At 42.1% G+C, this 144,179-nt stretch overlaps 1 protein-coding gene across 1 annotated transcript; it reads left to right on the top strand.

Annotated features, from left to right (window-relative positions):
* Positions 1-24,292: 24,292 nt before the first annotated feature.
* Positions 24,293-113,815, top strand: LOC129833076 (heparan sulfate glucosamine 3-O-sulfotransferase 4-like). The gene is made up of 2 exons (XM_055897362.1): positions 24,293-25,734; positions 111,579-113,815. Exons 1-2 carry the CDS (start codon positions 25,118-25,120, stop codon positions 112,231-112,233), a joined length of 1,272 nt encoding a protein of 423 aa, XP_055753337.1. The 5' UTR covers positions 24,293-25,117; the 3' UTR covers positions 112,234-113,815.
* Positions 113,816-144,179: the final 30,364 nt, after the last annotated feature.

The raw sequence follows: 144,179 nt of genomic DNA, 5'->3' as shown, positions 1-144,179 counted from the left end.
ATTATCAATTCTTGATCTATGGGTAGCATCCCAACGCAATTCACTGAGTGCGTCAATAGAAATGCTGTCCCTTTTTATAGAGCTATTAAATGTTAGGACGTATTTTCCTGCCTTAGAGCCTAACCATCAGACTGGGTTTCATACACCACCATTACTATGTCGTCATCGTTTTCCATCCGTCACCCCTACAAGTGTCCTCCTTTAATGCCCTTTCATAGCAAGACATCAGATGTTATATCATTAGAATAGTGTTCAGAAGTCATTAGGATTGCCTGTGCATATCGCTAAGTATAGGTATAAACCACATTGCCTCAGTGATCACACAGCTTGGACAGATTCCAAGACTCACTTGCTGCTTACTGAGCAGTCATGGATGGGTGCAGTGACCAAGGATTGGGTTTTACCCAGGACATATGCAACCTCTGACTACAGGACACCTTTTACACTGCTGCTATTATGGACTTCTGAAATAGGTCTCAGTTCATTTGATATTTCACGTTTGATGTATACCTGAAAGAGGAAAGGATTAGCAGGCTTCAACTGATATAGATATCTTTGTAAAGCTTTGATCCTAGACATAGACGTGAACATAATCTACGGTTTGCAGATTCAACACAAAGATATGTTATCTGCCCTTTATGAGTCATTTGGAATGATTTGGAGGTTCTCACTGGTACCTCATGTTAGAAGTCACCATTGGTTGGATCTCAGGTATCTCCACTAGAAGTGCACTTCTATACCATCTTAACCAGTAGGGAGGATAGACATGGTTGCAGGATCTCTATGCTAATTACACAAAGCCTGCATGTTGCATGCAGATATCCAGATGTCTTTATCTCCTCTCCATCAGAGCCTGAATGGAGTTGTAGAATGCAGAGGAGCCAGTGTGGGGTCAGTGACGGCGAGTGCAGCTGCACGTGTCAGGAAGGTAATGGAGGCTCCACTATAACAGATTACAGCAGCTCTGTCAGAGGAAGAGGGGAGGCAAGGCCTGCAGCACATCCATCACTGGGCCCTGTCTATGTGCAGCCTCAGTCTCCCTAAGCCGTGTGATAAAGGTGCATGTCAGCTCCCCTCTGCTGCTCAACTGCATCCAATCCCTGCAGAATCCACACAGAGGCTCAACACTGGATAGGCTGGTACTGTACTGTACCTGCAGCCTGCTATGTGCACAGAAGGACAGAAACATATAGGCTTGAGCTCTCACCAGTGTTATTTCCTTCTTCTTTCTTTGGTCCTTTGGATAGCTCAGACTCAGACCCTCTGTCCAGATTCTTTCCTGCATATTACATGGTTCTCTCTGTTACCAAAGGCAATTATAAAGGGTTGAGCTTATTGTGTGGCAAATCCCCATTCGGCTTGTCTGCACAGGGGACTCTAGAATTAATCCTGTCTGAGAGAGGGAGAGAGGGAGAGTAGAGAGAAAGGAGAGAGAATAGCGATAGTAGAGAGAGTAGAGAAAGAGTAGAGAGAGAGAGAGAGAGAGAGAGAGAGAGAGAGAGAAGGCACACCGTGTTTCATGTCATTAGTGTCATGCTAGCAATATGTTAAGAATACTTTGTTCAGGTTGTGTCTCTCTGCTCAAGATTACAACATCAGACATTCTTTAGTCCATTAGCGGCACAAGCTTATGTTTCTTTTAGACATGCTTGTGTAGGCCGCTGAGAAGTTGATTCATTTCTCAATCATATCGTTTCATTTTTATTGAGGAGGATAGTATGGAGTTGAAAAACACAAACAATACATTTTTGCTAATATTCCTTATGACACTACACTGTCAGGACCCTAATGACAGTCATTACCAGCTCAGATGTATGTTTATAGCACAAATACCAATACTGCTAGGGAATTCCACTGGTAATATTTCATACCTACTGTAGAGGCTAACGATGATACTCTGTGTGATGTAGATTGGTACAGTGGGCAGGCTTATAGACTCATCTGCACTGAACTCAGATGCCTCTGTAACACACTGATGTGGCATATCACCATTCATTGTAAATGCACCAATGCAATAAGCATTTTGTACAGCTCACAACTCCTAATATTGTAGCAGCTTTTACAGTTGAATACATGATTACAAATACATTCACAATGCATTACAGGTGGTTTCGCTATGCCGTTACTTACCGATGCATTGAAAACACTCTCAAAAATGGATTACTTATTTCTCTCAAAACTCTGCTTGTCAGATATCACTAGTCTTCCTTGACTCCGGGAATACTCAATTTATTTTAGCTTGCCTGGCATTGATTTCTCTGAGAGAAGCATATATTTTCTGTAATTCTCAAAGCAAATTGTTTAGTTCAGTGTGCAGGGGCGTAAATTGCATGCACTCTGTTTTAAGTAGTTAAGATCAATCATATTAAAAATCTGGCTTTCAAAAGTTTGTGTTCCTTCCACAATTAACAAAAAATATATATTTCCTTTTTACATGAAATGGGAGGGACAGCTGGAGCTCTACCAAAGCTGTGTGCTGGGAACGGACAGCATACTTAACCAGTTCAATTAGACCTTGTCGCCACCAATATCTATTGATAATGTGATGTGAACACCTATCACAAGGCATACCTTTGATCATCAGAAAGGAAGGAGATAGCACATCTGCCAGTTACCATCAAACACGGCGTGTCTTTAAAAATACAATTCCAACTGGGTTAGAGAGAAGCCTTTAGTGTTCAGAACTCCTCAGATGTTCGATGTGGACAGAACAAAGATGACAACTGCCAGGGCTGAAGGTCAGCTACAGACGTACGGGCAGTCATAGATTTGAGTTTTTGTTGAATTAACTGCACCGACTTTACTGGGAAGCCTGATGGGAATCTCATAATTGGAATAAACGATGTGCACATTCAAAATGGTGGTATTTGTACAGGAGGTTATATTATTGATATCGATCCATGTTTTATGATGGTGAAATAGAAGAGGTTGTTTTGATTGGCATTACTGTGTGCGTGAGTCCAGCTGAGGTATTTATTTTCAGAGGAACTTTCGTCCTAGGCATGTATATTTCAAACCATCTCAGTATCAGTCAGTCTGAATTTATATTCCGCGGACGTGTTTTATAAACAGCTTTATTGCATTAGGAAATGTGTTGTTATAGGCAACAGATGTATGGTCATAAACAACATGGCATCTGTATACTTTTTGGTGACTATGGATTTTATGTGGCCTCAGCGTTATGGTTTTGTCTCTCTCAATAATCCCCAAATGATACATCTGAAGACTACCACATTGTCACAAGGATATTAACATCCATCCATCCATCCATCCATTATCACGTATCTTTCCATGTATATTTACCTTCCTGACTGACTTAAAAGCCACATAATTCAAGAGTATGATATATACTGCACTTATCCATGTCCCCTGACAATTTGAATTCTATTCTGTTTGGATTAAATACGTAGAACACTAATCAATACAGTCATGATTTTCTGTCTAAAAATGTAGTACTCTCATTCTGAAGCATAATTTCCTCCAAGGTTTATAACAACCGGGCCTCAATTTAATACGAGATGACCAATGTGCTCCAAACCTTTTTCAGATAGCTTTTTAAATGCACCTATTTGTTTTAATCTCCAATCTCTGCACTACCATTATTGTTTCCCATTAAGCCCTGAAAGACAGGCAGGAACCTGGCACATCACAGGAGCAAGAGTCCTAAACAGACATCTGTGTGCCACTCAGCCATGCCTTAAATACAGCAAGGCCGTAAATACATGGAATTGAATTAGTTAACATAAAGAATGAAACTTTCCCTCTAATTGGAATAAGTGATGGATTCCCTACTAGCATAGGGACAGATATATAAGAACATCACTGATTGTTTCCATGGATTTTAGCTGAGGAAAGAGGAAGGCTGGGATATGGATTGGCTTTGTCTCATAATGCAACCTGGTGTCAGAGCATTTCTTATTATTCTGTCTGTAAATCCGAGATACTCCATTTAGTATGATATCTAATGTTCGTATGATATGTATTCATTTGTGGATGTCCATCACTCATTTTGTATGATATGTTACAAATTACAATGCGAATTATATGTTACGAATTTACAAACGCACAACATGTTACGAATTTGATCAACTTATGATATGTTTACGAATTCTAGCTAGGTGGCTAACGTTAGCTAGGCTAGGGGTTAGGGTTAAAGTTAGGGTTAAGTTTAAGTTCAGGAGTTAAGGTTAAGTTTAGTGTTAGGGGAAGTGTTAGTTGAATGGGTTAAGGCTAGTGTTAGAGGAAGGGTTAGATAACATGCTAAGTAGTTGCAAAGTAGCTAAAAAGTAGTAAGTAGTTGGAAAGTTGCTAAATAGCTAACATGCTAAAGATGTCCGTGATGAGATTTGAACTCACAACCTTTGCTTTTTGTTCTACATTTCGCTTCACTCCTTTGTCCTGGATCATCTGACCTTGAGGGTGTGTTAAGAGAAATGTTCCCTCAGAGCACCTAGGTCTTATGAAGTGAACCATGGTCAGGGCCTTTGCTCATTCTGCTAAGGCAGATCCCTCCTGAGCTCAATGACTTCACACAAGGAGGGTGCTCTCGGTAATAACACTGCTAGATGATATCTAATCCAGGTACTTGAAGTCTATCTGCACTCGCAAATGGTGTGTTTTTTTCTCCAATTCCCATCTCCCAACAACACATGGGTCTACGAACTGCAGTACATATCAATGATAGCAAGGGCAATGGAAACATTATTAATGTGTTAATTTACAGGACAGGCGAGGTGTGCAGGGATCAGGAGACTGCAGTTTTTGGGACCGAAGGGGATAAAGCTGGAGGAAACGATTTCTATGATGATGGGGATCAAATAGGAAATGTGAATTATTAATCAATCACAAGCATTTTGTCCCTAATGCCCCCGAGGAAAGAGAGACTGCTGCTAACACAATCCCCATGCCATTTATTTTTATGGAAAAGTTATTAAAGTATGTACTTGAGATCAAATGGTTAGCACGAAAGGAAACGATGAAAATAATGAATGTCATCGCCCGGGTCCGAACATTTGGAGGCTTTTAACAAGCGATCAGACATTTGCTGCCGTCCAGCAATAAATTATGACCTAGAGAAAACTTAAAACCTCCCTATTTATTTAATTATTTAGCTAAGAGTTCCTTTTCAGAAGACAACGGTTGGCTGCCAAGTGACCGGGACTTCTCTGAGGGATTAGGAGAGTACATACAAAATGATCCAGTCTATTTGGCACTCATTAAACCAACCTGCCTCAGCTCAGCCATATTTTCCAGATAAACCTGGTCACACCCCATTCATCTCAATGTAACCAAATGTACAGTATTACAATATTCTGCTGCATAGCATACACACCATAATGCATTATTTAAAACTCTCTAGCAGAGAATTCCATTACAGAAAAATGATCGCTCTGCTGTGCCAAATGATAATTAACCTGCTTGAGTGCAACTTTGTCGACTCAGGGTTGTGCTTACAATGGTAATCACAGTAATCTTATGTGAAATATTAAGCGGCACTAGAGAAATCCAATCAGTGTTGCCTATATAGCAAAAAAAAGCATGTGTCACATTGCATGGTTCAGAATACATCTCGAATCAAATCAAATTTTCTTCATCACATGCGCCGATTACAACTGGTGTAGACTTTACAGTGAAATTGCTTATGAACCTTTCCCAACGATGCAGAGTTTAAATATAATAATACAAATAAAATAGTAACTAACACAAGAGGAATAAAATAAAATACACAAGAATGGAGCTATACTCTATATAGGGAGTACCAGTACCAGATCAATGTGCGGAGGTATGAGGTACTTGAAGTAGATTTGTACATGAATGCAGGGCAAAGTGACTAAGCATTCGGATAGATAATAAGAGTCAAATAAAGAATACAGTAGCACCAGCAAATGATGATTGTAAAAGTGTGTGAGTGTGCGTCTGTGTATGTATGTGTGTTTGTCTTGTGTCGGTATACGTATGTGTGTTATGTGTGTATGTGTGTGTGTTTGCGTATGAAGGGTTTGTGAATTTATGAGGGTTTTGTGTCAGTGTAACAGTGTAGTGTGTGTGAGTGTGTATATGGTGTGTATATAAAGTCTAGTTAGTGTGTATATGGTGTGTATATAAAGTCTAGTGTGCGTAGGGTCAGTGCAAATAGTTTGGGTACCATTAATTGATTATTTACCAGTCTTATGGCTTTGGGGAAGAAGCTGTCTCAGAGCCTGTTGGTCCGAGAGCCGATGCTCCGGTACCGTTTGCCGGACGGTAGCAGAGTGAGCACATTTTTTGAGGGGGGCAATTTTTCGGGCCTTCCTCTGACACCACCTGATATAGAGGTCCTGAATGGAAGGGAGCTCGGCCCCAGTGATATACTGGGCTGTCCGCACCACTCTTTGTAACACTTTGCGGTCAAGGGCGGTGCAATTGCCATACCAAGTGGTGACGCAGCCAGTCAAGTTGCTCTCGATGGTGCAGCTGTAGAACTTTTTGAGGATCTTAGGGCCCATGCGAAATCTTTTCAGCCTCCTGAGGTGGAAGAGGCGCTGCCGTGCCCTCTTCACAACTGCACGGTTGTGTGTGGACCATGTTAAGTCCTTAGTGAACGCCAAGGAACTTGAAGCTCTGACCCGCTCCAGAACAGCTCCGTTGAGCTACCAGACAAGGTAAATAACTTTTAGTTAAAGTGTCACTTGTAATTTTTAGCATACATTGATCCCTTATTGATGTCACCTGTTTTATGTTAACCTTTATTTAACTAGGCAAGTCAGTTAAGAACAAATTCTTATTTTCAATGACGGCCTAAGGTTAACTGCCTTGTTCAGAGGCAGAACGACAGATTTGTACCTTGCCAGCTCGGGGATTCGATCTTGCAACCTTTCAGTTACCAGTCCAACGCTCTAACCACTAGGCTACGCTGCCACCCCTGTTAAATACACTGAAGTTCGGTGTAGGTTGAAGGGGAGGAGAAAGGTTAAAGAATCATTTTTAAGCCTTGAGACAATTGAGACATGGATTGAGTATATCTGTCATCCAGAAGGATGCACCTGTTTCCCGTGTGTATCAAGAATGGTCCACCACCCAAAGGACAAAGGAGTCTGACACAAATTGTGCAGAGCAACAGACGGGCTACAGTTAGTCAACTGACATTCCATAACAACATTAGTGCCCAAAGACCTATAAAAGAATGAACTCGTCGTGCCTTGACATGAATGGGGTATGGCAGCTGATGAGCTAACAGAGTTCCACTTCTTTCAGGAAGAAACAAGAAAAAACTGCGGTTGCAGTGGGCTAAGGAACGAAAAACACAGGACACTGGAGAATTGGAGAAACATTGGCTGATCTGATGAATCCTGGTTCCTGCTGTTTCAAGCTGATGGGAGGTCTAGGGTATAGAGAAAACCACAAGAGTACATGCATCCATCATGCCATGTGTCAACATTGCAGGCTGGTGGTGATGGTGTGGTGGTGTGGGGGTTGTTTTCATGACTCACATTGGGCCCCTTGATTAAAGTGGAGCAACATTTGAATCCCACAGGATATCTGAACATCATTGCCCATCAGGTGCATCCCTTCATGGCAGCAGTGTATCTATCTGCGAATTGATTTTTTTCAGCAGGATAAAGCCCCATCCCACAAGGCTAGGATTGTCCAGGAATGGTTCCATGAACATGACTGGGAATTCAGCTTACTGCAGTGGCCTGCCCAGTCACCAGATCTCAATCCAATTGAGCTTCTGTGGGATGAAATGAAATGAGCTATTCGGAGTAGAGATTCACTACCAGTCAACTTGTCAACTGTGAGAAGCATTGGAGTCAACATGGACCAGCATCCCTGCGGAACACTTTCAACACCTTGTAGAGTCCATGCCCTCGATGAATTGAGGCTGTTCTGAGGGGAAAGGGGGTGCAACTCAATATTAGGAAGGTGTTCCTAATGTTTTGTACACTCAGTAAATATTTATCATACTGCACGAGAACACAGTATTTCTTGAGGCAAAGATCGCTGAAACAAATCAATGTTTATTTGGGTCAGTGGAATCCAATCAATCACGTATAGTACTTTGGGCTGTGTCTGTGTTGACCAGGGTGTGCTCATCTGCAGTACTGATGTGATGTGGAAGACTTCAGCTCTCAGCCTTCCTCTGTGGTTGTCCAGGGGAAGCTAGCTGATGAAGAAGTAGAGAGCCATGGCCACCTGTCAGCAGTGTTTATGACTAGTGTCAACGCGCCTGACAGACTTCCCGGTGGATCATTTATACACTCCCACAGCGAGCGGCACCAGCCCAGGGGGATGCGGATCGCCTGTGGATGAATGGGGAATTGTTTCCCATGTTTCCTTCATGCATAAGGAAGCTTGGCATGTATTATGAATGTGTAGAGAATGATGTTTCTTTCTGAATGTGAAACACATGAAACAACTTTGTACATAACAATATTTTGGACCATGTTGATTACCGGTATCTACTGTTGCTGGATTATATTTACTGTGCTTTTCACTAGGTCTCCATTGAGTTAACTTTCCATCCACCACTAATGTAAATCTCCCACCAAATGTGGCTTACCGCATATCACAGTGGAGAGGTGAGGAATGATTGCACCAATTGAATCTGGAGATGATTAGATGACCATGTAAATTGGAGGAGCCAGGTTGGGAATTTAGCCAGCACACCAGTCAACACCTTTATTTTTACAATAAGTGCCATGGTATTTTGTCACCACAGAGCCAGAACTATGGATCAAATGCCCAATCTCATACAATCCCCTAGATCTTAACTCACATGGAATTTAATGGGTTGCCAACTAAACATTGACAGTAGGAATTCCATGGAAGTATGAGGACATAGACCACTCTGGTTTAGATAAGGCTTACTTACTTACAGTGCAATCGGAAAGTATTATGGGGTATTGTGCGTAGATTGATGAGGATTTATTTTATTGAATCCATGTTAGAATAAGACTGCAATGTAACAAAATGTGGAAAAGGTGAAGGGGTCTGAATACTTTCCGAATGCACTGTACCTACCTACCTGCACTGTACCTACCTACCTGCACTGTACCTACCTACCTGCACTGTACCTACCTACCTGCACTGTACCTACTTACTCACCATGATGATGTACAAAAATGAACACTGTGCTCTGAGATGGGCCTCTTCGTCTGTTCATTCATTTTGCAAACTCACGTATTGCCAAACGTATTGGGGTAGATCTTTGTTTGAAAGTTTGAAGGACAGCACCCTTTGCAGGGCAGTGTTCCAATCAGTGCCCTTGGCCACTATGGCCTCCGATGTCTGCTGCTTTCTAATGTATGTTACTTTCTAATGTACACCACTTTTCTTTCCCCGATACTGCTGTTAATCATAAAAAGATGGAGGAGCACACCTACAGGTCCTTGACACTGAGGCTTTGTGACAGAGCAGGATCATTTTCATTCATGAAAGCCATCTTTAATTGAAATCTTCGTTTGTCATTTGGAGTATCTTCCACAGCATAAAACCGTTCCTGACATAAGCAGTGCATTGGAATTATTATATCATTAGTAATTAAATAGGTAATACATTCTGATCTTGACGATGGGGACAGTTACATTCTCACATTTCTATCACATTTCTCTTTTGAATGACACATTTTTGTTCTTGCAAAGCACAGATAAGGCTAATTGGACAGTCGAGAGGCTCATGAATTGATGATGTGGCTTGTGTTGCTTTCCATTCAAGATGTGGACGGAATTAATGAATGAAAGGTCTTTCTCAGGTTCCTTGAGTTCTGTGTGACCTTGGGGATGTTTGTGGAATATTTCTTTGTTTTTTTCTTCTCTTTTCCTTTTCTCCTTTTGACAATGACAAAAGAGGCTTTACATGCATACCAATCTGACGCGTGGATGGAACAGGGTGACACTCTGAATGTGAATTCTCTGAACGATTTGAGTCATCGCTAAAGTAGTCATTAGTGGTCAAATCAATGCCAATATAAAGACTGCAGTAAGAGGAAGCAGTACATTGGTCTTTAATAAGTCCCATCCTGTCTCTGCCATAATGATGCTTTCTAAAAGTATGAACCTTTTCTCGTCCTTGAAAGCCTTGTTCAGACATGAAATGCAAGTTTTAATACATAGTGGATAAGCATTATGGAGGGTTTATTCTATCATTAAAGATGGCTGTTAAAAACTTTGTGTAGAACAGCTTGGCAATGCTTGTTCTATTTATGTTGTTGTGAACCAACGTTTCCATGAATCAATCAGCTGCTCACATTGCCAAAACGCCCAACTAGCTCTCACAGTCTCACGTCTGAATGAGATGTTTATCCATGTTTATCAAATGTCACGTTTCTAAGTTGTTGCAAACATCAAATGTTTAAGGTTAAGTTTAGGCTTAAAACAAAAATCTCAAAAAACAATCTTTATAGATTCTAAAGGTTGCAATTCAAACTTGCAACCTTTGGAATCAGAGGCATATGCTTATGCCCATCCACTATCCCAGTACACAATGCCATTGCAAAACCGAAACCTACTTGAAGGTGAAAGCGCTCACTTTTGCCCCTCATGCCAGTTTCCACGTCATCTCCCAACGTCTTCAGACATGGATGGTCATCTCCCAACATCCTCAGACATGGATGGACGTCGAATACTGACTTGTATCACGGGTGACCCGGCTGAAAACGTCATGTTCCAGTATAGTATCACAGCCCCAACACAGTCTCCATTCTTCCATGCCATATCCATTGACCATCAGCAATAGGCTGTAACTCCTAAAGCAGAGCAATCAAAGGGTATCGACAGGCAGTGGAAGCATTATGCCACTTGTTATTGTGTTTCTTCTCAGTAAAGGGATTATGCCTGATGTCGTTGGCTAGAGGGAAGAGTGGGTGTTTACCTGAACTGATCAATAGGAAACTCTAAAAATGTGTAACGGGTGACGCTCTCCTCATCCTCGGACGAGGTGAGGAGAGAAGGATCTTCAGACCAAAACGCAGGCTCAGGGAAATAAGCCATCTTTATTATAAATTACGATGGCACACGAAACGAAACAAACACTTTCAAAACTACAAAATAACAAAACGACGTTGACGAGACCTGAACATAAACTTACATAACTAAACATAAACTTACGTACAGGAAACAGACGACATCGAAACGAAAACGAAACAAACAAACGCTACAGTCCCATGTGGTACGAACATAACATACGGACACAGGAGACAATCACCCACAAACAAACAGTGAGAATGCCCTACCTAAATATGACTCTTAATTAGAGGCGAACGCAAACCACCTGCCTCTAATCAAGAGCCATACCAGGCAAACCAAAACCAACATAGAAACAGATAACATAGAATGCCCACCCAACCTCACGTCCTGACCAACTAACACACAAAAACTAACATAAATAGGTCAGGAACGTGACAGTACCCCCCCCACAAGGTGCGAACTCCGGACGCACCAGCACAAAGTCTAGGGGAGGGTCTGGGTGGGCATCTAACCACGGTGGTGGTTCAGGCTCAGGGCGCGGTTCCCACCCCACCATAATCCATCCTAACTTCCTCCCTCCAAGAATGTCCACCCTCTTTTGACCCCCACAAAATTCCCTTAACAACATATCTAATAGGGACAACACCGGGACAGAGAGATAAATCAAGAAAGAGGGATAGATAAGAATATAGAGATAGATGAAGATAGAGAGGGAGATTAGGATAGAGGGGCAACTCCGGACTGAAAGGCAGCTCCGGACAGAGAGACAGCTCTGGACTGATGGGCAGTTCTGGGTATCCAGCCTTTTCAGGCTGAAGGACAGCTCATGGCTGACTGACGAATCTCGATGCTCATGGCTGGCTGACGGCTCTCGACGCTCATGGCTGGCTGACGGCTCTCGACGCTCATGGCAGGCTGACGGCTCTCGACGCTCATGGCAGGCTGACGGCTCTCGACGCTCATGGCAGGCTGACGGCTCTCGACGCTCATGGCAGGCTGACGGCTCTCGACGCTCATGGCAGGCTGACGGCTCTCGACGCTCATGGCGCTCTGACGGCTCTGGCTGCTCATGGCTCTCTGACGGCTCTGGCTGCTCATGGCGCTCTGACGGCTCTGACTGCTCATGGCGCTCTGACGGCTCTGGCTGCTCATGGCGCTCTGACGGCTCTGGCTGCTCATGGCTCGCTGGCGGCTCTGGCAGATCCTGTCTGGTTGGCGGCTCTGGCAGATCCTGTCTGGTTGGCGGCTCTGGCAGATCCTGTCTGGTTGGCGGTTCTGGCAGATCCTGTCTGGTTGGCGGCTCTGGCAGATCCTGTCTGGTTGGCGGCTCTGGCAGATCCTGTCTGGCTGACGGCTCTAGCGGCTCCTGTCTGGCTGATGGCTCTAGCGGCTCCTGTCTGGCTGACGGCTCTGTAGGCACATGGCAGACGGGCGGCTTTGCAGGCTCATGGCAGACGGGCGGCTTTGCAGGCTCCTGGCAGACGGATGGCTCAGACGGCGCTGGGGAGACGGATGGCTCAGACGGCGCTGGGGAGACGGATGGCTCAGATGGCGCTGGGGAGACGGATGGCTCAGATGGCGCTGGGGAGACGGATGGCTCAGATGGCGCTGGGGAGACGGATGGCTCTGGCCGGATATGGCGCACTGTAGACCTGGTGCGTGGTGCCAGAACTGGAGGCACCGTGCTAATGACAAGCACCTTCCTACTAGTGCGGGGAGCAGGGACAGGGCACACTGTATTCTCAAAGCCTACTCTATCCCTGATGCGTGGTACCGGCACTGGTGACGCCGGGCTGAGGACAAGCACATCAGGATTAGTAGGGGGAGAATATACAGTGTGTACAGGGCTCTGGAGACGCACTGGTAGCTTAGTGCGTGGGGCCGGAACTGGAGGCACCGGGCTAGATACACGCACTACAGGGAGAGTGCGTGGAGGAGGAACAGGGCTCAGGATACGCACTGGTAGCCTGGTGCGTAGTGTATACACTGTAGGTACTAGGCTGGGGCGGGGAGGTGGTGCCGGAAATACCGGACCGTGGAGGCGTACTGGCTCTCTTGAGCATTGAGCCTGCCCGACCTTACCTGGTTGAATGCTCCCGGTTGCCCGACCAGTGCGGGGAGGTGGAATAACCCGCACCGGCCTATGTAGGCGAACCGGAGAAACCATGCGTAAGGCCGGTGCCATGTATGCCGGCCCGAGGAGACGCACTGGAGACCAGACGCGTTGAGCCGGCCTCATGACACCTGGCTCAATACCCAATCTAGCCCTCCCAGTGCGGGGAGGTGGAATAACCCGCACCGGGCTATGCACTCGTACAGGAGACACCGTGCGCTCTACTGCGTAACACGGCGCCTGCCCGTACTCCCGCTCTCCACGGTAAGCCTGGGAAGTGGGCGCAGGTCTCCTACCTGCCCTTGGCCCACTATCTCCTAGCCCCCCCCCAAGAAATTTTTGGGAATTACTTACGGGCTTTTTCGGCTTCCGTGCCAGACGCGTTCCCTCATAGCTCCGGTTCCTCTCTCCGGTAGCCTCTGCTCTCCTCAGTGCCTCCACCTGTTCCCATGGCTTTTCGGGCTTCCAGCCACGTCTCCTTGCTGCCTCCTCAAACCACCGTTCCTGGGCTTTAGCTGCCTCCCTCTCTTCCTGAGAACGGCGATTTTCTCCTGCCTTAGCCCAGGGACCTTCTCCATTCATTATCTGTTCCCATGTCCAGAAATCCTTGTTTTGTCTCCTGTCCCTTACTCCGTTTTGTTCTCCCTTGCCGCTTGGTCTTAGCGTGTTGGTGGGTGATTCTGTAACGGGTGACGCTCTCCTCATCCTCGGACGAGGTGAGGAGAGAAGGATCTTCAGACCAAAACGCAGGCTCAGGGAAATAAGCCATCTTTATTATAAATTACGATGGCACACGAAACGAAACAAACACTTTCAAAACTACAAAATAACAAAACGACGTTGACGAGACCTGAACATAAACTTACATAACTAAACATAAACTTACGTACAGGAAACAGACGACATCGAAACGAAAACGAAACAAACAAACGCTACAGTCCCATGTGGTACGAACATAACATACGGACACAGGAGACAATCACCCACAAACAAACAGTGAGAATGCCCTACCTAAATATGACTCTTAATTAGAGGCGAACGCAAACCACCTGCCTCTAATCAAGAGCCATACCAGGCAAACCAAAACCAACATAGAAACAGATAACATAGAATGCCCACCCAACCTCACGTCCTGACCAACTAACACACAAAAACTAACATAAATAGGTCAGGAACGTGACAAAATGGCTTATTTTTCAAAACAGAGATGTAGCTTTTTGAGTACTCACAATAGGATCACCAAACAACATTCTTTGAATAATCATAAATATAAAAGGGTTGTTTGGTTCCTGGATGCTGATTGGTTGACAACAACATCCACACAATATCATCATGTCCCGCAGCCCAGGCAGGAAATTCATCTCCCTCTGGAAAAAAACATCTACACATGATTTTTCAATGTTACTATTTGGTTTGCAACAGTCGGGGGTTGTATAAATCTATCTGTCTGTCTCTACGACCTGTGCGATAATGTATAATTTGACTAATGCGATCTCTCCCATACCAGCAAAGAAGAGGCAAGCACTGGCTATCACCAAGCAGCTCCCGGACCATGGACAGATCTTACACTCATGTTTCCATCAACCGAAACGTCCCTATTAACATCACTAACTAGCTTGGTTAGCTCTGACTCGCCAACCATAATAGTTGTTGCCTATTTAGGCTGATTAGATATTTATAAAATGATTATTTATTGAGGTTCTTGTCTCTCATCGTCATTGAATCTCTGCTAGCCAGCGACATAATGATTTGTTTAGCAATGTTGAATGAATAGAATTATAAGAATTAACGACTAGGTCAAAAAATGAGAAAATAGCTAACGACCAGCCTGCCTGGGTAACAACTTCAGAATGCAAAAACACATTTACCCATTCAAATAATATTTGTCATTAATATTTCTATAAATATGTTGGCAACCGTTTTAGAAAAGCCCTCAGGCATCATTGCTTAAATAGTCGTTTATCTTTGTGTTTAGTTTAACTGTCTGGTTTTTGGTAAATTGGTTGCTAAAACCGCTTTTTCTTCATCACAAAATGTCACACTTCAACGATAAGAACGCAATATATCCTGGGTAGAAATGGAAAAACTAAAGCTTAATCGTCATATCTTTTCTCGCAACATATCTTTTCTCGGATAAACTCACCACCTCCGTCCATATGTTATCCAACTCCTGTGGGCAAGATCATATTTCTTAGTTCGCCATCTGAAAATGTGTATCTTCCCACTCGCCTGGTATACAAAGGCTCTATATGAAAAGGTACTCTATCTCTGTATGCTTAGTGTTTGATGAATCACCTTGTACATCACATGTCTTATTAATACTAAATACTTCAACAGGGACCACAATGTTCTGTTTCCCTGGAAGTCAAAGAGAATTACGCTCATGGAATTCTGTAGCATATGATACGTAATACTCTAAATCTGCGCCCGAACGCATCTGCTCTGCTGAAGAAATAAAGTGTTCTGTGTCTCGTTGTCATCGGGACCCTGCTGAGCCCTTTAAGGTCACAGAGATCATTCGCCTGTTAAACATGGCTTAACACCGACTGCAAATGATCACTGCTAGAGAATGATAAAGCTGATGATCTCTGGTGTCGATTCTCTGGGTGGTTCAGGACGATAAATCTTCCTCACCAAGAAAAACTTTTTCACCTTGTAGTTCTAAGATAACATGAAAAATGATAAAAAGGCCAGGTGGAACTCACCATTTTATAGGACTCCTAGCCTGGGGTCCTGAAAGGGCCACAGATGCCCAATGAATCATACACCTCCATACATTCTGCAGCCCACTACTCCCCCTCTTAAAGAATGCTGTGGCCTACTGAGGCTGTGTAAATGATGTAGTCTGGAGAACCACAGTGGACATGGCTCAGTGCTCACTATCTGAGGGGGAAAACGAGAAAAACGAGACTGGCATGGTGTTTCTGATAAATAAGACACATTCAGAGAGGATGGTAGTTGTCAGAGGCCATGCTCTGGAAGTTCAAAGTGAAGCGCTTCATGGAATTCTGCAAAGGGTCTGTTGGGAATATCGCCTGCAAAAAAATATATATCTCAGTGCCCTTATACCATACACACTGTGATGCATAGATATAAAGCATAGCCTCCAGACACTGGTGAATCTTTCAACTTCACACATACAAACAGTACAAATTTCGTAACATATGTAAATATGAAATTCTAGACACAAGCTGCTCAGTTGCTATTTTCCTCCTGCTACAAAGAGTCTTTGTAATAATATCACATGCATGAGATGTATACTACACGCATGTGATGGAAGATCATCTTTTTGGTGTATAGCTAATTGTAACAGCCAATTATCCCATGTTTTCGTTATACTGGCTCGACAACTTGAACTCGACAAATATTCCGATTTTCATGCTGCGTTTGGAGAGAGCAAACAAGCTGTGATTTTTTTTGTCCTGTAGCATGCCAATTTTTTGATGTGCTTATTTGTTTATGTCTTGGAGAAATATTGTGAGTGTGTATATTTTTAATTGGTAGTGGGGGTGGTGGGAGGCAGGCAGGCAGGGGAAGCTGGCTATATTCCGTTTTCCTGCTGTATGCTTGTTGTGCGTGGCTGCTGCTTTTCACTCCAGCTTGCTGTGTGCTCACCCTGATATGCACCCTCAGGCAGTGTGCCTTTCATTATTTCTTTTGAAACTTTCATCTGAATTCTCTGAGGGATTAGCCCTCTTGATTCCTGACACAGTCAATGAAAAACAAGCCTCATACACTGGGAGGCTTACAGCCGGCAAAGCCATGCTCAACCCTCCCTCCTTGCCTTCCCTGTACACTGTGTGTTGGAGCTGGGATGATTTACACAACAAGTGGATGCTCTTTTTCTCTGTTGTTTTGTTTCATGTCGAAACTGGGGTCATCTTCAGTTTTCACTGAAATTCATCAAAGCTTCAGAGCTAGAGGTTAATTCAGGGAAAAATAAGAGCCATTTTCCATTTCATATGAAATAAGAATAATTTGTATAAGTCATGATTTGTTGCATAGCAGGTCCAACCCTCACCCTATGTTGTTGGTATATGAATCAACTCTCAATATGAAAATAATGAGGGGTGTTTGAAAGGATGGAATGGATGACGTTGAAGAAATATATTTGGTAGCACTCACACCAAATGTGACTAAATTAATGTAAGCCGATTGAATTGATCTTGAGTGAGAATTGAATGCAAGCAATTATCTGGAGGATTTGAATGTGAGTTATCAGAATCGACCCTTACTTATCCCTCGTATTTAGTATTCAGCTCTGAGCAACACTGTGCAATTGGTCTTTTGAGCACTGCCATACTCCATTCTTCTTTAATGAGGGGTGTGTACCCATACATGCTGCAGAGCACCTTGGAGATCTGTATGTGAGATACACTGTTCACTTCATGTCTGAGAATAATAATTAGCCTGTCTTACCTCTTGTGCTCCCAAACCAAGCATGTTCATTAATAATAGACAGGGCGCTATGATCACCTGCAAGAATAATGTTAAGCCTGTTTATGTGGTAGTCCGGGGGAAATGTTGCAGTCCAGATTCCTACTGCTGTACGGAAAGTCGGTGGATTATTAAATAGTGTCTCTGAATCCTTTGGGGTTTTAAATGTCGTGTATTGTTGACACCCTCCCTCCTCCCAGTTCTCCTTTGTAGCTTATCTTTGTCAGCAGTTTTATTACTTTGCAATGCGCTACTAAGCAGGTGGAGTTAATCTATCTCGTTTGCCCTTCAGTTATGGTTTACTGTCCGGTGGACTGGACACAAGTGTCTCCAATAATCCCTTAATTAGTCGATGATGGACTGTTCATTTAGTATGCAAAGCTGCAAATCTGCCTCTCCACTGATCGGGGAGTGCATCTGCAGTGGTACGGCAGGCCAGCGCTAATGATCTCAGCAAGTGGCAGCAATCCATTGCAGCGCTGCAGCGAGGACACATTAATCTTGCAGGTGATCTGGTTGATGAATGACCACGGCCCAGAAGCCCTGGCAGATCCCGCGTTAATTATGCTGAGGGAGCCACATCTGGGAGGCACCGGGTCGCACCGCACCGTGGGGACGTCTTGCAGATTCAGGGATGGCTGACTGGCTGGGACTCAGGAGGAGTGGAGCCATCGCAGCACCTTACAGGTTGTTCTCGTCTCACCACAGCCTAACGCTGGACGAGGAAGTAGAAGCTCCAAAACGCCCTGGAAGAGATGACAATGTTTCCTGATGCCACCACTCCAGGGAGGAGATGATGTGTGGGACATGATCCCCAGGTGGAACTTAGCGGAAAGGGCAAATAGAAAGTCATCAAGACATCACAATGATAGTTCATTAGGAACAAAGTGATTTCATAGGGTCTTCTCTCTGAATGTGAGACTCTTTGAAGGAGATTTTTTTTTTTTTTTTTTTGTGATGTGGCTTCGAACGGTGCGGTGAATTTTCACTACTGCTCCAATGGCACTCCATTAATTCACAGTGCTCAGCAGGACAAGTGTTGCATCAGCTACACACCCAATGACCCCAAGATAGCTCAATAGTACCACAATGTACAAGTACAGCATAGGAGAAAGAGAAGGAAATGATTTCATCTGAACAATTCCAGATTAACCTTATTTCTCTGAAAAGAACTATAACCATTCCAAAAAAACGTCCATGTTAAGTGACACATGAAATGGATCAAAAGACCAAATGAGTCTAAAGATCTCTGGCCCATTGTCTCTTTCAACATTCTTCTTGATACTCTCCTGCTGTTTTACCAATGTGCCAGACCCTTAATACTGTAAAGGTATGTTTGTGTTTAGGGATGGTATTATGCTTCTGTCTCTCAAAGACAGATTGACCATACAGAATGTATTGCAAATTGCCATGAAGTCTGTCAGGCAGAAACAACATGATAAAGTACAACCCATAGCATAGTCCTTAATGAAGCAAGAGCTGGGATAAAAGTTTTGCCCCCCAAGGACCTGCTGATGGTGGCCCTATGGTGATCCAGTGGGAGAGGCCTAATACAGGTAACTGACAAAATAAAGGAAACACTTGAGGGATACAAAGTATATTGAAAGCAGATGCTTCACACAGGCGTGGTTCCTGAGTTAATTAAGCAATTAAAATCCCATCATGCTTAGGGTCATGCATAAAATTGCCCAGTTGCCTATTAGTTTGGCTACCACGGCTAGAAGAAGTATTAGGCGGAGCGACACAGGGGAACCCAAGAGCAGACTCAGACTAAAATATTTATTGTTACACAGGGAGATATGGAGTGCAGATCCGGATGAGTTGCAGAAAAACCAGATGTGGAGACTGAGGTTGGAGTTGGCTGAGTAGAACAGGGTAAACAGGTCCTGAGGGGAATCCAAGGTAGTGGTTGTGAGTAAAGTCCAGAGCAAGGTAGTTGGGTGGTGTGATGTGGAACGGGAGACAGAGACAGAGCGGTAACTGCAATGAGAGGATAAACGGTGTCAGGCAGGGAAACAGGCACGGCAAAGTAACAGGATCTTGAATAATAATAAATGGCTAGAATCATGAACTGACTGAGCAGAGATTACAATCTGGCATAGTGGAAGTGGCAGGACTGAGTATTTGTAGAGGTCTTGATTATGGAACGAGTTGCAGCTGGTAGGGATATGCAGAGAGGGAGAGAGAGAGAGAGAGAGAGTGTACAGGGGGAGTAACAGCAGGTCAGGAAGACACCAGGATGAACACCAGAGGGCGTAGCAGGAGCAGATGTGACAAGAAGACATCTCAATGACTTTGAAAGAGGGTTCTCAAAGGAGCCTAAGGGGTTTTAAGTGTGTGTTTGTGTGTGTGTGCGAGCGTGTGTGTGTGTGTGTCACCAGATCTCAACCCAATTGAACACTTATGAGAGATTCTGGAGCGGTGAGAGACAGCGTTTTCCACCACCATCAACAACACACCAAATGATGAAACTTCTCACGGAAGAATGGTGTCGCATCCCTCCAATAGAGTTCCAGACACTTGTAGAATCTATACGAAGGAGCATTGAAGCTGTTCTGGCTCTATTAAGACACTTTATGTTGGTGTTTCCTTTATTTTGGCAGTTACATGTACATCTCAACTCTGGTGCTGCGTGAGTATCAGACCGCCTCTGTCCTCCCTCTAGGTATGCTCTCTTGGTCTTCACTGGTTGCTATATCGAACATACAGTATGACCCATTCTGAGGTTATTGGATTATTTCGCCCAACAAACCCCACTGTGGATAATTTGTCCCTTTTCTTGCAGTTCTAGACGGTGACTTTTTTATCAGGGCAAATTTGTGAAACCTCATTATCTTGTGCATTTGGAATGAGGATCAATAGAGATTTATCCTTTGTTGTATTTATTACAATGGAATAGAGGAAAATACCCATTGTCCATTTTCCAACTGCTTTCCATGTAGGATGTTGCCTTATATTTACACATTTAATTGTTCTGCTGTCTTCCGTGGGCTTTTCAAGCACAGAGAGGCCACCCTTATCCGGCCACAACCTTGGAGCCAACTGCTGCATTGCAAACCTCCAACAAATTGATTTAATTGCATTCACATACAACAAAGTGGGGATTTAAAAGGTCAGCAAGAAATGATGATCCAAAGCCCAAAGGAGGTTGTTTTAAGGGGCCAGCTGAATTTAATTCACATCCATCACTTTTTATCATCTAATTAGTTCACAGAATGGCAGGCTGGTCAACATTATCGATCACATACAGGCCTGATATCTATCACTTCACCTCCGCATTGACAGACTCCAGCCATTTCTAACCATCTATGTGGCTTCAGCAAAGTGTTCTGAGCATCTCACTGAAGTGACGCTTAGCCAGACAGCATGTCTCTACAGCCCGGTGCTGACATCCTCTTGTGACAGTTTACAATAAATAGACATTAGCTAATTATTTATATCATCGATTGATTTCAATCCATTTAAAGGCAAAGGATGACTTTGGTCTTGGACATGGCTGCTGTCATTGCATTTCTTTTGCATACTGTATCTGTGACTGTGTGACTATATAGTGCTTTTGTGGTGCAACACATCAGCTCGTTATGTCAGTGTAAGGCTAAAACATGCAGGGAGTTAATTAATGCAAACTACCTGTATCGATGGGAAATTATATCAATTCCAGTAAGCTCATAATGACTTCAAATAATGATTTGCCACATTGATGAGTTGAGGTTACGACCCTCTACAGCAAGTATTTTTCTCTAATGAATGGATAGATATAATTTGGTAAGAGGAACTAAACATGAACTGTTCATTTTGAAATATGGACTCCATTTTGTGCCAATTTTGAAGAATGCAATCAAAATTGATTTACTGTAATAATCCCTCCCTAATCTTAAAACACAGACATTCTGAGACAGACTGTCTTCCTCCAGAAAAAGAAAAAGCACCCAGGAGACAATGAGTCCTGGATATAGTGATCCCCTTAGGCCAGCTCCAACTACCTCCACATTCCACAACCCACACTGTACCAAAGTACTATCTAACTTTTCATACACATCTCCTGTTGATGCCAATACATGCATTATGCAAAATGGATTATCTCAAGTTAGGTGTTATCAACCAGTTGTTATATATAATTTTGACTTACCAACCTTCAATTACCAATCAATAATTATTATATCAACAGTTATTGGAACTTCTAGACAACCAAATGTCTCGTACGTGTGGACTGCAGGATCCCTGATACAGTACTTGAATGGCAGTGGATATACAGATAACTGACAAAATAAAGGAAACACCAACATAAAGCGTCTCAATAGGGCGTTGGGACACCACAAGCCAGAACCCCTCCTGTATGCTGCAAAAGTTTGTGTCGGGGGGCTAGGGTCAGACTGTTATATCTGGAGTATCTCTCTCTCTCTCTCTCTCTCTCTCTCTCTCTCTCTCTCTCTCTCTCTCTCTCTCTCTCTCTCTCTCTCTCTCTCTCTCTCTCTCTCTCTCTCTCTCTCTCTCTCTCTCTCTCTCTCTCTCTCTCTCTCTCTCTCTCTCTCTCTCTCTCTCTCTCTCTCTCTCTCTCTCTCTCTCTCTCTCTCTCTCTCTCTCTCTTTCTTTCTTTCTTTCTTTCTTTCTTTCTTTCTTTCGGAGGAGGACCTGAGCCATAGGACCATGCCTCAGGACTACCTGGCCTGATGACTCCCTGCTGTCTCCCAGTCCACCTGTTTGTGCTGCTGCTCCAGTTTCAACTGTTCTGCTGTTCCGGTGAACCCTGACCTGTTCACCGGACGTGCTACCTTGTCCCAGACCTGCTGTTTTCAACTCTCTAGAGACAGTAGGTGCGGTAGAGACACTGAATGATCGGCTATGAAAAGCCAACTGACATTTACTCCTGAGGTGCTGACCTGTTGCACCCTCTACAACCACTGTGATTATTATTATCTGACCCTGCTGGTCATCTATGAACATTTGAACATCATGGTCTTGTTCCGTTATAATCTCCACCCGGCACAGCCAGAAGAGGACTGGCCACCCCTCATAGCCTGGTTCCTCTCTAGGTTTCTTCCTAGGTTCCAACCTTTCTATGGAGTTTTTCCTAGCCACCGTGCTTCTACACCTGCATTGCTTTCTGTTTGGGGTTTTACGCTGGGTTTCTGTACAGCACTTTATGACATGTAAGAAGGGCTATATAAATACATTTGATTGATTGAGAACAGTTTTAATGCTGCACCTTGGCATAGAATTTACACATTTCTGGAACTTTATTGGAGGGACACCATTCTCTCACAATAAATTCCATAATTTGGTGTTTTGTTGAAGACAGTGGAAAACGCTGTCCAAGGTGCTGCTCATGCTCATCAAACCATTCAGTGGCCACTCGTACCCTGTGGATGGGGGCATTGTAATCTTATGGGGGCGTAGCAATAGTAGCCAAAATAATGGCCAGCCCAGCATTTTTATACTTGACCCTAAGCATGATGAGATGTTAATTGCTTAATTAACTCAGGAACCACACCTGTGTGGAAACACCTGCTTTTAATATACTTTGTATCCCTCATTTACTCAAGTGTTTCCATTATTTTGGCAGTTACCTTTACATAACTCTACTATAACAAAGCATACTGTATGCTGAAGTGGATGTACAGTATGTACCACAGCTGCTAAGAAAAAAGGAAGGGTGTGATTTATCTGCCTTTCTCTGTGTAAGAGATGTCCTATTGGATTGTTCAGCATTTCCTGTCCTGTGGGAGGCCATAGGTCTAACGCAAAAGAGCTGCACTTTGATTTTTTGTTCACTACTCCAGGATTATTGCGTTTTGGCAATAAAATATCTTTGGTCTCACCTTTTTTCCTCATTGCTCAGTCATTTCAGCCACTGTTTGATTTGCCAAACTGCTGGTTACACGATCTTAGAGATCTGATGGGAAGAGAAATTTGGCCAAATAAGCATTCTCTCATACTTCCAGATGCAATTACAGTAAAATGACCCCTGACATTCTGCTTTGAGAGTGATGAGCCCTCCATTTATTGTTGTCCAGGCATTGCTGTGGTGCAGATATTTCTGGTGTGTTTGAGGAGTATGATGAATGAGACTCTCTAATAAAAGGAGACATATCTCAGTGGCTCACAATCTAGAATCTCCTACTTTACCTCCCAAAAGGGCATGAGTCAAATTTGTCAACATTTTTCAATTCAGAGAACAATACTGACTGTCACTTTGTGTAATAAATGTGGTATAGATATGTTCTCCCTACATAAGTATCTTCAATGCAAAAATACCTCAGTAAGGCTACACAGCCTAGTGTCCGTTCCAGCTCACTTACAATGCACTCTCTAGCACTGTCATGTGCCCCTCCTTTGTATCAGACCAGCATGCATGAGAAGCAACAACCTCTTTGATATCAATTGGTGGAGTGAAACGCCGATTATCACACATAATTTCCATCGGAAAAAAATATTGATCTATTCTTCAACCACCCATCCTATCTTCTTGTGTAAAATCTCCCAAGATCACGGTTACAACTATTGCAATGTTTCAGAGAACACCAGTAGGGAGCAGCCATGAGCTGCTTGTAGAATACTTATTTAGTAGTAGTAGTAGTAGTAGTAGTAGTACTAGTCGTAGAAGAAGAAGAATTATTATTATTATGAGGCATTTTATTCAGTAAATAATTTGAGGCAATTCAGATGTAGCCTACATTAGTCGGACAAATTATCTTTAAGATTTCTTCTTAAGTGCATACAGGGCACTACTTTTCCCTACTCACCCTTACATTCATTCAGCAATATCTTCGCTAATCATAAGGCATAGAAAAAAGGAGAGGAGGAGGAATAGTCATCCCGCCTTCCCAATGTCATCTCAGTGCAATCTGGCTGTCGTATCTGACGTCTCATTGGGTTTCCTACATTCTGGCACCGATTGCGAAAAGTGGGTGTTCACTTACTGAGCTTGTGGTGCTCCTACTAATATAATAGTGCTTCCGTGCGGGAGAGCTCACACAGTTGACGCGCACATCGTATCTACCAATCAACAGAAGGCATTAGGACAGCAAGCAACGATCCTGGCCACTGAGACAGCGGAGTCAATTAATATTTATGCAAAGGTTGTTCACTTTCTACTGCACAAAGTTAGCAGTGAGAGGACCAATGTGTGGCAGTTTTTTCACCCTTGTTGGGAAGATCCACCGGATTTGTAATTGGCGGTCAGTGTATCGGGATGAAGACGTGCTTTGCACACTACTTCAAACACTTTGGCGTTCCCTTTTTTCTTTTTCCGTAAAATGCCAAGACTTCGTCCATCACACTCTGCCCATTTCAAACCAGGCTGCTCATTTGGAAGGACGCCAGACCGCAGGCTTTCTAATCTGCAAATTCAGTGCAATAAACGGTGACATTGACTGTCAGCGTTGGAATAAGTAATCGATAGCCTACTCAAAAAAGGGATGCGATATTCTTTCGGAATTTTAACGATCTATTTCCTGTATCCTTATAACCATGCGAATTGGGGGTATGCTGGAGTGGTTCAGCTACTCACATTTTCAAATAGAGCAAAGCTGATAGTGACAGATTATTGTTGTTGAGTGTCCATGCAAGTATTGGGGTGGAAACATGTCTGGCCACTTCTTTGAGAGGATCACTGCTATCAGAGATGGCATTTTGGTCCAGCACTTCGGTTTTTACCTCTAAAGTGCCCAGGAAAATTTTATTCATGTTCACCCTCTCCCTTTCTGTCACCTACTTGTTCTATAGTTTGATGAGCTGTTACAACTCGTTACAGTTCCCCTTGCAAGAGAATTACGTGTACCAAGGGAGGCTGGTGACGGAGGAGACAACTTTCGTAACATTAAGGGAGAAACTTTATTCCACTTCACCCCAGGGCTATTTGGACGAGGAGCTGATAGAGGTGACTGCCGCCGCTGAGAAAACGGTTGCAATTTCCACTGTCAAAGATAATGTGGAGACCGAACAAAGAACATTGGATTGGGTTCGGAATCAGGCAGCTCCGACTAAAACTGCCGCGGTGTATCAATCTCCCGCTCTGGAGCGGCAGCACCAGGAATTCAGCACCACGGACAACGAACTCAGGGTGAACTGCACCTCGGATTATGGGGTGAAAAAATTACCCCAAGCCATTATAATTGGGGTGAAGAAAGGAGGTACCAGGGCTCTGCTCGAAGCTTTGAGGGTCCATCCCGACATCAGAGCCGTTGGGAATGAGCCACATTTCTTCGACAGGAACTACGAGAAAGGGCTGGATTGGTACAGGTGCGCGCATCCACTCTCACTTAATAACCCTATCTGGTTCAGAGGTCTCATTACCCCACATAACATAAACCATTTGTTGGTAGATAGTCTCGATTGGTTCATATTTAAAATGCACTAGATTACCTCTAATAATACTACTAATAATAAGTAGGCCTATACCACTATCAATGTCATTATTCATTATAATCATAATAATCATAATCATAATAAAAATAACAACTCTGCTTAAAAATTGCCTACCTATTAGATTGGATATCTGCCAAGTAATTCGGCTTAAAAATGTTTCTAAAATATCCCCCACTTGTTTTACATCCAACAATACAAAACAGTTGTCCAGTTAGCCTAATCATTCTATCTATTCCCGCTGCATCAAAATGAGAGCTAGACTGATTTGGATGATAAACTAAAATATTCATATCACTTAGAAACCACACCTAGGGAACAAAGTAGCCTTTATGCAGTACACCTTTATATCTTGCTTCTGAAGTACAGTGAACCTAGTTTTACAATCATATACAATGTTTTATCATAGTATGCATGTATATGAACATAGCATGCAGCAATAGCCAAACTATTCAGTCGATCAGGTGTTCATGCGAGTGCTTTCATTAGAACAATACTCAGATCCCACCTACAGTTGTGGTATTAACTTTCTATAGTGTTCAGAACTGCCCCTGTGCAACAGACCTGGTTCCTTAGCAGTGTACTCTGGGTTTGGGATGTGATGTGGTACAGTATGAATACTAACTCGACATGTTCTGATAGTGTCACAAATATAGACAATCTTGCCTCATATCGACAAAATGTATTTCCAAGTGTATTTCCATCTTATAATAGCTAGTTTCCAACTATGGAATATTGAGTTTATTTAGCAAATGCTTTGTAATATCCACCGTTGCAGAAAAAAAGTCCCGTAGCTTGATAACAAAATGAAAACATTCTGCGCTCACCGAGATCCATATCTGATTCAGTGTATATTGGAGGAATTATGAAAAAGTGGTCATTTTAAAACGATTTAATCTGACACAGAGCTGAAACCAAACGCATGTAGCTAAAGGCCTATTTAAGTCCATCTATCTAAAAGCCATATGGCCAGGTTTTTTCTGTATGACTGCATGGGGTTAGAGAGATCATCATTTTGATCAGCTAATCCAGATGTTTCTCTGCTGATCCTGAGTGCGGTTCCATCCATGTCTTCTCACATGCAATACATTCGAGGTAAAGATTCCCCCAGTCAGGTTCATCACCCAGTCATGCTTTTTCTTTGTTTTCCAACACTGCACATCTCACTGCCGTGTGATTTTTTTCCCCTGTTTATTAAAAGATAAACAACCATGGCATTGAACCACGGTCTGTTTGAGGGTTCGTCCGTCCCTCCGTTTGACAGTGGCACTTGCTCAATAAGGCGCCAGCATCTAGCAAGATGATGCTCTGACTAACCAGAGGAATGCTGGATTTCAAATGGACTCAGTGAACAGAGAATGAAAATGAAGCCAGCCAGTAGTACACAGAGTCCCTGACTCCATGCTTGTGCCCAGAGGGATCGAGGTGCTGTGCCTGTGAACCCAGTCTAGTACAGTGGCTCGGGGCTTTGGATATACAGGGGACCATCTGCCTCAACTCATTGCAGTGTGGATGGGAGCTATGCTCTTCTCTGTCCTCAGCTGTTGGCTGTTCATTTAGCCCGTGTTAATGTGAGACGTTTCATTACGCTTTTGGTGTCAGGCTCATTAGACGACAAGATGACAGGCTTACATAAATAACACCAAAGTGTGCTTATGTGTTTTAGTGCCCCTGAGCCAACCAAATCCCTTAAGCGCTCTTAACATTTATTTCTGCGTTTCGTCCTCTGAGTAATGTTAACCTCAGGATGACGTATGCAGAAATGTAAGTATCGGGTAGCGGTGTTTTTGACACCCATGGGGACGATATAGCAATGTGGCTGTTCTGTCTGCCAAATGTGAACAGTGCTGTAGTGTGACAAGGGAAAAAAAGGTTACACTCAAAACTATGTGATCTGCCCACGTCCTGATGCTACAGACAAAGCATGTCATTTTTGTGGATTTTTTCTGTTTAAAGAAATATACTACATCACGTCTGTGTGCAGGCCTACTGTGTAGGCTTAGGCTGTGTGCCTAGTCCTATGACTGAAATCATGATCACGACCATTTAACGTTGGCTTCTGAGGTTGAGTCTGATAATGTCATCACATGCACTGAATCGATTTGTTTGTGCAGCGTTGGCCAATTTCATACTTTTTGATGGCTTGGAGAGTTAGACACTGGCAGATGATGAATGTGGTACTGTTGTAAAAGATTTAAAAGAAGCCAGTACAAATGCACAGCCTGAAGAGGTGTGCACTGAGAGAGCTATTCTGTGCTTGCCACAGTTATACGCTGCTCCAGAATCCCGGTATGCATACAGAATTCATCTGGTAGAAATGTCAAGTGAAAACATATTTTTATACCCCATCCGCTGGGCATATATTTCACAGGGAGTAAGTTAATCTTCTTGTTCATGAAATATGATGCAGCACCTTGGTGACATCTGTTTTACCCGGGTAACACAATGTTTAAAAGACTTGTCGGGGAGGACCTTATGCCTTGTTAAACTTCTTACCGCTTTTGAAGGGAAGCTATAGTCTTTAACCAGCAGGTCATTCTTTCTGTGTGTCAGATCATAATAGCTGCACCATCATTAGAAGAATCACGCCGTTGCCTGGAAGCCTATCTCGGGTTTAAATAGGTGCTGCTAAACAGCAGACGATTCATTGAGCTGGTATTTAGGAACAACTCTATTGCTTGTGATACAATTGATTTCCCAGGAAGTTTATTTGGGTTGTACTACTATGCGGATCATATTGTGTGAGTTGTCAATGAGATGCATAGCTCTGAAGCGGCTCTGAGGTCTCCGAGCCCCTTATCATTGTGTTGGGAGAATGACACTTGGACCTTGTAAGCGATAAAAGCTGAGGCAATGTGACTGTAAATCTTTTGAGCTGTTTTGTACCTTTGCAAGGCTATGGCCCTGTGTTGCACAATGTGACTAACAATAATGTTAATTTACAGTGGTGCTTATAACGTGCAGCACGGTGTTCTGAACGTGCTCTCCTTCCCCAAGCTATTTCACCTCAGGCGGAGGTCTTGGTTGGTGCCTGCTGGCTTTTATATGAGGTGGCCTTTAAAAAAGATGCCAAAGAATCAGCCTTGCCATCACCAAGGACTTTCTCTCTTTGTGTGAGTTGTAATGCATTCTGATCAATAGGGACCTACACAGCTCAGAAGCCCACACAGTGCAGGCTCTACACTCTGCCAAGGCCTTGCAATGAAGTGCTCTCATTCTTTTATCTACTTTTTCATCGAAGCTCTGTTTCCCACTGAATGGTGGAAAAAGCTTGACGAAAGAATTTCCAGTTTGCTGCTTCTTCTTTTTCAGTAAATACGAAATGCTAGTAGTGTAGAGACCATGTCAGAGCACCATGTCTTTGCACTGCTGCAGGCCCGGGGGGACTCTGAGGAGAATAGCATGAATTCCAGCCCCAGCTTTATCCGCACCCTTCCGTGTAGTAAGACAGAACCCTCTGACAGGAAGTGTGTGTCGGAGACAGCGATCTACTGCTGAGAGTAGCATCAGAGAGTCTAAATCCTGTGTTTATCCCTTGTTTACCCCTGCGCTCCCACCTCAGCATGCCGCTCCACGGCTCAGCTCCCTGAGTCTTGCCACCAGACTAGGGGCCCGTGACTCCAGTCAGCGGGGAGATGGGATGGAGGGAGGTGGGCCTGATCCCTGAGCAGCAGGCTGGATGCCATCCCCTCCATCTTCCAGCTGGGCCTGTGTTGCTGCTCCTGCAGTGCCTCCACATCCTCCGCTCCTCCCCGGCAAGCCGGAATCTGTCTGTGCCTGATAAGATGGCGCCAAGGCTCACAAGGACGCACCTCTGGGTACTGGGATGCCAACGCGGCAGTCGTGGAATTAAACTTTTTAATTAGCAGCATGCCCCAGTGCCTGTCAAGAGAGTGGACCGCTGCAGTCAGGTTGGTCTCAACATCCCCCCTCCCCTTTTCCCCTTGATTAAACTCCCAAGCACCACAGAGCCCAGAGATTCCACCAGTGTCCTCAACAGAAACATATTTATTTCCCATTCAAATGCCTTTGACTGGATGCATACACGGCACAGCGCTATGACACAGACGTTACCTTCCCACCAGAAAGCCTTTGTGTCATCTCTGTCTGGCTGTTAAACATGAGGAGAATAATCAGAACCTTCAGATTGCTGCACCACCAATTACTGTCAGTCTGGATAAATATGGATATTGGATCACACTTAAAAAGTCTAATGTTACTCACTCTGTAGCAAGTTCCTTCAACTATGAATGGCAGGTTTGTGTAGCCATTTACTCTTGTGTTTAATCACATGCATGATGCAGTTGAAGTCGGAAGTTTACATACACTCATTAAAACAAATTTTTCAACCACTCCTCACATTTCTTGTTAACAAACTATAGTTTTGGCAAGTCGGTTAGGACATCTACTTTTTGCATGATACAAGTAATTTTTCTAAAAATTGTTTACAGACAGATTATTTCACTTATAATTCACTGTATCACAATTCCAGTGGGTCAGAAGTTTACATACACTAAGTTGATTGTGCCTTTAAACAGCTTTGAAAATTCCAGAAAATGATGTCGTGGCTTTAGAAGCTTCTAATAGGCTTATTGACATAATTTGAGTCAATTGGAGGGGTACCTGTGGATTTATTTCAAGGCCTACCTTCAAACTCAGTGCCTCTTTGCTTGACATCATGGGAAAATCAAAAGAAATCAGCTAAGATCTCATTAAAAAAATTGTAGACCTCCACAAGTCTGGTTCATCCTTGGGAGCAATTTCCAAAAGCCTGACGGTACCACATCCCAGAACAACAGCAAAGGACCTGGTGAAGATGCTGGAGGAAACAAGTACAAAAGTATCTATATCCACAGTAAAACGAGTCCTATATCGACATAACCTGAAAGGCCGCTCAGCAAGGAAGAAACCACTGCTCCAAAACCGCCATGAAAAAGTCAGACTAGGGTTTGCAACTGCACATGGGGACAAAGATTGTACTTTTTGGAGAAATATCCTCTGGTCTGATGAAACAAAAATAGAACTGTTTGGCCATAATGACCATCGTTATGTTTGGAGGAGAAAAGGGGAGGCTTGCAAGCCGAAGAACACCATCCCAACCGTGAAGCACGGGGGTGGCAGCATCATGTTGTGGGGGTGCTTTGCTGCAGGAGGGACTGGTGCACTTCACAAAATAGATGGCATCATGAGGTAGAAAAATGATGTGGATAAATTGAAGCAACATCTCAAGACATCAGTCAGGAAGTTAAAGCTTGGTCGCAAATGGGTCTTCCAAAAAAACAATGACCCAAAGCATACTTCCAAAGTTGTGAGAAAATGGCTTAAGGACAGCAAAGACCTCGATCCTATTGAAAATGTGTGGGCAGAACTGAAAAAGCCTGTGTGAGCAAGGAGGCCTACAAACCTGACTCAGTTACACCAGCTCTGTCAGGTGGAATGGGACAAAATTCACCCAACTTATTGTGGGAAGCTTGTGGAAGGCTACTCGAAACATTTGACCCAAGTTAAACAATTGAAAGGCAATGTTTCCAAATACTATTTGAGTGTATGTAAACTTCTGACCCACTGGGAATGCGATGAAGAAATAAAAGCTGAAATAAATAATTCTCTCAACTATTATTCTGACATTTCACATTCTTAAAATAAAGTGGTGATCCTAACTGACCTAAAACAGGGTATTTTTACTCAGATTAAATGTCAGGAATTGTGAAAAACTGAGTTTAAATGTATTTGGCTAAGGTGTATGTAAACTTCCGACTTCAGCTGTACCTGTTACAAGGTAGCTAGCTAAATGTCTACTAGCTAGATATTTAGGTGTGAATAGCTATTCTATGTGTATGTGTCTCTACAGCGGAACTGTGGGATCAATTCACAACACTTTATCTTTCCAGTTCAACCATATCAGCAGGTATTATCAAAGTAAGTTTAGTCATGAACACCATCCACACAGCATTGCACTGCCTGGGATTTTTTTGTTTTTTGCGATGGAATCAGTGTTTTGTGTTGGGAGAATGTGGATTCAATTTGTTTTGTGTTACTCTAGGGTCAGCCTTGGGGAGTTATCTTAGTCTATTTCTATTGTGACACTAGAATTATAAAATAAGTAATACTGCTGCATCCTTTGTGGCTTAGAGAGAGGACAAATCACTCTGGCAGTGGGTTAGTTCAAACAATTTCATTCTACCCCAGCTTCTTCTTGCTATTCACATGCAATACCTTACCCTCTCTCTTCGACATTCATTTCCTATTCCGTGTCATGGACAAAGCTACACCCAAACACCTAAAGTGATCATTCTCCAATTCCAGTAAAGTTGACTTAACTTGAGTTTAGAATTTAATTTGCTGATTCAATTTGCCAACACAATGAATTGGCATTGGGGCATGGTTGCCATCAAGGCTCGGCCTCCCTTTAGGTTCGTGTCTGTCAAAATAGAACTGGATGGAATTCTTCCTTGCGTTCTTTTCCATTCCATCGCCAATGGGAAAACAGGGAATTCTTAGACCCCTATTTCAGTTCCATGTCATAGATGGATTGCATGAAAATGACAGCCCCAGTCTCGCCTGTTAAATGATTTATTTTGGACCAAAAATAAAGTATAAGCACAAGTCATTTTAAGCTTGAAAGGATTCCTATCTCCCAGGGATTATTTACTTGCCGCAGAATTGCCGTGATGTGCTTCTAGTCAGAAGGAACAATGATTCCATTCGGCAAGAATGCTGCTTTACAGCCATCTTTAAACCTCTCTGAATAAGACTTCCTTTTGGGACAAATAAGCATGTCAATCATACTTGTCAAGATTCCAATTTTCCTTTCGCCTCTCAAGGAGCACTTGGTGCTGTGCATACATGCCCCTTATCGGTTGTGAGTGATGCAGTCTCATGACACAAACCCAAAAGCAAGCTGATGCATTGGTTCAGTCAGAGCAGGGTTCTCTCTGACAGGGCTGGCCATGGAGCCATGGAGCCAAGACGTCACGCAAGCGCTGTTGGGAGCATGTTTCAAATATGTGGCCGTGACCTGGCATGTACTCCAGGAGTGTGTTAAGCTGAGGGATGTGGGGAGAGTGGAAATCATAACTTCTCCCTCCACGCTCCACCAGTAGCATTATTCCGCCTGCATGCCCATGACATGTTACACACAGAGCTTATTCATAGGAAATACATCAGCTTGGCCGTATCAAGATGTAGGAATTACCTTGAGATATAGTCTGGGATGACATGGAAAGCAATTGTCTTTTTTTTTCTTCCAAGGACTCGCCAAAGAACAGAGCAGAATGAAAAGGCAGTTCTAGCTATAGAAATATCCTGTGAGCTCACAATCACCTCGCGCCACTGACGCCATCCACAGCTCACAACAATCTTGACAGGCTTAATTCAATTATGGCAGTGCGATGTGCTGAGACTCCGGAGGTGTGAGCTAATTCCTCTGTTTACACCCCTGAGTCACTGTCACAAACAAAGACAAACACATTCATTGGCTTCCAGGAGCTTGTTTTCTGCGATTGCCCCATTGCCTTTGAAGTTTCTCATCGCTTTATGTTGTTTATTTATTCATGCTCTTTCTTTGCCTGAAATCACCATGGGGTATTCCGCGAGAATATTTTAGCACAGTGTGAAACAATGAAGGAGCTGAGTATTAGACGTGTAAACTACGCACAACACAGTCCTTACATTGAGATGGTATTCTGATTCAGAGGGGATGGGTTAAATGGGGAAGACACATTTCAGTTGAATGCATTCAGTTGTACAACTGACTAGGTATCCCCCTTTCCCTTTCTGTGTTGATTGGGCTTTTCAAGTAGGAAATCTTCATTGGGAGTTGTGTTTATAGAAACCCTTTTATAAGTATTTAGGTTTTCGACTTTCAACCATCTGTATCAAGAACACTTTATTAATCAGACCTCCACCATGAGAATGCTGTCCTCTATTCTCTGTGTAGGCTGGTGGAAGTGATTTTTATATAGAGGCTGTGGCATTGTGCCAAGCTCCTTTGAGACTTGGACTAAGCCGATGAAATGCAAAAGGGTGCTTTTAGGGATTATGCTAATGACTAATTGGTGTATAAGAAGGTGATTGTTTTTCCTGGATAATTTGGATTATTGGGTTTAGAGATTTTGTTGCAAGTTAACGTGCTCTTCCTGTTTTAATGGGGCCATTAGCTCCTCCCAACCATGTGAAGCCAACTCTTAGCTAATGTGGCTGATAGTTGTTCTTTGTGCCTGTAACATGCTCAGCCACACACGTGTGCAGGGCGACACACGAGGAAATGTGTTTCAGTGAAATCATGTTAAAGATGCTTGTGTGTTTAAAAGAAAAGTTACATATCCCATAATCCTCTATGTATGGGGGTAAGTACACAGGGGTACACAGTCAGACATCACAGGTACAAATCACGTTTCCCCATGGTCTTGTTTTTCTGTTGAATGTCAGGATTTAGCTATGAAGCTTTGTATCGTTCCAAAAAAAGATAGATGTCAAACTGTAGTTGCAGTATATTCACAAGATATGTTTCAGAGCAGGAAGAAAAGATAGGAGTGAAAACATGCCAACCCATACCCAGGGCTATAGCAGGATTAGACTCTCTTTTTGTCTGAGATGTATCTTTAGATATGTGAGCTACACTTGGTTATTCATCCCGTTCATTTTCAGTATGCCTGGGATGACTCTACTCACGGTCTCCTTCCACTCCCATCGACCTCCAGTTTGTTTCACATCTGCACGACTCGAGGAGGGAGAATGTTAAGTATGAATTGATTTTTAAATAAGCATACATTTACCTTCAGACACCTGCAGAACATATCGGGCTCGTCCTGTATTGCAAAACAGGCTATTTTAATTGATCTTTGTGATGAACATTGAGGACAGACCACCCTGTCTTTGGAGTCAAGGTGACTTTGGCATCACAATCCTATACCGAGTCCCTTGTTTTTTTTCATGATGGGACAACTTACCATGAAAGCGCATCTGGGCAGGGGTGAGAAGGTAACAGTGCTGTAACTAATGGGTTTATTTAATTTAATTTACTGGCTGTGGCCCCCAGATCACTGGAGGCATGCTGGCCACAGTGAGATTTGAGGTTGCAGTGGGAAAGAAAGAAAGATTAACCCTCTTTTCAAAAGGGCAAATTTCACTCATGTCATGCTGGATTTTCTTGCCGAGATAGCAGGCCAGTATAAATCTGCAGAACTAAATGAATACAGGTTTGCGGTGAAATGGGCTTCTCAAGCTTATTTCGTACAAGCCACCTAATCAACGTCACGCTGGGGCATCGGTCATAAATGAAAGCTTTGTCAACATGGCCTCAGATGGATGCAAGGGAGCATTTGCAATAACAATTGCTTCTTGATTCGAAACGTTGACGTGCCAACTGAAAGTCAATTGGGCATATCTAACCCGACTGAAGTTTTATTTGGGGGAATAGTTGTGAGGGCTAGTATTTTCCTAATGATTAAAGGTATATAATTCTGTAGAACAGCTTGGTAGGGTTGTTGCTGTCATCATTAACACCGGCTTTTAGCTAAATATTATCTTTGATGCCATTGTTGTAGTCACATGTCTCTCCCTATCTGTTTCTGGCCACATTGTCTCCAATTAACAGTCTCACAATTTTCTGATGCAATCAGTGGAATATAAATGAAGCAATCCCAGCAGCCTCTGGCTCTGCGTCGTCTCAGCCTCACGTTGAATCACTCGCTGTTAGATCTGTGCTGTAATAAACCCACTTTTTACAGGGCTAAACACGTACTCTCTGCACCTTGGGTAAACTCAACAAACGCTTCAGGGTTTCAAAATTAATGTTGCATAATAATTAGTTAACCAACAGTGCGATGCAAGAGGAAGGAATTTTACACCTTGTGTTTAATAACAGATAGTTACATTTGCCTTGCTACTAATGTTGCATGTGTTTCTTCATGCTATTTATTAGTTGGGACTCACTTAGCTGGCTCCTTCCCTCCACACAGATGGATCTGCACAAACACACCCATTTGATGTTTTTCCTTTCAGTAGATTTTTGGTTTGTGGTGGCAAGACAGTGTAAAACACTGAAAAGTGCCTACAAACTACTGATGGTTGCTCACGGCGGAATCCGATCAAAACAAAGATGCTGTGTTTGGTTAGTTCACTCAGTCAGCCATTGGCTGCTTGATGCGTCGGTCTGCATTCTAGTGGATGTTATTGAAGTACATTTTTAGAACTGAGGCATTTTCTCTTATAGGCTACTCCAGGTGTAATATGATCACTCTCCCTCTCACCTGTCTGTTGGGCTAACCCAACTCTAAAGCTGTGAGAGGGGTGTCACGCCCTGACCTTAGAGACCCTTTTTATTTCTCTATGTGGTTAGGTCGGGGTGTGATTTGGGTGGACATTCTAGTTTTTCTATTACTTTGTTGGCCGGGTATGGTTCCCAATCAGAGGCAGCTGTCTATCGTTGTCTCTGATTGGGGATCATACTTAGGCAGCCTTTTTTCCACCTTTAGTTTGTGGGATCTTGTTTTTTGTACTGTTGCTTTCCAGCCCTACAGAACTGTGCGTTTCATTTTGTATTTGTTGTTTTCTCGGTGTCATCAAATAAAAGTAAGATGTACGTCTACCATGCTGCACCTTGGTCCAATCCTTCTATCAACGAATGTGACAAGGTGTGTGTTGTTGTGTGTTCGAGACGAGTGAATGTCCAAAGTCAAACCAAAAAGGTGATAGACATCCCACGGTACCACCCATAGATGAAGAGACTAACACTCTTAAAAGCCTACTGCAGTCAAAAGTGTGATTTTTCTGTGTTTTATATATATTTCCACACTATGAGTGACTTAAAAAAAAAAAAAAAGATTAGTCTTAAAATTATAACTGATTATTTTCCCATTCATGAGATATAGACAGTTGTTTGCATTATCTCTTGTTTTTTTAGCTTTTTTGTGCGCTTTACTATAAATATTGTGAAGCGGAAAAGGTCTTTGTAGATCTCATTAAATGTTCCATGAATTGTTCCATACAGTATGGCATTTGGTTCAACTTGAATGATAATTGCATTAGTTCCCCAATTGTCTTCATTCTACTACGTTCTAGTTATCCGTAGTCAAGTGTTTCATCATCAGTGCATGATGGCATTGGGCATTTTTTTGTTTTAATGTAACAGCTCCATTGGACTACTGCTCTCACCGGGAGCCTTCACACTCAGATTAGCCACACCTTGTCTCTAAATTGTTCTGACAGGTGATTTGCCAATAGTCTTTTGATGAGTTGTTCACATTCTGATATAGCAAAGTTCCTGTACATAATAATTCCACCGTAAATCCCAATTGAATCATAGATGTCTTTGCTTGACTGAGTGCACCAGTTTATTTGTAAATGTCTCAACTTTTTGGTAAAATCGCCTTCGATACGGTTGAAATACTGGATGCTGCTTCTTGCTCCCAAACCAGTCCACTCAGGCCACCGTCAGACTGCAATGTAGGTTGAGTTTAGGTTATTGTAGTGTAAGTCAAAATGATCTGTCCCCCGTATCCTCACGAGTTTGAACAGGAAAAGAGAAGGTAGGTAATAGAACTTTTTCATATTGCGACAGCGTCTTTAGAAAGGCATTCGAAGACTAGCCCTAGTAATACAGGAGTACGGTAATGAATATCAGTGAAAAACACTAGTGTTCAGACAAGCCTTGACATTGAAAGGGCATGCCCCCCAACTCAAATAAATGGTGCCCCACAGAGCCAGACATGGCCTTGGCATTCCCCGATGTTAGTTCCTTTTGTTTCACGAGTCAAGGGCCTTTTTCTACCAGACTTGTCCATTATCTGAGTCTGAAAGACACAGCAAAGTCCACCACATGGTCTGTCAATTTGTGAAAATCACTAGAGCAGTCCTGGTGTGATAATGAATGTAATTTCTTTCCTCCTATGGCACAGACCCAATTATTTAAAATGCAGTCAGGCCTGTGGACCTGTGCATGTGGCGAAGTGTAAGATACACCAAATAGTCATCTTCACCCACTCCTAGATGAAAATAATTGTCAATGATAATGTATTTCTTTATTATAAGGAAAGTAAATGTTTTAATGCAGAAAAATGTTCCAATAGAGCTTCAATAGGGACAGGAATATTTCATAATAATGTCATGTGGCTAGGAAAACTCCTGGCCCCAGCATCAACCATGCATTTCTTAACATTCTACAATGCTGCCCGCTGTGCTGGTTCATCAATTTGGCTTGCACCCGACCAGAACTGACAACCCACTGGATTGACTGACTGTCACCAAGGCACCCCCTATAAAACCATATCAGCCCAGCCTGAGGTTGTGATCCCAGCCTGAATTTGTGTCTGGCTGGGGCATGTTTGTTTTGGAGAGAGCACTCTGACTTCCTTGGCTGTCCTCTTTATTGCAGCGGCCCCTAATAGCTTGATTTAATGCACTCTCAGAGGTCAGATATTGCGCTGGCAGCCACAGACCACTTCCTTCCTCACTGCCCCATTAATAGCAGCAAACAAATCAGAGATGCACTGTAAATTCTCTCCCTGGCATATTGGAGCTGTTTGGATGGGAGACGTGGACAGATTTATTATGGGGAAGAAGGATATCTCTAGAAAAGACTAGCCAGGTTTTTTCCCCCTCTCTTTCCAAAACATGGGCTGTGTGAACACTAATTAAATGTATTATTCCCAGTAGGATAGTTTAGCTAGTGTTCCGTCACATATCCTCTGATCCTTATGGTATGTCTGTGCAAGATGTGTACTGTATGTAGAGTCATGTGCAGGGTCACACATCAACTTTTTCAGTGACCTCATAAAGGCTTGTAGTAAAGCCTGTTTATCCTGACCTGCTGCTTTTCACAGGACTACTTCCTCCAAACAAGAAGCTCAATCTCAAGTGGTTTCTTTCGTCAGTGAGGTTCGATAATTGTGCCTTGTAAAAAGACTAGATGTGTACAGTGACAGTCAGAAGCATATCAGTCCAGAATCTTTGACATTGTGCATCTTGGCTTTGGAGAGTCATGTGTTGTGTTCAGGGACTATCACCTAAATATACACTACCGGTCAAAAGTTTCAGAACACCTACTCATTCAAGAGTTTTTCTTTATTTGTAATATTTTCTACATTGTGGAATAACAGTGAAGACATCAAAACTATGAAACAACACATAGAATCATGTAAACTCAGCAAAAACAGAAATTCCCCCTTTTCAGGACCCTGTCTTTCAAAGATAATTCGTAAAAATCCAAATAACTTCACAGATCTTCATTGTAAAGGGTTTAAACACTGTTTCCCATGCTTGTTCAATGAACCATAAACAATTAATGAACATGCACCTGTGGAACGGTCGTGAAGTAGGCAATTAAGGTCACAGTTATGAAAACTTAGGACACTAAAGAGGCCTTTCTACTGACTCTGAAAAACACCAAAAGAAAGATGCCCAGGGTCCCTGCTCATCTGCGTGAACATGCCTTAGGCATTCTGCAAGGAGGCATGAGGACTGCAGATGTGGCCAGGGCAATAAATTGCAATGTCCGTACTGTGAGAAGCTTAAGACAGCGCTACAGGGAGACAGGACAGACGGCTGATCGTCCTCGCAGTGACAGACCGCATGTACCAACACCTGCACAGGATCGGTACATCCGAACATCACACCTGCGGGACAGGTACAGGATGGCAACAACAACTGCCCGTGTTACACCAGGAACGCACAATCCCTCAATCAGTGCTCAGACTGTCCGCAATAGGCTGAGAGAGGCTGGACTGAGGGCTTGTAGGCCTGTTGTAAGGCAGGTCCTCACCAGACATCACCAGCAACAACGTTGCCTATGGTCACAAACCCACCGTCGCAGGACCAGACAGGACTGGAAAAAAGTGCTCTTCACTGACGAGTCGCGGTTTTGTCTCACCAGAGGTGATGGTCGGATTCACGTTTATCGTCGAAGGAATGAGCGTTACACCGAGGCCTGTACTCTGGAGCTGGATCGATTTGGAGGTGGGGGGGTCCTGCATGGTCTGGGGCGGTGTGTCACAGCATCATCGGACTGAGATTGTTGTCATTGCAGGCAATCTCAATGCTGTGCGTTACAGGGAAGACATCCTCCTGCCTCATGTGGCACCCTTCCTGCAGGCTCATCCTGACATGACTCCGCAGCATGACAATGCCACCAGCCATACTGCTTGTTCTGTGCGTGATTTCCTGCAAGACAGGAATGTCAATGTTCTGCCATGGCCAGCGAAGAGCCCGGATCTCAATCCCATTGAGCACGTCTGGAACCTGTTAGATTGGAGGGTGAGGGCTAGGGCCATTCCCCCCAGAAATGTCTGGGAACTTGCAGGTGCCTTGGTGGAAGAGTGGGGTAACATCTAACAGCCTGAACTGGCAAATCTGGTGCAGTCCATGAGGAGGAAATGCACTGCAGTACTTAATGCAGCTGGTGTCCACACCAGATACTGACTGTTGTTTTTGAATTTGATCCCCCCTTTGTTCAGGGACACATTATTCCATTTATGTTAGTCACATGTCTGTGGAACTTGTTCAGTTTATGTCTGTTGTTGAATCTTGTTAAGTTTGCTGAAAATAAACGCAGTTGACAGTGATAGGACGTTTCTTTTTTTTGCTGAGTTTAGTAGCCAAAAAAGTATTAAACAAATCAAAATATATTTGAGATTTGAGATTATTCAAATAGCCACCCTTTGCCTTGACAGCTTTGCACACTATTGGCATTCTCTTAACCAGCATTATGAGGTAGTCACCTGGAATGCATTTAAATTAACAGGTGTGCCTTAAGTTAATTTGTGCGTTTGAGCCAGTCAGTTGTTGGGACAAGGTAGGGGTGGTATACAGAAGATAGCCCTATTTGGTAAAAGACCAAGTCCATATTATGGCAAGATTAGCTCAAATAAGCAAAGGGAAACGACAGTCCATCTTTACTTTAAGAGATGAAGGTCAGTCAAGAACTTTGAAAGTTTCTTCAAGTGCAGTCACAAAAACCATCAACCGCTATAGTGAAACTGGCTCTCATGAGGACCGCTACAGGAATGGAAGACCCACAGTTACCTCTGCAGCAGAGGATACGTTCATTAGAGTTACCAGCCTCAGAAATTGCAGCCCAAATAAATGCTTCACAGAGTTAAATTAACAGACACATCTCAACATTGACTGTTCAGAGGAGTCTGTGTGAATCAGGCCTTCATGGTCAAATTGCTGCAAAGAAACCACTACTAAAGGACACCAATAAGAAGAAGAGACTTGCTTGGGCCTTGAAACACGAGCAATGACCAGTGGAAAGCCCACATTAGACATTTTTGGTTCCAACCACCGTGTCTTTGTGAGATGTGGTGTGGGTGTATGGATGATCTCCGCATGTGTATTTCGCACCGTAAAGCATGGAGGAGGAAGTATTATGGTGCGAGGGTGCTTTGCTGGGGACTTTGTCAGTGATTTATTTAGAATTCAAGGCACACTTAAGCAGCATGTCTACCACAACATTCTGCAGCAATACACTATCCCATCTGGTTTGCCCTTAGTGGGACTATAATTTGGTTTTCGACAGGACAATAACCAAACACTCCTCCAGGCTGTGTAAGGGCTATTTTACCAAGAAGGAGAGTGATGGAGTGCTGCATCAGATGACCTGGCCTCCACAATACTCCGACCTCAACCAAATTGAGATGGTTTGGAATGAGTCAGACCGCAGAGGGAACGAAAAGCAGCCAACAAGTGCTCAGCATATTTTGGAACTCCTTCAAGACTGTTGTAAAAGCATTCCAGGTGAAGCTGGTTGAGAGAATGCCAAGAGTGTGCAAAGCTGTCATCGAGGCAAAGGGTGGCTACTTTGAAGAGTCTAAAATATATTTTGATTTGTTTAACACTTTTTTTGTGTTATTTCATTGTTTTGATGTCATCACTATTATTCTACAATGTAGAAAATAGTAAAAATAAAGAAAAACCCTCGAATGAGTAGGTGTTCTGAAACTTTATACCGGTAGTGTATACCCGATATGAAGCCGTCACAACCATACAGGAAAACGAAGCTTGTAAATTGGAAATAACCTATTCTCAGATAGCCCTTTCCTTCCAATCACATCTCGACTTTGCAGCAGTATGATGAAAGATTTCCTTTCATCAAATGATGCGTATTTGGTCAGACAGGATAATTATTATTCTTGTCAGCATGTGTTTATCTTGATGTAGCCCTCAATAATCAACTAGATCCAACAAGCACATTTCATTCAGGTGCCAGTGCAGTCAAAGCCCTTGCATTTCTAAGGAGCACTGTACAACATCATTTTCAACAATAGTGGTAAAATGAGTTCCTTACACAATGTTAAACATTTTACTTATATTTCACGCTGAAAATATAGCACAAGGGTGTATATATCAGAGCCTTCATTATTCAATATTTGTATTGTCATGACTACAGCATTTGAGAATCATCAACTATGTTTCCTAGGATAAATGGAACAAAGTCAAACATGTGGTTTCCACATGTTTGATGGGTTTAATACCGTTCCATTTATTCCATTCCAGTCATTACAATGAGCCCGTCCTCCTATAGCTCCTCCATCCAGCCTGCTCTGATCCCAGGGTGCATTTACTGTAAAGGCTGTTTTTGAAGCGTTTCTCAGAGGCCTTTCATAACCAACCTTCCCTGTAGATGTTAAACGAGCACAGCTGCTTTGAAAAAATTACCCATAAACACTTTTTTTATATATAGTTATTGGGAATTGGCCACAACACTTGCCAACAATCACTTAGAGAGACATGGAAAAGCTACATAACTGTTAACCGTTCTGTAGCTTATCTTTAAAGACCTTCATTATGGGTTAGAGCCATATACTTAGAGTTTTATAAAATGTATGAAACCAAGTGGCCGTTGATCGTAAATGAATCATGTTGTGGTGTATAAACCCGGGACGGTAGTGATTTTTAGGCAGAAATAGCTCCAGTAATGCTGAATCACTGAGGCAGATGTCTGTATTTAGACCGGACAGGTAGCATATTTGAGCAACAGATACTCTAGGGAGTAAAAACCTTTCAGCAAGCTCTCTGTTAGAGCTTGTGATTTACAGTGTTTCTGACAATTACAAAACTTGCCTTGGAAATGCACAGTCCTCTTCTTATACTCTTCTCCATATTGTTCATACACCAATCTCCCACTGCATTCTCACCTTCACTTTCCTTATGAAGCATAAACTGCCTGGGGCTACTCTCATGCAACAATGGTTCACACTGTCCATAACACAGAAAAGCATTCACCTTACTCACAGGAGACCATGACTATTTCAACAATATGGACCTCTTGTCACAAAAGAGCAGGAGCGAGGGAGGACGGTAATTGTGTGCAATTGAAAAGTAGAGATTTTGCCCATCCCTGTATCACTTGATTATGGTGTGGAGAAAGAGAACTTCGCAAGGAGTGGAATATCAATTTTCTCTCCTGTTCTAAAAATGGCAGTAATCAAAGACTTGGTATTAATTACACACATAAACGAAGCAGCCTTTTTAATGGTGATCAACATCAAAGGTAGTGGCGGACTCAACAAAAAAATAGTCCTTGGAGAATTGTGTGTGTGCGTGCGTGCATTATGTTTTGTGTCAGCCTGTCAGTCTGTCTGTGTGTTTTTGTTTGTGCTGAATGAGAATATTTTCAATGTGGAAAGTCTATGATGATTCATACTTTGCTCAAGGAAAAAGGCAACATGTTGGTCTGCCCCACTAAATAACCAACATCATTATGAATTCTATTTCTCTCCCCTCGCTATTAAAAATGAACAGGCCCACTATGGCTGCAAAACTTGGCAGCAGGGACTTGGTCTTGATTTGCGGGGGAACCAATAAAACGGCTTGGCGGGGGCGGCCTTTCTCAGATGTTAAGACATATGAATTATGCAGAAACCAGCTGTTCCAATATTTATCACTTTGTGTGAATATTCTTTAATGCATATGGGGGAAGCCAAAGTCATTATATCTGTTACATATTTAGGCATACATTTGGTTGATGGACGCTAAAGGATGAAATATGAGGGCATTAAGAATTGCACTGCATGCAAATCCTTAAATACGGTTTGCAGTGTTCGGTATTGTGCTAGCATAACAATATCCCAATAAACTGTTCTCAGCTGCTCAATGGTAAGTGATCTCATTATTTAGAATTGGGCTTTAAAGTCAACAGAAAGGAATTTTGAGGCAACCAGGAGAGTGAAAGGATCTCATGTTTCCTTTCTTTTTTTTAACACCCAATCTAAATTATGCACCATAGCATTGTTTATGCGTCAAACCAGGCCTCGTTCCAGAATCCTCACAAAGAAGCTCAGTATTAATTGGCAACAACAGAATGGAGACACAGCAAACAGACACCTTTCTCACTCGATCCACGATACAAATCATATTCAGTATTGGAAAGCAGAGCCAGCTGTCTTTTAAGTTTCATCCCCTCAGTTCTAATGCCAAATTCAGTTGAGTTGTGCAGTGTTTAACCTCTTCACCTCCGGATCCCCAAGGCTCCGAAAGGAATATCCTGACTAAAATGAATGCAGGGGTAGACGGCGATTGGAGAGGTGAATGAGGGATTGTGAATGACGCTGAGATAATTGGGGTCTGCTGCAGCTCTCTATCCCCCTCTCAGATCCAGGGACAGCCAATGGAAGGGGAGACGGGAGAGAAGAGGTCAAAAAGACTTACTAAGCAGTGGAACACATTTGAGGTGGGCATGCACACACCCTCTACTTCCTTGTACTCTCATAGTGGCCCCTTTAGTACACAGGGAGTGAGTTAGGTAGATGGATTGCGTGCATCTCATCTATATTGAGAGTTACTCCTCTGCGGTGCTATCAGCGGCCCCAGTGAAGAGTGCTGACCATGCTTGAGGGGGAATGGGGGGAGTGGCTAAGTGGTGCACCTTGGCGAGGGCTGGGTTTACCCACGAGACACTCACAACACTGACACATGCGTTCACTTTGGCTAATAAATCATTGAAGGTCTGATGTGCACCGATGGGAATGCAGTGTCAGTTTTGATACTTGATTAGCATTTCTGTCACTTCGCTTTATGCTTAACATAACTCCAGCTGTGCAACCAATTCCCACTGCCCATCGGCATGACAATGGCGAGCCATTCCTCAAAGTGACAGGCCGTCATGACAACATGTCAACTAAAGGGGAATGGCACTGAACGTCCAGAACACACATGCAAAAAAATTGTTTTTCCTTCGAGACATTACACATATCGAGTGTCACAGTATCAGACTGTGTTGGTATCTGTGTGTAGAACACTGCTAACGGATTGGGGAGTCATGATAACTGCACAACATGTATACAGATTTATGGTTTACTAGGTCCTTTACTGTAGTTTAGTTCTATACTGTGAATGCTCACTCACACTCGTATTGGACGGAGAAGCTGATGCCGTGTCACACACAACTCACCAGTATTAAAATCTCTGACTACCGGTGGAAAACATGGATATAAACTTTATATGAGTGTGGCTTATTAATTTATCAGTCCCAGTTGTAAAGCCTACTCTACTGGAAACTTCTCCGCTCAGGGATGGATCTGCAGAGCACAGGCCAAGTAGCATGTCATCCTTGTTTGATTGCTACCGTTTTAATGGTGATCATGACTCTGCTCATTAAAAAATGTCATTGTCTATTATTATCTCATTAGATTGATTTAGATTCAGTGTGGAAGATCAGGCTTTGACTCTGACCTTGGGCGCCCACCTTGCTCTGGTCTGTGGCAGTTGCTTAGTCTAGGTCCTAACACACACTCTTAGTATGGTAATGAGAGATGTTAATATTCCCTGCCTGACTGGTATGTCAGGTTGGTATGTTGAAATCTGTCAGTCGGCTGCATCATTTCTGATAGCCCCCAGTCAGTCTGCTCTGACCATTCCCTGTCAACTAGGAGACAGTTGCGTTGCTCTTTAAAACCGGGCTGGTTAGAAATAGATGATCATTCTTAAATGTATTACTGTGGACTTTACAGGACAATGGTACATTTAATTTAATCAAGCTCTTTTGATTTTATGGTTCACTGCCGTATTGGTGATATAATTCAACTTGAAACAATAAAAAGATTGCTGTGCTTTATTGTTTAACAATAAATTGCATTACTCTTGGAATTGTTAAATACACTTCTACTAATCAGTAAATAAAAATTAAACAATAACTGAAGCGTCATTTTCCATCTCTGCAGACGAGTAGCGTCAAAAAAATAGAAATACTCTGAAAATAGTTGTTACCTAACAGCCTAATGTAATTGTGAATTTTTAAATGGTTGTGTTTGTTTTATTACTACGTGTCTTTAACTGTTCTCTGTGGGTTTGGTGGGTACTCTCTGATTCTCTTCCAGAGCATGACCATAGTATCTATCCACTGTGGGGCCTGACCCGTGCTTGAAGGCGCATGGCCTACATTGTACTGAATATAGTAAGTCCTCTTTGTCTTCTCCTCAGAGGGCCTCTCATTCAAGAACATAAAGGAATAAAGAAACACATGGTTTAGAGAAAGAAAATACACTCTAGGGTATTTTGCTTTTCTTCGGCTGGTTTTGCCTGTCCATTATGATTCAATTTTACCATGTCTTTATGCTGTGGAAATGGAAATAGCTAGCTACAAAGCATTACACGTTATGCTATTAACATTCAGCTGTGTGCATATCTTGGGAAAAGCATTGTGCTCCACTTTCAGATAAGATATGGGAGATAGCTTGACAGTACGATACTTAGCTTTCAGAAGTCATTTCGCCCTTCAAATGACAACAGACCTGAAGTCATTACATTCTTCCTGTATCCTCTACCCACTATGAAGGTCTGGACTGGAGAGCAGATCACGGTTAGCATCAGCAACAGAACGATGATGAGAGCCTTTCTAAAACTTGTGTGACCTGACTAACCTGCACAATGACTTTGACTAATTAGATGTCATGGAGCGTGGTGCGCTGGTTCAGAATGCTAAGCCTGCAAATTAATATTCCATCATGTTGTGCTTAACAAGATAATTAAATGCTAATATACGCTAACAAGCAGCTCTGTTTGTATAATTGGTGCTAGTGGCATTGTGCTGTATGTGGAAATGAGTTGGATGGAGAGTGAAGATTGTAGGATTTAAAATATGAAATAATTCTGAGGAAAGTTAAGTTTAATACGTATCAAAGCATTTGTTGTGACAAGGCACCTGTTCGGATTATGGTCTGTCTTTTGGACTAATTGATAAACAATAGATATAGATTAAACCAATTGTTTTGCTTGATAAGTAATGGGGGGTTTTTGTTTTCTACTTTCAGACAAGATGAGCGTAAGTACAGTAAATTATTGAATCTAATTCTAGTTTTGTTTGACATGGATTGCAGTATATTATTATGCATCGTTTCTGTCGCTGTATATTTTCCCATCACATCTTGGCTGTCACTCTGGGTGTATCCCTGCCTCTCACTCCATCATATTTGTTGCTGTACTTATTTGAGTTTCACAGTAGCACCAGTAATAGCCTTTTAGTGCTGGCAGCTGTACATCTTCAGTGCTATTACAAGTCCTGACAGCTTTAGTGGCACAGCTGCATTAACCCAACACTAAGGGAAAGAACTGAGAGTCTACCATGCCAGTCCCTCCTGATCTCACCCGAAGCCATTTTCCCGAGTTGAGCTCACACCCGCCGAAACGCCACACATTAATCTGTCAGAAGTGAGTTCTGTTATAAGTCTTGTCTGCAAATGCGTGACAATGGAATCGTTTTTTCCGCCACACGGTAGGTTAAGTTAGGAACGTACATGTTGTTTTCAACTGGTCCAACTGACTAAGGAAATGTTTTCTGGTTGGCATATTTCTAGGTTGTTGAATTTGTTCATTGCATGTGAGCTATGATTTTTCCTCCCTGAATGGTTTCATTGGAGTCATTAATGTTTGGATGAAAACCAAAGTGTTCCTTTAGAATCATTAGTCAAGGTTAAAGGCAAATATTTCGTGTTTGTCTTGGACGTTGGCCCATGTTTTCAATATTAATTGGCACTCTGAATAACACAAAATTGACAGTTTTACTGGCACAGCAGACTTGGTTCTGGCCAAAGACTGTTATTCGGGAGTCAAATCAGAATCAATTTAGACATCTATGCACCGAAAGTAATGGTGGGTCTAGAATGTTACTAGTGATTTAAAATACGCAAATTCTCTGCCCTTTAATGCACCATACCAATACTACTACAATTGGCAATGTACTGATTGTTTGCTTTCGACTAGAGTACACTAAATACACATGGTGATTAAAGTACACTGTAAGAGCTCATTCCCACAGAGACATGCAGATTCAGTCAGTGACACCCGGCACTCACAGCCTGTTCTATTTAACCTCAGACGCCTTGCCAATACATGATTTTTAGCTCCAAATTAACAGGTTGGCTGGCAAGTCCAAACTGAACTTTTCTAAATTGAAAAAGTTCCTGTTCTTCATTGTTGATCTCAGCTGTAGCCGTATCTTACTATGCTCTATATACAGTTGAAGTCGAAAGTTTACATACACTTAGGTTGGAGTCATTAAAACTTGTTTTTCAACCACTCCTCACATTTCTTGTTAACTATAGTTTTGGCAAGTCGGTTAGTACATCTACTTTGTGCATGACACAAGTAATTTTTCCAACAATTGTTTACAGACTGATTATTTCACTTATAATTCATTGTATCACAATTCCAGTGGGCCAGAAGTTTACATACACTAAGTTGACTGTGCCTTTAAACAGCTTGGAAAATTCCAGAAAATTATGTCATGGCTTAGGAAGCTTCTGATAGGCTAATTGACATCATTTGAGTCAATTGGAGGTGTACCTGTGGATGTATTTCAAGGCCTACCTTCAAACTCAGTGTCCCTTTGCTTGACATCATGGGAAAATCAAAAGAAATCAGCCAAGACCTCAGAAAACAAATTGTAGACCTCCACAAGTCTGGTTCATCCTTGGGAGCAATTTCCAAACGCCTGAAAGTACCACATTCATCTGTATACAATACAGATACAATAGTACGCAAGTATAAACACCATGGGACCACGCAGCCGTCAAACCGCTCAGGAAGGAGACGTGTTCTGTCTCCTAGAGATGAATGTACTTTGGTGCGAAAAGTGCAAATCAATCCCAGAACAACAGCAAAGGACCTTGTGAAGATGCTGGAGGAAACCGGTACAAAATTATCTATATACACAGTAAAACGAGTCCAATATCGACATAACCTGAAAGGCCGCTGAGCAAGGAAGAAGCCACTGCTCCGAAACCGCCATGAAAAAGCCAGACTATGGTTTGCAACTGCACATGGGGACAAAGATCGTACTTTTTGGAGCAATGTCCTCTGGTCTGATGAAACAGAAATAGAACTGTTTGGCCATAATGGCCATCGTTATGTTTGGAGGAGAAAGGGGAAAGCTTGCAAGCCGAAGAACACCATCCCAACCGTGAAGCACAGGGGTGGCAGGATCATGTTGTGGGGGTGCTTTGCTGGAGGAGGGACTGGTGCACTTCACAAAATAGATGGCATCATGAGGTAGGAAAATTATGTGGATAAATTAAAGCACCATCTCAAGACATCAGTCAGGAAGTTAAAGCTTGGTCGCAAATGGGTCTTCCAAATGGACAATGACCCCAAGCATACTTCCAAAGTTGTGGTAAAATGGCTTAAGGATAACAAGGTCAAGGTATTGGAGTGGCCATCACAAAACCACACCTCAATCCTATAGACAATTTGTGGGCAGAACTGAAAAAGCGTGTGCAAGCAAGGAGGTCTACAAACCTGACTCAGTTACACCAGCTGTGTCAGGGGGAATGGGCCAAAATTCACCCAGCTTATTGTAGGAAGCTTGTTGAAGGCTACCAGAAACGTTTGACCCAAGTTAAACAATTTAAAGGCAATGCTACCAAATACTAATTGAGTGTATGTAAACTTCTGACCCACTGGGAATACGATGAAAGAAATAAAAGCTGAAATAAATCATTCTCTCTACTATTATTCTGACATTTCACTTTCTTAAAATAATAAGAAGTGGTGATCCTAACTGACCTAAGACAGGGAATTTTTACTAGGATTAAATGTCAGGAATTGTGAAATACTGAGTTTAAATATATTTGGCTAAGGTGTATGTAAACTTCCGACTTCAACTGTAGTTTGATATAACAAGATTGTTTTCTGTTAATGGGTTTCACACCTGTCCTTGAAACAGAAGGTCAAATATTAGAAATTAGTGCTATTCAAATCCTCTGTAATTGAATAGTTGAATGGCCAATTAAAATCTTTGTTGTAGGGTGAGATAAGGGACATTAGCCTTCCTTTATGCACCTGCTCTGAATATGCCGCTCCTTTTCCCTTTCCATTCCTTTCTATATCGCAAGAGAAAGATTCCTTTTGCTGTTCTGTCATGCTGGTTTAATAAAATATAGCCTGTAATTAGAGTGAAGACAATACCCAGTGTTTGCACCTCCCCCCGCTGAGGTAATGTCCTGGGGAGCCTGATTAAATACCACAAGAGCCTCTAGCCAACCAGCTCGCTCCGCTCCGTCCCATAAACTGCTGTATGTGGGTGAAGCTTCACCATTCCATAGTGTTCACACCCGCCCCTAGAAAAGAATGAAATTAGCCACACATCCCACATATTCCAAGAAAGACACCTCCTGCACGCTTTATCTTTAGATCCTGAAGTCTCTCTTCTTTCTGTCCTTCTGTTTTTGTCTTCCTTTTTTTTCTATCGCAAGCAATCAAGTCATCGAATGTATTTTGTCTTTTGTCTTAACGCTGCACGTTGGAGTATTTATAGACGTGCAGTGAACAGTAGCACAGAGCTGGGCGACAAAAATCCTCTGAGTGCGTCAGCTTCTGCAGCTAGTATCAGCTCTGTGAATCCAGTCCCCTTGTGGGATCCATGGAAAGACGGGGGAAATTTGCGAATCTGAAAATAATTTTGCTTGCTGTGAAACTAAACAGATTTTCAACTCCCACTAGTCCTGACTGAGCAACACTCAAGTTGCAGGAATCGTGATGACAGTAATGTCTTTACTCATGTGATATGTGCCAACCTAAGACATCTCAGTGACTAATGATTAAGCATATATCCATTTAGCCATGAAGAAAGGCAAAGTAAACTGATGTTAATGGCATGGTTACCATGATTGATTGATTGATTGGCCACTACTTGCCATTGTATTTATTGGGTAACCTCCCTTTTTACACTGTCAATGAGAAGGCAGCAGCTATTCAGGCTGATTTAAAGACAACAATGCTTACAGCACACACATGTAGCAGATGATGCAATTACTTTTGGTAAGATCTCAGCTAGATTTCACACTGGTAGGTGCTCTTTAGCCAACTTCCAATTATCGCCAATGGATGATATTAAAATGATAAGATCAAAGTAATCTGTAGCACTGCTGAGCATAAAATGTCAGCCTCAAAGTGAGAGGAGGAGTTCAAACACACCATGTTAAACTTTCCCTCACTTTCATACACAACCGCGTACATCTACCCTACAGTCAGTTGAGCTTCATTTCATGTAATGCAATCCTGGTGAATATTGTGTCATATGCACTATATAAAAACAGGGATTACCCTAGGACTAGTCAGTAAAAAATAGCATTTCAGAGATCACTGTTTGATGTGTGTCCCAGTACTCTCGTACTGATGTACCATTCCAACGTGTGCCCATGCTGTGGAAACTGCCAGAAAGCTCCGGTTGATTCTCTCTCATTTCAGTGCACTCAGCACGTTGGACCCATAATGCCTTGAGTGCTTGCCTGAGCCACATGACATCACTCTGTGTAGCCACTCTCTCCGATTCTAGTTTGTCCTCCATTATCCAGGGTAACAAGAGCGGAGATAGTATGGGGGGGGGGGGGGTGTTGGGTTCCCGACTAAGTCCCAGAGAAGCCTCTCATGCAGAAGGCAAGCTCGCCTGGGGCATGATACACCAGAGAGCTGTCTGGCTGCACGCTAATCTCACCAGCCACCCACCAGCTCTGACCCGTGTTTCCAGTGTCAGTAGCAGACTTCGGGACAAGCCCACTCCTCCATCACTGTCAGAGCCAGGCCTAATGAGCGCCAGAGGGCACAGGGTCAATGACTAAGCTGATTTGCCTACTGATACGCCGTCACCAGGAGACACAGCAGTAAGGAGCAGGAAAAGGAGACTTCTCTGCTGTGTCTAGGCTTGGTTTCTCCCGTTACAATGAGTCATGTGGTTTCCCATTACCTGGGCTGGCGGTGGATGTCTACACTGATCATCCAACGCCCCCTCACAATATACGCATGACCTACTGCAGAAAATCTCAGGGACACCTGGAACAGATTGTGAGAATCCAATGCTAGTACTAAGAGTACAATATATATAAACAAGGATGAGCACAAAGGGGGATTAACTCAAAGAATACCCCCTATAACATCCATTGCAGAGTTTGTAATAAATGTCAGATATTTCCTTGTCAACCTCAAAAGAGACACATTTTGTCTTCCAGGCTGCATGATGCATTAATGACTTAAGACTTTTATTTCTACCTGGTCTGTTGTTATTCTGAGACTGAAACTGCTCCTCTGTGATTTTAACAATGCCATTCAAATATGTCCGCGATTGCATCCTCCGAGCTAATTTACATGTGATTATGCAGCTGTTTCTGTGGAAGAAAAAGAAGACAGGATGGCTGTAATTGTCTAACTTTTAGCCGGTAATTATACAGCAATTTGCCCACTGTAGTCTTAGATGCTATGGTAAATGCTGTGTGGCAGAATTAATTGCAAAAAAGAGTGCATGTTGTCTCGATTTACACTTTCCTTTTTGTTCACTTTTCATTGTCCCTCATATTCAGTTTTCAATAACGATCACCTGGCTCTATTTTCTCTGTGGAAAAGTTCCTTTGTGTGGTAGAGACCCAGGCTGTATGAACTCTGTTTCATTTCTTGAAGTGTATGCCAGTATCAGGCTCCTACACTGTGTCTAAACCCACATCTAACATAGCAGGGGACAAAAAGTGATGAACAATTATCCCCATACCTTCTCCTCCTTGTGGATAGCTCCTTATCAGCCGGTCACTTTGCCAGCTTATCTCCCATCTCCCTTTTAACTTCACTGAAAGCGCCATTGAGCTGCTGATTACTTTAATCTATTGGAAATGAGGCCTATATTTAACAGTGGCGCTCAGAGCATATGACATTTCAGGCAACCAGGGCTTATCCTCTGTCAGTCAGCGGTTGGATCCATCTGCTGGCCATGCCTCTCTGTCTGGGGGAGGTAGGCTTGGTAATTCAAGATACACACTTGATGCCTTTATTTTGGCATGGCCTTCCACGTCTGACTCTTGTTAGGGAGTATTGGCAGTTCTGAGGAAGACTGGCAGCAGGCGTAATCAATCGGGCCATCCTGTGTCAGGGGGAGACAGCTGAGCCTAGAGGCTGGCTATCCATCAGGGAGAGCAGGCAGAGCCGGCCTCCACGACTACCTGGATCTCCACCGGGCTTGTAAAAGTTCAACAGCCGTGTGCATAAATAAAAAGGTTGTTTTAATTAGGTAGTGCACTGTTGAAGTTTATTCAATCCTCTGTGCCTCCTAAGTGCCATTAAGATGTGGTTAAATAATGCATCAGGTAGAATGGTGAAAGGTAGATATTTTGCCTTCTCCACTCCGTGGATTTGAAAAGCATTGTTACTCTCTGAGACATCAGGGGAGTGATTTGCCCTCTTAGCCGCCCCCACTAGAGTCTTGAGTTGTGCGCGTGGGAGTTGTTGCTCCGAGGACAGGTACAGCAGTTCTCTTAGCTGCTGGAGATGAAGGATTCAAGAATTGTGTTGACCACTGACCTTCAGTTTTGCACAATTCTATGGATATTCAAACTGAACTTTATAGTGTGAGGGTGAAAGAGTTCAGTTGGAGGTTCTCTCTATGTCTTACTTGGTCTGAGTAAGACACCGATATACAGCGGGCAAAGTTTGGTGAGATTGATTTCTGCTTCCACATTTGTATTCTATCTATTTGTTAAGTACTTGCCTGCAGTGGGCATGGTATTTGTTTGTCCACCTTCCCACGGTGTGAGTCACTCTCCACTAGTAGAGCCATAGGGGCTAGGGCACAGTGTCTGCTGCCCCACAGAGTGTGCCCCTTCCTGGCCTGACTCTGACTGTTGTATGGCCGGAGGGGGCAGAGCGCCAGGCTCAGGCAGCTTACTGAGGTGACATTTATAGTAAGTGATCCGGCACCACAGTAGAGGGACATTAACAGAGTATCAGCTTTCATATGAGTCAGCCTTCCCTTTAACCCTTGCACCCTGACCCCTGCTATGACCATGATACAGGCAGGTACACTGACATCAGTGAATCATAGGACATGACCCCAGTGCTCCCAAGTGCATAGGTCAGATCAACCCACCCTTTTGTACTGCGTGGGAAGTCATGTGGAAAATTGTTTATCATTAAAAAGGACACATTTTCATGATGAAGATCGAAGCAACGATTCCATCCGCCATAAACATTAAACAACAACAGACCCTGCCAAATAACCATTATCATCATCGCCCCCACCAAACAACACTCATTAAGAACAGAGCTTTCAGTGACACTCTAACCCTGTGACTAATGTGCTCCTACTGTGTGAGAGCCATAATGGTGAATTAATGCTCTGGCTGCACAAACTGTACATTGTGAAAGCCACCCGCTGTGAGTTCAGTAATCAGTAAGCATTTTTGTGTGTGAGGCTTAAACATCGATGCAATGTTTACTCAGGACCCACTGTGCTCATCCCTGACAGCTGATGAGGTTTATTAATACAGGGATATGTAATTACAGGGTAAAATTAGACTGGAAAAAGTCATTTGAATGGATGCAGTACATTCTTTGAACGACAAAAAAACAGAGATACCAGTACCACTGTCTCCCCCACTGTTCTTCAAAGCATGGAACTGATGCTATTAGCGTCTATGAAGTATGATTTCTCGAGTCATAGCAAGAAACATGTTTCATGCTCTTAAAATAATGTGTATCCCCCCCCCCCCCCCTGCTGCATTATGGGCATGCAACTGCAAGTGCTTTCATGTTCTTTCCCCATGGCCAAATGTGTCCGTGTCACTTCTGATATGTTTTTATTTAGATCAGTCATTTCAATTATGTCATGCAATGCATCCTGGAAAGAAAGTCATGATAGAACCTATATGACGGAAGCAAGCGTTATCTCTCCACGTGTGTAAATAAATACCGCCCTCCTCCATTCATGCAGGCTAATAAAAGCTGTGTTGAGTATAATCCTGCCAAAAGGTCCAGCAATGATAATTACCTGCTGTTTACTTGGCTCTATACACCCCACCTTTCTCGGGACAATCGATGACTACACACAAAGGCCGGAGGAATCAAATCACCGCTGATAACCATTAGAATGAAATTGGATGAAGTTCATTAGTGATTCCTAGGGCATAGTCTGGTCTGCAATATTGGAGAGACAACCCTCCCCTCCTATCCTTTGGTCTTTTGTTCTCGTCCTGTGTGGAAAGCATACAAGTTGGGACTTCTAAGACAATTAATTAAACTCGCAGACGATAGGCAATCTCATGCACTGCCTGCCTCACAGCAATCTGCAGGAAGATTAGCTGAATTTGATTCTCAATGTTTTTCCTGCTGTTTGGTTATTTGCACACGCTGTCTCCAGTGTTTGTCATCTGGCATGACTGCACTGATGTTGCCGTCCCATCTCTGTGTGTGTTGTTCAGCAACGTCTTCATGGGTTGGTCTAGAACAGCCTCCTCAGCCTCCTCTCTGTTGCCAAGGCGCAGTCTTAAGTCCCTTGCCCACCATGGCACAAGCAGCACTTTGAGTTGAAATCGCTGCCAGAGATGTTTAAAGAGAGCAGATTTTTTTGTCAACAATGTGGCACCATGATGTGTTTTGGTCTAATTATTATTTATACATTTTTGTGAAGTGTGTTGCGTAATCTGGTAATTGCTAGGTTCGATCCATTCTTTGGCGACTCTGTTATCAGAGGAAAAATAACATGACGTGTTACTCTCAGACGATCACAATAGCTTTGGGATTATGAAAGATGCCATCTGGCCAAAATGTCAGACTTGTATCATCAATTAAGCATCAGTTGTTCTCAGATAGTGTCTAGCAAGTGTAAAAGTGTTTTAGTACCTTTTTTAGATTTAGTGTTTTAAATCTCTAGCTGGGAGAAACAAAGTTTGCTCTACTGTGAAGACTTGAATTCCTCTAAAATTACTTCTGCAACCTGCACAAAGTGAGGTCACTGCAAGGCTTACAGACAATCTTTTCCAACCTTTACCAAAGCAGAGATTGTGCGGTTGGTTGGTTGCATTGATGCTTTTTATGATCAGATGTATGTGCTGCTTATAGTTCACAGTTCTGCTGTATAATACACTGCACTGTATAATACACTGCACTGTATAATACTGTACATCCCTGGCATATCCAAATAATTACCTTATATTTACTGTGGAGGGCTATTTGCATGTGCTGAATATTTATAATAAATTGTAATGTATTAAAATCCTGTGATTTTTTGGGGGGGGGAACTAATTCAAGTAATTATATGCACCTGCTACTTATTAAACCATGTCAACTGCAAGGCATGACAGAAACACAATTAAGAGACAATCTGTGTACCTTTTGAATCGGTTCTCTTACAGTGCCTATTTTCACTTGAATTGGTTGGAGAAATTAGTCTGAACTCTAACTACACCAGCACAGAACACAAACCATAATACTCTCAATTACGCTGCATCATTTTGAGTAATGAACATGTGTTATGACTTGTGCATTATACACTACTTCATTCTGCCTCTCCTTCATCCCGCTATCTCATTTGAAACAATTAGCTGTACGAGGTAGATTAGTGTAATCCACACAATACTCTGGCTTCCATGATTTTAAGACAATTAATTTCTCCATTGGACCCTCAGATTAGATGAGTTGTATTGGATAGAGTGGCCCCTAACCTATGGCTTTTGCCTTCATCACAAATCGTATTAACTCACGTGGCCTATCTAATTAAGCATGCAACAGAACATGAGCATCGAGCCAACGAGAGTGAAGCGGGAACAATAGATTGGGCAATATCAGCTAGGGATACGCTGTGGCTGTTTATCGTATAAAAGCTACAGCTCTCATTGATCTTTCGAACTGGATAGGAACGATTGTCCTGGAACATTAATTTTGTCTTTCTGTTTAGATGTTGACTCATTTCTATTTGCACATGGCCTATTGTACTGAAGTCCACCTTTACCAAGGTGGAAAGGAGCATTGTGGGTATCTGTATGCTCTAACTCAGGCTCCCTACACCTCAAATATTCAAGAGGTGTCCGGAGGCCATTCTTAGCAGGTTTAGTCCAAGTGCATCACCTGTCAAACTGCATCGATTCAGCCTCTGACTCAGCTGAAACAAAAACAGACACATGTGTACCTAAGCACTGCTACTTTCCACGTACACGTGCTCACTACTCCAGGAAGGGAGCATTACGCGATGTGGCCAAGCCATTTGCTCTGCCTATAAAATGCTTGGCTGGTTTTCTCTTTCTCTCCCCTTTTACTTCGGTGAACGTATTGGAAACCACAGTCCGTATAAACTGTTAAATGCAAGGAGTGTGGAGCATGTCAGAGAGCAGATAGGGCAAACTTTATTTATCGCAGGAAAGCCCTTCTCACCTCTGAATACTGACTTTGAAACCATTGTGTATATTCATTTTAGCAGTCATCGAAGGACTCGTACTGTATCTCCTTTTTTAAATACAACTTTTTAAAACCAATACTCAATTCATCATCAATATTGCAGGTAGCCTAGTGGTTAGAGCGTGTTGGGCCAGTAACTGAAAGGTCACTGGTTTAAATCCCTGAGTCGAAAAATCCGCCAACGTGCCGTTGAGCAAGGCACTTAACCCTAATTGTTCTAGGGTTGCCGTTGATAATAGCTGACCCTGGCTCTTCGTGGGAGTGGGATATGTGGGGAAAAAAACACATTTTCAATTCACACATGTAGATTGTGGAGAAATGTAAGCAACTCACCTAATAATGGTTGTTAACAGTTGAAGTCGGAAGTTTACATACACTTAGGTTGGAGTCATTAAAACTCATTTTTCAACCACTCCATACATTTCTTGTTAGCAAACTATAGTTTTGGCAAGTCGATTAGGACTAGAGGTCGACCGATTATGATTTTTCAACGCCGATACCGATTATTGGAGGACCAAAAAAAGCCGATACCGATTGATCGCCGATTGTTTTTGTATTTTTTTTTTGTAATAATGACAATTACAACAATACTGAATGAACACTTATTTTAACTTAATATAATACATCAATAAAATCAATTTAGCCTCAAATAAATAATGAAACATGTTCAATTTGGTTTAAATAATGCAAAAACAAAGTGTTGGAGAAGAAAGTAAAAGTGCAATATGTGCCATGTAAAAAAGCTAACGTTTAAGTTCCTTGCTCAGAACATGAGAACATATGAAATCTGGTGGTTCCTTTCAACATGAGTCTTCAATATTCCCAGGTAAGAAGTTTTAGATTGTAGTTTTTATAGGAATTATAGGAATTATAGGACTATTTCTCTCTCTACCATTTGTATTTTATATACCAGTGTAACAGTATAGCTTCCGTCCCTCTCCTAGCCCCTACCTGGGCTCGAACCAGGAACACATCAACAACAGCCACCCTCGTAGCATCGCTCCACAAAAGCCGCCTCTGCAAGGGGATCAACTACTCCAAGTCTCAGAGCGAGTGACGTCACCGATTGAAACGCTATTAGCGCGCACCCCGCTAACTAGCTAACCATTTCACATCGGTTACACCAGCCTAATCTCGGGAGTTGATAGGGGTGTAGTCATAAACAGCTCAATGCTTGAAGCATTGCGGAGAGCTGCTGGCAAAACGCACGAAAGTGCTGTTTGAATGAATGCGTACGAGCCTGCTGCTGCCTACCATCGCTCAGTCAGACTGCTCTATCAAATATCAAATCATAGACTTAATTATAACATAATAACACACAGAAATACAAGTCTTTGGTCATTAATATGGTCGAATCCGGAAACTATAATTTCGAAAATAAAACGTTTATTCTTTCAGTGAAATACGAAATCGTTCCGTATTTTATCTAACGGGTGGCATCCATAAGTCTAAATATTGCTGTTACATTGTACAACCTTCAATGTTATGCCATAATTATGTACAATTCTGGCAAATTAATTACTGACTTTGTTAGGAATAAATGGACTTCACGCAGTTCGCAACGAGCCAGGCGGCCCAAACTGCTGCATTTACCCTGACTGCTTGCACGGAACGCAAGAGAAGTGACACAATTTCCCTAATTATAAGAAATTCATGTTAGCAGGCAATATTAACTAAATATGCAGGTTTAAAAATATATACTTGTGTATTGATTTTAAAGAAAGGCATTGATGTTTATGGTTAGGTTTGGTGCAACGACAGTGCTAAATCATCACCTGTTTGGCGAAGTAGGCTGTGATTCGATGAGAAATTAACAGGCACCACATCGATTATATGCAACGCAGGACACGCTAGATAAACTAGTAATATCATCAACCATGTGTAGTTAACTAGTGATTATGTGAAGATTGATTGTTTTTTATAAGTTTAAATCACCTTTGCATGACACAAGTAATTTTTCCAACAATTGTTTACAGACAGATTATTTCACTTATAATTCACTGTATCACAATTCCAGTGGGTCAGAAGTTTAAGTTGACTGTGCCTTTAAATAGCTTGGAAAATTCCAGAAAATTATGTCCTGGCTTTAGAAGCTCCTGATAGGCTAATTGACATAATTTGAGTCAATTGGAGGTGTACCTGTGGATGTATTTTAAGGCCTACCTTCAAACGCAGTGCCTCTTTGCTTGACTTCAGAGAAAAAATTGTAGACCTCCACAAGTCTGGTTCATCCTTGGGAGCAATTTAAATGCTTGAAGGTACCACGTTCATCTATACAAACAATAGTACGCAAGTATAAACACCATGGGACCACACAGCCATTATACCACTCAGGAAGGAGACGCAGTCTGTCTCCTAGAGATGAATGTACTTTGGTGCAAAAAGTGCAAATCAATCCCAGAACAACAGCAAAGAACCTTGTGAAGAAGCTGGAGGAAACAAGTACAAAAGTATCTATATCCACAGTAAAACGAGTCCTATATCGACATAACCTGAAAGGCTGCTCAGCAAGGAAGAAACAACTGCTCCAAAACCGCCATGAAAAAGCCAGACTACGGTTTGCAACTGCACATGGGGACAGAGATTGTACTTTTTGGAGAAATATCCTCTGGGGTGATGAAACAAAAATAGAACTGTTTGGCCATAATGACCATCGTTATGTTTGGAGGAAAAAGGGGGAGGCTTGCAAGCCGAAGAACACCATCCCAACCGTGAAGCACGGGGGTGGCAGGATCATGTTGTGGGGGTGCTTTGCTGCAGGAGGGACTGGTGCACTTCACAAAATAGATGGCATCATGAGGTAGGAAAATTATGTGGATATATTGAAGCAACATCTCAAGACATCAGTCAGGAAGTTAAAGCTTGGTCGCAAATGGGTCTTTCAAATCGACAATTGACCCCATGCATACTTCCAAAGTTGTGGCAAAATAGATTAAGGACAACAAAGTCAAGGTATTGGAGTGGCCATCACAAAGCCTTGGCCTCAATCCTATAGACCATTTGTGAGCAGAACTGAAAAAGCGTGTGCGAGCAAGGAGGCCTACAAACCTGACTCCGTTACACCAGCTCTGTCAGGAGGAATGGGCCAAATTCATCCAATTTATTGTGGTAAGTTTGTGGAAGGCTACCCGAAACTTTTGACCCAAGTTAAACAATTTAAAGGCAATGCTACAAAATACTAATTGAGTGTATGTAAACTTCTGACCCACTGGGAATGGGATGAAAGAAATGAAAGCTGAAATAAATCATTCTCTCTCTTATTATTCTGACATTTCACATTCTTAAAATAAAGTGGTGATCCTAACTGACCTAAGACAAGGAATTTTTACGTGGATTAAATGTCAGGAATTGTGAAAAACTGAGTTTAAATATATTTGCCTAAGGTGTATGTAAACTTCCGACTTCAACTGTATTTACAAATTGAGAATCTCTTTTATTGAATTTTTTATATTCATAGTACTAAAACGTATGTATGTATGTTTATGGAAATATGTCTGGATTGCAATTTTGAAGGCCATCATATGGACTGTTATTGACATATAAACACTCAATGTTCGTATCCCTTCTCAGCTTCTCTCACCACAGGTTTCTTTTAACTGTGCTATGTGTCACAGATGTCCAACTTGCCCCCCAAAGGGGATTTTGGTGCTTCTAGTTCTACGTATCTTTTTCAGTAAGAAGGATTATTTACTTTGTGCCGGGGGAAGCCTTACTTCACTCTTGTAAATGTACATCTTTCAAGTTTCTTCTCTGCAGTCGGTGCTCTAAATCAAATGAGCACAGACCTCTTTTTTCCTCCCCCATCTTCTGAGAGATATTTTGTTTCAGGGTTCAGAAAATAAAACAGTTTAGTCAGGGTTTGAGGGCATTGTTTACTGCATTAGCAACACTCCTTGGAAAGAATTCTGACATCTTATGATTTGAAACAGAAGGTGGTTTGTTTTGTTGCCTCTTGTCTCTTGTACATTTACTGCCATGTCACCCTGCTGTATCTCTCTGTGTACAAAGTGTTTTCTAGGGGAGTTATCTTTGATAAGAGATCTGTGAAGACCACTGATAACCTTTTAACATGCTTGTCCATGTCTGGTTGGGTGCTTGATGAAAAGAGAAGAGCGTCTCAAGAACAGAGGGGAGGTGAAAGTGCTGCCTATGCCCTTCCAGTGACATTATCTCAAGTGCGACACTACTGGGGAGCGAGTGGACTGGAGTGCAGGGAACATCTCAGAAAAACTAAAGATGACATTGATCAAGGAGACAAATAGGATGCCTCCACAGAGCCAGTCATCATTAGCTTCCGCTAATACTAAAACCCCTGTACGTTTCAAAAACATACTAGTCAGATACAGTAGAAATACAACGCATGAACTAAGAAGTGCACAATACAGATTGCAGCCCAAAATAGTGGAATACAACAACCCTTTTTCACGAGAAAAAAAAAGTATTGAAGAAGCTAGCGATGAAACTGTGGACTTCAAAGCTGCATCGATCAGGTCAGGATGGATGGAATACTGGTAGTCTGGAAAGGGATGAAGAGAGTTTGTGACCTTGTTAATAATTCTTTCCCAAACCACTGGAGACTCCACCATTACCAACACAAACACCCTAAAGAAACAACTGCCATAGCCTTACTTGTTTCCATGCCATTAGGTATATACTGGAGCAGGCATTAGCTTTGAGCAAACCTTAGCTTATTGCCTTTTCACCCGGGGCATATTGCTTACATGGCGGAACACAGTATTTCCATAAGAAATGCCCAGGCTTATTCATCGGAGTGTTTCAGGCTATTATGAGAAGTGCCCTCTGTGAAGATGTTTCCTGTCCTTTAACAACTAAGACAGCACAATGAATAAGTGAAAACCATATATCTGGTATACCCCCAGCCTGCAGTAAAATCACTGGTAGTTTCACTTCTAAGGAAAAGACAAGTGTATAAACATCCCTCTTGCTTCTGGGGTGGTGTTTGCTTTAGGACATACTGAAGCCTCAGCTAAAATGTTTTTCTCAGTTCCATCCACTGTTTATCCATCAGGCTTTTCCCTCCCACTCGGATTAGTTAGAAATCCATGCGCCAGTTTAGAGGGGTTAGCCTACTTGACGGCGATTGCCATCAATGAATCTGGAGGGTATATCTGCACTGTTTGGCTTGCAGTTCTTTCAGGTAATTAAGAGGGGAAGCCAACCGCCTCCCCAATGTCTAACGGATTTCGCTATCAGCTATGCAAAGAGCTAAATGAAATTAGTAGTCTGTAGGCTACCGGCGGTTAAGTCTAGTCTATCTCCTTCTTCAGACACTGTCCTGCGTTGCATTTTTAGACAAGTGGTGCTGTCCCGTGTCGGTGACGCGATCATTAGAAGGTCAGCGGCACACAAAAGAGGACAGCTTGCACAGCCACCTCTCAACAGGACTCATCTAATCTCGTTTACAGCACAGTGGGTGCTCCGCTCCGCTCACAGGGCGCTATGCTAGCTAAGGAATGTGGCTAATACTGACAACTACTGGAAACTATAGAAATAAATAAATAAAACACCTCCAGACGAACCACAGAGTGGCCTGCCTGTGTTTTGAGATGCAAATGTGTCATTAAGGATGAGCTTGTCACCTCGCGTTCCTTGCACCGTTGTCACATGGCCGACTGCTGCTGTCTGAACATTCAGTTTAATGATACCACCGGTAATGAGGCAGCTTTTGATGAGAACCTATTGCGCCGATGTTGACGTCCACTGGATGTAAACGGGGTTACATCTACCTTGAGTAATGTAATCACTGCTGTGCTTCTATAACACTTAGCCTGCTTTGACGGCTCGGAAAGTTGTCATGAAAGAGATATGCTATGTCGCTACCTGTGCTGTTGCGCTGCAATGGAACTGTTCATTAAAATGGGGTTGAGCTTTGTGGCTATGTCATGTCACTGACCCACAACTGATTCCAATGATTCAACGTTATTATGTTTCACACTAACGCTAACACCTCGACTTACTGTCTTGCAGAAGTTATAACAGGATCATACATGTAATTCCTTTACATTATCAGTAAACTAATATAGTTGACCTTTTTAATAAGCTTTGCTCATTGTAAATCTAAGCTTAAACGATTTTTCCAATTGTCTTAAATTCGTTTTCCAAGCTCCATAGTATCATTGGTGCGTTGTTGGCTGCTGGACATGAGCCCATTGTGATCACTATATGTGTGTACAGTAATGTGTTTGCCTCCCAGCCAGCTCTTAACTGATGGCTGGGATTGACATGACGGCTGCCACGGGGCTCTGGATCTCAATTATGACTCACGCCCCATCCCTCTGTGAAGCACAAACACCCACAGACTCTCCTCTCTGAAGCACACCCCCCACCACCACACAAACCCCCGACACACACACACACACACCGTATGTGAAGAAAACGCATCCACAGTGTCTCTCCCCTGTGAAGGACACATATCCACAGCCTTCTGTCATACACTGTGTCTGACTGCACATCAAAATAGCAGGGTAGTCTCCAAAATGTTGCTAATTCTAACTCACTAAAACTCTAGCAATACATTCTTCATCCACAGCTTTGGGGAGCATATTTAGTGACCGAGAATTTAATTACAGCAGTTGTACACTGCAAGGCAGTTAGTTATTCACAGTGCTGCTTGTCAGTTTTAGCGCTATGTCCAGGCTATGAAGAGATGGTGCTTTTTGGTCAGGGCACTAAGGGCAAGCATTCTGGGAATGGCTATGTTCTTTTAGCCATCAATTTTTCATACTTACGTCATATTTTAGCTTTTAACTGGAGAGAGAGGAAGTTGCCTACTGATTTGCTAGATTTATACAACGCAAAATGTGGAAAATGTATGACCTACTTTATATTTCTGGAATAAGATGGGTGGGAAAAATTAATAGAAAAAATGACCACCCTCATCTCTTCCTTTTCGAGTGCTTAATTTTTCCCTCTTCCTCTCTTTCTCCCACTATATTATCTTCTCTCTTTTTTTCTTCTAGCTTTGTATGTACACCTTGCTTTTTCACTCCCCCTCTTGTTCAGCTTTTAAACATTGATAATACCTGCAGAGAACATGGAGGCCCGTGTAAGGAGAGTGTTGGTGACCTCAGGTGATGGGAACACCTGCCTCTCTGAGGAGATGTGTGAGGAACAGCTATGCTTCTCGCCTTTGCACTCCGAAAGGACTCGTACAGACCCTCTTTTTCTGACTGATGATGAGTTCTCTTCCCTGGTTGCCAGTCCCAGATGTGCCTTTGATCGCTGTGTCTATTTTTAGAGCCTTTCATTGTCGCCAAGGAGTGAAATTTATAGAACAAATACATCGTTAGAACAAATACAGCATTGTGCAGCATTCAAAATATGTAGAACAATTCAGTCTCATTTTTCGTACCCGAAGACACATCTCAGATGTTTGACAGCAGGCGCTAAATTAGCGACACATGTGTTTTCATTACTGGAACTTCCTTGTGATTGGTTGTGGCTCTAGCTGTTTGAAGTTGAACACCAGGCACTGCATCCACAGTGATGAAGAGGATGGGCATACACAACTCACACCTAATTTAGAATTCCTATTTTAGCACCACATGTTTAAGCATCATAGATTTTTCACTGGCACCCAGTTTTGCACTGATTGCTGTGTTTATGGAACTGACACGGAGCAGCATGTCCCTGTGTATTATCGGATGTGGTGTGCAATGTTATGCCTCTCTTTGCTTGCCCTAGTAAATGGAGCTTTCTATTTCCAAGGAGACGTTTAGTCATAGCTCATTTGGTTTGAGGATACTCATCCCGCTCAATTAGTTAAGTGTATGCTTTTGCTGTCACCCCTTTTAATAATAATTATTGTCTGTTTTTATGGTCAAATCAAATTATGACTGCTCGCTGTAGAGAGCTAGCCTCGGTGTAGAACTAGCCTCGGTGTAGAGCTAGCCTCGCTGTGGAGCTAGCCTCTCTGTGGAGCTAGCCTCTACACTAATGTTTAGACAAAATATTACGCCTGTAGAGAGAAAGGTCTCTAGTGAATTAACTGGTGTATTTGCACAATGTCAACGAGTACAGATTTAGCCACACATCACCTGCTAGTCTGCATTGATCTATGGAACTGGGATTTACTGTAGATGCTAAGAGCACTGTTGGACCATAATGCTTTGTAAAAGCAGAAATATACCGACAAATAGTGGATGAAAGTGGTCGTGCTTGGCGATTATTGTCCTAAATTCCCTGAAATTGGTGGATTTTAGAGGATTAATAGAATAGAGCTGTTGTGCGCAGACATTTCCAGATGTTGCAGCTGTAATGATTGATGCTTACTGCCTCCTAGTCAGTGGGTAGTTTTTACTTTTTATTTCACTTTATCTATGGAAATGTTCTTTCCTAGGGAGTTGAATTGGAAGCTCGTCAATGTCCATGACGGTATATCACCACCAAACTGCTTTGATAATACACTAAAAAAGGATGTCTGTCTTACCTGGGACTTCTGACGGCATGTCTTGAGATAAAACAATTTCCCAATCTGACAATCTGGCAATTAGTGAGAAACGTCCTATTCTAAATGTTAGTGCCATGTAAATGTTTTTAGCTTTATCCTTTTATCTTTACATCCCGCTTAATGGAAAAACCTACAGTGACTTTAAGGGTAAAATAAAATAATGTCCACATGAAAATCACATGAATATAAAAATTGCATATACTGTACATACACAAAACATAAATATATACACATACTGAAAGGCTTCACATACACTATATATAAACTCAGCAAAATGTCCCTTTTTCAGGACCCTGTCTTTCAAAGAAAATTTCTGAAAAATCCAAATAACTTAACAGATCTTCATTGTAAAGTGTTTAAACACTGTTTCCAATGCTTGTTTAATGAACCATAAACAATTAATGAACATGCACCTGTGGAACGGTCGTTAAGACACTAACAGCTTACAGACGGTAGGCAATTAAGGTCACAGTTAAGAAAACTTAGGACATTAAAGAAGCCTTTCTACTGACTCTGAAAAATACCAAAAGAAAGATGCCCAGGGTCCCAGCTCATCTTCGTGAATGTGCTGCAAGGAGGCATGAGGACTGCAGATGTGGCCAGGGCAATAAATTGCCATTTCCGTACTGTGAGACGCCTAAGACAGCTCTACATGGAGACGGGACGGACAGCTGATCGTCCTCTCAGTGGCAGACCACTTGTAACAACACCTGCACAGGATCGGTACATCCAAATATCACATCTGCGGGACAGGTACAGGATGGCAACAACAACTGCCCGAGTTACACCAGGAATGCACAATCCCTCCATCAGTGCTCAGACTGTCCGCAATAGGCTGAGAGAGGCTGGACTGAGGGAAGGTAGGCCTGTTGTAAGGCAGGTCCTCACCAGACATCACCGACAACAACGTTGCCTATGGACACAAACCCACCATCGCAAGACCAGACAGGACTGGAAAAAAGTGCTCTTCACTGACGAGTCGCGGTTTTGCCTCACAAGGGGTGATGGTCGGATTCGCGTTTATCGTCGAAGGAATGAGCGTTACACCGAGGCCTGTGCTCTGGAGCGGGATCGATTTGGAGGTGGAGGGTCCGTCATGGTCTGGGGCGGTGTGTCACAGCATCATCGGACTGAGCTTGTTGTCATTGCAGGCAATCTCAATGCTGTGCGTTACAGGGAAGACATCCTCCTCCTTCATGTGGTACCCTTCCTGCAGGCTCATCCTGACATGACCCTCCAGCATGACAATGCCACCAGCCATACTGCTTGTTCTGTGCGTGATTTCCTGCAAGACAGGAATCTCGGATCTCAATCCCATTGAGCACGTCTGGGACCTGTTGGATCGGAGGGTGAGGGCTAGGGCCATTCCCCCCAGAAATGTCCTGGAACTTGCAGGTGCCTTGGTGGAAGAGTAGGGTAACATCTCACAGCAAGAACTGGCAAATCTGGTGCAGTCCATGAGGAGGAGATGCACTGCAGTACCTAATGCAGCTGGTGGCCACACCAGATACTGACTGTTACTATTGATTTTGACCCCCCCTTTGTTCAGGGACACGTTATTCCATTTCTGTTATTCACACGTCTGTGGAACTTGTTCAGTTTATGTCTCAGTTGTTGAATCTTGTTGCTATCTTCGATAGTCAGTGAGTATGGTTACATGCACACAATAACATGATTATTGTGAATAGTCAGATTAATATAATAGTTTGATTTAAACGTTTACAAGCTTTGCAAGAAGAACGATTTCCCTAATAATCCCGTTTACATGGGCACATCTGAAATCAGGCTATCTAATGGACTTTGATAAATGCAGAAAAACAAACATTCTACCACAGCGACTATGTTATTTTTGGGATGTGAAAACTATTTCTAAGATGCATACTTTCAGTTTTTCCAAACTCACTTTACATAAGAGGGAGGCTTGTGCTGCTGGTGCTGGCACATGCGCAGGACAAATACACTGCTGGAACTCTAAACTGTTTAACATGTCCTAATAATAGGAAAGATTGCTCAGAAAACCAGGTGTTTTAGTCTGTGTTTCGATGATGACCTTATGCCGTTAAGATAAGCAGAATAAGGTGTTTACATGACTAATGCTGTATTGGGCCTACTGCCATAATCAGTTTAATAATGAATGATTAGTGTGCATGTAAACATACTAGTTTATGATGTGTACTGTATGAGGGTAACTCGACAGCTGAATGCCAGCTGAATGACGTGTTCATTGCTTTAAACCTCCCAAACATGCAAGTGGAAAAGGATTACAGCCATTTCAGTTGGATTTAGGAGAAAATATGAGCTATAACAAATCTTGCTCTATGCCCTGCCTAATCCTTGACATAGAATCTGATAAGATGTACCACATGCAATCCTTTACATTCTATTGGCTGTACAGTAAAATCATTAACTACTGGAGGTGAAATTGATTAACACTAATCTAATCCCCCTTGGCGCCGGAAGAAATGGCAGCAGTTTTACGGGCACCTACCAATGCTATTATGTGTTTTTTCTCACATTATTTGTAACTTATTTTGTACATAATGTTTCTGTCACCGTATCTTATGGCAAAAAAGAGCTTCTGGATATCAGGACAGCGATCACTCACCTCGGATTAGACAGGATGTACTTCTAACACTCGCCAAGGCCAACGTCTTCGTCATTGGCAAGAGAAAGAGACGCAGGGACAGACGACACAGAGCGGTGTGCCTCGTTACCGTCAGTATTACTTGCCAACGTACAATCATTGGACAATAAATTAGACGAGGTACTATCACGATTAACCTACCAACCGGACATCAGAAACGGGATATTCGGCTAGTGGGATATACGCTGCACCAGCTAGAAAGAACAGCACACTGGTAAGACAAGGGCAGGGCGGTCTGTGCATATTTGTAAACAACAGCTGGTGCACGAAATCTAAGGAAGTCTCTAGATTTTGCTCGTCTGAAGTAGAGGATCTTATGATGAGCATCTATACTTTTCATGGCTGTTTATTTACCACCACAGAGAGATGCTGGCACTAAGACCGCATTCAGTCAGCTGTATAAGGAAATAAGCAAACCGGAAACCACTCACCCAGTGGTGGCGCTCTTAGTGGCCAGGGACTTTAATGCAAGGAAACTTAAATCAGTTTTACCTAATTTCTCTCAACATGTTAAATGTGCAACCAGAGGAGAAAAAGTTGTAGATCCCCTGTACTCCTGACACAGAGACGCGTACAAGGTCTCCCTCGCTCTCCATTTGCTAAATTTGACCACAATTCTATCCTCCTGATTCCTGCTTACAAGCAACAATTAAAGTAGGAAGCACCAGTGACTCGGTCTATAAAAAAAGTGGTCAGGTGAAGCAGATGCTAAACTACAGGACTGTTTTGCTATCACAGACTGGAACATGTTCCGGGATTCTTCCGATTGCAATGAGGAGTACACATCAGTCACTGGCTTTATCCATAAGTGCATCGATGACGTCGTCCCCTCAGTGGCTGTATGTACAGTGGCTTGCAAAAGTTTTCACCCCTCTTGGCATTTTTCCTATTTTGTTGCCTTACAACCTGGAATTTGTCCCTGACCAGTTTGGAGAGCTCCTTGGTCTTCATGGTTCCGCTTGCTTAGTGGTGTTGCATACTCTGGGGCCTTTCAGAACAGGTGTATATATACTGAGATCATGTGACAGATCTCATGTGACACTTAGATTGCACACAGGTGGACTTTATTTAACTAACTATGTGACTTCTGACAGTAATTGGTTGCACGAGATCTTATTTAGGTGCTTCATAGCAAAAGGGTGAATACATATACACGCACCACTTTTCCATAAAAAGAAAAAAAAAATTGCAACAAGTGTTTTTTTCAATTTCACTTCACCAATTTGGACTGTTTTGTGTACGTTCATTTTTTCGAAATCCAAATAGAAATCCATTTAAATTACAGGTTGTAATGCAACAACATAAGAAAAACGCCAAGGGGGGTGAATACTTTTGCAAGGCACTGTACATACCCCAACCAGAAGCCATGCATTACAGGCAACATTCGCACTGAGCTAAAGGGTAGAGCTGCCGCTTTCAAGGTGCAGGACTCTAACCCGGAAGCTTATAAGAAAACCTTCTATGCCCCCCGACGAACCAGCAAACAGGCAAGCGCCAATACAGGGCTAAGATTGAATCGTACTACACCGGCTCCGACACTCGTCTTATGTGGCAGGGCTTGCAAACTGTTACAGACTACAAAAAGAAGCAAAGCCGCAAGCTGCCTAGGGATACAAGCCTACCAGACGAGCTAAATCACTTCTTTGCCCGCTTCGAGGTAAGAAACACCGAGGCATGCATGAGAGCATCAGCTGTTCCGGACGATTGTGTGATCACGTTCTCTGTAGCCGATGTGAGTAAGACCTTTAAACAGGTCAACATTCACAAGGCCGCAGGGCCAGACGGATTACCTGGACTTGTGCTCCTGGCATGTGCTGATCAACTGGCAGGTGTCTTCACTGACATTTTCAACATGTCCCTGATTGTGTCTGTAATACCAGCATGTTTCAAGCAGACCACCATAGTCCCTGTGCCCAAGAACACCCTGCCTAAATTACTACAGACCCGTAGCATTCACTTCCGTAGCCATGAAGTGCTTTGAAAGGCTGGTAATGGCTCACATTACTGCCATTATCCCAGAATCCCTAGACCCACTCCAATTTGCATACCGCCCAAACAGATCCTTTCCCATCCGGACAAAAGGAACACCTACATGAGAATGCTATTCATTGACTACAGCTCAGCGTTCAACACCATAGTACCCTCAATGCTCATCACTAAGCTAAGGATCCTGGGACTAAACACCTCCCTCTGCAACTGGATCCTGGACTTCCTGACGGGCCGCCCCCCGGGGGTGAGGGGAGGTCGCAAAACATCTGCCACGCTGATCCTCAACACTGGAGCCCCTCAGGTGCGTGCTCAGTCCCCTCCTGTACTCCCTGTTCACCCACGACTGCATGGCCAGGCACGACTCCAACACCATCATTAAGTTTGCAGACGACACAACAGTGGAAGGCCTGTTCACCGACAACGACGAGACAGCCTATAGGGAGGAGGCCAGAGCCCTGGCCGGGTGGTGCCAGAATAACAACCTCTACCTCAACGTGATCAAGACAAAGGAGATGATTGTGGACCACAGGAAAAGGAGGACCGAGCACACCCCCATTCTCATCAAAGGGGTTGTAGTGGAGCAGGTTGATAGCTTCAAGTTCCTTGGTGTCCACATCACCAACAAACTAGAATGGTCCAAACACACCAAGACAGTTGTGAAGAGGGCACGACAAAGCCTATTCCCCCTCAGGAAACTAAAAAGATTTGGCATGGTCCTCAGATCCTCAAAAGGTTCTACAGCTGCACCATCGAGAGCATCCTGACTGGTTGCATAATTGCCTGGTATGGCAACTGCTCGGCCTCCTACCGCAAGGCACTACAGAGGGTAGTGCATACGGCCCAGTACATCACTGGGGCTAAGCTGCCTGCCATCCAGGACCTCTACACCAGGCGGTGTCAGAGGAAGGCCATAAAAATTATCAGAGACCCCAGCCACCCCAGTCATAGACTGTTCTCTCTACTACCGCATGGCAAGCAGTACCGGAGCGCCAAGTCTTGGACCAAAAGGCTTCTCAACAGTTTTTACCCCCAAGCCATAAGACTCCTGAACAGGTAATCAAATGGCTTCCCGGACTATTTGCATTGCTACTGTATATAGCCTCGCCACTGTTATAGCCTCTCTACGGTTATAGCCTCGCTACTGTTATAGCTTCGCTACTGTATATAGCCTCGCTACTGTATATAGCCTTGATACTGTTATAGCCTCGCTACTGTATATTGCCTCGCTACTGTATATAGCCTCGCCACTGTTATAGCCTTTCTACGGTTATAGCCTCGCTACTGTTATAGCTTCGCTACTGTATATAGCCTCACTACTGTATATAGCCTTGATACTGGTATAGCCTCGCTACTGTATATAGCCTTGCTTCTGTTTATTTTTCAATGTCTTTTTACTGTTGTTTTTATTTCTTATCTATTGTTCACCTAATACTTATTTTTTTACTTAAAAATTGCACTGTTGGTTAGGGCTTGTAAGTAAGCATTTCACTGTAATGTCTACACCTTTTGTATTCGGCGCACTTGACAAATCAACTTGGAATGTATTTCAAATCAAATCAGACTGTATATGATTTTTTTTATTAACGGCTGAAACAGTTTTCTTTGTACATACTCAGAATGCATGCTGAAGAATAGCTACTCTATTCCAGGAGATATGAATCACTTGTTTTGACCAGTTTTAATCTTCAGGAGAGTTAAGTCTCTTCATTTTGAGTTGTGGTCCTCGGAAACTCAAAGCATATGACATGTCTGCTGTGGAGACAGTTTTATTTAAATAACTCGAGTGCATGAATTAAAATGGATCTGATGTGTTCAGTGAGCTAACTTTTAATTAGCGTCAGCTGTACAAGTTGAGCCGAACAAACCCCTGCTATACCGAGCTTAATTAGAGGCTGACTTGTTTTTATTTATTTACACAGCCTCGCATAGACACTCAACTCCCCTGCTGACGACTCATTGTGACCAACGGGAACTTACTCACTCAGTGCTTTGCCTGCCGGGGGGCCTGCGGGTCGGCATTCTCATCCTCATATCAGCCATGCGTGGAAACAGCAGAACTCATGCCTGAAAGAGCTTTTTCCATTCCTCTAAGCGTTTTGCCTTTTGACACATTAGTCATTTGGTTTGTGGGGTCCAGATTAAGTCAGCACACTATCATCCAAATGAGGCAGGAGAGATAAGTAATCTAATTTACATTTGTTGTTCTGCTTTAAGCATAAACAGCCAGATGCTCTATTTATGAGACTGTCACAATTAGCAAATAAAAATGTTCACATTAAACCTGATTGAAATTCATAGTAGGACATTGGGTATTCAATCAAAAGTAAGGTAAAAGGGCACTTAGTGGTAGCCCGATATGGTGTCTCTTCCTAAGGCTTTCTATTCGATTTTAGGAATAACCGGTTCATTCTAGTAAATATGTTTGGTAACTTAGTTCAAGAGGCATTATGAGAATGGTACTCTATCTGTAATCGACAGGGTTCATGGCAAAGAAAGCACACTTGCATAACCCATAAGCCCGTCTATTGTCATTGTAAGCCATGTTGCTTCAAACTGAAACTAAAATAATATTACATCATCCAGAAACAATGCTTCCTATTCAGCCCTTTAAGAGCCGATCCATGTGACCTGTTGATAAAAGCTCAAGATGTGACCAGTACAGTCTGATTATTTGTTAGTGAAATTGATTGAAATGCTGTACTTCAAACACTGCTAAAAATATATGTTGTTCTAATTATTATGAGCTTGAGTAGCATTGGTGCAATGCCAGAAATGGTATATAATTTGCACAGCTCTCAGATCCCTCCATTTAGAATGTTCATGACTACGGGTCATTGCGGATATGTCTGTTAGTTGGAAATATTCACAGGATGACAGTGTAGTCTTTTTCCAATACATTTAATTTTCTATAGATTACAACAGCTAGCAACCTTCTACAGTTCCTACATTCTACAGTTCGTACATGGTACAGTATGTACACACTGACAGCATGTTTGCGCAACTAGCCTCTGCTTCCCTTTTCAGTACAGATTTGATACTTCCATTGAATCTAATTCACCCACACACCACCCGACTTTATCAACAGTATTCAGAAAAACACATTCAAAACTACGATTATTGTGTGGTCATTGTCCTACCATTTCGTATTTAAATTCATTCCTCACATTTTACATTTGCTTACCCCATGGTTTGGTGATTACTTTTGAGTCCACTTTATTACATTTTTATTTGAAAAAATTGTGATGTGAGCCTCTCCTTATCGTTACCATGGTAACCACTCTGAGCAGATGAAAGTTTGCTGTAAACATGTCCCCCACAATAGCTCTGTGTCTCCCATTAGAGATGAGACTTTAAATACGGGGGGAAAACGAGTATACTGTATATTGTTATTTTTTAAACATTAGCTGACTCCAAGGCCACACTTGTCAAGGGAAATGTCAGTGTGCTCCTCAGCCTTTTATCATGCTCGCCGCTGCTGTCATAATGAAGCGCCATTTAATTTCTCTTCCCCCAGATAAAGTGATAAGAGTTGAAAAGTGGTTTTGACATGTAGATGATGGAGGAGAGAAGTAAATAAGTCCCACAGCTCTGTGGAGCTCTGTACACTTCAGACAGTGTCTGAAAGCAGGACTGCACAAGGGTTATGTCTCCTCCGGAGATGAAAGAAAGCAGGCTTGATTTTGTCTGGGAAACACGTTATATAAAAGCCATATAGCGTGCAACTGTAAAATGTTGATCAAGAAATAAGGAGACAAAACGAATTGAGACAAGGTTGTTTTCTGTCAAGCTTGTTAAAGATGACATGAAGAGGAAGTATATTTTTAACTGCAGTTGATGGGAAAATACAACAAGCATGTCTCATTATTATACAGCAAATTGGAGAACACAGAAGACGGCCAAAATAGCTACTACTGGATGGTAGCTACTAACTCCTATGGGATGATAGTGAGGTTTAGTTCTATATGCTATCATTAATAATGATGAAGGTGATGATGATGACAATTATGATTCATAATGGCTGACAAATCTAGCATTCATGGATATGAGATATTGTTGGCTATAAAGTGGCAATAAATAAACAAACCTCTTCAAACAAAAGCCTGTGCTGCCCACTGACATTAAAGGATGTGCCTAGTGCTCAGCAACTCTTGTGCCAGTGAGGAGGAAGGCAATGACAGTTAGCTACAGCATTATGCAGAGAGGATTAAATTGCAAAGCAACTGTAATTGATTAACCATTCAAGAGTTGACTGCCTTCAAAGCAGGAAAATTGAATTCGGACCTCAATGATGTAGCATTTCAAAATGACCTGGCTTATAGAAGTGACTTTGAATGTGTGCTGTGCGACTTGCGTCGGAGAGGCCCAGTTTTGTGCCTGTGGTTTGTGCACAGAATCTCAGATTAGTTCTCAGAAATGTAGACTTGATAAAACTGTATAGCTAATATTTCAGGTGAATTCTTTTGACATTACATTTCCCCAGACGAAATGAAGCCCACTGACTAAAAGGTCTTCTCATTTCATGTTTTCATCACCCGTTTCCGTTTTTAGAACTTCCTGATACACTGTAAAAGTATGCATGTGTTGTAGTAAAGGCTTAAAATGCATTTGTAGCTCTCCTTCAGTCGCAACTCTCCCAGGGCTTGTGTATTCCTTCTCTGTGCATTGTTTCTCTTTAATAGCCCTGTCTCCATGTCTCTCTGGATTACCATGTAAAGGAACCATTTACTTGGTCAAATACTGTATGTTAGAAGAAAAGACAATCATGCATTTTTAATGATATTGTTTGTTTCTGTCTCTCCTTTTTCTCCAGAGTGCCATCCACCCTGAGCCAGGGTAGTTCTGGCATCAGTTCATCCAACATCAAGTGCATTTTTCATGGGGCAATCTGTGTGATTCTTTTCATGTGAGCAATTCCTGGCCCCCATCCCCCCCACCAGCCTGCTTCTCTGTACCTAAGCAATGTGGCATATGAAAGGGACTCATCAGAAAGGAATTGTTTTGTGTGCAGGAGAAAAGAGGTGAGAGGAATAACAGTGTCTGCAGGTCAATTTAGATGTCCATGACAAGGCCTCAGAAAGGTCATCTGTGGCATTTCTTTATTTTGCCAGTTTATAAAGGGCATGTGTTGTAGGGCATGACGGGCAGCAATGAGCAAGGGGGATCGTGACTGGCAGATTGGCACATTGGTTCAACCCCTACCCATGACATGTGCTCGCTATAATTATATAAAGGACTCTGTCAGAACAAGCCAGCAATATTGGAGGTAGCAAAGGTCATGGACATTGATTCCAACTAACTGATTTCATGTTACAGGTCTGGGGAACTCTTCACGTGAAGCTGAACTGCTCAGCAGGCGGAGAAGCTCCCAGTCTTCTGCAAACTAATTGCTGTAAAATGGAAGTGACCTGAACCTGATGGCTCTCATATCAATCCATGGCATATTTATCTTTAATTGGGCCCAAGAAAGTTTTAGGGCCCTGATCTATGCCATTTTTCAGATGACATTTAACTGCTTTTAACTGCCATTTTATTCACAATTTTTGTTCACAAGTTCACCAAGGCACCCATCAAAACACTTCTGCCTACAGTATGTGGGTAATAGCTTTTCCCCCCTGGCAGTAGTCTTCTTTGTGCAAGCTTTAGAAATGGCTGTACAATAATTTGCAGACAATAGGCAAAGATAACATGGTATTGAGAGTAGAATGATCAAATCAAATCAAAGTTTCTTTGTCACGTGCGCCGAATACAACAAGTGTAGACCTTACAGTGAAATGCTTACTTACAGGCTCTAACCAATAGTGCAAAAAAGGTATTAGGTGAACAATAGGTAGGTAAAGAAATAAAACAACAGTAAAAAGACAGGCTATATACAGTAGCGAGGCTATAAAAGTAGCGAGGCTACATACAGACACCGGTTAGTCAGGCTGATTGAGGTAGTATGTGCATGTAGGTATGGTTAAAGTGACTATGCATATATGATGAACAGAGAGTAGCAGTAGCGTAAAAGAGGGGTTGGCGGGTGGTGGGTGGGACACAATGCAGATAACCCGGTTAGCCAATGTGCGGGAGCAATGGTTGGTCGGCCCAATTGAGGTAGTATGTACATGAATGTATAGTTAAAGTGACTATGCATATATGATAAACCGAGAGTAGCAGCAGCGTAAAAAGAGGGGTTGGGGGGCACACAATGCAAATAGTCTGGGTAGCCATTTGATTACCTGTTCAGGAGTCTTATGGCTTGGGGGTAAAAACTGTTGAGAAGCCTTTTTGTCCTAGACTTGGCACTCCGGTACCGCTTTCCATGCAGTAGTAGAGAGAACAGTCTATGACTGGGATGGCTGGGGTCTATGACAATTTTTAGGGCCTTCCTCTGACACTGCCTGGTGTAGAGGTCCTGGATGGCAGGCAGCTTAGCCCCAGTGATGTCCTGGGCCGTACTCTGTAGTGCCTTGCGGTCAGAGGCCGAGCAATTGCCGTACCAGGAAGTGATGCAACCAGTCAGGATGCTCTCGATGTTGCAGCTGTAGAACCTTTTGAGGATCTGAGGACCCATGCCAAATCTTTTTAGTTTCCCGAGGGGGAATAGGCTTTGTCGTGCCCTCTTCACAACTGTCTTGAACTTGAAGCTCTCAACCTGCTCCACTATAGCCCGGTCGATGAGAATGGGGGCATGCTCGGTCCTCCTTTTCCTGTAGTCCACAATCATCTCCTTAGTCTTGGTTACGTTGAGGGATAGGTTGTTATTCTGGCACTACCCGGCCAGGTCTCTGACCTCCTCCCTATAGGCTGTCTCGTTGTTGTCGGTAATCAGTTGTGTCGTCTGCAAACTTAATGATGGTGTTGGAGTCGTGCCTGGCCATGCAGTCATGGGTGAACAGGGTGTGCTCCACCCCTGGGGAGCTCCAGTGTTGAGGATCAGCGTGGCAGAAGTGTTGTTACCTACCCTCACCACCTGGGGGCGGCCCGTCAGGAAGTCCAGGATCCAGTTGCAGAGGGAGGTGTTTAGTCCCAGGGTCCTTAGTTTAGTGATGAGCTTTGAGGTTACTATGGTGTTGAACGCTGAGCTGTAGTCAATGAATAGCATTCTCAAAAGAAAATTTGTATGCAGTGATGTCAGTTAAGTAGATAGCATTGCTGCTCATGTGTTTTCACATTTTGACAAAAAATTCCCCCAAATCAGAAATATTCTGTAATCCTTTAATTTCCATAATACTGACTAAAATCAATTTCCCCTCACACGCTAAATGCATTTTACTCTGTGCACGTACAGTAATTGTAATCTACATTTGTTAAATAGTCCATTGAAAGCATGTCAATATTATATATATACGGCTAGCTGTTTGTGTATCCTGTACCTGTAATTATTTCTGCTCTCATAATTATTGTTGGAAATAGTTAGACACCCTTAGTGCTCTTCCACAATCTATTTCAACCCTTAGAGACTGTTGAACAGAAACACCAGATAAACATGTATGACTTCGATAATAAAAACAGTGAGAGACACTAAAAGCAGCATGGTACCAAATAGTATGTGCCAAATTTAACTTTTTCATAAAAACATGAAACTTGTAAAGTTTGGGGCCCTGAATATTTTCACATATGGAGCCATCTCAAAAACTCCTCCAGGCGGTCATTTTCCATTCCACCATAACCAAATTATGTATTTTGCGTTATACCGTAGCTACTGAACCAAACATAATAACCCTGAAAAGGTGATGTCTAGAGGTGTTACTTCCGGCGCCGACAGAGATGGCCGCCTCGCTTTGCGTTCCTAGGAAACTATGCAGTATTTTGTTTTTTTATGTGTTATTTCTTACATTGTTACCCCGGGAAATATTAGGTTTTATTACATACAGTCGGGAGGAACTATTGGATATAAGAGCAACATCAACTCACTAACATTACGACCAGAAATACGACTTTCCCGAAGCGGATCCTTTGTTTGGTCCACCACTGGGGATATTAACAAGGCTAATCTGAAAACAAGGCTCCCTAAATTTTATCAGCATACCGAATGCGCGACCCGGGCTGGCAAAACCCTGGATCATTGTTATTCTAACTTCCGCAACGCATATAAAGCCCTCCCCCACGAACAGGAATACGACTTTCCCGAAGCGGATCCTTTGTTTGGTCCACCACCCAGGACAATGGATCGGATCCCAGCCGGCGTCCCAAAACAACGACGCTGCAGAAGGGGCAGACGGAACGGTCTTCTGGTCAGGGTCCGTAGACGGGCACATCGCGCACCGATCCCGAGCATGCTACTCGCCAATGTCCAGTCTCTTGACAACAAGGTAGACGAAATCCGAGCAAGGGTTGCCTTCCAAAGAGACATCAGAGATTGTAACGTTATTTGTTTCACGGAAACATGGCTCACTTGGGATACGTCATCAGAGTCGGTACAGCCACCTGGCTTCTTCACGCATCACGCCGACAGAAACAAACCTCTCTCTGGTAAGAAGAAGGGCGGGGGTGTATGCCTTATGATTAACGAGACGTGGTGTGATCATAACAACATTACAAGTTCTTTTGTTCACCTGACCTAGAATTCCTTACAATCAAATGCCGACCGCATTATCTACCAAGAGATTCTCTTCGATCATAATCACAGTCGTATATATCCCGCCCCAATCAGACACATCGAAATAACTTAATTTGACTCTATGTAAACTGGAAACCACATATCCTGAGGCTGCATTTATTGTAGCTGTGGATATTAACAAGGCTAATCTGAAAACAAGGCTCACTAAATTTTATCAGCATATCGAATGCGCGACCCGGGCTGGCAAAACCCTGGATCATTGTTATTCTAACTTCCGCAACGCATATAAAGCCCTCCCCTGCCCTCCTTTTGGAAAATCTGACCACGACTCCATTTTGTTGCTCCCAGCCTATAGACAGAAACTAAAACAGGAAGCGCCCGTGCTCAGGTCTGTTCAATGCTGGTCCGACCAATCAGATTCCACGCTTCAAGATTGCTTCGATCACGTGGACTAGGATATGTTCCGCATAGCGTCGGACAACAACATAGATGAATACGCTGATTTGGTGAGCGAGTTTATTAGCAAGTGCATCGGTGATGTTGTACCCACAGCATCTATTTAAACATTCCCCAACCAGAAACCGTGGATTGATGGCAGCATTCGCGCAAAACTGAAACCACAAACCACTGCTTTTAATCAGGGCAAGGTGACCGGAAACATGACCAAATACAAACAGTGTAGCTATTCCCTCCGCAAGGCAATCAAATAAGCTAAGCGTCAGTATAGCGACAAAGTAGAGTCGTAATTCAACAAATTAATTAATTCAACCAGCCCCGTCGCGGACCACGATGTCTTGCTCCCAGACAAACTAAACAACTTCTTTGCTCAATTTGAGGACAACATAGTGCCACTGACACGGCCCACTACCAAAACCTGCGGCTTCTCTTTCACTGCAGCCAACGTGAGTAAAACATTTAAACGTGTTAACCCTCGCAAGGCTGCCGGCCCAGATGGCATCCCCAGCTGCGTCCTCAGAGCATGCGCAGACCAGCTGGCTGGTGTGTTTATGGACATATTCAATCAATCCTTATCCCAGTCTGCTGTTCCCACATGCTTCAAGAGGGCCACCATTGTTCCTGTTCCCAAGAAAGCGAAGGTAACTGAGCTAAATGACTATCGCCCCATAGCACTCACTTCCGTCATCATGAAGTGCTTTGAGAGACTAGTCAAGGACAATATCACCTCCACCCTACCTGACACCCTAGACCCACTCCAATTTGCTTACCGCCCCAATAGGTCCACAGACGACGCAATCGCAATCACACTGCACACTGCCCTAACCCATCTGGACAAGAGCAATACCTATGTAAGAATGCTGTTCATCGACTACAGCTCAGCATTTAACACCATAGTACCCTCCAAACTCGTCATTAAGACTGGGTCCCTGGGTCTCGACCCCGCCCTGTGCAACTGGGTCCTGGACTTCTTGACGGGCCGCCCCCAGCTTGTGAGGGTAGGTAACAACTTCTTTACCCTCTGATCCTCAACACTGCGGCCCCACAAGGGTGCGTTCTCAGCCCTCTCCTGTACTCCCTGTTCACCCATGACTGCGTGGCCATGCACGCCTCCAACTCAATCATCAAGTTTGCAGATGACACTACAGTGGTAGGCTTGATTACCAATAACGACAAGACGGCCTACAGGGAGGAGGTGAGGGCCCTCGGAGTGTGGCGTCAGGAAAATAACCTCACACTCAATGTCAACAAAACAGAGGAGATGATCGTGGACTTCAGGAAACAGTAGAGGGAGCAGTCCCCTATCAACATTGACGGGACAGTAGTGGAGAGGGTGGAAAGTTTTAAGTTTCTCGGCGTACAAATCACGGACAAACTGAAATGGTCCACCCACACAGACAGCGTGGTGAAGAAGGCGCAGCAGCGCCTCTTCAACCTCAGGAGGCTGAAGAAATTCGGCTTGTCACCAAAAACACTCACAAACTTTTACAGATGCACAATCAAGAGCATCCTGTCGGGCTGTATCACCGCCTGGTACGGCAACTGCTCCGCCCACAACCGTAAGGCTCTCCAGAGGGTAGTGAGGTCTGCACAACGCATCACCGGGGGCAAACTACCTACACCACCCAATGTCACAGGAAGGCCAAAAAGATCAAGGACAACAACCACCCGAGCCACTGCCTGTTCACCCCGCTATCATCCAGAAGGTGAGGTCAGTACAGGTGCATCAAAGCGGGGACCGAGAGACTGAAAAACAGCTTCTATCTCAAGGCCATCAGACTGTTAAACAGCCATCACTAACATTGAGTGGCTGCTGCCAACATACTGACTCATCTCTAGCTACTTTAACAACTTTAACAACTTTGACACTTTATAAAATGTTTACATACCCTACATTACTCATCTCATATGTATATACTATACTCTATACCATCTACTGCATCTTGCCGATGCCGTTCGGCCATCGCTCATTCATATATTTTTATGCACATATTCTTATTCATTCCTTTACACATGTGTGGATAAGGTAGTTGTTGTGAAATTGTTAGGTTAGATTACTTGTTAGATATTACTGCATGGTCGGAACTAGAAGTACAAGCATTTCGCTACACTCGCATTAACATCTGCTAACCATGTGTATGTGACAAATAAAATATGATTTGATTTGTCTATCTGTTTTGATGGTCAAGGATTACAATGATGCCATGCACAACATCAAAAAAGACTCCAGACAGCTGTGGCGGACATTTTGCTATTCAGCCATAAACGTACAATGTATTTTTCGTCATATCTGTAGAACCAACCATGATGTTTACACCTCTGTTTTGATGGTCAATGATTACAACAGTGACATGTACAACATCACAAACAGGTTAGATGATTATATAATGGTGGCCTGCCAAGTTAAGCCATGGGATGAAATTCAATAAAATCGTTGTTTCTGACAGCGTACCCTATTGAATATTATTTATGTGGCATACAGAGCCATACAGTTGTCTACTGCTGTCGTCTTGTCCCTGGTTGTGAATGTGGATACTGTGTGACACTGTGTAAATTCATGGAACACAAGGGAGGTTTTAGAAATTGTCTGGACCCAGGTATTTGGTGATTTCATGGGCACATATGTACCTCAAGTGCTTGTCGGTCACAAATGCGACCCACCACTCCTCAAATAATATTTCTGGAGAGAACATTTCCATTTTTGAGCACTTCACAATTGTCCTTTTATACACACACAAGACATCAGAAATGACTCCAGGCGGCCATTTTGCTGTTCCGCCATAACCGGACAATGTATTTTCCATCATATCTGCTGAACTAAACATGACAACAAAATGATGATGTCTACCCCCATGTTTTGATGGTAAGAGATTAAAATGGTACCACGTCCTTCTGCCCCCCCCCCCCCCCCCCCCCCCCCACTTAAAAGATTTAGATGCACTATTGTAAAGTGGCTGTTCCACTGGATGTCATAAGGTGAATGCACCAATTTGTAAGTCGCTCTGGATAAGAGCGTCTGCTAAATGACTTAAATGTAAATGTAAAATGTACAACACCATAAACAGTTCAGATTATTATATGGCAAGAAATCCAATGAAATTGGCATTTCTGACAACCTACCAAATATAATATTATTTCTGTTGTTGATTAGAAAATTGTATTACATTAATTTTTTTACATAATGCTTGAAAGTGAAGCTCAAGGGTAATGCCACAGAGGTTTCAAACCCAGAGTTACAAGTGGCCAATACTACTGGGAACGTCTCAAGAAGCAGACTTAACAGACCAGACGGGTTTGGGGAGTCTATGGAAGAAGTGAAAATGTCTTCGTTACTAGTTACTTTTCTCTGAAGGCACAGCCTAGATTCAAGCCAATGTCTCAAATAGCTGAACATGTAATTACTACAACCTCATGAAAGTGACAAACTGCCACGTTTTAATTTGAGTCAAAAACAACTTTATATCAAAGAAGTGCCTTTGATTTGATGGCCTGCACATGCGTAGACCGGCGGGTCACTGACCTGATTATGTGTTTCTGTGCATGAGCTTAGCTATCCAACGTCACGATGACATTGCCCACAAGCGTGATGAAGGATTTCTATTAGAGAAGCAGTTTCTGGACCTCTTCATGTATATTATCTTTGCAGTACCCTCTCTAAGTGATTCCCTGTACAGTCTGGAGTGAGACAGGCCCGGGGTCACTCATCTCTCCTATCCTCTTTCTTATTAACATTGGTTTTGGTCATGATTCAGTCAATCTTATAAACCCAGTGGTATTGAGTGTTCTCCCAGCTGGAAGATCTCTAGACAACAATCTCTCATTGTGCATTTGCCAAACTCGTCCCATTTGAATGTCTTAGCAGAACAGCCTCAAAACAAATATCCACCTAGAATAGAACAGCTCTGTCAAATCTGTTCTGTTGTATGGTTTGGAGTGTTGCCGTGTTGTCAAGAACATGAGAAGGGGGGTGTCACGCCCTGACCTTTAGAGAGCCTTTTTATTTCTCTATTTGGTTAGGTCAGGGTGTGATTTGGGTGGGCATTCTAGTTTTCTATTTCTTTGTTGGCCGGGTATTGTTCTCAATCAGAGGCAGCTGTCTATCATTGTCTCTGATTGGGAATCACTTAGGCAGCCTGTTTTTCCACCCTAGTTTGTGGGAAGTTGTTTTTGCACAGTAGCTGAGAGCCCTGCAGAACTTTACGTTCGTTTATATTGTTTTGTTGTTTTATCTGTGTTTTCTTTATTAAATTATCATGAACACTTTCCACGCTGCGCTTTGGTCTCACTCATTCAACGACGGACGTAACAGGTGGAGTCTTTTAGCAGTGGTTGTCTTGAGAATCTGCTGCGTCTTCTGGACAAATAAAATGCACTACAGTAAACTATACAAGACCAGTTGCCAAAATGTCACAGCATGACTCTGATGGCTTGACCACATTCTCAGAATGCCCAGATTTAGACTCATTATGGACTTATGTCCCAATGGGGATGAAGTGGATTGACCGGATTGAGGCCTATTTAGGATATGAGATGTTTGTCGGCCTATGTGGACAACTCTCTGGCTAAAGTGTCTTGTACGCTCTGATCTACTATGGTCATCCATGCCGTGAATATTGCATAAATGAACAACTGGTTAATTAATGGTCACATACTTTACATGTACTCTCTTGTCTAAATTGACAATTTGTCTGGCCTAGATGGTCATATGCACTCCAACCTGTGCTGCTGCATGCTCTTTGTTCATCTAGACCAGGTTGTGTAAAACACTCTGTAACACTCGTTGTTGTGAAAAAGGCTATACAAATAACTTTTGTATTCATCGATTTTAATGTGCTGCACCAAAGTATCATTTGTGGGAAGACCTTTTCTCATAAACATCGCAAAATGAGCTTTAATAGTAGAGAGACTTATTTATTTCAGCTTTTATTTCTTTCATCACATTCCCAGTGGGTCAGAAGTTTACATACACTCAATTAGTATTTGGTAGCATTGCCTTTAAATCCTCAGTTTTCACCTATCAAAGCCATTAAACTCTGTAACTGTTTTAAAGTCACAAATGGCATCATGTTGAAATCCCTGAGCTATTTCCTTCCTCTCCGGCAACTGAGTTAGGAAGGACGCGAATATCTTTGTTGTGACTGTGTGTATTGATACTCCATCCAAAGTGTAATTAATAACTTCAACAAGCCCAAATGGATATTCAATGTCTGCTTTTTTATTTATTTTTAACTCTACCAATAGATGCCCTTTTTTTCTTTTCTTTGTGGTTGAATCTGTGTTTGACCTTACAGATAATTGTATGTGTGGGGTACAGAGATGAGGTAGTCATTCCAAAATCATGTTAAACCCCTATCATTGCACACAGAGTCCATGCAACTTATTACGTGACTTGTTAAGCACATTTTTACTCCTAAACTTATTTAGGCTTTCAATAACAAAGGGGTTGAATACTTATTGACTCGAGACATTTCAGCTTTCAATTTTAATTAACTTGTAGTCATGTTGAAAAACATAATTCCACTTTGAAATTATGGGGTATTGTGTGTAGGCCACTGACCAAAAAATCTAAATTGAATCCATTTTAAATTCAGTCTGTTACACAACAAAATGTAACTAGTTTGTCAATAGTTTGTCAGCAAAATGTGACTCAGGAAAGTTGTGTGAAATAACACAGGTGACACAACTCAATGGCCCTAACAACATTATGGGATAGAGATGTGTGGGACCAAACAATACTGTACATCAGGGTTCCCCAACTGGTGGCCCGCGGGTGGTTTCATTTGCTCCCCCTCCCAAGATTTCGGAACAAAAAAATTATTAAAATAAAAACAATGATATTATTATTTTTATATTTTCATTGTTGAACATAAAAGACTGTAAAAACACCAGGAAATCAGCTCCAAATAATTTTAATTTAAGAAGTCTGTTTCCAAGTATTCCCACACATAATAAAGAGACGTGAGCAAGGTTTGAAATGATTATGTTTTAGTCAAACATATCTGTTTGGGCTTCTTGCGGTCAATTTGCAGTCTACAAATTATTTGTAATTCTGTTCCGGCCCCTTGACCATCCGCTCAACAAAAAATTGTCCCGCTGCTGAATCTAGTTGATGATCCCTGCTTTACATACAGCTAGTTAAGTCTAGGGTCGTTAAAATGTCTAGAGTGTACGACACACAGCTTGGCATAGCTTGACAGGTATTCAGAAACTCCCCATACCTCTATTTTAGACAGCCAGCAGTTGCTCCCAGGGCTTTCCAACATAGCTCATCCCACATGAGATGGACTGTCACAGTCTGAGGCAGCAGACTCAGTGCAGGGGGAATGTGTGAGCTGCCTGCAGCCTTATGCCTCTCTGTCATCGTCAGGGCCAGTGACAGCCAGCCAGGCAGACAGGAGCTGGGGTTTCTGAGACTCAGCTTTCAGTGTCAGGATCAGGAACCCAAAGGGCCCTGTGCGGTGTTATCTCATATGGGAGCGGGAAGACGGGGAGGAGGGAAGAGAGAGAGGGTGAGATGGGGAGCTTTGGTCAATGATGAGCAAACTGCCTATGGCTGATTTGTCAAATCAGGAATGTCACTGTGAGTGAGGCTGTTGAATGAGAATATTATTTAATTGATAAAATGTTGGGGAAATTTCAAGCGTCTGCAATTTAAAGTGGGGCTGTTTTTTTCCCCTTTTTATAATTCTTTTTTAATGTGTTTTGTGATTTAGAATGAGTACGAAATCGGTTCTATGTAGGCTACAGATCTTAATTTGAGCCAGTTTGCTACAGCAGGAAGATAATCCTGTAGCAACAGGGAATGTGAATTATTATGTGGATTATAATTAATTGATATTTTTGTAGGGGTAGATACATTTGGGGGTGGGGGTGCTGCAAAAATAGTTTTGTCCGCGCTACAGATGGCTATATCGGTCCGCTAATACTAGTAAAGGCCCAGTGCAATACTTTTGTGATATATATATATGTAATTGTTTGTAACATATTGTTGTATTGTTCAGATTTTTCAGGGGGTGCTGCATCACCCTCAGCACCCCTATTTCCCACGGCAATGTAAAATACACTACAAGTTTAAAATGTCCTGCATTGCAGGAAAATTCTCTTGCAACAGGGTGATACAATGAAGATCCAACATCTGTATAGGATATTTTTTGTCAGTCCTGCTCTTGAGTCTGGGCTGACTGGTAAATGGAATGTTTAGGCTAAACAGGTGCTTGAAGAAAAGAGAAGGTGCCCCAAAATTGTTCTTTCAATCAGTTTCTCTCTTTTTGGATCTCATCTCAAGCAGCAATTTCAAGTCCATTGTATTCACTATAAGGAGAAACTAAATACCCAAGTCACTGACTTTCTCTCTGAAGCAAGTTCCACCTAACAAATGATTCCAATGTCTGGTTGAGAGCACTTAAGCAGCATGAATAATTACACTCTGTGGTAGGATGGGGCGACAAGGGATGACCAGTAGGGATGAGTAGGGATGACTAGTAGGGATGACCAGGGATGTTTCCTTGATAAGTCTGTGAATTGGACCATTTTCTTGTCCTGCTAAGCATTCAAAATAACGAGTACTTTTGGTTGTCAGAGAAAATGTATGGAGTAAAAAGTACAACATTTTCTTTAGGAATGTAGTGAAGTAAAAGTAAAAGTTGTCAAAAATATAAATAGTAAAGTAAAGTACAGTGCCCGGTTGCATAAAACATCTAAAGTGTTTCCCTTAAGGGTTTACCTTAATAAATAATGTTCCCTTACCTAAGGGAATTGTTTAAGGGCGTTGCATAGAGCCCCTCAAGTATTTCCTTAGGTAAGGGTATACTTAAGGGTTTTACGGTAGTTTGAAGGCATGTATGGCAGAAAGAGTATCTGGCTACCATGGAGATGGACTGATTCACTGACTAAACGTCTCCTCAAAGAGATCTCTTTCGTCTTGTGAGTTTGGAAAAATATAACTTCTACAATCAAGACAGGATAACCAAATTGCTTCAGAAGATAATAAACCATGTTTCTTGCTACTTTTTTGAATCAACTTGTTTATATTACTTTCTAATATGTCAAGCTAGCTTACTAGCCTGCTATCTTTGTAGCCAGGGATAGTGCACCTTCCATTGTTTATCTAAGTAGCTATCTAGTTGAGGTTTTACTTTTGTAACCAGATCAGATGATAGCAACATTCACCTCCACAGATGCTTTTTACATTGATATCGATACTGAACGAAGCAGTTAAAGGACCTCATGGGCACCCTTAACTTTTCAATTAATTTAAGGGGGAAATTCACTTTAAAGTGTTTTCTGCAACGGGGCCCTGATACCTACAAAAACTACTTAAGTAGTACTTTAAAGTATTTTTACTTAAGTACATTACACCACTGTGTGTGAAAACAGCATCACTAGTGAGTGTGTGAGATTTGACTGTATATGACTGTCACCAGCTGCACATTAGGGCAACGTGATTTCAGCACTGTCCAACTGGGGCTGTTGTCACATCAATAATGAAAGGCAGATTCAGCCCTCCCGTTGAGCTTGTATCGTGCTGCTCTAGTAATGTCTTTAAGGCCATCAAACCCGTGTTGCAGTATTCTTGTTGTAATGGTCAAAGAAAATCACAGAATGGCTTTGAGTACTGTACAAACGAAAGGAGGCTAGTGGGAGGCGCTATAGGAGGACAGGCTCATTCTAATGGCTGGAATGGAATAAATAGAACTGAGTCAAACATGGTTTCCATATGTTTGATGTGTTTGATAACGTACCGTTAATACCTTTCCAGCCATTACAATGAGCCTGTCCTTATATAGCTCCTCTCACCAGACCTCCTCTGGTACAAACGTACTAATAAGACCAGGGCCGGCTCCAGGCATAAGCCAAAAACCTACTGTTGAGAGAGAATAATCGAATACACAAGGTGCAAGTTCGATATTTGGTTGTGCATCAGCAATTTTTACATTTTTTTGGTTAGTCATTCTCACTCATATCATTAGCATGGCATAAATCATGGCTACATTTTTTATAAAATTCGAATAAAATATTCTCTGGCCTGTGTAGAATGTGCAGAATTACAGGGGGGACCAACCAAATCTCGGTTAGGGCCCCCAAAAGGCTAGAGCCGGCCCTGAATAAGACACCTGAATAAACATTGCTGTGAATCCGAACTCCTCCTCAATACATCCACAGATTCAGACACGATATTGGTGTAGATTGCAGCACTGATGCACTGAGAGATAATCCTTCCATGGAAAGTAATGTATTGTTGAATGTGAAACTGACGTCAGTGTGCTGATAACAGTTTAGCTTCCTCCACTGTCTCTTTCCCCATGCTGCACTCAAACCAGTGTTTCTGTGCTCGCAGACACACGTGACTGCCCTCCTTGACAACGTACCAACTTTTTGAGCTATCGAATTATATGAAATATCGAATTCGATAGCTCCTTCGGTGACATTTCAAGCTATCCGTGGAGTGAGCTTACGGTAGATTCTTAACTCCGTTACACATGGCCATTGGGTATAATGGTGTGGAAGAATTCCAAGCTGTATGATGCTAATTTCAACCCTAACCATGCTGTGGACATGCGAGGAGGCAGGACACTTGGGAGAACTGTGAGATGCCGGCGTCCTTTGCTCAGGGAAATAATGAACAGTTAAAGGGATAAAATAAGCTCGTAATAGCTCACTGCCTGTGTGAGGCAAGAATTAATGTAGAAACCATTTATAATGAGTCCATCAGGAGCTTGGACCTCATCATAATACCCTTCTGCTCATTTGGTGGACAGCAAAGCCATTTACTCACAAACCTTGCATGGACGTGTCATGCTCCTACCCTCTTCATAACTGAATTGTTCACCATAGTCTTGGATAGTCAATATACACATTATTCAAGCTTACAGTGCTCTATGTATGTTGATTCCATCTTGAACGGTGCAAACAACTACTACTCGTATACAGCAGATGATATTTCTGCCTGTAGTTTTGAATCTGCTCATTTGAGATGTGATCATGTGAAATAAGCAAGCAGGGAATTAATTGCCTGGAAAATTCCTTCGACAAGCTTTTAACTGCTGTGCTCACATATGAAAACGGTCTATTAAAAACATTAATAACTCCAATGTTATTCATCAGTAGATGTGAATGCTTGAGATCTGTTTTCAATGCAAGATATGAGTCAAGACAGAATTAATTAAGCCAATTTTGAAGAAAAATGTACACACTTTCACTTTGATTACATGGAAAGTGAATATGCACGCAGGTGTGTCACAATTGCTAAATGGTTGTGAAACTAACTGTACACAACCTTATCTAGCTAGCTAACCATCTTAGCTAACTGTGGGGTTAAAGAATTCACTTGTGTGTGTGTGTGTGTGTGTGTGCACTTATTTGATGTTAGCTGCACACCACTCTTTGCTAGCAAACAAAAGCAGTCTAGTCAATCAATATACAAAGTTGTGTGCTATGCAGACGTCCTTTAACTTTCTTGTTGGTCCACATTTTCAGTTGCTTCTGTGAGGCATTATGGATCGATGGCCCCAACCAAATTATTCAAAGCAACTATTCATTCCTCTCCTAGCAGGAATACATCCAACACACCACCTGTCAGATGCAGCCTTCAGTAGGAGTTCAAGGGCCGGTCATCTTACCGCTGATGTAATGGCTGTTGCTTTGAGATGATAGTTTCTACTAGATGATAAATCAGTAAAAATCCCATCAGTTAATGATGTATACAGATGGACCACTTACTGTAGTGTGGATGAAGACATGGGGCATTGTTGTAGTGAGTGTTTCATTTTCAGCCACATAGACATTGAAGCCATTTTCATGGGGAGTTTCAGGATTAGTAGCTCTGTTTCAGGTAGAGCAGGTCTATCCATGTGTCTTATAGTTTAGCTAGAGGTCACATAGATTTAAAAGCAACCAGACAAATGTATACCCAGGCATGCTGACAGTCTGGACCAGAATCCAAATGTATTCTGAACTAAAGTCTGCAAGTTCTCAGACAGGGGAAAATAAAAATATGCACCCTCAATATAGGTTGACTCCACTCCCTCCTTCCTCCCTCATTATAAAGAGTCTTCTCTTTGAAATAACATCTGGTTAGGATTCCTCGCAGTAGGGGAGACACCAGAAAGCCGCAATGCAGTTTGCTGTGTCAAATCATCAGATCATAGTACTTAATTGAATGTTGTTCAAGAACCAGGCAGCAAGGAATAGCCAGCCGGCTAAATTCAAAGTAATTCAAATATACAGTTCAGTTCATAGCAAATTATTTTGATAATTTTACCCTTTCAACCTCTGTACCGCTCAGTATAAGCACTTTGTGACAGCTGTTGATGTAAAAAAGGGCTTTATGAAATAAATGTGATTGATAGATAGATAGATAGATAGATAGATAGATAGATAGATAGATAGATACTTTGGTTGCAGAGGAATAGGCCTGATATCATTATTATGTAGGGATACAGCCCTTCCACGGTCAGAGGTGTATGGTGATGAACTGTCATTGAACTTTCATGGAATGCAAATCTATTGTTATAGCCTACAGTTCCACGGCATGACAGGTCTTGACAATGTGCTGTGGTCTCAGAAACAGGGGCTTATTATAACAATAGTGTAGATGGGGAACATGTTCCTGATGAGTGGAGTATCCTCCACTTAAGTGCTCTCCGGTAACCAAGCTGGAGCACGGGTAGCAGTCCCCATGAGCTTTCCAGGGCTTTACTGGGATGTTTTATCCTTTTGTACCCTGTCTCGCTCAACTTAATGGGGCCCAGGGACCATCTCTGGCACTGGGGTGACTGAGGTTATAGGAAGTTCTCAGGTATCAAGTGTAAGGTATAAAGCTGCTAGTGAACCTTCCTTGCTCCCCATGATTCAGAAATGCTTTGGAAGCCATTTATCTGATCAGCAGAATGATTCCTGCCAAGGCGGTATTATGTGATTATACATATTCAGTACCACAGGTAGACAATGTAATGAACAAGAAAAAAAGTCCACCATTTCTGGATAGGTTTTTTTAAACTTGTAAAGTCATGAAATTCTCCGTAATGTTTGATCACATTAAACAATCTTTGGTCAGATATGAGATCTGTTATTATATCCAGTGATTCTGACACTCGGGTTAATTGACAGGCAGTGGATCGTCCTTAAACAAAAGAGACTCTCACAGCAGTTGAGGAAAACTAAAGTGGGTCATGAGGGAGTTGTTTGAGGGTCGAGTGTTAAAATGAGGCTGATGGAACTACAATGGTGCATAAGAGGGAGGCTGTACTATTACATGGAATATATCTGCATGTATTATAGGAAGGGAAATCAGCCTCAGTGGAAATGATGCCAAAGGCCATCATTTCATTACCACACAAGTAAGATGACTTTCCCCTCCTAATTTCTCTTCATTCATTTAAAAGGATGTCTTATTTTCTCAAATATTTGCAGCGGTTGGTTGCTAAACTGTTAGTTTGTAAATAAGTTCCGTATATATCAGGAGAAGACATGGACTGACACTCTACAGATGATAAGTACAGACATTCAGTTGCATTGTGAAATCGGTGAAACACATTTACTCGAACAGTTTTTAAGGTAAAAAAAAAAATATCTGCAGAAGCGGAATATAGGCCAATAAAATAGAAATTGTGTAATGTACTGTAGCTAGCTGAGGAAAATAAACAAAACACCAAATTCATACTCGTTTGTAGAAAACACTGCTGCCTCTCTATTATACCATTCTTAGATGAATCCAGCCTTTCAAGGAGCTAACTGTCATGGAAAATTGTAAATTGTACCATTTCACTTTTCTTCAAAGTATTTTTATTTTTTTATTCTCCTGAGCTACTGTGGAAAATATAATCTAACTGAAGCAGTATATGGATAAAAGTGGGGACAGTAAACTCTCCAAGAGGTTATTCATCGGCCAGACACCTTTTAGTCCACATCCTTGCCATTTCTGAAGTGGAGCAGGCCTTCTTTGTGGCCAGCTTCAAAGGCTCTGACTGTGCTGCATACCGTCCCAGGTCAATCACTCCATCACACAGGCACAGAGCCAGAGATATGCCCCTGCTTTAACTAATCAGGACCATCACCGCCCACAAAGTCATACAATCATAACAGTTCGCATTTAGAATTAGACATTTGTATTTTTGTATTTATGTCTATTTCTGCAACTACTTTGGGATGAAAGACAATCTGCGTAAGTACAGAAGGCCACCTGAAGTTTGTTTCACTACAGTGCTCCACCCAGTAAAATGTATTTTGTTTACATTGAGGTGATGTAAGCTGTTGTTTAGCAGTAAAATGTTTTATATCGCCCTGCCTGCTAAATGAATTTTTTCAAGGTTGGCTGTGCAGCTGGGGATCGAAGGACAGGATCCTCCATCAGTGTCTGAAGATGTATCTTATTTCCAGTTAGGAAATGCTCACTGATACTGGAGCACTCTTTCATCCTGCAAAATCCTCTTGGCTGGGTTAGCTTTACTCACTTCACTTCCTTTAAACGCCAATATTTGGTGAAAAAGGCACGTTTAGGCACAACTCAAATCCATCAAAAGGCCTTTAGAATATTAGTCCGGTATCTCAGACTGTAACACTGCTGCTGATGATGATGAATAAGTCAGTTGAGCCTCGGCAGTGTGAGCCAGCCCACTGACATTCTGGAAAAGATTTACCCTAGCACTCATTTTTCTCCATAACCTTGGTGAATAGTACTGTTTAATAGTTTCTTTCAGCTGTGGTCAGAGAAACACCGCTTATACTTAGCATGGTTTTAACCCCGGGATCACAGTCATTTGTCACCATGGACGCTGTTGGTAAAGTCGGTAAAGTTCTTCAACTATTCATTTTTAACCCTCTTGTTCGGCAAAGGGAGATTTTCAGTTCTCTAGAGAGGGAGAAGATTTGTCAGTGATCTTGCAGATACTCCTAGAAGAGAAAAATATTTCAGATTAGAGCAACAAGAGAAAAAAAAAGACCCCGGAGCTGAGATGAGGGTTTAATATTTTGGTTTTATTTTGTCCATAAACGTTTGATACGTTCCTTTTTAAGCTCTCCCTTTGGCAGCGAGGATTACACGAGTTAATCTGTATATCTGTAAAACATTATCCTGCATTTGCGATGTGTGTTTATGGCAGATTCACTCACAGTGTCAGACTACCTTTGCTGGGGAGATTAAGGATGTGTACAGTGGTTTATTGGAAGTGCTGCTCATTGGCTCAAAGCTGGCCTCAGAGGGATGCACTGAGATCTATTCCAGGATAACAAACATATCTCCCCCATCTTTAGCATTGCAAGCCAGTGAGTCTGCTCAATGACTTGGTATGGCCATTTCACAGATGACGTGTTCCCTGTCCCTTTTCCCAAAGATAAAGAAGGACTTTATATTGAGTTGGCTCAGCATACTGTTGAGGAGAAATAATGCTAAACTTCCACAACAATCTGTACTGAGTGCTCTACCAATGTGGAATATTGTCTAAGATTATCTTTATAACATGGTTGCAAGTGGGGTACTTGGGCACAGTTCAATTGGATTGCAGATGCTAGGCTTTGATCCTGAGAATCATAAAATATACAGTGCCTAGTGAAAGTCTACACACCCCTTGTAGATTCTACACGCAATACCTCATAATGACAAGGTTTTTAGAAATTTCTGCAAATGTATAAATAAATAAAAACTGAAAACAGACCGTTTACTCAGTACTTTGTTGAAGCCCTGGCAGCGATTACAGCCTCGAGTCTTCCTGGGTATGACGCTACAAACTTAGCACACCTGTATTTGGGGAGTTTCTCCCATTCTTCTCTGCATATCCTCTCAAGCTATGTCAGGTTGGATGGGGCTGCACAGCTATTTCAGGTCTCTCCAGAGATGTTTGATCGGGTTCAAGTCCGGGTTCTGGCTGGGCCACTCAAGGACATTCATAGACTTGTCCCAAAGCCACTCCTACCTTGTCTTGGCTGTGTGCTTAGGGTCATTGTTCTGTTGGAAGGTGAACCTTCATCCCAGTCTGAGTTCCTGAGCGCGCTGGAGCAGGTTTCCATCAAGGATCTTGCTGTACTTTGCTCTGTTTATCTTTCACTCGATCCTGACAAGTATCCCAGTCCCTGCCGCTGAAAAACATCTCCACAACATGATGCTGCCACCACCATTCTTCACTGTAGGGATTGTGCCAGGTTTCCTCCAGACGTGATGCTTGGGATTCAGGCCAAAGAGTTCAATGTTGGTTTCATCAGACCAGAGAATCTTGTTTCTCATGGTCTGAGAGTCCTTTAGGCGCCTTTTGGCAAACTCCGAGTGGGCTGTCATGTGTATTTTACTGAAGAGTTGCTTCCGTCTGGCCGTTGTACCATACATGACTAATTGGTGGAGTGCTGCAGAGATGGTTGTCCTTCTGAAAGATTCTTCCATCTCCACAGAGGAACTCTGGAGCTCTGTCAGAGTAACCATTGGGTTCTTGGTAACCACGCAGACCAAGGCCCTTCTCCTCGATTGTTCAGTTTGGCCAGGCGGCCAGCTCTAGGAAGGGCCTTGGTGGTTCCAAACTTCTTCCATTTAAGAATGATGGAGGTCACTGTGTTCTTGGGGACCTTCAATGCTGCAGACATTTTTTGGTACCCTTCCCCAGATCTTTGCCTCGACACAATCCTGTCTCAGAGCTCTATGGACAATTCCTTCGAACTCATGGCTTGGTTTTTGCTCTGACATGCACTGTCAACTGTGGGACCTTATATAGACATGTGTGTGCCTTTCCAAATCATATCTAATCAATTGAATTTACCACATATTTTCTCCAATCATGTTGGAGAAACATCTCAAGGATGATCAATGGAAACAGCATGCATTTGAGCTAAATTTCGAGTCTCATATCAAAGTGTCTGCATACTTATGTAAGTAAGGTATTACAGTTTTTTATTTTTAATAATTTTGCAACAAGTTCTAAAAAACAGTTTTTGCTTCGTCATTATGGGGTATTGTGTTTAGATTGATGAGGAAAAACTTTAATTTAATCCATTTTAGAATAAGGCTGTAACGTAGCAAAATGTTGAAAAAGTCAAGGGGTCTGAATACTTCCCAAATGCACTATAATTACTTGGTCGAAGCAACTTTGGATGCCATTACAGCTGTGAATCATTTTGAATAAGGTTCTACCAACTTTGCACAGCTCTTAGGGCAACATATCTTCTCTAGGGTACATGGGACGGTAGCGTCCCACCTCGTCAACAGCCAGTGAAACTGCAGGGCGCCAAATTAAAAACAACAGAAATCCCATCATTTAAATTCCTCAAACAGACAAGTATTTTACACCATTTTAAAGATACACTTGTTGTAAATCCAGCCAACGTGTCCGATTTCAAAAAGGTTTTACGACGAAAGCACACCAAACGATTATGTTAGGTATGAGCCAAGTCACAGAAAAAGACAGCTATTTTTCCAGCCAAAGAGAGCAGTAACAAAAAGCAGAAATAGAGATAAAATGAATCACTACCCTTTGATGATCTTCATCAGATGACACTCATAGGACTTCATGTTACACAATACATGTATGTTTTGTTCGGTAAAGTTCATATTTATATAGAAAAATCTGAGTTTAGACGGGACGCTACTGTCTCACTTGGCAAAAAGCCTGAGAAAATGCAGAGCGCCAAATTAAAATGAATTACTATGAAAATTACTATAAAATCAAACTTTCATTAAATCACACATGAAAGATACCAAATTAAAGCTACACTGGTTGAGGATCCAGCCAACATGTCAGAATTCAAATAGGCTTTTCGGCGAAAGCATACGATGCTATTATCTTATCACCATTGAAAACAAAGAGAGATACGCATATTTCAACCCCGCATGCGCGACACAAAACGCAGAAATAAAAATATAATTCATGCCTTACCTTTGACGAGCTTCTGTTGTTGGCACTCCAATATGTCCCATAAACATCACAAATGGTCCTTTTGTTCGATTCATTCCGTCGATATATATCCAAAATGTCCATTTATTTTGCGCGTTTGATCCAGAAAAACACAGGTTCCAACTGCTCAAACGTGACGACAAAATATCTCAAAGGTTACCTGTAAACTTTGCCCAAAAAGTTTCAAACTACTTTTGTAATACAACTTTAGGTATTTTTTAACGTTAATAATCGATAAAATTGAAGACGGGATGATCTGTATTGAATACAGGATTAAAACCAACTGTAACATGCTTTCTGGTCTCGCGCCTCTAACAAACAGGACACGTCGAGTGACTCGACTTCAAGATGGCCGTACTTCTTCATTACACAAAGGAATAACCTCAACCAATTCCTCAGGGCTGTTGATATCCAGTGGAAGCCGTAGGAACTGCAAGCAGGTCGCTTAGAAATCTGGTTTCCCAATGAAACCTCATTGAAAAGAGAGTGACCTCAACAACAACAAAAAATCGGAATGGTTTGTCCTCGGGTTTTCGCCTGCTAAATAAGTTCTGTTATACTCACAGACATGATTCAAACAGTTTTAGAAACTTCAGAGTGTTTTCTATCCAAATATACTAATAATATGCATATCTTATCTTCTGGGGATGAGTAGCTGGCAGTTGAATTTGGGTATGCTTTTCATCCAAACGTGAAAATGCTGCCCCCTACCCTAGAGAAGATATATCAATTGTTTTTGTAAAAATTGCTCAAGCTCAGTAAATTCTGTTTGGAGACAACAATGTTGTCTCTGATTTTCAAGAAAATTTAAGTCAGGACAAACTAGACCACTCAGGAACACTCAACACCTCTTGGAAAGCTATTCTGGTGTGTCTTTGGCATTAAAATGTGTGTAGTTGTCCCGCTGAAAAATAAAACTCGATCCCAGGGTAATGTTTTCCGAAGACTGGTGCGGATTTTCCTCTCACTTTTTACCTAGGCTTTGCTCCTTTCATATTTATTTTGATCCTGATAAACTCCCCAGTCTCTGCCAGTGACAAGTATACCCATAACATGATGTCAAAATGTGAAGACCTTCACTAGGCACTGTACATGAAAATATAACCTAAAATGAAAATAATGACTCTTCGTGTTACGTGAACCCTGTCCAGCGTAGAGAGAGACATTAAATCGAGTGGTCTGGCCATTGCATTTTGTTCTCCTGAGTTGTTTATTTTGACAGTGTTGTTAACCCTCTTGCCCTTATGTTGTTGAACAACAGTCCCTCCCTTAGGGATTCTGGATCAGAATCAGGGAACACTATGGGGATTCCTTTAGAAGCAATCTTTTGAGATGAAGTTGTTCTCTGGTGTTTTTCTGAGATCAGATTGCAATTAATTATATTATATCAACAGAAAGTTCAAGTAGCCAGTGGCATGTTCACTCAAATGTACTCAAACTGACCATTGCATCAACCTATCCATAAAGAGCCAGGCTTGCATAAACCAACCCACATAGAGTAATGGTAATAAGACTATTCCCTGAAGATAGGCCAGAACTCAGTACAACAACACATCTGCCCATACATATTGAATGATTTTAAACCCATTTCAAACCATTTTGTCAGACATTACCAGGAAAAACAATCCCTGCACTAACCAGATGTAAGTAAACATAGTTGTCGTTCTTATATAAGCATGTATTTCCTGTGCTTCACCTACTCTACTATCGTGCCTGTGAAAAGGTCTGTCGCTCAATACATCCGTGTGTGATGTAACTATACCACAGCTGTGGAAGAACTATGAAATGTCCAAATGATAGCATGCTAAATTTCATAGATACAGTCAGGTCCCAAATTATTGACACCCTTGATAAAGATGAGCAATAAAGACTGTATAAAATAAATAATACAAATACTGTAATGTAATGTCTTTAAAAATATTTTTTAAATTCTATTATTTTATACTGATACAGTTCAGAGAAACACATTTTGTGTAACAAGTAATACTTTTTTCTCACTGTTTTTGTCTCCTTGTTTCTCTATAGAACTTTCCGATCTTGTTATGATGAGAAATCAGGTCTGTGCGCACGGTCGAAAAATGAACTCTTTAGCTGATTGGCCGATTTTTTGGGCAATTGAGAAATAGATGCACTTCCTCAATCAAGAAAGCTAAATTAGGCTACTTTCTAAGTTCTATCTCAGACTCTCCTGGTGATCCGTCAACATTTTGGACAACAGTTAATGTACTGAAGCATGGACATTCCTCTCTTTCCCTATCCTAAGCAAGTTGTGTCACACTTGGGCATCATTACTGAGAAAAACTAAGTGATGCTTGTAATCAACATTTGATATCGGCAGGCTTTTTATTTGAAAGAAATGGTGGTTTAATTTACCCTGGTCAGCCAATCGACTGACTGCCATTCTCTCAGCCTCTAGCTGGCTCGATGTACGTTTTGTTAACTTCTAGTGAATCTTTGTTTTCATTTCAATACTTGATACTTCTTTTCCAAATCACTTTGTATGGTGCCCTCATTGATTGTGTCCCCGCATATACTGTAAATACCTGGGAATCTGGATTGACGAAAAGCTATCTGTAACGCAGGCGCTGGGAGTCAGGAAGCAAGTACACAGGGTGAATTTAATAGTACAAAAACCATGGCGCAAAACAAGAGTAGTGTCTGGACATGAGAAAAATAACTAATACTGCCTGGGGAAAGAACCAAAGCGTGTGAGATATAGGGGAGGTAATCATAGAAGTGATGGAGTCCAGGTGAGTCTCATGGGGCGCAGGTGCGGGTAGTAATTAGTAAACTAGCGACAATGAGTGCCAGAGAGTGGGAGCGGGAGTAGACATGACACTATCTTTCAATAAAGCATGTTGATGACTAAGTTAAGAAATTAAGAAATAAAATATAGGAATTCCTATAGAACCCTTCTATAGGAACAGGTTCTGTCTTTCGTTAAATAGCTGAAAACAAATCATTCAGTCGAAATTCCCGTTATTGACTTTGGCAATATTGTCTATATGAATGCAGCTGCCACTGTATTGAAAACATTTGAACGCAGTTTATAATAGAGCGTTGCGTCCTTATTTCGACACCAATCCCCACCACTGATGTGCGTGGCCAAAGAGCTTTATTTTCATGTCATCCAACAAATGTAAACAGCTGGAGTTTGCTAAATGGTGTTGGTACTTGGATTAGAACCGGTGTTATGTTCAGATGACATGAAAATAGAGCTCTTTGGCCACGCACACCAGTGTTGGGTTTGGCATCAAAATAAGGATGCATTGGTAGAAAGGAACCCCATACTTACTGTAAAATAAGGTGGTGTATCTTTGATGTTGTGGGGTTATTTTGCTTCCACTGGTCCTGGGGCCCATGTTAAGGTCACCGGCTTCATTAACTTTATCCAGTACCAGAACATTTTAGCCAAAACTCTATTTGCCTCTACCAGGAGGGTGACACTTGGCCACAAGTGGATCTTCCAGCAAGACAATGACCCCAAGCACACATCAAAATCCACTAAGAAATGGTTAATTGACCACAAAATCAACATTTTGCAGTTTTTTATTTTTTTTATTTTTTTATTTCACCTTTATTTAACCAGGTAGGCTAGTTGAGAACAAGTTCTCATTTGCAACTGCGACCTGGCCAAGATAAAGCATAGCAGTGTGAACAGACAACAACACAGAGTTACACATGGAGTAAACAATAAACAAGTCAATAACATGGTAGAAAAAAGAGAATCTATATACAATGTGTGCAAAAGGCATGAGGTAGGCAATAAATCGAGTAATTACAATTTAGCAGATTAACACTGGAGTGATAAATCATCAGATGATCATGTGCAAGAAGAGATACTGGTGTGCAAAAGAGCAGAAAAGTAAATAAATAAAAGCAGTATGGGGGGTGAGGTAGGTAAATTGGGTGGGTAGTTTACAGATGGACTATGTACAGCTGCAGCGATCGGTTAGCTGCTCGGATAGCAGATTTTTAAAGTTGTTGAGGCTTGGCCAGTATTCAGATTTTCATAACATCACACCGTTCTTCTGCCATTCCGGAATTTACGGTATTACCACCGGACACCACACAAGGTGGCGCAAAAAAAGCCCATTGAGGGTCTACAATTACCACAATGCTAACAAAATCAGCACAAGTAATAGCGAAATCACATGGACGCTGTTAGCTAAATGCTAACGTGCGAAAGCGAACATTAACTAATTGCAAAGACAGGTGAATCCAGTTCATAAAGTTATACAAGCATAGCTAGGCGCTACCGGATGTCATTTTCGATGAGTGTTGACATTTACAAGCGAAGTTGTACGAGAGATATTGTGCAAATGAACAACACATGCTGTTTCTGAAGGAAGAGCATCATCTGTACACGGAGCAGAGGGGCAAAGAACAGAGGAGAAAAAAGCACAGGGGAAAAAATGGCAGCTGTACAGATAATTCACCTTAACTTCTCACGGCAGAAAGCCGTTATAAGATAACTTATGGCAAACATGTCGTAATGAATTGCATACAAGTGTAGCTTCATGAACTCATATGTGAAACACAACAGAGACTCGCCAATAGACACTGTATAGAACGCTATGGACTCATTAGCGCCTGCTTTCTTCAGCTGTTCTATTTACAAACAAACACACGACTAGCTCAACTGTTCTGGGGAACAAGATCCCTTCCAATGTTCTGTCTTTCGTTAAATAGCTGAAAACAAATCATTCAGTCGACATTCATTCCCATTATTGACTTTGACAATAATATGAATGCAGCTGCCACTGTATTGAAAACATTTGAACACAGTTTATAATAGAGCGTTGCGTCCTTATTTCGACGCCAATCCCCACCACTGATGTGCGTGGCCAATCTCATAAAACATTTTTTGAAAAAGGCTCAGTGCCGTTATCCTCGAAAGGTGAGGTATTGAAAACGGGTGGCAATAATTTATATAGAAAAAAAGATTGCTTTTTAAACCAAATATTTTTATCTGAGCAATTGTATTAGTATAAAATAATTGTCTTTTCTTTTTTAGCATGCAATATAGCTCAGCATTTGTATTATTTATTGCAGTCTTTTTGCTCATCTTTAAAAGGGTGCCAATAATTCTGGAAACGACTGTATATGCCATCAAATGAACATTTGTATATCAAAAGAAAAAAGACTGGCCTTTGTGTACAGAGATAATCGAAAAGATAAGCATTTGCATAAATGGCTATGGCCGTTCACAAACCTGGTCTACCATTTCAGAGTATTTTCAGCTCACTGGTTGAATTGAGCAATCTGTGCCAGCTAAAGCACAATTTGGATTAGCAAAGGTTCCACTGATAGGTCAGCTTAGTGCTTAATGGAGCGGCTTAGGCCTTCTGTACATGATTATAACATTCTTAGCAGCCTATTTCCTTGTAGCCAGATGTTCCGGAATGAACACCAGGGTGTAATCATGTTGCTTTCCCCCTTAAACCAAGGCCCGGTGTGCTCTTTTTGTGACAGGGAAACTAAGCCGTGCATACAGATGTCTAAGTAACTTTCTTAATACAAATAATATAGGAAGAATCTACTTAAATAGGTGGGCAGGTAAAGCGCAGATATTGCGATTTAGCTACTGAACAGTGCTGAAATGTTTTGACACTCCAACAGAAATGCATTATAAAAACGCGTTATCTTCTGACCAAGGTTCACCCCTCTTCCTCTCAGGACTGCTTAAGAAACAAATACCTTCCATTCATATATTTAATTTAGTCAAACATATATTTTTGAAGAGCCCCCTGCATATGAACAGCTTCTGTGAGTGGTATAGGATTTTGAAATATTATTCAGATTCCGTAATGAATGTGGACACATACTGACATCTTCAGATTGCAGCAAATAGCTTTCATTCTTCAGATTGCAGCAAATAGCTTTCATTCTTCAGATTGCAGCAAATAGCTTTCATTCTAAGTGACCACCTACTACTGCATGTTTAAAGGCTTTCTGTCAGCCCTTTGCTGAGTAACTTTATAAATAGTTGCAGAAAAGAGCTCAAGATTTTGAAGGGAAGGCTATAGCCTACCACACTTAGAAATGATGTATACAAAACTGAGGGATTTCACAATTTTTTATGCCATGCTGTAATAGAGTAAAGAGACAGCTATGACTTAAACCCTATTCATAATGCTGATTTGATTTGATTTCAGTATTTCAAGTGTCATTCGGAGCTCTATTGAACTGATCATGCTGGTTTAATGGAGCAGATTGATAGGTGAGTGAATTATCTCCACATTCTTTGCACAGGCATTTACTCTACGTGACCTTTTTGTGTCTACAAACCTCCGTGTGATTTCACCCAGACACCAAAAAGGGAAGAGTATTGTGAACTATCCCACGTGTGTGATTCCATTAATGACTCTATTTCCTGGGGGTAATTAATAAACCGACAACAGAAAGAGACCAGAGGCGAACTGGAGGTTCAATATCATGATTGGAGTGTGATTGTACAATTTGAGACGGATTAGGGGTAAACCAGGTTAAACTGACAAAAATTCGGTGAAATCCTGACCCCCAATTAAATTGATCACAAATGAAAGGAATCTACAGTAGCTTCTCTAACTTGACGTGTCCTGATTTCACAACTTCAATGTCAAAATAATGCCTCAGCAACACGGTAAATGTCTGAAGGTTCCTGCAGGCCAGTTCTTTTCTCACAGGTGAAGAAAGTACATTGAATCATGAGCTCATTTGAAGACTGGGGGAACAATTGACAAGTCAGAAATACATTTAATGGAGATTCATTGGTGGGTTTATTCAAAGCAATGCAACCTCTATATTGTAAGCACTCATCAACACCCCACTACAACACAATTCAAAAGGAAGGAAGCAAAACAATACAGTATATTGGAGGCCGATGATTAAGGACGATGATTAAGGATGATGAAGATGATGACAATTCCAAAACGTATAACTATAGAATTATCTGCAACTTGGAGCAGATGCTTTCAGGGATATCATCAGCATTATTTATATTAAATCCATACACTGAACAGTAAACAAGTGTTTAATATTACGTTTGTGGGCGAGAGCATATATCACATCGGTCATATTACACCAACAAATTGACAGTCACAGAGCGTGAGTTGAGTCTTGGCCAACTCCAAATTCTAGTTTGGACATAGCAGTGCTGTGGACAAATATAGTTCTGGCTAGGATTGCTGACTCAAGCCAATAGCGGTTTCCATGGAGTAGTGGGGGATATAATGGGTTTGGCATAAGCTGAGAGAATTGCCCAAGCTATTAGGGGCTCCCGACTGGCACAGGGGTTTAAGGCACTGCATTTAAGTGCTTGAGGCATCACTACAGATCCTGGTTCAATTCTAGGCTGTATCACAACCAGCTGTAATTGGGAGTCCCAAAGGGCAGCGCACAATTGGCTCAGTGTCTCCCGGGTTAGGGTTTGGCTGGGGAAGGCATCATTGTAAATATGAATTTGTTATTAACTGACTTGCCTAGTTAAATAAAGGTTAAATAAAAATCAATAAATAAAATATTGTTATATTCTACAATCTAAAAGACATTCAGTCTTTGCTTTTCGGGAGCTAACACTCACACTTGACTTTTTACTACTGGCACAGACTTTGCTGATGGATACTTTATTGATGAAAAAAGTACTTAGTATGACTGAGATGTGGTTGTTACGGTGACCTCAGTACCGCCACACCGGCAGTCACGAGGCATGATGGCAGTCAAATTCCATGTGACCATTTAGTCACGGTAATTAGGCTTCTCCAAGCTCTGATGCTGCTGATGGTCATTAGTAGCCTACCAAACGTGCTAAACTGCCTGGTACTCAGCACTCTATTGTCCCTCTAATCACTCTGACATCAATGCAAACGTAATCGAAAATTGAATCAAACACTTCATGAGAGCACAAGAGCTCATGTTGCCTACTATATTTATTTCTCAACCTTCCTAATATTAAGCACATTGCTTCTCTTATGATAATGGTCCATTCTAAATCAAAACAAATGTCTTACACATTATTTAGTTTTTGTAAAGACAAGATGAAATCAAGAATAGTGTGATAGGTGACAATATTAGCCTATCACTTGTAAATGATATATTGCCACTTGTGAATGATGCCCAGCTAAAGGCAAACAATGCATTCTTTTTAAATCATAGTCACACACCTCATGTAGCCTATCCCATAGGCCTATATGTTTTGATAAGGTTTGTATCACAACTAAAGTGGCTAAATAACTTCTTAAAAGGAAACACATTCATCCGCTTTTCAGCGGGTGTAGAGCCTCACTGGCATACATACGCAGCGCGTGAGTTTCAAGTTTGGGGAAGATCATTTTCACCATAAAAATGCACATTTATAATAAAAGCATAACATGAATAATCGTAATTTGTGGTCACTTTTAAGAATCGTGTTTTCCTGCTAATGGAACATTTGCGCTTATAGCCTAGTACCGTGTGCGCATTGCTACGCTTATAATGTGATAGCCTAATAGTTTATCAACATTTTAAGCTAAACGTTTTCATCGGTTGCGTCAGGTTCATTGCTTAAAACAGGTTTTTTGATGCTAGTGGTTGTATTAATTTGGGATCTATCGCATCCCACAACTGTTCCGGACTGTCTGGAATATTTATTTCTCGCACAGAATAGAATAGGTCAACTGTTGTACTATGGGGGATAGTAGATTGACATAGTCTAGGGCTTTTGCTGTTCGTTAGGCCTACTTATCTTGTTGGCTGACGAAAATAAAATGTGGACAGTTTTTCCAATATCTTCCATATGTGTATCGGAATTGGATAAGGACGCGCGTCCCCGAATGTGTCTGTCTTCACTTGTAGCCTGTGATGACCTGATCACGTGACTGAGTGCCATGTGAGTGAGAGGTGGTTCGGAACGCAGCGGGGAGAAGGGAATTATAATTATTATATTCAGCCCAAGGGCACAACGGCCACTGGCCGCAAAAGGCATTGATTTTTTTAGGGGGAGTATGGCCACACAAAGGGGATTCAGCCCGGGAAATTTGAGGCATTATCAAGTGCTTGTTAAATTGTGAACAAGAGACTGATGAAGTGTGTACAGCCTGTGCAAAAAAACAAAGCGGAGCTCATGCCTTTCAAGCAACTTTAAAAAAATCATCATTAGAGTCGCATCATGCAGCCTTAGAATGTATTAAAAATCAAAACATATAGCCCAACATTTGTATCACAACTAAATAACTCTAAATGAAGCATATAGGAGTACCTGTTTCTTTGTTAACCACTCAACACAGAATAGCCGCATGTGCACACTCCCTCAAATCGTTTGGAGAAAATGTCCTTTCTATTTTATTCAGCTATCTTAAATTGTATTCTTCATACTATAAAATAACAGAAAATAATGCCACGGAATTCTAAGCAAATCTAGTCTGCAAAATGAACTAGTGTAGCCCACAGCCATATGGCACAGCCAGATCAGGGCCCAACATAAGGACAGAGCAGAGTATGCTATTCTGTTCTTCTGAAATATACATTTTCTTCATATCATGATTCTTTAGACCTGTCTAAAATAAATAATGGATGTATTATGATGGTGTAGGCTATGTTACATGGATTTATTAGACTTGTTAAGATGTAGATGTTCCAAAGGTCTGCATCAGTGTCGTGTAGGCTATGCGTGGATGCCAGGAGATGCTAAATGTGTTTATGTTAATTAACGGTTAATTACCGTGAGACCGGCAGTTATTACCTTGACGATCACCCGGCTGACAAAATGTCATGACCGCTACAGCTCTAGTCCCACCTGGCTACAGTATCTTAAGATTAATGCACAAACTGTAAAATGACAAAAATGTCAAATTCAGAATCTAAAGCCATTTGAGTTATTAAGTCAAACATATATTTTTGTTTCTTTGCTCTTTTGATTCCATGATTCCTGGATCAAGAATTCAACTTAAAACTTCCTGTCGTGAAACATGTATAGTACAATGACAGTGTGCACTGTACTGTCTAACAGCACTCTGGGTTGATGACAATGTCTTACAATATGGGTAACCCATATTGAACGTTATCCATGGATGGTTTCATGTCACTTTGTTCGAACGGTGGTGTGAGCAATATAGGGCTTTCTCTGATGTGAAGTGGTTTTACATATTTTATGCCCACATGCTTATCCACGCACTAATAGATGTCCTTCACTCATCACTCATGCAAAGGCCTTAGTATGAGAGAGATGTGTGGAGTTTCTTCCATCCATGATCAGCTGCAGCCGAATCTCCTAAGTGGCCAGATGAGTGTTCCTAGCTGTTATTCCCACGCAGGAAAGGAAATCTATCAAGTTCAATCTGTCATATTGTTAGTTGGTTCTGCATGACTGAACCAGATCTGCAAAAATGCCCTGGATACACATTTTACTCTTTGCTTCTGATATACTCAGGTGTGACCAGCAATTACTGTTTGGGCTTTTATTTTATTTCAATATATTCTTGACTGTGTTTGGGTAAGGTAAATAAATGACATTGAGAGACAATCAGGGTGACTGATAATTTGTACTTGTCTATTCACTGTGGTGCTCTGAAGCAGAATTACAGGCCATCACATCTGCTTGTTGTTGTAATTGCAACACCAATCGTATAATATAGAGGGCTATTGTCAGCAAATTGTATGTGTGTAGCCTGAAGCACTCTCATCAGTTCATCCAAATGCACATAAACAAACACAAGCGAGGAACATTTAGAAGTAACAACATATATATTCAAATGAGTGGCATGTTCCTAGTATTGTAGACCTGTGTATTTGAGTGCTGATAAAAACAGTAATGTTTGAAAATATTTTTTTCTTAGGGATGGATCTGCAGAGTACGGTTTCGGTTCTGATCTAAGCCACAGAACGTAGAGTGACACAGAAAATGAACTTGAAAGCTGCCGATAACATCTTTGGAATCCTTGAAATGCGATTGCTCCTATTCTCCTCCTCTGGCTTTAATCTTGTGAAAAATAGGCTAATTGACTAGCCAATGTATAATAATAATGGCCTAATCATGCAGTTTATTATGATGTTCCAAGGGTCCATAAAGTTTTTTTTTTGTCCCCTTTGTTTTATTTCATGATGTTCTATGTCCAAAGAGAGTGTGAACATTGCTTCAGATCTCAGCACAGCAGTCTGCTGTTATGGGTAGAGAAAGTGTCTGGCTCCCCCACTGTTGGAAGTGGAATGGTCTTCAGGGGATCTCAAGAAGAGAGCGGGAAAAGGTTTTGATCAGGACCAGCTGTCAGTTCTCTCCTTAACTGTTCCATTGAAGCACACAGTTCTTCTGCAGTATAATGGGCTTATTTACAGCGGGGAGGCTGTGTTTTGTTTTAATTAAACTCACCTCTCCCTCTTTTCGCACTCGCAAATTGTACACCAATGTTGTGCTCATTACACATACCAAGTAAAATTGCAAAGCTGGGAGATGGAAGTGTGCCAGCACACAGCTGCTACAAGTGTTTTGCAACGTACCCCGCTTTTCTTCTCAAAATAATGCCTTCATCCACTAACAAAGAAAGTACAAGTCCATTTACAGTATTCCTCATGACAAAAAAACATGTTGTTTTCTCACTGGATAGGACCCACTGTGTGTGGACTGCTCAAGGATTGTACAAATGCCATTGACATGACATGGCTTTGTGAGTTCGATTCAGTACCAGTGCCACGATGAAGCCAAATGAGAGATTGGAGCAGCTTTTATTACTGTGCCAGTGTTTTATTAGAAATGACCGAGCCTCTCAGCAGCAATGTTTTCTATACGCCAAGAAACAGCTTGGCCTTATTAGTGTCTGGGATGCAAATGAATATTTTCCCCAACTCGTTATGCCTCAAAATGTTCTTCTTTAATGGTTTTGACCAGGGCGTAATGAAACATATTCATTGAGGAAAATATATGGGCATGTCCCAGAGCCCACTCATAGTGAGTGTAGCAGAATACTTCCTCAGTAGACGTTTAAGAGATGGTCATGAAATGGCACTGTTGGTAGTCTGCGTATTGAAAGAAAATATGCATTTCCTGAATCTTTTGTAACCGCTCCAGACGTGTGAATTTAGCATTCATTTTGTCTCTATGTGAAATGGTTTAAAGCTGTGATGGTCGGTGGAGTGAACCTATACCCAGTTCACAGTGCATAGATAGTGGCACCCAATCTGGCGAAGCAACTATATTATAATAGGTGTTTGTCTGAGTCTGGGCCAACATCTGTAGCTCTCCATTGGTTGGAGGATTCAAAGGACATTCCATTTGCATGAGTTTGAAACACCTGACAGAAATGATCAGTGCTGTCCTCCTCTTTTTTCCTCTATATTAGACATCACGAAGAGAAGCAATTCAATTGCTTTTAACTTCAAAGCCACAAATGAAAATGCATTTTAAAAATCACCTTTTCCTGTTTACATTGTACTACTTCATAACAGCATGCTTTCAAAGTACTTATTGAAATGACCTTTTCTATCCTCTCATATTGAGAACTGCAGCTTTGCCGTCATAATATATAGTAGTCACACAGTATTTTCTCCTGTCTAAGTTGGTACAAGCACGACCACCATGTACTGTACTCTGTCATATAACCACTGCATCCCCGTATGCTTCAGGAGCAGGAAGTGAGTGACTCACTGTCTTTCAGGAAACGGGAAGTCCTTACACTTATGTTAGATAGGACTGGATTCAATCCGTATTGCCGAAGTTCCGCGTTGTAGCCCTATTGTCATGTAGCGGAGACTGCATTCACGGTAAACGCTGCATATGTTGGCTCAATCAGATATTACATTTACATTTCAAGCGCGCTTATCGCTGAACGACAGCGATAGGGATTGAATCCAGCCCTTAGTGTATAAATTAGAGGGTCTGCTGCTATGGTACAGAGGTAAATGTTAAGAGATGTGTTATGTGGTCTAACTGAGTAAACAGCAGATGGTTCGCCGGGCCTCTTTAGCGTTCTGTGTTTTATTTACTTACCCACCTGAATGACCCACGTTGAGCTCAACAGCTGATGCGTAGAGAAATGAGAGTTAACTCTTTGCTATTGTTTACTTCAGTTCCACCAGAGTGCAAGGCCAGAGGAGTCATCTGCCTGGCGCATGCAGGGAAATTAGCTTGTTTATCAGCATTGTGATTTCTGTTCCGCCTCTCTGTTCCACTGACATTTTCGATGTACACGATCCATGACTGATTCATTCTCAATCAAAATGAGTTCGACCTCAATCAGAGATGAAGGTATCGCGCGCTTGTTCAACCTCTCTATTTTTTGGGGAATGAAGCCTGATGAGGACAATAGCGTATTATGTGGCTGACGTATATAGAAGAGGTCACCTTGAGAATCATTTATCTGTCCTGTCAATGGGATGTTTGCGTCAAAGAGGCATGACTCGTTACTGTTGAGGCATGCTATGTTGTGCTTATGGTTCTATATAGGATGTGCCGTGCATATGTTGTTTCAAGGCGATTCATTGTGGTGTGTTTTATTGAGTTTCCTCTCTCTGTGCTTTAGTTCTCATACACAGTGATGGCATACCCTCGCTACCATCTAACATGCTTTAGACTTTACTTTAAATAGCCATCAGCTGAAGACCTTGAAGGGAGAAAAAAAAATCTTTAGCCATTCATTACCCCACTGAGGAAGTGTGGAACATTGATGGAATGTAATGAAAACTAATACTCCTTCCAGTCACTATGCAATCTGTAGGTATGTTTTAAATCCAATTACAGCCTAAGAAATAGCCACAGCCTCTATAGTATCTTGAGCCAAACAGAATCCAGGGGGAAATTACCCATCAGGTGTGCAATACTGTTACAGAAATGACATTACCAGACCACTTGTGAGACTTGAGGGCCAGTGCCCATGTGTGTGTTTATGTGGTGTGACGGGGGTCAATATGTATATACATAACACTTGATTTGTTTCTTCCAGTAAATTGGATTCTTTGCAAAGAGAACAGTTCATATAGAATGTGTCCGGGATGCAAACGATTGATGTGGTTATATTGTACCATCTTAGGTCTATGCTGATGACAATCTAAATTGAGAAAACATTGTACTCTCTGTATCTGTGAAAGTGGAATCATTTGTTTTGAAGGAATGGAATAATTATGAGATATAGATTTCACAAATTCAAAGAAAATATAGCATGACTAAAAATATAATTACTTTTATACAGCAAGGAGATTGTAAAACATGATCAAATCAGTAGCATTTATTACAGTGTTCATAAACTTGTATTGTATTTCATGTTTCTATTTGGTGTAAGTATATAAAGGCCCTTCACAGCTTTTAATATGGCCAATTTAGACCGTAATCATGTCTAAAAAAAATAGAACAAGGATTGCAATGAAAAACAATGTAAGCATTTAATATCGATTTGCTTGAGGTAAACATAATGCTTTATTATCCATAGAGGTAAAAAGAGAAACTGTAGGAACTAATCTCTCTTTCGTATGTATGAATTACATTTGCTTCCACATTGATTTATCCCCCAACTTAGTCCCAGAGACAAAGTTGAACATAATATTTGCGGCACTGGCAAATGGTTTCCTGTTATCCCTGAGATAAATCTCTCAAGGCAGGGGCATTTCTGTTCTACTCCAAATGATCACAAAGAATCGTAAAATTAATCACTATTCCCTTCAATGAACAGCCTCTAACCTTAAGAAAGAACAGGAATAAGTGTGTTGCACACAACGCAGAAGTGGGAGTGAATGCTAAGGAATGAAACTCAAGGCAGGCACACAGTGTGGAGCACACAGAATAAATGTATGACAAAACAATACCCCAGGCACCAGCAGTATTAATGATATGCAGTGAACTCATTATTAAAGTTCCAAAACAGCTCCTGGAGTAACACAGATGGAGCCAATTAGGCAATGAGCATACTTGCTCACTTGCCGTTACATCTTCTGTTTCTTTTATCTTGCCCATATTAGTCCACGGATGAAATAAGCTGTATGTTTCTCCTCGCTACATAATATACAGTGATAATAACAGTTATTTTCACTTGTAATTTCAAATCATTTATTGCTCCATAAATACCAAATGTTCTTTTACCCTTTCCTTGAGTACGTCGTTTGTGTTGCAGTAGGTGCAGAGAGTTCAGTATTAACAGAGCTGAGGTAACTGTTGCTTTGTGTTCACAGAGACCTGATGCCTTCGACGCTGGAGGGACAAATCACCATGGAGAAGACACCCAGCTACTTTGTGACTAGCCACGCCCCCAAACGCATCCACACGATGGCCAGGGACATCAAATTAATCATTGTGGTCCGCAACCCTGTCACCAGGGCCATTTCAGACTACACACAGACTCTGTCCAAGAAACCTGAGATCCCAACCTTTGAGGTTTTGGCCTTTAAGAACCGGACGCTGGGCCTAATAGATGCGTCGTGGAGTGCTCTACGTATAGGGATCTACGCGCTCCACTTGGAGACGTGGATGCAGTACTTCCCTCTCGCCCAGATGCACTTTGTCAGTGGAGAGAGGCTTATTGTTGATCCCGCTGGCGAGATGGGCAAGGTACAGGACTTTCTTGGGCTCAAGCGGATCGTCACGGATAAACACTTTTACTTCAACAAAACGAAGGGATTTCCTTGTCTCAAGAAGCCAGAGGACAGCAGCACCCCGAGATGTCTTGGCAAATCTAAAGGGAGAACTCACCCTAAAATTGACCCGGACGTTATCCGCCGACTGCACAAGTTCTTCAAACCCTTTAACATGATGTTCTACCAAATGACTGGCCAGAACTTTGAGTGGGAGCTGGAAGAGGGCAGTGACTCTCGGGGCTCTCAGAACTAACAGACTGTTGCCCCACGTCACAGCCACAGCTACACCACCAGCCTTTCTCAATAACAGATCTACTGTCCGTCCCTACCACTTCATCCTCTGAGAGAGTGCTTGAGTTCGTCAATCAATCATGGCTGTCTTTGAAAAGTGTCTGTATCCATAGGAAAAAAGAGTTTACTGATATGCTTCTATTCTCTCCCTCAAAACTAATGTTGTTGATGGTGGCAAAACATTATTGTACATACTATACATGAAATTATATTTATATTTGTGAAGAGGAGATGATTTTATTCCTTTTGTTTTAAAAACATAGAGCTGATACATGAATCATGTCGACTATGACGATGCATGCATGCGATAAGTTAAGTGTCCTTACCTCCTGAGCCCTAAGGGTGTATTCTGCCTGCTTCTTCTCCCTTTACTTTTCATGCAGTTTGTTGCCCTTTCACCCACACCCACCAGCGTACAGTACAAAACAGTCATACTACCCAGATGACTGAGGCCATGAAGTATTCTGGATGATTTATTTCAACACTCTGTAGAGATAAAAGAAAATAAATGAACCTTACAGTACAATTATCCCTTGACGTGACCCTCATGTCGTATTTGAGGTTGTCCGTGTATGTATTACAAATGGAGACAATCCCTTTTTTTGTCAATCCAAGTTTACCAAAGCATATGTTTAATTTCGTCAGAGTCAATATTTTTCTTGACCTGCACTCGTAGGTAACATGTTTTAAACAAATGTACAGTACATATATTTCAAATTGTTTTTGTATATCATCGTTTGTGAGGCTGGAATTGGCATATGGTGTATCAACTGGAATGTATTTCTCACACACATCAAGGGATTACTGTAAATGTCAGACCCATGCAAAGTATCCTATGCCCAGTAATCTGAAGTAACAGTATTTTGAGGTGTGCACAAAGTATATTATAAATGGAGGAAAACTATTCAAAAAACTATTTTATATAGAGCTATTATATGATAAATGTGACAGAACTACTACGAAAACAACATTTGCAGTGAGATTTGCGAGCCAATGGGGTTCTCCTGATAAGCCGATTATTGTTACGTCGATGAGGTGAAGAACAGAGGAGGACCCAACAGAAGGGTGTTAACAAACATCTGGTGCCACGCAGTCTTCTGTCATTAAGAGATAAATGGGTTAATTAAGTAAGCCTGGAACATCATTGTCAATGTCAAATTGAGGATTTGCTTCAGACAAAATGTTATTATGCACAGGTTTACCCAGTAAATCTCCCATATTGTTTTGACAGTATCATGTATCTGACTGGAATATGTCTGCCTGTTGAGGAAACATTATGTACATCACTCATTGCAACACACTTGTGCTCATCTTCATCCAGGTTTGTATACGTGGCACGGATTATAATAACAGAGTTTTACAGTCCTTTTCTGCTTTTCTATAAATGTTACTGTATGTTTCACTCCATGAAATAAGAACCGTCATCCTTTTTGCATAGCTTGCTGTGCTTCTGTCTGCTGTCTTACTACTGTCTCTGGACTTTTCATCAATTGAGACAATCAATGCGGTCAATGAGTCAATAAATACAGTCTTCTACACATCAATGGTCGCCCACAGCTATGATGCATTACACTGTTAATCTTCCCTGTTTTCTGGTCGGCCATGACAGGCTGGATTGGTTCACTCTCTGCCGTCTTCCCTGTCACCGAGGGGAGGCTGGGTGCAGCAGTCAGTTACACAGAGCAATTGATTCAATCAAGGTAAGAACTATACTACCTGTTCTAGCACTGAGCATGAACACTTACCTCAGAGTCTCAGTTTCCCAGTCACACCTTCCGCCGAGGCTTCTCTGTGCAGATATCCCCTGGTGTCTTCCTCTGAACCTCTGTCTCTCTCTCCGTCCCCGGAGCACACTCTCTCATTCCTCACATGATTCCCTCTGTCTAGCACTACTCTCTTTGTTCAGTTTAGAACAGAAATGCGGGGTCATAAATAAGATTGTTTATAGTTTGACTACTTTGGGGAAAATGGTAGGTTGCATCAAATCATCACATTTGAATGGGATTCTGCTGCCTGTTTTAATAGTGTGTTTGTTTTACTCTGAAGAAACTGCATTGAATGCATATGCTTAGAGGTGGAGAAATGGGATTTCTTGCAAAAAGAATACTTTCCATTTGCCAAATAAACACAAACAAAATATTCTAGCTAGCTAATCACTATATTGCACACAAAAGCAATTCTTTTTCTGGCAACTCATTTAAACATTTTCCATTCTAAATATGTAGCAAACTTTCAGATATTGCTTGGAGAAGTTCTTTCCTTTTAATTAGGGTCCATGCTATTAAGGGAAAAAAAATCTGCTGAGTCAGTGTGCTTGAGAAACTAGGGCTGCACAACTAAGAGATTAAACAAGAGGGTTGAGAGGAACATAATATCAATCATACTTTTAGGAAACACGTACTTGGTTTCTCAGTAAAACCAAATTTAATAAAAAGATGTAACACTGTATTTGACAAAGTGGCAATAACAACGTTGGTATATGTAGAAGTGCATACAGATGTAGGTTCTTCATTTGAGCCAGTTTCTACAGAAGGATAATAATCATGCAGCAACAGTGACATTTTTGTAGGGAAGTTTTAAATGTCCTGATTTTCAAGAAAGTTATCATGCAACAGGGTGATCAAAGATAGATCCAACATCTGTATGCCTCAAATTCCCCTCAAACATTGTTTAGAGATGCCACATGGAAGGACAAAGATACCTAACATGTCATGAAAACATATACAAATGTTTACAAAGCATGTAAGTATCTTCTCTTTGTGCACCAATGTACAGTCCACAGTCGGTGGAGTAGTGTAGTGCTTTGATACGCCTTGTGAGAGTTCCATTGTATGAAAGGGATGCAAAGCTGTCCTCCACATGTTTCTCCCTATGGGGGTCGTGGGGTGTTTTTGGCTCAGCACGGCGGTGGTGTGAGGAGAGAGGAGCTCTACTTAGACAACGGGAGGAGCCTCGCCTACTCATCACAACCACTATTGTTTCACTGTCATCATGCTCCCCGAATGTACAAATGAATGTCTGTCACTCAATACCTGTAAGGAGATAAAAGAGACCATGTATAATTTCCTCGCAAGTGGCATACGCAGTACTTCACAGTAGCCTACTGTCCAATGAAAAAAAGCTCTTCATACATATAACCTAGCTCGCAGAATGACGAAGAACATTAAGGCATGAACGTAAACAACAATGATGCAAATCTACCCTTGGAAAAACAATAAACTAAGGGTTGGATACAATCCGGAGAGTGGAAGATACGAGTTACAGTGCAATTGAAATGTAAAGGTAATTTCTGACAACATTCTGTATGCAGCTTTTACCATGAATGCAGTCTCTGGGTGTTTCTCAAAATGTACACTATCGTGCTCTGAGCATGCAAATTGGAGCACGGAAGGAGTATGTGTCCAAATCCAAAGTATGAGAAGTGGAGCACGCAGAGCACTTCTCGAAGACGTACTCTGTTTGTATATATTTTGAATCATGCATCGATGCAAGCTTTAACGGAAAGTATGCAAAGAAATATGACGCAACCACTTAAAAAAATGACCAAAATGTTGTTGAAATCAATAACATGCCACATGCCATTATTTGAGTTGAAGCGAGAGAAAATACACTCTGACTTTGAAATGAAATGTTGCCTATTCACATCTCATATGTTGCCTGGCTACAATATTTTATCTTGATACGTGAATACATGCTGTGTTCAGTTTTGCATGTTTACCTGCCTACGTACCATAGATCGCAAGCCCATAATAAGTCAATAGGGCTAACTGGCTAGCTACTACTGTTACAATAGCTCGCCAGGAAGAATTGTTAGCTAGCTACCCACAAAGAATTTACGTCTATCTTTCATAATATTAGTTTTAGGTAATTTTGCATTTTAAACTATCTGGTTAGCTACATTATTACGATTCACATATAGCTAACTGACAGTTATGAAGTAAAACGGTTGCTTTGTGTATATGTTGTTTAGTCTATTGTTATCCATTGTCCTGGCTAGACGAAGGTTCAGTGAATGGGGAGGTCTAGCCTGAGGTAATACAGTAGCGGGAGTATGAGTGCTTCTCTAATGTTATGTTCTATGCGTTCTCCACACTCGTCCTCACAAGAACGTATTCAAGAGAACGTCATCGGAGAATGCACTCGGAGCATGAGAGTGTGGAGCGGGGTAGTATGCATATTGAGAAAAACCCTTCGGCAACGTGGGAACATTGCCTTTAAATGTCAATCGTGCTGTAGCGCGCATCTTCCACACTCCGGATTGAATCTAGCCCTTTCTCTCTCTCTCGTGAAATTGTTACATCATTTTGTTTTGTTATTCAAGATTGGGCCTTTTAAAAACATGAATTTGTCATCAGATATGTTAGGAGAAAGGGTCCTTTTTAACACAGTACAGTATTTTACCATGTCTAGATAGAATCATAGTTGTTAGCTACATTGCAGTCCAATCTTACTCTGACTGGCTAAAAGCTAAATGTAATCTCAAATGGAAACAAACAATTCCTGTAAAGTACAATAGAATGCATCTCAACAGGACCCAGCATATCATTTACATGACCTAAACTGATCTTGTCAAGAGCCATGGAACGTTTATGATCTATCACTATAGGAGTGTGGGGGGGGGGGGGGGTCTAAATAGGTAAACTGTTGTTGTAAAGGAGGGGAAGGGGTGAGCTTGTTTTTCATCCTCGTTTCCGAGTATCAATTACAACACTATTTACAGTGCATGAAGACCTGTAATGTCTGGGATCCCCCTTCTGATGCCAGCAGGACAATGTGTTGTCTATATAAGAAGCATTATTTTTCCAATCAATATCTCTCTGCATCCAATATGCTTCTCGTCCTAAAGGAGACTAATTTCTTGATCCATCATTCTTGGTAATGGGCTCATTAATACACTGTTGATTCATTTTCTGCTGAGTGGATATTAACCTTTTGCCAGCAATCATTAATTATGTTTGTCAGAGGTGTAGTCAGTATGTATTGTGAATTAGATTCTTGGAGGCCACATAAACAAACCTCTTAAAGAGCGACTGAACACACTGATTCTGCATGTGTTTCTCTGTTGCTCATTAAGAAAAAAAGGGATTTCAGTCTTGGGGATGTGGTTCGATGTGGCTGTTACTGATTTTTGTCCCCAATGAGACACCATAGAACAAAGACAGTATTACTTCCTCAAAATAGTCAGCATAAATCTAATATAACTCAAGAAATCTGTAATGAATTTTGACATGTTTTGCCAAGGTTTTAGTCGTGCAATTTATGTCTAGCTAAGGTGTTTACTGCAATATTTGTTATGTAAAAAAATTTGCAATTAATCGTTTTACGTAAACAAAGTCAGATTCAATGTCCGGATGAGCAGGTCTGTCTCACTGTCTGTGTGTTCTGAGGAAGGAATGGAGAGAGCTCAATCATTTCAGCTGTGTATCGTGCTAAGCCTGTCGCATGCTTCCCAGTCAAAAAGTTCCCACATATATTATGACAACATTTTGTGACATTTTTGTTGGTTTTGGTGTGTGGCAGGTTTTTTTTCGTCTGTTTGAGTACACCATTTTTTTTCTTAAGGCAACTCGAAGTAAGGGTAGCCGAAGTCTACGCCCCTTCGTTGATGATTGGTCAACAGTACTACTCCTAGTAGGAGTGGGAACTGTGGATGGGATTCTTCAATGAAGTGTTTGTTGTCATTCAATGAGAGATGACTAGTTTTCATGCAAAAAAAATCACCTGAGAAATACTGCACCAAACATTTTAGTTCGATGTAAAATTGCGCGTCTAAGACCTCTGCAAAAAAGTCAAAATGAATTACAGATTTCTTGATTTATTAATTCTGACTATATTGAGGAAGTTGTTTGGCTATGTTGTTGCTACGGCATATCAACAGTAATTTTGCTGCTTTTTTTCTCGTTTTTCAAGCGAAGGTCTTTTAAAGGAGTATGCGAGGCACAGATTTTCGCTTTGCCTAGCTTAGTTCCGCTGGGAGCAAACCGAATCTAGTATGCGGGTACCTTTAATGGGCAAGTGAGCATTGTCGGAATAAAAACCCAACCCTCAAGTAAGTCATGAAGAACTCACTTACAAAACTGTTTTGGATGAGACTAACTTTATGAACAATATTATCCTTTACACTTTGTAGCCAGTAAATGTTTCTGACTAATATCGATGCCACATAGGCCGTTTTCTATCCGATAAGTTGACCTTCAGTTGGCTTTAAAATGGAAATATTACAGTTCACTGCATTTACTGTCTGTTCATTACAGTTGCCATACCGATAGAATCGCTACTCTCTCCCTGTTCATGTTCTATTTTCCTTTGTACACAGTCATGTAAGTTTGCCCTGAAAGTGGCAACAGTGGTCCCTCACGTTGCTTTGTTCAGCGATGCATGTCTTCGGGGGCAATTATTATGCTCTGAAAAATCTAAAACTCATGGTACAGTAGGTGATCTAAATGCCTGGCCTGATGCATCTGATAACTGCTTCATGTAAGGGGATAGGGTAATGTTAGGTTTAGACATGCTAGCGATTGGTCAATGTAAGGGTTTGAGGACGCCTGGGGTGTTAAAACCCTGCAACTGGAATATAAACCACTTAAGTTCTCAAAATAACTTTTCACCAATTATACACTCACTAGATATTACATACGATGCAGCACTTCTTTCTTTTCTTAATTAGGCTTAGTGCCCATCCGTCAATAACTCCTATTCTCCTATGACGGTTTGGTCTCCCCTCTCATTTGTCAGCAAAGTAAAAGATTCTCAGCCTAATTAGAAGGTATGTTTTTCATGAGAGTATTGAGGGTAACAATTATCAATGTTTGTTGATTTTTAAAGAAAGACATCTTGCTCGCTACAAGACACTCACTCCGACGTCATTGCAATGACATGGAAGGCCACAGTTGGGTGAGTTGTACAAGGTTGTTAATCTTTTATCAGATGTGTAATATGAATAACTTAATTATTGCATCTGAGCTCCTAGAGTGTGCGGCTCTCCTTTTGTTTTTCATATGCATGACCTGAAACTGATTCACTATTCCGACAGCATTATTTCAATGAGTTTATGATCCATTTGTGCCATGGGGGAATGTCGCTAATGAGAGACCTACTTCACGTTGTTCCTTGAATCATCTATTTTTTATGAAAGATAAAATGTTATTTTTATATGTTGTTTGACTATACACCTCTGACTGTAACCTAAGTGATACATTTATTCATGCATTTTTTCACCAATCTATAATGTATACATTTGCGTTATGATTACTATCAAAAGCCTTGCAATTTCCTCTCTATTTTTATCTTGCATGCAATGAAAAGAAAAGGCATCTCTGGAGAATAGTCTACATAATCTTCATATTCTGTGAGGTACGGGAATTTTGCATGAACAATAAACCCTAAGTAGGAGATGAATTAGTCCTACGTAGGAGAGGAATTGTAATGTAGTCTGGGTGTAGCTGGTGTAGAGGAGTCAGGCGCAGGACAGCAGATATGAGTAAATAAACGTATTTTACTCAAAATAGCCAAATACAATACAAAATAAGCGAGCCCACAATAAACGGACCGTATTACATAAAAACAATCACAAACAAACATGGGGGAACAGAGGGTTAAATAATGAACAAGTAATTGGGAGATTGAAACCAGGTGTGTAAGACAAAGACAAAACAAATGGAAAATGAAAAGTGGATCGGCGATGGCTAGAAGGCCGGTGACGTCGAACGCCGCCCGAACAAGGAGAGAAACCGACTTCGGCGGAAGTCGTGACAGGAATCTAAGTAGGAGATTAATCTGTTCCCACTAGGCCAAGTCAACCTGTCTCCCTTGGAGGTAACTGTACAGTACCAGCTTCCTTCAAGTCACATGTTAAGACCAGCTTTTATTAGATTTGTCTAATCTCCCAACAGTTTCATTTACATGTAATCAGCTAACATCATTCACAAAAACGTCTGAGGAATTAACTTTTAACAAAGGTTGCACAATTTCCGTTTATCAGGTATGCATATTGTTTTGTATAGCCTTTTAATTTGAATGCTTATTGGGTTCGGGGTTGCTGGTGTGTGGTTTGTAATGTAAACATATAGCACACAGTCAAGTATGCACAGTAGAATGGATTTTGTGTATTGGGAGGAGTTATCTGCCAGAATGCAACTATGGTCTGCTTTATGTAGATTGTCTTCCAAGCTCCCCCTCTTAGTGCAGATCATGCATTAAATTATTTGGAAAGCCTCCATTATTAAACAGCCTCCTGTCCTATTTCTGAAAGTGTTACTTGAAATGAACGATGGTAATGGAAACGCTTACCCCCATGGTTAACATTTATTTAGAATTGCCCCAGGTATTATTTGAATAATTTATCAAACTTTTCTGGGAGGTTATATGCAGTTGTTAATCATAACACATACATATTTGCTCAACATTGTTATGATTCTCCATTACCAGTGATACAACGTGTTGATTTAGCTAGTTACTTACATTGTAAGACAATTCAATGCACAGGATTTACCACGATCATAGGGTTAGAAATCTCTGGTTGGCATTTCAGTGCATTTGCAGAAAAGGCATGTCACTCTGGACGTTTCCAATGCATATGTATTCCATGTGTTTTGCAAGTGACAGAGTGAGAAGGGTACAATATGTTCAAGAACCTCATTTCGAAAGCCTACAGGCAATACAAGAGCTGACACGAGCTGAGGTACACAGGCAAAGTTTAAACGTATTAGAGCTCTAGTCAATCTGTTAAACTGACATAAAAGCTGAGGTACACAGACAAAGTTTAAACGTATTAGGGCTCTATACAATCTGTTAAACTGACACAAAAACTGAGGTACACAGGCAAAGTTTAAACGTATTAAGGCTCTAGTCAATCTGTAAAGCTAAAGCATTACAGATTCCGCGATAGAAATTTCAAAGGTAATTTCAGATTGAGCCAACATATGCAGAGTTTACCATGTATGCAGTCTCCACTAAAGCGAGAACATTGCCTTTAAATGTCAATCACTCTGTAAAGCTGAACTTCCACAATGCGAATTGAATGGAGAGAACCTGACAGAAGGCAGGATGCCAAAGGTTGCACCAGGTTTTCTCATGTTTGGACATTGGACTGTTGTTCTGTTCCATCCTAACCCTGACACTACATAAATGATGCAAAAAAAGTAATGTCAGTTCTCTGAGGACAGAGCGCCTAAGGCATGCATACTTGACAAACCCCACACACCTGGCACAAACAAACAAGGTAAGAAGTGTTGTCAGTGATTCAACAGAATCGGTGACCGGTCTTACCATCTCAACATTGGTGGCTGTCATCTACGTTTGTTGATCCACATTTTGCCAGTCATTATTATATTTTCCTTGTTAGCACAACAGCTTAGAAGATTTACATGCAAGCTGTCAAACATTTGTATGAATGGCGTAGCAGGAAAACCTTGTAACACAGTGAAACCGTGAGTGGCATGGGCATATGTGTGGCTGAAGGACACCCCCTTCAGCACCATGGACAGAGCCACAAGCTTTTCTTCCTGGGGTCCGACACATAACGAAAAATACATTACAGACAAAAATACTTTACAATTTACATACATTTATTACATTAGCAAAGACATTACAGACTTATATATATAAAAACTAAAGACACAAATACACACACAAAATAAACAATACAACTAAAGAATAATATTGTGTGGGTGTGTGTAGAGTGCATGTGTGTGTGTGGGTGGGTGGGTGGGTGTGTGTGCATCCATCAGTTACACATACACTACATGACCAAAGATATGTGGACACCTGCTCATCAAACATCTCATTCCAAAATCATGGGCATTAATATGGCGTTGGTCCCCACTTTGCTGCTATAACAGCCCACTATTCTAGGAAGGCTTTCCAATAAAAGTTGTAACATTGCTGCGTGGACTTACTTCTATTCAGCCACAAGAACATTAGTGAGGTCGGGCACTGATGTTGGGCGATCAGGCCTGGCTCGCAGTCGGCATTCCAAATCATCCCAAAGGTGTTTGATGGGGTTGAGCTCAGGGCTCTGTGCAGGCCAGTCAAGTTCTTCCACACCAATCTCGACAAACCATTTCTGTATGGACCTTGCTTTGTGCATGGGGGCATTGTCATTGTCACAAAGTTGGAAGCATATAATCGTCTAGAATGCCATTGTATGCTGTAGCTTTAAGATGTACCTTCACTGGAACAAAGGGGCCTAGCCCGAACCATGAAAAACAGCCACAGACCATTATTCCTCCTCCACCAAACTTTACAGTTGGCACTATGCATTCGGGCAGGTAGCATTCTCCTGGCATCTGCCAAACCCAGATCCATCCGTCGGACTATCAGAAGGTGAAGCGTGATTCATCATTCCAGAGAATGCATTTCCACTGTTCCAGAGTCCAATGGCGGCGAACTTTAAACGACTCAAGCTGACGCTTGGCATTGTGCATGGTGATCTTAGGCTCATGTGCAGCTGCTCGGCCATGGAAATCCATTTCATGAAGCTCCCGATGAACAGTTCTTCCGCTGACGTTGCTTCCAGAGGCAGTTTGGAACTCGGTAGTGAGTGTTGCAACCCAGGACAGATGATTTTACACCATGCACTTCAGCACTCGGCGGTTCCATTCTGAGAGTTTGTGTGGCCTACCACTTTGCGGCTGGTCCGTTGTTGCTCCTCAACATTTCTCACTTCAAAATAACAGCACTCACAGTTGACTGGGGCAAATGTCCATCAAACTGAGTTGTTGGAAAGGTGGCATCCTATGACGGTGCCACGTTGAAAGTCACTGAGATCTTCAGCAACGCCATTCTACTGTCAATGTTTGTCTATGGTAATTGTATGGCTGTGTGCTCGATTTCATACACCTGCCAGCAATGGGTGTGGCTGAAATAGCCGAATCCACTAATTTGAAGGGGTGTCCACATGACACACATGACAATTTGTATATATACTGTACATGTCAGTACATACACACAAAAAATGTGTTTGTTTTTTGCTGTTCACTTGCGCTATATGAGATTGAAGGGAATTCCATGCAATGATGGCTCTATATAATACTGTACATTATCTTGAATTTGTTCTGGACCTGGGGACTGTGAAGAGACTCCCGGTGGCATGTCTAGTGGGGTAAGTATGTTAGAGCTATATGTAAGTTGATTATACAGACAATTTAGAAATTTCAACACATTAATATTTCTCACAAAAACAAGAATTGAGCCAAGAGAGACTGACATGCATACGGTTGGCATTAGCCTTCTGTGTATAATGAAGGGCAATATGTGCTGCTCTGTTCTGGGCCAGCTGCAGCTTTTCTAGGTCCTTCTTTGCAGCACTTGACCCGGTGGGGCAATAGTAAAGATGAGATAAAACTGGGGCATGCAGCACATGTTTGGTCAACTGTGGTGTAAAAATGTCTGTGCATCTCTCTATCACAGACAGACCTCTCCCCATCTTTACAACGATTAAATCAATATGCCTTGAACATGACAGTTTACAGTCCAAGGTGACACCAAGAGGTTTAGTCTCCTCAACTTGCTCAACAGCTGCGTCATTCATTACCAAATTCAGCTGAGGTCTAGAACTTAGGGAATGATTTCTACCAAATACAATACTTTTAGTTTTAGATATGTTCAGGACTAGGTTATTACTAGCTACCTATTCCAAAACTGACTGCAACTCGTTGTTGAGGGTTGCAAGGATTTCGCTAGCTGTGGTTGCTGACGTGTATCATCAACGTACATAGACACACAGGCTTTGTTTAATGCTAGCGGTCGATCATTAGTAAACATATAGAGCAGTATGGGCCAAGAGATATACCCAGTTCAGCACCATGGACAAAGCCACTAACATCAGCACAGGAGACAGATGCGCTCACTTCAGCACTGCAGCATTCAGTTCAGCACTGTGGAAAGCTGCACTCCCTTCAGAACCAGGCCAACCGAAGACAGCACCACAGCTCTGCTCACCCAACACAGGATTACTAATCAGCACACCTGCAAGGCATTCCCTAATCAACTGACTGGCACAAGAGTGCAGGCGGGATCTCACTCAATTGGAGCAGTTAGGAAGACAACCACAGCATGCCTCCTCTCCCACTTAAAGGGCCTCCCAGAGGAAATTGCTGCCGCTGTTTTGACGCACTTTCCCGTCCTAGGGAGGAAATGCATGTTTAGGTTTCACCTCAGAAGAATGACGAAGGCTACGTATACATATTCACGAATTAGGTGCGGCAACGTCCACTTGGAGTTGATAAACATCAACAAATAGGGCACTGACAGCTGTCAGTGTAGCTTAGCTAGCATGCGAACATTAGCTAGCTAGCTAGTAATCTAATGTTATCTGATGTTGCTCTTTTTTAATTTTTAATTTACTACACCGTATTTAAACTTTGCCTCAGATGGAAGTCACTGGCCTATCTTTGACTTTGCGATCTATTGTTAGCGCCAATTTTTTGGGCATCTTCCATAAATTGCAGTTGCAAATCAGCCATAGAAATAGTTTGAAAGAATAAGATGAAGCTCGGGTAATATGGACTATTGAAAGATAACTGATATGCATTTTTCTACGTTGTAATGTACACGGTGCAACCTTTGGTATGTAGGCTGCTGGCAGGATTCGGCTGCAGTACAGTAAAGCCAAGTCAGCCCTTGCTCATGGTTCTCACAGGGGAAGTGAAATGATAGGCTACAATGACTTTGCTCATGATAGAGCATGCCGCAAAATCTATCTAACATTACAACTATCAAAGTATTGGAGCATGTAATGAAGCTAAACTTTAGTGGTCAAAACCATTCAATTTGGGGTGACGGGGGAAGCAGGTTTGCAAAATGCTATCATATCACTCAATTATATATTAATAAAATGTATATTTTTATTACAGACCAGCTAAAACAATAAGTGAAAATTGACAAATTATTCAATGGATTATGACATTTTTCTGGTAAAAAGTGGAGGTGCAAAAACATAAGTTTGAACCCTCTATTGTAATTTGCTCCATGGCTCAGGCTGTTTGTCTTATCTCAATAGCGAAGAGGAAGAACTTTGCAGTTGATTGATAAACTACTCCATGCTGGTGGGTGGTAACATTCATTTAAAACCCAGCCCTGAAACGAAAAGTAGGCTGAAAATAAATTGTATGTCATATCACAGGAAAAGACTGCATTCACATGGATTTGCATGAAGTGGGCAGTTTGGGTTTCTCACTTCAAGCACAAATGTAACATAGTTTGGCAAAAATAATTACTTATAGACTTAAATCGTTGTGCAAGATCATGGGTAAGCTCTGGCCATCATCTTTCAGCTTGAAAAAATGGATTTCTACTGGTGTGTAGAAACTGGCGCTTCTACTGGCGCTAAAGCCTGTTGCATGCTTCCCAGTTGAAACAGTTTGTGTATATTATGACGAAATGTTGTGACATTTTTTTGTGTTCGGCAGGGTTTTTTCCGGCTGTTTGCTCACTCGTTTTTTTTTTAGGCGAAGTCTACATCCCTTCATCGGTGATTGGACAACAAAACTACTCCTAGTAAGACGGGGAACTACTGTATGGACAGTATTCATTAATTAAGTGTTTGTCATTCAACAAGAGATGGCTAGTTTTAATGCACATTTTTTCACCTGAGAAATACTGTACCAAACCTCCTCTGCATAAACGAGGAGCTCTTCTTGATTTATCTTTGATTAATTTACGCTATTTTGAAGAAGTGTACACTGGCTATATGTTGTTGCTATGGCGTCTCAAGAGGGACAAACAGTAATATTGCTTTTTTTCACATCAAAAACTATAAGGTGTTTTAAAGGAGTATGCGAGGCACAGGTGTTTGCTTCGCCTAGCCGAGTTCTGCTAGGAGCAAACCGAACCTACTAGTATGCGGGCGCCTTTACACTTACACTGTCTCTCCTTCTATAGACTCCTCAAAAGGAGAGTTACCAGTAAAGCCACGACGCCACCGATGCAAGAGACTACAGATGGCTGCCATCTTAACCACACTCTTGCTTTGTGGTTTAAGTCTCCCAAAACACTGAAAAGCTTAGCAATTGAAAGCTGTAAGAGTAAAAGCTCAAGTTAAAGCATCTGGAACTTGAACTCTTTTCTTGTGTGTTTACTCATTGTCGCTTGTGTATAGTGCCACATGCCACTCTTCTCGACATTTAATGGGGGCAGGTAATGCTGGGCAATTGAGTAAACAAAAACTTTTTTCCCTCTTTATTTTTGTGCAGTAGTGAAACCATGTCTAACCCTGGAGGAGGAAACTTGGGAGAGGCTGGGACAACTCATAAACCTTCATGGAGTCAGCCAGCGGACCTCCAATACCATGGTGGAAGAAGGTGAGAAAGTTACAGTGGTATAAATATCATACCACCCCAACAAATGCTAAGCGCCCCTGTTATTGTAATGATGAGAGGTAACCATCTCTTGGGGGTATGATATTTGTGCATCTGTAACTTTCTCACTCATCATTATTCATGATTCATCATTCTATTCTTATTCACAATAAAAGTGACTCCGAAATGACACAATACATTATTTACCATTCATTTCTCTTGGGCACAAAAGAATCTGAAATACAAGTAAAACAAAGTGTGCAGAGTAACAAGATTGATGTAGTCATTGCATGCTAAGAATATGGGACAAAATACTACAGTATACATTTGACTACTTTAATACACATATAAGTGAATTTGTCCCAATACTTTTGTTCCCCTAAAATGGGGGGGTGGGGGGTGGTGGGGCAGGATATGTACATAAAGTGCTGTCATTTCTAAACGGTTCACCCAATATGGATGAAAATCAAATCCAAACTTCAGGACTATAGAGACAAAATTTGTTTTCAAGATATAACTTTTAAAATATAGAAATACATCCAGTATGATGCAAAAGACAACTTCTACATTTAAGACAGGAGAAACAAATTGATTTCAAAGATAATAAAACACATTTCTTTTAGTTACCTTTTTCTCAACTTGTTTCTAATACTTTCTTACTTTCTAGCACGTCAAGCTAACTTACAGAGTAGGTAGCTAGCTAGGCAGCTATCTTTATAGCCATGGCTTGTGCACCTTCTATTGTTTAGCTAAGTAGCTAGCTAGCTATGCACCTAGCCAGCAGGTTGATGTTTTCATTTTGTAACCAGGGCAGAGGAAAGCAACATTCCCCTCCACAAATTCGGTTTACATCGATATCCATACTGAATTAAGCACTTAAGTCAGTGCAACTTCCCCCCTACCTATCAATGACTTCTCCGTTTTGTTGCAGGGCCATTTCGGCGCTGCCCAACTGAGAGACCAAAACCTCGCCAAGTGGCCTAGAATGGTCCAGGAGGTGCATGGTAAAGCCCTAGGAGACCGGCCTTTGGTGACTCCTTACTTTGCCCTTTGTCAAGGGCTACTCTGTCGGGTTACAGAAGTAGGTGAAAGTCTTACATCACAGCTCCTAGTGCTCAAAGTGTATTTTGCAGTTCTTCTCCAGTTCTTCTGTCATGTGCTCATCTGGGCAAGGAAAAGACAAGGCAACAAATTGTACAGAGGTTTTACTGTCCCGGAATCTACACGGCTGTCACCAACAACCGTCAGAGGTGTCCCACCTGTCAGTGGACTGCACCAGTAGAGTGTACCCAAGCTCCTATTATTCATTGAGACCCCATTTGATAGGATAGGGGATTGACCTTGTTGGACCCCTCCCAAAGTCTGTGTGAAGATACTAAGATATCCTGGTGGTGGTAGACTATGCCACCAGGTAACCTGAGATGATTCCCCTGTGAATCATCACCACCAAGGCCATAGCTAAGGATTTGGTGCATTTCCCCCATTCAAGCTCTTCTACGCTCACCGCCCAAGAGTTCTCCTCAATGTTGCCATGGAAGCCTGGGAAGACCAAGCGTCTGCCCATCGTACCCTGGTAGAACATGTGGTAGCAATGTAGACCAGGATCACCTGGGTGATGCCCATTGTGCGCAAGCATGTGCAAGAGTCACAAAGAGCAGAGGACTTACAGCTGCCCTGCAGAAGCACATGAGTTCAATCCTGGTGGCTGTGTGATCATCCTTCTCCCCACCACAGAAAGCAAGTTCCTCACCCGGTGGCAGGGTCCCTACGAAGTCATGGACCAGCAATGTACAAGTAAAACCAACCAGATTGCCGTAAACAGGAGAAAGTGTATCACATCAACCTTTTGAAGAAGTGGGAGGAGGATGATGTTACTGTGTCCTTTGTCCCCACAGAGCTTCCCAGGAAATACCCTTAGATATCGTAAACATGGTGCAAGACTTTACTCCCCAACAACTGAGGTGAGACACTTTGTTGATCAGTACACGGGTGTATTATCCTCTTTCCCTGGCGGACAGATGTGGTAGAGCATGATAGGCGTACTCCACCTTCGAAGACTGTACACGTGACGCCGTACAGGGTCCCTGAAGCACCATCTTTCACTTCCGAAAGTTTACTCGAAAGACGAGTGAACCATCCCTTAACCTTGTTTTGCTAGAACAACTTTGGTCTGACAAACGTTTACGTGACACCCAGAATGCATTGAATGATGTCAACAAACATAGCTCCACACATAGCCGGAAAATAACTTAGCATTAGCTCATTATAATCAGTACAACCTTCAAAAAAGTATTTTACACACATCATATGCCAGTATCAGAATGCATGATTTTATCACCAGTACTTGAAAACGTGAATAAAACAGTACATTAATAAATAATTACCACACAAACCATTTTCTGATAGTATTTTATTGATACAGAAGGCCTGTGCCTGTGTTATGATACATATAATTTGTCGCCACAGATGGTTTGTTTACGTTTCTACCATTGTGCTAGATGGAGTAGATAGCATACAACATACCTATCTAGTGGTTGTGTTGGGGACAACAGTTGTTGACAACTGTAACATTGAAACTAACCCTAATCCTTTTACTAACCTTAACCTCATTCTCTTAACCTCCTATGTTAATTCACTTAACCTGCTGCGTTAGTTCTCCTAACAAGTCACGTTAATTATCCTAACCTGCTATGTAAACAAACCATCTGTGGAGACAAATCATCAGTATCACCACACCTGCAGCAATCACGTCACCCCTGACACTCACTTGAAGCCATTCAGTGTTGTTGTTTATGTACTGTATGAAGCTAGTGGGCTAAGCTTTAGCATTAGCAATGACTTTCAAAAGGAAACGACTGACATGTGGAAATTCTGTGGAGATATTTGTAAAATTCTGACAATGATTCTGAGTATGACAGTAAAGAATCAGATTCTGACAGTGACAGTGAGGAGCTGCCCCTCAAACTTGTGGCCATTGAGAACCCTGACTCTGAGGACCTCTTGCCCACAGACAAAGTCCCAGGTCCCTCTGAAGATGCTGGTGGTGATGGAGGCAGACCGACAGTGGATGAAGTGCGGGAGGTCTGCAGTAGCTGGAAGGCCTCCAGCCATTTCACCCCTCCTGGCCCTGCTGTTGGCTTTGATGAGTCCCAGTCTGGAGTGCAAAGCCCCTTGCCATCTCCCTCTGAGGCAGAGTGCTTCAAGCTGTTTCTGACAGAAGAGCTGTTGGAAGACATAGTGGACATGACCTTGGAGCTACAGGAGAAGAGAGAGGCACAGGGAAGGTGGACCACCTGACATGAGAGAAAGATCAAACAAGACTGTGTGCTTGACTATAATCGCAAAATGGGGGCAGTGGATATGTTCGACATGATAAACAGTTTTGTGGCATGCGCTGGGAAAGCCACCAAGTGGTATAAGAATATATGTTTACATCTGATCGACACTGCAGTCCTCTAAGCCACATAGTTGACCTCCAGCTAACAAGTGAGATGATTACTGAAAAGTTTTTTGGTAATTGGACATACAGTGCACATGCAAATGAAATACAGTTCCATTATGCAATTACATTGACAATATCTCACCCACTTCCCCACTCCTTCATCCTCCCAACTCCCTCTCCAAATAGTATGTTGCTAGAATACAAAAGCGGTCCTCATTCTTCGGCACAAAATATGTCCACTTCCAGTTAAGATGTTTGCAAGTTATGTCAAATACTGTGTTTGTCATTTCCAAAAGTAAAGAATAAAGAAGAATTATTAGTAATTAGAATAAAACGTCAGGATAGCAATAAAACAATATTACAAGTAACATAATAACTGAAGTGCTCCACAAGGGCTTGACAACAGGGCAGGTCAGGGCAGAGCTTTGCAGGCCAAATGAATACACAGGCCAATGCAATGGTCATGATAAGCCCTTGGCGAAAAGGGATCCGGCTTTTGTAAATTAATGTCAGATTTGACATTTCGTAGCAGGTTAGGAGAACTTATGCAGAAGGTTAGGAGAATTCATGTAGCAGGTTAGGACAATTAGGTTAAGGTTAGGAAAAGGGTTAGGGTTAGCTTAAATGCAAAAATAAATCTACTTTCGACGTTCATTTGACTAAAGCTGCATCCCTTCTAACCATGACCAGAGCAGCTTCAAAGGATACAACACAAGATAATAGTTATTTGATGCCATTAGAATTAGCGTTGTTTTTTTCTCATGTTATTAAACTGTTACCGTACACCTGCAACAAAGATAGCTCTGATGTACAAGTGCCTTTTGTAGAGGTCTGTCATTTTTATCATAGGTACACTTCAACTGTGAGAGACGGAATCTAAACCAAAAATCCAGAAAATCACATTGTATGATTTAATTTGCATTTTATTGCATGACATAAGTATTTGATACATCAGAAAAGCAGAACTTAATATTTGGTACAGAAATTGTTTGCAATTACAGAGATCATACGTTTCCTGTAGTTCTTGACCAGGTTTGCACACACTGCAGCAGGGATTTTGGCCCACTCCTCCATACAGACCTTCTCCAGATCCTTCAGGTTTCGGGGCTGTCGCTGGGCAATACGGACTTTCAGCTCCCTCCAAAGATTTTCTATTGGGTTCAGATCTGGAGACTGGCTAGGCCACTCCAGGACCTTGAGATGCTTCTTACGGAGCCCACTCCTTAGTTGCCCTGGCTGTGTGTTTCGGGTCATTGTCATGCTGGAAGACCCAGCCACGACCCATCTTCATTGCTCTTACTGAGGGAAGGAAGTTGCTGGCCAAGATCATGGCCCCATCCATCCTCCCCTCAATACAGTGCAGTCGTCCTGTCCCCTTTGCAGAAAAGCATCACCAAAGAATGATTTTTCCACCTCCATGCTTCACGGTTGGGATGGTGTTCTTGGGGTTGTACTCATCCTTCTTCTTCCTTCAAAGACGGCGAGTGGAGTTTAGACCAAAAAGCTCTATTCTTGTCTCATCAGACCACATGACCTTCTCCCATTCCTCCTCTGGATCATCCAAATGGTCATTGGCAAACTTCAGACGGGCCTGGACATGCGCTGGTTTGAGCAGGGGGACCTTGTGTGCGCTGCAGGATTTTAATCCATGACGGCGTAGTGTGTTACTAATGGTTTTCTTTGAGACTGTGGTCCCAGCTCTCTTCAGGTCGTTGACCAGGTCCTGCCGTGTAGTTCTGGGCTGATCCCTCACCTTCCTCATGATCATTGATGCCCCATGAGGTGAGATCTTGCATGGAGCCCCAGACCGAGGGTGATTGACCGTCATCTTGAACTTCTTCCATTTTCTAATAATTGCGCCAACAGTTGTTGCCTTCTCACCAAGCTGCTTGCCTATTGTCCTGTAGCCCATCCCAGCCTTGTGCAGGTCTACAATTTTATCCCTGATGTCCTTACACAGCTCTCTGGTCTTGGCCATTGTGGAGAGGTTGGAGTCTGTTTGATTGAGTGTGTGGACAGGTGTCTTTTATACAGGTAACGAGTTCAAACAGGTGCAGTTAATACAGGTAATGAGTGGAGAACAGGAGGGCTTCTTAAAGAAAAACTAACAGGTCTGTGAGAGCCGGAATTCTTACTGGTTGGTAGGTGATCAAATACTTATGTCATGCAATAAAATGCAAATTAATTACTTAAAAATCATACAATGTGATTTTCTGGATTTTTGTTTTAGATTCCGTCTCTCACAGGAAGTGTACCTATGATAAAAATGACAGACCTCTACATGCTTTGTAAGTAGGAAAACCTGCAAAATCGGCAGTGTATCAAATACTTGTTCTCCCCACTGTATATACAGTTGAAGTCAGAAATGTACATACACTTAGGTTGGAGTCATTAAAACTTGTTTTTCAACCACTCCACAAATTTCTTGTTAAGGCTAGCGGAACCCCTCGACAACATCAGCTGAAAAGGCAGAGCACGAATTTCAAAATTTAACTTCCATACATTCACAATACACCAAATTAAAGCTTAACTTCTTGTTAATCTACCCATCATGTCCGATTTCAAAAAGGCTTTACAGCGAAAGCACATCATATGATTATGTTAGGTCAGAGCCTAGTCACAAAAAACATACAGCCATTTTCCAGCAAAGAGAGGAGTCACAAAAAGCAGAAATAGAGATAAAATGTTATGTTCAGTAATGTTGTGCCTCGAAAACATCTGGCGAATTTGCAGAGAGCCACATCAATTTACAGAAATACTCATCATAAACTTTGATAAAAGATACAAGTGTTATGCACAGAATTAAAGATATACTTCTCCTTAATGCAACCGTTGTGTCAGATTTCACCATGCAATAATCTCAGTACGGTGCTCAGACACAAAAACAAGCCATACAGATACCCGCCATGTTGTGGAGTCAACAGAAGTCAGAAATAGCATTATAAATATTCACTTACCTTTGATGATCTTCATCAGAATGCACTCCCAGGAATCCCAGTTCCACAATAAATGTTTGTTTTGTTCGATAAAGTCCATAATTTATGTCCAAATACCTCCTTTTTGTTAGCGCATTTAGTTCACAAATCCAAACTCACGAGGCGCGGGCAAGTCCAGGTGAAAGTTCAGACGAAAAGTCCAAAAAGGTATATTACAGGTCGTAGAAACATGTCAAACGATGTATAGAATCAATCTTTAGGATGTTTTTAACAAAAACCTTCAATAATGTTTCAACCGGAGAATTCCTTTGTCTTTAGAAAGGAAAAGGAACGCAGTTACCTCTCACGGGCTCGAGCGAGACTGAGCTCATGGCACTCTGCCAGACCTCTTACTCAATCAGCTCTTATTCTCTCCTCCTTCACAGTAGAAGCCTGAAACAAGGTTCTAAAGACTGTTGACATCTAGTGGAAGCCTTAGGAAGTGCAATATGACCCCATTTACACTGTATATTACAAAGGCAATGAGTTGAAAAACTACAAACCTCAGATTTTCCACTTCCTGATTGGATTTTTCTCAGGTTTTTGCCTGCCATATGAGTTATGGTATACTCACAGACATCATTCAAACAGTTTTAGAAACGTCCGAGTGTTTTCTATCCAATACTACAAATAATATGCATATATTAGCTTCTGGGCTTGAGTAGCAGGAAGTTTACTCTGGGCACGCTTTTCATCCGAACGTGAAAATGCTGCCACCTATCCCAAACAGGTTTTAACAAACTAAAGTTTTGGCAAGTCGGTTGGGACATCTACTTTGTGCATGATACAAGTAATTTTTCCAACATTTGTTTACAGACAGATTATTTCACTTATAATTCACGGTATCACAATTCCAGTGGGTCAGAAGTTTACATACACTAAATTGACTGTGCCTTTAAACAACTTGGAAAATTCCAGAAAATGATGTCATGGCTTTAGAAGCATCAGATAGGATAATTGACATAATTTGAGTCCATTGGAGGTGTACCTGTGGATGTATTTCAAGGCCTACCTTCAAACTCAGTGCCTCTTTGCTTGACATCATGGGAAAATCTAAAGAAATTAGCCAAGACCTCAGAAAAAAATGGTGGACCTCCACAAGTCTGGTTCATCCTTGGGAGCAATTTACAAACAACTGAAGGTACCACGTTCATCTGAACAAACGAAAGTATAAACCCCATGGGACCGCTCAGCCGTCAAACCGCTCAGGAAGGAGACGCGTTCTGTCTCCTAGAGATGAACGTACTTTGGTGCGAAAAGTGCAAATCAATCCCGGAACAACAGCAAAGGACCTTGAAGATGCTGGAGGAAACATGTACAAATGTATTTATATCCACAGTAAAACAAGTTCTATATCGACATAACCTGAAATGCCGGTCAGCAAGAAGAAGCCACTGCTCCAAAACTGCCATAAAAAAGCCAGACTACAGTTTGCAACTGCACATGGGGAAAAATATCGTACATTTTTGGAGAAATGTCCTCTGGTCTGATGAAACAGAAATAGAACTGTTTGGCCTTAATGACCATCACTATGTTTGGAGGGAAAAGCGTGAGTGTCACGTCCCTGACCTGTTTTCTCTTGTTTTGTATGTGTTTATTGGTCAGGGCGTGAGTTTTGGTTGGGCAGTCTATGTTTTCTGTTTCTATGTTGGTTTTGGGTTGCCTGGTATGGCTCTCAATCAGAGGCAGGTGTTTGACGTTTCCTCTGATTGAGAGTCATATTAAGGTAGGTTGTTCTCACTGTTGGTTTTGTGGGTGGTTGTCTCCTGTGTCTGTATGTATGTTCGTGCCACACGGGACTGTAGCGTTGGTTTGTAGTCTGTACCTGTTTCGTGCGTTCTTCGTGTATTAGTAGTTCTCATGTTTTAGGTCAGTCTACGTCGTTTTTGTTGTTTTGTAATTTTCCAAGTGTTTTTTCGTGTTCGTGTTCGTCTTTAAATAAATCTATTATGTCATCATACCTCGCTGCACATTGGTCTTCCGATCCCTCTCTCCTCTCCTCGTCCGAGGAGGAGGAGGAACTAGAGTTCCGTTACAGAACCACCCACCAAATTACCAGGATCAAGCAGCGGGGAGAAGGGCAGCGACGGCAACCGCAGTAATCCCAGGATTCATGGACATGGGAGGAGATCCTGGACGGTAAAGGACCCTGGGCTCAGCCAGGGGAATATCGCCGTCCCAAGGCGGAGCTGGAGGCAGCGAAGGCAGAGAGGCGCTGGTATGAGGAGGCAGCGCGGCGACGCGGTTGGGAGCCCGAGAGTCAGACCCAAAAATTTCTTGGGGGGTGCACACGAGGAGTGTGGCAAAGCCGGGTAGGATACCTGAGCCAACTCCCCGTGCTTACCGTGGAGTGAGAGGGCGTCGTACTGGTCAGACACCGTGTTATGCGGTAAAGCGCACGGTGTCCCCAGTACGCGTGCTTAGCCCAGTGCGGGCTATTCCACCTCGCCGCACTGGTAGGGCTAAGTTGGGCATCAGGCCGGATGTCATGAAGCCGGCCCAACGCATCTGGCCACCAGTGCGTCTCCTCGGGCCGGCATACATGGCACCAGCTTTACAGATGGTGTCCCCGGTTCGCCAGCATAGCCCAGTGCGGGCTATTCCACCTCGCCGCACTGGCAGGGCTACGGGCACCATGCAACCTGGTAAGGTTGGGCTGGCTCGGTGCTCAAGAGCAGGTGTCCTCCTTCACGGTCCGGTATACCCGGTGCCACCTCCAAGTACCAGTCCACCGGTGGCAGCCCCCCGCACCAGGCTGTCTCTCCGGGTTCTCTCTCCAGCTGCTCCCACCTGTCCAGCGCTGTCAGAGCTTTCCTCCTCTCCAGCGCAGCCAGTGCCTATACCACGCACCAGGCTGTCTCTCCGTCTCCTCCCTACAGGTCTGCCAGTCTGCCCAGAACTGCCCGTCTGTCCTGAGCTGTCAGAGCTGCCCGTCTGTTCCGAGCGGTCAGAGCTGGCTGTCTGCCCAGCGGCGCCTGAACGGCCCGTCTGCCCAACGCCGCATGAACTGCCCGTCTGGACTGAGCCTGCAGAGCTGTCGTCCATCCAGGACCAGCCAGAGCCGTCCAGCCAGGACCAGCCAGAGCGTCCAGACAGGACCAGCCAGAGCCGTCCAGCCAGGACCTGCCAGAGCCGTCCAGCCAGGACCTGCCAGAGCCGTCCAGCCAGGACCTGCCAGAGCCGTCCAGCCAGGACCTGCCAGAGCCGTCCAGCCAGGAACTGCCAGAGCCGTCCAGCCAGGACCTGCCAGAGCCGTCCAGCCAGGACCTGCCAGAGTTCCTCAGCCAGGACCTGCCAGAGTCCCTCAGCCAGGACCTGCCAGAGTCCCTCAGCCAGGACCTGCCAGAGTCCCTCAGCCCGGAGCTGCCGTCCCTCAGCCCGGAGCTGCCGTCCCTCAGCCCGGAGCTGCCCCTTATCCCGGTGCTGCCCCTTATCCCGGTGCTGGCCCTTATCCCGGTGCTGCCCCTTCATTTAGGTGGGTTTAGTTGGAGGGTGGTCATTGGGAGGGGGATACGGAAGCGGGGAGTGACTATGGTGGTGTGGGGACAGCGTCCAGAGCCTGAGCCACCACCGTGGTCAGATGCCCACCCAGACCCTCCCCTAGACTTTGTGCTGGTGCGCCCGGAGTTCGCACCTTAATGGGGGGGTTATGTCACGTTCCTGACCTGTTTTCTCTTGTTTTGTATGTGTTTATTGGTCAGGGCGTGAGTTTTGGGTGGGCAGTCTATGTTTTCTGTTTCTATGTTGGTTTTGGGTTGCCTGGTATGGCTCTCAATCAGAGGCAGGTGTTTGACGTTTCCTCTGATTGAGAGTCATATTAAGGTAGGTTGTTCTCACTGTTGGTTTTGTGGGTGGTTGTCTCCTGTGTCTGTATGTATGTTCGTGCCACACGGGACTGTAGCGTTGGTTTGTAGTCTGTACCTGTTTCGTGCGTTCTTCGTGTATTAGTAGTTCTCATGTTTTAGGTCAGTCTACGTCGTTTTTGTTGTTTTGTAATTTTCCAAGTGTTTTTTCGTGTTCGTGTTCGTCTTTAAATAAATCTATTATGTCATCATACCTCGCTGCACATTGGTCTTCCGATCCCTCTCTCCTCTCCTCGTCCGAGGAGGAGGAGGAACTAGAGTTCCGTTACAGTGAGGCTTGCAAGCTGAAGAACACCATCCCAACTGTGAAGCACGGGGTGGCAGCATCATGTTGTGGGGGTGCTTTGCTGCAGGAGGGACTGGTGCACTTCACAAAATAGATGGCATCATGAGGAGGAAAATTATGTGAATATATTGAAGCAACATCTCAAGACATCAGTCAGGAAGTTAAAGATTGGTCGCAAATGGGTCTTCCAAATGAACAATGACCCCAAGCATACTTCCAAAGTTGTGACAAAATGGCTTAAGGACAACAAAGTCAAGGTATTGGAGTGGTCATCACAAAGCCCTGCTCTCAATCCTATAGACAATTTGTGGGCAGAACTGAAAAAGCGTGTGCGAGCAAGGAGGCCTACAAACCTACAGTTACACCAGCTCTGTCAGAAGGAATGGGCCAAAATTCACCCAACTTATTGTGGGAAGCTTGTGCAAGCCAAAACGTTTGACCCAAGTTAAACAATTTAAAGGCAATGCTACCAAATACTAATTGAGTGTATGTAAAATGCTGACCCACTGGGAATGTGATGAAAGAAATAAAAGCTGAAAGAAATAATTCTCTCTGCTATTATTCTGACATTTCACAATCTTAAAATAAAGTGGTGATCCTAACTGACCTAAAACAGGGATTTTTTACAAGGATTAAATGTCAGGAATTGTGAAAAACTGAGTTTAAATGTATTTGGCTAAGGTGTATGTAAATTTCCGACTTCAACCTTTATATATACAGTATATTACGAATGGTTACATTTGCGCAATTGTTTTTCTTTCGCTCATTTGCACATCACGTCTCTGATATCCTGTCACCGTGTGAGACTGTGGGTCAATTAACCTTGCCGGAGTGGGCTCCCTGGTTCTAGTTTGTGAGCTAGGCAGGCTACTGCCTGGGAAGGCCTCCCACTCAGAAGTACGAGATGGGGAGGGGTTTGCTGTAGGTTGACCTAGGCGGGGGAATCGATCAAATAGCGTACCTCTAACTTTGTACAGTACTAATGAAATTAGTAATGCAATTAGTTGTGCAATTTAGTTTGTGTGTTTCTTGTTTGAAATGCAATGGTGTAATAATCAGGTTTCTCTTCTTCATAGGTGTGTTATTCTATTTGTGTATTTGTGTGATATAGGATTTGTGCAATTTGGTTTTATTTGTGTTTTTTGTTAGCAATTTTGCTAACTAATTTTTTAAATTATCTTTTTTATTTGTATTTATATACTACAATTTGTTTCTACTTGTCTTTGTTACTTCTTTTGGATATTTATGAGTCTTTTTTTGTATATATTTTTCATATTTACACAGTTTTAAATGTTTGGATTATTTATTTGTGGTGTTGTTCCAAATGTCTGAATAATAATTACTGTTAGTGCAGAATGGTGCTTTTTTTAGCTTGGGGGGGGGGGAGTGGGGGCTGAATTGGGTGGAGTGCATGGGCTCTCATCGAAGAGAGAAGTTTGTTCAGCTCATCTGCCTCAAACGTAAATTGTCCGCAACAGTGAAATGGGATAATTCTATGTGAATTATATGAGGAGGCGTAACATACCTAATTTTAAACTGTTGTTAGAAAATCATGTATTGACAAGTTGAAACATAGCCAAGAGATAATTAGCAGACAGCGTGCCAATGGCTTGAGGGCAGCGCAGGTTAACTGTCCTGTTGCGTAACAGTCAAATTCTGGAACAGTGTGTGAATTCTGACATCCCGAGCATGAAAAAAACCTCACGATGGGGGGACAATTACAGATATTTGGAGCTCACACGTGAATAGGTTAAATGGAGTTCAGAAGTAGAGAAAGTATTCAAGGACCTTCAAACCTCCCTCTGTACAGAGACATGTATGCCTAGTTCAGTTGGATTACTAATCAGCACACCTGCAAGGCATTCCCTAATCAACTGACCAGCACAAGAGTGCAGGCTGGACCTCACTCAACTGGAGCAGTTAAGACTTACCGTCTACAGACTCTGCCAGTGAAGCCACGACACCACTGACACAAGAGACTACAGGTGGCTGCCATCTTTAACCACCCTCTTGCCTGAACAACTTTGTGGACTAAAACTCCAGAGACACTGAAAAGGGTAGCAATTAAAAGCTGTAAGACTAAAAGCTAAATGAAAAACATTTGAAACATGAACTCTTTTGTTGAGTGTTTACTCATTGTGTATTTTATTTATTTTTTTATTTCACCTTTATTTAACCAGGTAGGCAAATTGAGAACACGTTCTCATTTACAATTGCGACCTGGCCAAGATAAAGCAAAGCAGTTAAACACATACAACAACACATAGTTACACATGGAGTAAAACAAACATACAGTCAGTAATACAGTGAAAAATAAGTCTATATACAATATGAGCAAGTGAGGTGAGATAAGGGAGGTGAAGGCAAGCAAAATATATATATAAATAAATAAAAATATAAAAAGGCCATGGTGGCGAAGTAAATACAATATAGCAAGTAAAAAATAACACTGGAATGGTTGGTTTGCAGTGGAAGAAGGTGCAAAGTAGAGATAGAAATAATGGGGTGCAAAGGAGCAAAATAAATACAGTAGGTAAAGAGGTAGTTGTTTGGGCTAAATTATAGATGGGCTATGTACAGGTGCAGTAATCTATGAGCTGCTCTGACAGCTGGTGCTTAAAGCTAGTGAGGGAGATAAGTGTTTCCAGTTTCAGAGATTTTTGTAGTTCGTTCCAGTCATTGGCAGCAGAGAACTGGAAGGAGAGGCGGCCAAAGGAAGAATTGGTTTTGGGGGTGACCAGAGAGATATCCCTACTGGAGCGCGTGCTACGGGTGGGCGTTGCTATGGTGACCAGCGAGCTGAGATAAGGGGGGACTTTACCTAGCAGGGTCTTGTAGATGACCTGGAGCCAGTGGGTTTGGCGACGAGTGTGAAGCGAGGGCCAGCCAACGAGAGCGTACAGGTCGCAGTGGTGGGTAGTATATGGGGCTTTGGTGACAAAACGGATGGCACTGTGATAGACTGCATCCAATTTATTGAGTAGGGTTTTGGAGGCTATTTTGTAAATGACATCACCGAAGTCGAGGATTGGTAGGATGGTCAGTTTTACAAGGGTATGTTTGGCAGCATGAGTGAAGGATGCTTTGTTAGGAAGCCGATTCTAGATTTAACTTTGGATTGGAGATGCTTGATGTGAGTCTGGAAGGAGAGATTACAGTCTAACCAGACACCTAGGTATTTGTAGTTGTCCACATATTCTAAGTCAGAGCCAGAGTAGTGATGCTGGACAGGCGGGCATTGTGTAGTCTGGCACACGCCACTCTTCCCGACAAACTGGAGAAATCTGGAGACACCATTATTGAAATAAGCAGGCAGTGTTGGTGCTTCCCCTGGGGAATAAGGCTTGTGGGTAATGAACCTTCCGGGGATTATAGTGCTGTTTGCAGGTATTCACAGATTCCTGTCCATACTGTCAAACAGCCCCAATATGTTAATGCCTTCAACAAACAAGACTTGCCACGCTCTACCATAGCGCAATTTGTGCATTATGCAACAGACGCCTGAACACAAAGATTGACTTTCTCATCAAGCAAAGGTCAGAACAGAGAGAAACATTGCTTTCATACTTCAAGAGACTCCCTCCATAGGGAATACTATGAATGGTTTATTAATTTACAGGGGCAGCGCAGTCAAAACGTGATTTCCCAGTTTTTTTAATATATATATATTTCCACACTATGAGGTTGGAATAATACTGTGAAATTGTGAACATCATGATAATGCCCTTTTTGTGTAAGAGCTGTTTGGAAAGGCTGCCTGAAATTTCAGCTTGTTTTGCATTGGTGAGAGATTTGCACTGCCTGTTGACATCCAACATGCGGTATAAGTTAAAGGTCCAGTATGCTCCACCATTTTGTGGTTGATAAAATTCTAATAGTTTGCCTAATTTCAGTTTGTGACAAAACAAGCAAGTATAGTGTAGAGAATCATTGTACCGTCTAAACCGCTGTGAAATATATTTTCCATAAACTAAACGTAAAACTATTGTGTTTAACTGTATTTAACTGTTTGAAACTGGTGTACAAAACCAAAACTAAAAGATCCAAAAACAAAACTTAAGAGTGCACAGAACAGATCTACCACTTCTAAGCTAGTTTTGAGGTTACATACAGCGCCTTCAGAAAGTGTTCACACCCCTTGACCTTTTCCATATTTTGTTGTTACAAAGTGGGATTAAAATGTATTTAATTGTCATTTTTTATCAACGATCTACACAGAATGTCTCTTATGTCAAAGTGGAAGAACAATTCTAACATTAGTAAAACAATTGTGAAAAATAAAACACTAATGCATCTTGATTAGATATGTATTCAACCCACTGAGTCAATACATGTTAGAATCACCTTTGGCAGTGAATGCAGCTGTGAGTCTTTCTAGGTAAGTCTCTGAGAGCTTTCCACACCTGGATTGTGCAACATTTGCCCATTGTTATTTTCAAAATTCTTCAAGCTTTGTCAAATTGGTTGTTTATCATTGCTAGCCAACCCCTTTCAGGCCTTGTTATAGATTTTCAAGCAGATTTAAGTAAAAACTGTGGCTCGGCCACTCTGTCTTCTTGGTAAGCAACTCCAGTGTAGATTTGGCCTTGCGTTTTACGTTATTGTCCCACTGAAAGATGAATTCATCTCCCAGTGTCTCGTGGAAAGTAGACATAACCAGGTTTTTCCTCTAGGATGTTGCCAGTGCTTAGCTCTATTCCGTTTATTTTTTATCCTGAAAAACTCCAAGTCCTTAACGATTACAAGCATACCCATAACATGATGCAGCCACCACCATGCTTGAAACTACGGAGAGGGGTAATCAGCAATGTTTTATATTGGATTTGCCCCAGACATAAGTTAATTGCTTTGCCACATTTTCTGCAGTATTATTTGAATGTCTTGTTGCAAACATGATGCATGTTTTGGAATAATAATTCAAAAATCAGCTTTATTGCACACAGTCAGTCCATGCAACTTATGGACTTATGTGACTTGTTAAGCACATGTTTACCCCTGAACTTATTTAGGCTTGCCATAACAAAGGGGTAGAATACTTATTGACGCAAGTCATTTCAGATTTTCATTTTTTATTTATTTGCAGCAACAACAAAAAAAAACATAATTCCACTTTGACATTATGGTGCATTCCAGAGTCCATTTTAAATTCAGGCTGTAAGACAACAACATTTGGAAAAAGTCAAAGGGTGTAAATTCATTCTGAACTCCAATTATGCCACTCAGCCTGACCACTCCAATACAGTCCTAGTAAACAGTTTGCTTGTGAGATGTATTTTTAATAAGGATATTTTTGTCTCTCTTGACAATTTTTATTGAAACAATCACAGTAAGATACGTACTTGTTACCCATAAATTGATAAGTGATTTGATATTCAGATAAACATGGCTACATTGGACCTTTAACAAATATTTATAATATGGAAATCAAATGTATTAGTAACCCTTTCCTTTAAAATTGCCATTGTGTACATGTCATACACGTGAAATATCACCTCAATCAAACCATTCAACCAACTTCAGTCTTATTGTAAGAGCCTTAAACTCATAAAAACTGAAAAAGCCATTACTGCCAGTAATTCTAAAGTAGATACATTATTTTTCTTTTTGATGGCAACATCATAACCTTGTAAATTCAGTTACAATATCTCTGTTATTCCAGAAAACCTACAGTAAAATATTTGACGGTTTCTCGATAATCTTAATAATAAGACATTTTGGCATAAATGAATGGATGTCCTTGAATAGTTATTTGAAACACTGTCGACACTACCAACATATTGTTACTTTTACAGTACACTAATCCATATCATAAATGAGTAATACCAATTATGTTTAGGAATGTCATATTTTGAATTAAATGTGCTTTTCAATTAAATTTTTTCGTAATGTCTGAAAGCAAGTTCAATGTGTGGCTGGGTGGCCTTGAAAAGTTATATGCCATACATGTCTGCATGTCTGCATTATTTTTCATTTGGCCATTTCGCAATGGCACTAAGATTGCTAAGATTAGATGTGTTCATATGGATGAAATAATTATCCTCACACTACATGAATACAAAAAATGTTGTTACTGAAAGTGGTCACAAATTACAACTATTTAACTGATTATTGAATGTGAACAGTGGACTCAATGTGAACACTGGGCTAAATGTGAACACTGGACTAAATGTGAACAGTGGACTCAATGTGAACACTGGGCTAAATGTGAACACTGGACTAAATGTGAACACTGGACTAAATGTGAACAGTTGGCTAAATGTGAACACTGGACTAAATGTGAACACTGGGCTAAATGTGAACAGTGGACTCAATGTGAACACTGGGCTAAATGTGAACACTGGACTAAATGTGAACAGTGGACTCAATGTGAACACTGGGCTAAATGTGAACACTGGACTAAATGTGAACAGTGGACTCAATGTGAACACTGGGCTAAATGTGAACACTGGACTAAATGTGAACACTGGACTAAATGTGAACACTGGGCTAAATGTGAACACTGGGCTAAATGTGAACACTGGACTAAATGTGAACACTGGACTAAATGTGAACACTGGGCTAAATGTGAACACTGGACTAAATGTGAACACTGGACTAAATGTGAACACTGGGCTAAATGTGAACACTGGACTAAATGTGAAGTCCGTGACTTTGATTGTCTTTTGGCCAAAGCGTTCTGAGAATAAGAGGTGGCTCTTGAGTCAAGTGAGTCCAGGTCAATTATGGCAGCAATGCCAGTGAGAGACAACCATGTTCTGTTCATGAATTCCGATTGATTCATACAATCATTTGAATGGTGGAAAGAAAATGCTTATCATTTAATTGCACAGAAAACAGACAGCACTCAAAGTCACAAGAGACAGTCAGGACCAGGCATGCAGAGACAAAGACCCCAAATAAACCATTTAAAAACTGCATTCGAAAGAAGGCAAAAGTATAATTCAAAACTGTAAGACAGTGCAATCTGCAATACTTCATGGGGATGAGGGGAAGTTTGGTGATGGGTGGTAGGATGGAAAGGCGTGAAGGGGAGTGTGGAGCTTCC

This window comes from Salvelinus fontinalis, chromosome 34 (genome assembly GCF_029448725.1).
Source record: "Salvelinus fontinalis isolate EN_2023a chromosome 34, ASM2944872v1, whole genome shotgun sequence".
Lineage (NCBI taxonomy): Eukaryota > Metazoa > Chordata > Actinopteri > Salmoniformes > Salmonidae > Salvelinus > Salvelinus fontinalis.
Note: the sequence above shows the minus strand (reverse complement) of the source record. Positions and strands in the feature narration are given on the sequence as shown.

What these genes read in the sequence shown, in the direction of transcription:
- LOC129833076 (XM_055897362.1), top strand. Translation starts at nt 25,118, where the DNA reads ATGGCATTTTGGTCCAGCACTTCGGTTTTTACCTCTAAAGTGCCCAGG. An exon ending in AAAGGGCTGGATTGGTACAG is followed by an intron (nt 25,735 to 111,578) that starts GTGCGCGCATCC and finishes TTGTGTTCACAG; the next exon opens with AGACCTGATGCCTTCGACGC.